Source organism: Macaca nemestrina, chromosome 15, assembly GCF_043159975.1.
Source record: "Macaca nemestrina isolate mMacNem1 chromosome 15, mMacNem.hap1, whole genome shotgun sequence".
Lineage (NCBI taxonomy): Eukaryota > Metazoa > Chordata > Mammalia > Primates > Cercopithecidae > Macaca > Macaca nemestrina.
Window position 1 is genome coordinate 59,354,024 of NC_092139.1, and position 122,432 is coordinate 59,476,455.

Here is a 122,432-nt window from a genome sequence, read left to right on the forward strand (position 1 = left end):
GCTGCAGTTGACCCAAGGAATACACTAGTCCATCTCCCATGGGTACAACACACCCTCCACTGCTCATCACCAGACAGGGAACCCTGGCTTGGGCTCACAGCACACACCCTCCATCCTGGGGTGATTACATTAAGTAACTGCTAACTTACATCTCTCTGGGGTGGAGCCTCCAGGAGACAAGGAAAGTTGTAGAGCAACAAGTCAGCTGACATGCAGCCCACAGGGCAGGGACAGCTATCTCTCTAGGCTCCACTTGCTCTTATGAGACACTTTATCCCAGCACTTAAGGAGTGCTGTGGTCAGACCAGCCCTGTCTCATGTGCAAGATTGCCCAGCACAGATCAGATCTAAGAGTTACTTTCTTTAAAAAGGGGAGTTGCTTAAAAAAGAAGTCTGGCCATGTTTGTGTAGAGCAGTTGTGCTGTGCTGGGGGTTCACTTTTGAGAGAGTTCTCCGAGACCTGATCTCTGCTGGGCAGTTTTGCACATCAGGTGGGGCTGGTCTGACCTCAGCACCCCTTAGTCAGCTTGCCACTCCCAGGACCCCAGCCAGGCCATACCTGCTTACAGGACACTCTTGGGTGCACACACTATAGCTTCTGTACCAGTGGACCGTGTCTGATTAGTGGAGAGCTGCAGCAAGGTGGCCCCTACAGCCATGCACCAGCCTGCACATCACCTCTCCATACTGCAGCTCTTTATATGGAAACTTCTCACATCCCTTTGCTGTGTGTGTTTACACAGGTGGGTTTTTCTGTACTTGCCCTGGCAGCACATGGGAGTGCAGCACACACCTCAACCCACACCAACTGCCACTGAAGACGAAGCCGTGGTGGGCACAGAACCAAAAACCCCACCCCGCCAACATCTCACCCTTGAGGTAATGCTGTGCAGAGAAAAAGGGACCTTCTTATACCCTGAGTGACCACTGTTGCTTTGGGGCGGGGGGCTCAGAGAAGGCGCCCAGGCGTGCACTGGCCAGCAGTCCACCCCAAACCAGCACTGCCTCCAGTGCAACAGCACACAGAGTCAGCAGGGGCCCCCTGGCCCACACCCCAGCTGTCGTGCCTCCACCACCTGCTGAACGCCCACAGTGAGCAGGGACTTCTGCATCTGCTAGCATTTTGCTGCAGCTGCTGCACTTGGATCCCCTCAGTGCAGTGGACTTCAAACCTCAAGGAGCCAGAGAACAAAGTTGGGGCCCAATACCAGTTCCCCAGAGTTAAAGCACACAGTCCAGGAATTGGGAGCTGCATGTTGGCCCCTAAAATCCTCTAAAAACAAAGTTAGTTGGCTGAGTCCGCCTTACACCACAGTCAAATCCTCAAGGTCATCAGATATAATAAAAGAAAAATACCCTGTCCAAAGGTCAGCAACCTCAATGATTGAAAAAGGATAAGCCCATAAAGATGAGAAAGGATCTGTGCAAGGACACTGAGAACTCAGAAAGTCAGCATGCCTCCTTTCCTCCAAATGACTGCATCAGCTCTCCAGCAAGTGTTCAGAACTGGGCTGAGGCTGAGATGTCTGAAATGATACAAGCAGGGTTCAGGATATGGGTAGGAACAAAGTTCACTGAGTGAAAGAAGTACGTTGTCCAATACAGGGAAGCTAAAAATCATTGTACAACACTGTAGGAGATGACAGACAAAATAGCCAGTATAAAGAAAAACATAATAGACCTGATAGAGCTGTAAACAATACTACAATAATTTTCATAATGCAGTCATATGGTGATTGTGCGTGATGGCATTATGAAAATTATTGTAGTGTGTGTGGGCACCCGAGACTGCTCTGTAAGCAGGTGTGGCCAAGCTGGGGTCCTGGGAGAGGCAAACAGACTCAGGAGGGCTGAGGTCAGACCAACTCCATTTCATGTGCAAGACCACCCAGCAGAATAGACAAAGCAGAGGAAAGAATCCCAGAGTTTGAAAACTGGCTTTCTGAAATAAAGCAGGCAGACAAGAATGGGGGAAAAAAAAGAATGAAAAGCAATGAACAAAACTTGTGAGAAATATGGGATGATGTAAATGACCAAATCTGTGAGGAATTAATGTACCTGAAAGAGCTGAGGAGAATGGAACCAACTTGGAAAACATACTTCAGAATATCATTCATGAGAATATCCCCAACCTAACCAGATGGCCAACATTCAAATTCAGGAAATCCAGGGAACCTCAGTAAGATATGCCATGAGAAGATCATCCCCAAGACACATAATCATCAGATTTTCCAAGGTCAAAATGAAAAAAAAAAAATACTTTAAAGGCAGCTGGGGAGAAAGGCAAGGTCACCTACAAAGGGAATTCCATCAGACTTAGCAGACCTCTCAGCTGAAACCCGACAAACCAGAAAAGATGAAATTCAACTTCTTAAAAGAAATTTCAACCCAGAATTTCATGTCCAGCAAAATGAAGCATCATAAGTGAAGGAGAAATAAGATCCTTTTCAGACAAACAAATGCTGAGGGAATTCATTATCACCAGATCTATCTTACAAGAGCTCCTGAAGGAAGCACTAAATATGGAAAGAAAAGACCATCACCAGTCACTACAAAAATGCACTGAAGTAAACAGTCCAGTGATGCCAAAAACCAACCACATACACAAGTCTGCAAAATAACCAGCTGACAGCGTGACGACAGGATCAAATCCACACATACCATGACTAACCTTAAATGGAAATGGGCTAAATGCTCCAATTGAAAGACACAGGGAGCAAACTGGATAAAGAACCAAGACCCATTTGAGTATGCCGTCTTCAAGAAACCCATCTCGCATGCACTGCCATACATAGGCTCAAAATAAAGGAATGGAGAAAAATATTTCAAGCAAATGGAAAACAGAAAAAAGCAAGTGTTGCACTACTGGTTCCTGACAAAACAGACTATACCAATAAAGATAAAAAAAGACAGAGGGCTGGGCGCGGTGGCTCACGCCTGTAATCCCAGCACTTTGGGAGGCTGAGGCGGGCAGATCTCGAGGTCAGGAGATCGAGACCATCCTGGCTAACACGGTGAAACCCGTCTCTACTAAAAATACAAAAAAGTAGCCGGGTACGGTGGCGGGTGCCTGTAGTCCCAGCTATTCGAGAGGCTGAGGCAGGAGAATGGCATAAACCTGGGAGGTGGAGCTTGCAGTGAGCTGGGATCGTGCCACTGCACTCCAGCCTGGGCGACTGAGCAAGACTCAGTCTCAAAGAAAAAAAAAAAAAAGAAAGAAGGAGATTACAAAGGTAGTCCTGACCTTTGATAAATCTCATTATTGATTGATACCAACCTGGCCTATCTTTATTGCCCAAACCAATAGGATAATTTGCTGAGGTTGGGGAGCTTCTCCCCTGCAGGGGGTTCCTGATCTCCCAAAATTTGGTTGAGATCTAAAGTTGATTTTGCTGTACAAGTCCTTTTCTGAAGTTCTACTCATTTCCGACAAGGAAGGCAAGTTTTCCTGCTTCCATGGCGATGGAGAGCAGGCACCTCCTTTCCTGAGTTTCAGCTTTCTTCTGACAGGAAAGGTGAGTGTCAGATTTTTCCAGCTTCTCAGATGGCAGAGAATGATCACCAGCCTGAGCCTTATTTCCAGGTAAGTAGCTGAATTAGAATTTTGTCTTAAAATTTTTTTTAATGACTAAAATTTAAGATTACCCACCAGCTGCTTTTAATTTCTCCTTACCATGAGAACACTCAGTAATCATATAAATGGTGCATTTGTTTGTTTGGCTCAATTCTTTGTGTTTGTTTGTGTTCGGGGTTTTACTGTTGTTGTTTCACTTTTCTCCCATCTCTTCCTGACTTGGTCAAATCCAAGGGAATGTTCCAAATTGTGGGGAGCAAGGCATCTGAATTGGCTAAAAGTCCTGTGACTGCAAAAGTGAAAAAAAAAAAATCCAGTTATCAGAAATGATTTTTTTTTTTTTTTTTTTTTACATAAGTGGGCTCATCTACATAACAAGGCCATCTTTTGCTGGCCAAGGCCAGGCTGAAGGAGTAGTCTTGGCGACCCAATGTTAAGACTGCCTTGTTGGCCGGGCACGGTGGCTCAAGCCTGTAATCCCAGCACTTTGGGAGGCCGAGACGGGCGGATCACGAGGTCAGGAGATCGAGACCAGCCTGGCTAACACGGTGAAACCCCGTCTCTACTAAAAATACAAAAAACTAGCCGGGCGAGGTGGCGGGCGCCTGTAGTCCCAGCTATTCGGGAGGCTGAGGCAGGAGAATGGCATAAACCTGGGAGGCAGAGCTTGTAGTGAGCTGAGATCCGGCCACTGCACTCCAGCCTGGGTGACAGAGTGAGACTCTGTCTCAAAAAAAAAAAAAAAAAAAAAAAGACTGCCTTATTCACTACAGAAACCTGAGTTTGGTTCCTAAGTCTAGTTCTTTCTGTTTGATATTTGTGTTTCTTTTAAAATATCCGCAGTTTGTCCCAGTTATGATGTGGTAGTAAAAGTATCAAAAGGATTTTTTTTTAAAGTTCTATGATTAAAAGTTTACTTAAAAGCAAATTTCCTTTTTGTAAATTATACTTTAAGTTCTGTGGTACGCGTGCAGAACATGCAGGATTGTTATATGGGTATACACATGCCATGCTGGCTTGCTGCATCCATCAACCAGTGATCTACATTATGAATTTCTGCTAACGCCATCCCTTTCCTAGCCCTTCATGCTGACAAAACAAGCAATGGGGAAAGGATTCCCTGTTCAATAAATGGTGTTGGGAAAACTGGCCAGCCGTATGCAGAAAACTGAAACTGGGCCATTTCCTTACTTAATACAAAAATTAACTTAAGATGGATTAAGGAGTTAATGCAAGATCTAAAACCATAAAAAACCTAGAAGAAAACCTAGGCCACCAACTGTGGAGAAAGGTACTTTCAGTGAAATGCATGGTACAAACACACACTCCCTGCTTCCCTGAGTGGGTCAGGTTGGCGAGTGGTCCACCTGCTCCAGGTGGATCCCTGCAGACATGGCTGGCTTCTCTTTGACCCAGCTTGGCCTTGACTGGCATGCACAAGCCTCAGTGAAACAACAGTGCTTCAAATGGAGCCGCACAGAGAAAAAGAGCAGCAGGCTCAGGAGCATGGTGTGAGCTGCCTTTGGGGCTCCAGTCCATCCCTCAGGGCTCATATGGCACTACAGGCTTCTTGGTTGTCAAGAGGCAGACCACAGGCCATCTTGAGGATGACTTTAGGTTGAAGTGCAGAAAGCAGCCAGGATTTCCACCCAGTGGACTCGGCCTTCTGTGGCCCTGGCCAGATTTAGAATTTGGCCCCAGGCAGGACAGCCCACTCAGAGCAGCATGGCAGTAGCTGGGGTCTGTGCATGCCACGCGAGGTAAATCTGGCTCAAGGAGCAAACAGCCACATCTGCAAGAGTGTGCCTGGAACCGGTGGAACAGCCACCAACCTCACCCATTCAAGGAAGGAGAGATGGCAAGGTTCCAACAGCCGGACTGGCTGCTAGTTGATGGCTGATGGAGCAGAGGCCTGAGGAAAAGCAGATGACACTGAGGTCTTGCCACTAGGGTAGGAGAAATTTTGTGCCTTGACCAGCAGCGAGTGAGGTTGGTGGCTGATCCACCGGCTCCTGGCACACCCTTGCAGAGTTGGCTGGTTGCTCTTTGAGCCAGCTTGGCCTTGCCTGGCATGCACAAGCCTCAGTGCAACAATTGTCTTACAAATGGAGCCACACAGAGAAAAGGAGCAGGAGGCTCAGGAGCAGGGTGTGCACTGCCTTTAGGGCTCCAGTCAATTCCTCAGGGCTCAGATGGCACCGCGGGCTTCTTTGTTGCCAAGAGGCAGACCACAGGCCGTCTTGAGGAGGACTTTATGGGCAAATGCAGAAAGCAGCCAGGATTTCCACACAGGTTCCTAGGGTTTCTGTGGCCCTGGCACGGTGTAGAATTTGGACCCAGGCAGGACAAGTTCACTCGGAGCAGAATGTCCATACCTGGAGTCTGTGTATGCCAGGCAAAGCCAAGCTGGCTCAAAGAGCAACCAGTCACCTCTGCAAGGGTGCACCCAGAGCAGGTGGAGCAGCCACCAACCTCACCCACTCAAGGAAACAGGGATGGCCAGATTTCAACAGACTGAGTGGCTGCCACCTGATGGCTGAAGGAGCAGAGGCCTGAGGAAAAGCAGATGGCACTGGGGCCCTACTTCTAGGGTAAAACTGATGTACCATGAGCGGCAGTAGGTGAGGTTGGTGGCTGCTCCACCGGCTCCTGACATATGCTGGAAGAGGTGGCTGGTTGCTCTTTGAGCCAGCTTGGGCTTGCCTGGCATACACAAGCCTCAGTGCAACAATTGTCTTACAAATGGAGCCATATTGAGGAAATGAACAGCAGGCTCAGGAGCCACGTGTGGGCTGCCTTTAGGCTCCAGTGAATTCCTCAGGGCTCATATGGCACTGCGGGCTTCTTCATTGCCAAGAGGCAGACCAGAGGCCGTCTTGAGGAGGACTTTATGTTCAAGTGCAGAAAGCAGAAAGGATTTCCACCCAGGGGCCTAGGCTTTCTGTGGCCCTGGCCAGACTTAGAATTTGGCCTCAGGCAGGACAAGCTCACTCAGAGCCGCACTTTGGTACCTGTGGTCTGTGCATGCCAGGCAAGGCCAAGCTGGCTCAAAGAGCAACCAGCCTTCTCTGTAAGGGTGCCCCTGGAACAGGTGGAGCAGCCACCAACCTCACCCACTCAAGGAAGCAGGGATGGCCAGATTCCAACAGACTGAGTGACTGCCACCTGATGGCTGAAGGAGCAGAGGCCTGAGGAAAAACAGATGGCACTGGGGCCCTACCTCTAGGGTAGAACTGATGTACCATGAGTGGCAGTGAGTGAGGTTGGTGGCTGCTCCACCGGCTCCTGGCATACCCTTGTAGAGGTGGCTGGTTGCTCTTTGAGCCAGCTTGGCCTTGCCTGGCAGGCACAAACCCCAGTGCAACAATTGTCTTGCAAATGGAGTCATATAGAGGAAAGGAGTAGCAGGCTCAGGAGCAGGGTGTGCACTGCCTTTAGGGCTCCAGTCAATTCCTCAGGGCTCAGATGGCACTGCGAGCTTCTTGTTGCAAATACGGAGACCACAGGCCATCTTGAGAAGGACTTTATGTTCAAGTGCAGAAAGCAGCCAGGATTTAAACCCAAGGGACTCGGCCTTCTGTGGACCTGGTCAGACTTAGAATTTGGTCCTAGGAAGGACAACATCACTTGGAGCAGCTGGGGCATGTGCATGCAAGGCAAGGCCATCCTGGCTCAAAGACCAACCAACCACCTCTGCAAGGGTGCACCTGGAGCAGTTGCACCAGCCACCAACCTCACCCACTCAAGGAAGTAGGGATGGCCAGGTTCCAACAGCCGGACTGGCTGCCACCTGATGGCTGATGGAGCAGAGGCTTGAGGAAAAGTAGACGGCACTGAGGCCTTACCTCTAGGGTAGAAGAAATGAGGTACACAAGCGACAGTGAGTGAGGTTGGTGGCTGGTCCACCGGCTCCTGGCACACCCTTGCAGAGTTGGCTAGTTGCAAGCCAGCTTGGCCTTGCCTGGCATGCACAAGCCTCAGTGCAACAACTGTCTTACAAATGGAGTCACATAGGGAAAATGAGCAGCAGGCTCAGGAGCAGGGTGTGGGCTGCCTTTAGGGCTCCAGTCAATTCCTCAGGGCTCAGATGGCACTGCGGGCTTCTTCATTGTGAAGAGGTAGACCACAGGCCATCTTGAGGAGAACTTTATATTCAAGTGCAGAAAGCAGCCAGGATTTCCACCCAGGTGCCTAGGCCTTTTGTGGCCCTGGCAAGACTTAGAATTTGGCCTCAGGCAGGACAAGCTCACTCAGAGCCGCACTTTGGTACCTGCGTTCTGTGCATGCCAGGCAAGGCCAAGCTGGCTCAGAGCAACCAGCCACCTCTGCAAGTGTGCCCCTGGAACAGGTGGAGCAGCCACCAACCTCACCCACTCAAGGAAGCAGGGATGGCCAGATTCCAACAGACTGAGTGGCTGCCACTTGATGGCTGATGGAGCAGAGGCCCGAGGAAAAGCAGATGACACTGAGGCCTTGCCACTAGGGTAGAAGAAATTACGTACCTTGACCGGCAGCGAGTGAGGTTGGTGGCTGGTCCACTGGCTCCTGGCACACCTTTGCAGAGTTGGCTGGTTGCTCTTTGAGCCAGCTTGGCCTTGCCTGGCATGCACAAGCCTCACTGCAACAATTGTTTTAAAATGGAGCCACACAGAGAAAAGGAGCAGGAGGCTCAGGAGCAGGGTGTGCACTGCCTTTAGCGCTCCAGTCAATTCCTCAGGGCTCAGATGGCACTGTGGGCTTCTTTGTTGCCAAGAGACAGACCACAGGCCATCTTGAGGAGGACTTCATGGTCAAGTGCAGAAAGCAGCCAGGATTTCCACCCAGTTTCCTAGGGTTTCTGTGGCCCTGGCCAGGGGTAGAATTTGAACCCAGGCAGGACAAGCTGACTCAGAGCAGCACGTTGGTACCTGCGGTCTGTGCATGCCAGGCAAGGCCAAGCTGGCTCAAAGAGCAACCAGCCACCTCTGCAAAAGTGAGCCTGGAGCAGGTGCTGATGGAGTAGAGGCCTGAGGACTCTGCCTTCTGTGGCCCTGGGCAGATTTAAAATTTGGCCCCAGGCAGCACAAGATCACTCGAGCAGCTGGGGCATGTGCATGAAAGGCAAGGCCATCCTGGCTCAAAGAGCAACCAGCCACCTCTGCAAGAGTGTGCCAGGAGCAGTTGCACCAGCTGCCAACCTCACCCACTCAAGGAAGTGGGGATGGCCAGGTCCCAAAAGCCGGACTGGCTGCCACTTGATGGCTGACGGAGCAGAGGCCTGAGGAAAAGCAAATGGCACTGACGCCTTACCTCTAGGGTAGAAGAAATGAGGTACACAAGCGGCAGTGAGTGAGGTTGGTGGCTGGTCCACCTGCTCCTGGCACACCCTTGCAGAGGTGGCTGGTTGCTCTTTGAGCCAGCTTGGCCTTGCCCAGCATGCACAAGCCTCAGTGCAACAATTGTCTTACAAATGGAGACATATAGAGGAAATGAGCCGCAATCTCTGGAGCAGGGTGTGTGCTGCCTTTAAAACACCAGTCAATGCCTCAGGGCTCATATGGCACTGCGGGCTTCTTCGTTGCCAAGAGGCAGACCACGGGCTGTCTTGAGGAGGACTTTATGTTCAAGTGCAGAAAGCAGCCAGGATTGCAATCCAGCGACTAGGCATTCTGTGGCCCTGGCCAGACTTTGAATGTGGCCACAGGCAGGACTAGCTCACTCAGAGTAGCAAATCAGCACCTGCGTTCTGTGCATGCCAGGCAAGGCCAAACTGGCTCAAAGAGCAACAAACCACCTCTGCAAGTGTATGCCTGGAGCAGGTGCTGATGGAGCAGAGGCCTGAGGACCCTGCCTTCTGTGGCCCTGGGCAGATTTAAAATTTGGCCCCAGGCAGAACAAGATCACTCGGAGCAGCTGGGGCATGTTCATGCCAGGCAAGGCCATGGTGGCTTAAAGAGCAACCAGCCACCTCTGCAACGGTGCGCCTGGAGCAGTTGCACCAGCGTTCAACCTCACCCACTCAGGGAAGTGGGGATGGCCAAGTCCCAAAAGCTGGACCGGCTGCCACCTGATGGCTGATGGAGCAGAGGCCTGTGGAAAAGCAGATGGCACTGAGGCCTTACTTCTAGGGTAGAGGAAATGAGGTACACGAGCGGCAGTGAGTGAGGTTGGTGGCTGGTCCAGCGGCTCCTGGCACACCCTTGCAGAGTTGGCTAGTTGCAAGCCAGCTTGGCCTTGCCTGGCATGCACAAACGTCAGTGCAACAACTGTCTTACAAATGGAGTCATATAGAGGAAAGGAGCAGCAGGCTCAGGAGCAGGCTGTGGGCTGCCTTTAGGGCTCCAGTCAATTCCTCAGGGCTCAGATGGCACTGCAGGCTTCTTCATTGTGAAGTTTAGGCCACAGGCCATCTTGAGGAGAACTTTATATTCAAGTGCAGAAAGCAGCCAGGATTTCCACCCAGGAGCCTAGGCCTTCTGTGGCCCTGGCAAGACTTAGAATTTGGCCTCAGGCAGGACAAGCTCACTCAGAGCCGCACTTTGGTACCTGCGTTCTGTGCATGCCAGGCAAGGCCAAGCTGGCTCAAAGAGCAACCAGCCACCTCTGCAAGGGTGCCCCTGGAACAGGTGGAGCAGCCACCAACCTCACCCACTCAAGGAAGCAGGGATGGCCAGATTCCAACAGACTGAGTGGCTGCCACGTGATGGCTGATGGAGCAGAGGCCTGTGGCTCCTGGCACACCCTTGCAAAGCTGGCTGGTTGCTCTTTGAGCCAGCTTGGCCTTGCCTGGCATGCACAAGCCTCAGTGCAACAATTGTCTTACAAATGGAGCCATATAGAGGAAATGAGCAGCAGGCTCAGGAGCAGGGTGTGCACTGCCTTTGGGGCTCCAGTCCATGCCTCAGGGCTCGTATGGCACTGCCGGCTTCTGGTTTTAAAGAGGCAGACTACAGGCCTTCTTGAGAAGAACTTCATGTTCCAAAACAGAAAGCAGCCAGGATTACCACCCAGGGGACTCGGCCTTCAGTGGCCTTGACCAGACTTAGAATTTGGCCCAAGGCAGGACAAGCTCACTCAGAGCAGCATTTCAGTAGCTGGGGCCTCTGCATGCCAGGCGAGGCCAAGCTGGCTCAAAGAACAACCAGCCACCACTGCAATGGTGCACCTGGAACCGGTGGACCAGCCAGCAGCCTCAGCTACTGAAGGAAGCAGGAATGGCCAGATTCCAACAGCCTGAGTGGCTGCCACTTGATGGCTGATGGAGCAGAGGCCCGAGGAAAAGCAGATGACACTGAGGCCTTGCCACTAGGGTAGAAGAAATTACGTACCTTGACTGGCAGTGAGTGAGGTTGGTGGCTGATCCACCTGCTCCTGGCACACCCTAGCAGAGTTGGCTGGTTGCTCTTTGAGCCAGCTTGGGCTTGCCTGGCATGCACAAGCCTCAGTGCAACAATTGTCTTTCAAAGGGAGCCACACAGAGAAAAGGAGCAGGAGGCTCAGGAGCAGGGTGTGCACTGCCTTTAGGGCTCCAGTCAATTCCTCAGGGCTCAGATGGCACCGCGGGCTTCTTTGTTGCGAAGAGGCAGACCACAGGCCGTCTTGAGGAGGACTTTATGATCAAGTGCAGAAAGCAGCCAGGATTTCCACCCAGGGGCCTAGGCCTTCTGTGCCCCTGGCCAGGGGTAGAATTTGAACTCAGGCAGGACAAGCTGACTCAGAGCAGCACATCGGTGTCTGTGGTCTGTGCATGCCAGGCAAGGCCAAGCTGGCTCAAAGAGCAACCAGCCACCTCTGCAAAGGTGAGCCTGGAACAGGTGCTGATGGAGTAGAGGCCTGAGGACTCTGCCTTCTGTGGCCCTGGGCAGATTTAAAATTTGGCCCTAGGCAGCACAAGATCACTCGGAGCAGCTGGGGCATGTGCATGAAAGGCAAGGCCATCCTGGCTCAAAGAGCAACCAGCTACCTCTGCAAGGGTGTGCCAGGAGCAGTTGCACCAGCTGCCAACCTCACCCACTCAAGGAAGTGGGGATGGCCAGGTCCCAAAAGCCGGACTGGCTGCCACTTGATGGCTGACGGAGCAGAGGCCTGAGGAAAAGCAAATGGCACTGACGCCTTACCTCTAGGGTAGAAGAAATGAGGTACACAAGAGGCAGTGAGTGAGGTTGGTGGCTGGTCCACCTGCTCCTGGCACACCCTTGCAGAGGTGGCTGGTTGCTCTTTGAGCCAGCTTGGCCTTGCCCAGCATGCACAAGCCTCAGTGCAACAATTGTCTTACAAATGGAGACATATAGAGGAAATGAGCCGCAATCTCTGGAGCAGGGTGTGTGCTGCCTTTAAAACACCAGTCAATGCCTCAGGGCTCATATGGCACTGCGGGCTTCTTCGTTGCCAAGAGGCAGACCAGAGGCTGTCTTGAGGAGGACTTCATGTTCAAGTGCAGAAAGCAGAAAGGATTTCCACCCAGGGGCCTAGGCTTTCTGTGGCCCTGGCCAGACTTAGAATTTGGCCTCAGGCAGGACAAGCTCACTCAGAGCAGCACTTTGGTACCTGTGGTCTGTGCATGCCAGGCAAGGCCAAGCTGGCTCAAAGAGCAACCAGCCTTCTCTGTAAGGGTGCCCCTGGAACAGGTGGAGCAGCCACCAACCTCACCCACTCAAGAAAGGAGGGATGGCCAGATTCCAACAGACTGAGTGTCTGCCACCTGATGGCTGAAGGAGCAGAGGCCTGAGGAAAAGCAGATGGCACTGGGGCCCTACCTCTAGGGTAGAACTGATGTACCATGAGTGGCAGTGAGTGAGGTTGGTGGCTGCTCCACCGACTCCTGGCATACCCTTGTAGAGGTGGCTGGTTGCTCTTTGAGCCAGCTTGGCCTTGCCTGGCATGCACAAACCCCAGTGCAACAATTGTCTTGCAAATGGAGTCATATAGAGGAAAGGAGTAGCAGGCTCAGGAGCAGGTTGTGCACTGCCTTTAGGGCTCCAGTCAATTCCTCAGGGCTCAGATGGCACTGCGAGCTTCTTGTTGCAAATACGGAGACCACAGGCCATCTTGAGAAGGACTTTATGTTCAAGTGCAGAAAGCAGCCAGGATTTCCACCCAGGGGCTTAGGCCTTCTGTGGCCCTGGTCAGACTTAGAATTTGGCCCCAGGCAGGACAAGCTCACATGGAGCAGTGTCAGTTTCTGGGGCCTGTGCCTGCCAGGCAAGTCCAGGCTGGCGCAAAGAGCAACCAGTCACCTCTGCAAGGGTGCGCCTTGAGCAGGTGGTTCAGCAACCAACTTCACTCTCTCAAGAAAACAGGGATGGCCAGATTCCAACAGCCTGAGTGACTGCTGCCTGATGGCTGATGTAGCAGAGTGCTGAGGAAAAGCAGTTGGCACTGTGGCCCTACCTTTAGGATACAAGAAAGGATTTACCATGTCTGGCAGCAAGTGAGGTTGGTGGCTGGTCCATCTGCTCCTGGCACACTTTTGCAGAGGTGTCTGGTTGCTATTTGAGCCAGCTTGGCCTTGCCTGTCATGAACAAGCCTCAGTGCAACAACTGTCTTACAAATGGAGCCATATTGAAGAAAAAAGCAGCAGGCTCAGGAGCAGCGTGTGGGCTGCCTTTAGCGCTCCAGTCAATTCCTCAATGCTGAATTGGCACTGCGGGCTCCTTCATTTCCAAGAGGCAGACCACAGGCCATCTTGAGGAGGACTTTATATTCAAGTGCAGAAAGCAGCCAGGATTTCCACCCAGGGGCCTAGGCCTTCTGTGGCCTTGGTCAGACTTAGAATTTGGCCTCAGGCAGGACAAGCTCACTTGGAGCAGATGGAGCAGCCACCAACCTCACCCACTCAAGGAAGCAGGGATGGCCAGTTTCAAACAGCCTGAGTGGCTGCCACCTGATGGCTGATGGAACAGAGGCCTGAGGAAAAGCAGATGGCACTGGGGCCCTACCTCTAGGGTAGAACTGATGTACCATGAGCGGCATCCAGTGAGATTGGTGGCTGGTCCACTGGCTCCTGGCACACCCTTGCAGAGGTGGCTGGTTGCTCTTTGATTCAGCTTGGCCTTGCCTGGCATGCAGAAGCCTCAGTGCAACAATTGTGTTACAAATGGAGCCGTATAGTGGAGAGGAGTAGCAGGCTCAGGAGCAGGGTGTGCGCTGCCTTTAGGGCTCCAGTCAATTCCTCAGGGCTCAGACGGCACTGTGGGCTTCTTGGTTGCAAATAGGGAGACCACATGACATCTTGAGGAGGACTTTATGTTCAAGTGCAGAAAGCAGCCAGGATTTCCACCCAGGGGACTCGGCCTTCAGTGGCCTTGACCAGACTTAGAATTTGGCCCAAGGCAGGACAAGCTCACTCACAGCAGCATGTTGGTGCCTGGGGTCTGTGCATTCCAGGGAAAACCAAGCTGGCTCAAAGAGCAACCTGTCACCTCTCCAAGGGTGCACCTGGATCAGTTGCAGTAGCCACCTACCTCACCCACTCAAGGAAGCAGGGATGGCCAGGTTCCAACAGCCGGACTGTCTGCCACCTGATGGCTGATGGAGCTGAGGCCTGAGGAAAATCGGAAGACATTGGGGCCCTACCTCCAGGGTAGAGGAACTGATGTACGCGACCGGCAGTCAGTGGGGTTGGTGGCTGGTTCACCAGCTCCTGGCACACCCTTGGAGAAGTGGCTGGTTGCTCTTAGAGTCAGGTTGGCCTTGCCCCTTATGCACAAGCCTCAGTGCAACAACTGTGTTACAAACGGAGCCACACAGAAGAATGGAGCAGCAGGCTCAGGAGTAGGGTGTGCACTGCCTTTGGGGCTCCAGTCCATGCCTCAGGGCTCTTATGGCACTGCAGGCTTCTGGTTTTAAAGAGGCAGACCATAGGCCTTCCTGAGAAGAGCTTCATGTTCCAAAACAGAAAGCAGCCAGGATTACCACCCAGGGGACTTGGCCTTCAGTGGCCTTGACCAGACTTAGAATTTGGCCCAAGGCAGGACAAGCTCACTCAGAGCAGCATTTCAGTAGCTGGGGCCTCTGCATGCCAGGCAAGGCCAAGCTGGCTCAAAGAACAACCAGCCACCACTGCAATGGTGCACCTGGAACCGGTGGACCAGCCAGCAACCTCACCTACTGAAGGAAGCAGGGATGGCCAGATTCCAACAGCCTGAGTGTCTGCCACCTGATGGCTGATGGAGCAGAGGCCCGAGCAAAAGCAGATGACACTGAGGCCTTGCCACTAGGGTAGAAGAAATTACGTACCTTGACCAGCAGCGAGTGAGGTTGGTGGCTGTTCCACCTGCTCCTGGCACACCCTTGCAGAGTTGGCTGGTTGCTTTTTGAGCCAGTTTGGCCTTGCCTGGCATGCACATACCTCAGCGCAACAATTGTGTTACAAATGGGGTCATATAAAGGAAAGGAGCAGGAGGCTCAGGAGCAGGGTGTGCGCTGCCTTTAGGGTTCCAGTCAATTCCTCAGGGCTCAGATGGCACTGCGGGCTTCTTCATTGCCAAGAGGCAGACCACAGGCCGTCTGAAGGAGAACTTTACATTCAAGTGAAAAAAGCAGCCAGGATTGCAATCCAGGGGTCTAGGCTTTCTGTGGCCCTTTCCAGACTTAGAATTTGGCCTCAGGCAGGACAACTCACTCAGAGCAGTACATGGGTAGCTGGGGCCTGTTCATGACAGGCAAAGCCAAGCTGGTTCAAAGAGCAACCTGCCACCTTGGCAAGGGTGTGCATGTAGCAGTTGGACCAGTCACCAACCTCACCCACTGAAGGAAGCAGGGATGGTCAGGTTCCCACAGCCTGAGTGCCTGCCACCTGATGGCTGCTGGAGCAGAGGCCTAAGGAAAAGCCGATGGCACTGAGGCCCTACCTCTAGGATAGAAGAAATGATGTACCCTGAATGGCAGCGAGTGAGGTTGGTGTGCTGGTCCACCATCTCCTGGCACACCCTTGCAGACTTGGCTCATTGCTCTTTGATCCAGCTTCGCCTTGCCAGGTATGCACAAGCCTCAGTGCAACAACTGTGCTGCAAATGGAGCCAGACAGAGGAAATGAGCAGCAGGCTCAGTGGCAGGGTGTGTGCTTGCTTTAGGGCTCCAGTCCCTGTCTCAGGGCTTGTATGGCACTGTGGGCTTCTTGGTTGCCTCCACAAGCCATCTTGAGGAGGACTTTATGTTTTAAAATGCAATTCAAATGAGCATAAAACATTTACAGCCTAGGGAAAGGCTTATGGCATTAGAATCCTTATTTATATGATTGTTTTGTGTTTTTTTGAGATATGGTCTTTGTCTCTCATCCAGGCAGAAGTGCAGTAATTTTGTCATAATTCACCACCGCCATGAACTCTGAGTCCAATCCATCCTTTTGCCTTGGTCTCCCAACTAGTTGGAGCTGCAAGCATAAGGCACCATGCCTGGCTAGTTTTTTAAATGCAGGGTTTTTTGTTGTTGTTGTTGTTGTTGAGAGTATGGTATCACTATGTTGCGCTGGCTGGTCTCAAATTCCCGGCCTCACGTCATCTTTCTGCCACAGCCTCCTAAAGTGCTGGGATTACAGGCATGAGCCACCATGCCTAGCATAGAGTAGTACATTATTTTCAAAGTCTTATTCTAAGATCCATTTGTTGACTTTGGCCTAAATAACTCAATATAATACCTCTGAGACTTTTTTTTTTTGACAAATTTTGGGGCATGATGATGAGAGAAGGGGGTTTGAAACTTTCTAATAAGAGTTAACTTGGAGCCATTTAGGGAGGAACAAACACAAATTATCAGAAAAATAAAAGAAAGATCAAGTGCAGAAGTTCTGTGGCAAAGACGATAGTAAAGAATATATGATTGTGACTCATGGTGGCTTTTACTTTGTTCTTGAATTTCTGAGTAACTTAAGGGTTAACATTTAAAGAATGTATGTTATAGATAACATTTTATTGCAAGTAAATGTATTTCAAAATTTGTTACTGGTTTTGTATGAGATTATTCTCAGCCTCCTTCATTATCAAGCTGTATTATTTTATTAATGTAGTTTGATGATCTTACAACACAGCTGGGAGCTGTATCTTCAAAATATGTCTATTTGACTAAATAAAATCAAGTTATTCAATGGGAGTTACTATCTATGAAAAAAGTACAATAGGAATATAAAAAATTTGAGGAGGATAAAATATGTTGGAAGAAGAAATATTAAATCTTAAGATCCTTATGGAAAGATCACACAGGTGAAGACAAATTGGTGATGTACAAAATTATAAATTGGATCTAGAAGAAAGGGCAATGCAGGCAATAGAAAAATGAGTAGAAATCCCTTTACAGGTTAGTTTATAAAATCAAGTAAGTTTATTTATAATGTGCTTCCATTTATTTCACTGCAAATTATATTTTGGATATATGTATATATTTCCTCTGCCTCTCTTATAGCAATTTGCCTTGTAGAATTCTAGCAAAAAGGTGGCATCTATTTTTACTTTCAAATATTTAAATTTCCATCATTATAACAAAATTGATTTTTCAGAGTAATGATTCTCACTGTGGAGTCATTTGATTGATAAGACCCATTGGCATAAGATTACATCCTCTGACTACAAAAATCCTGGAAGAAAATCTAGGAAATATGCTTCTGGACATTGCACTTCACAATGAATTTGTGGGTAAGTACTCAAAAGCAATTGCCAGAAAAATGAAAACTGACAAGTGTGATTTAATTAAACTAAATAGCTTCTTCTGCACAGCATGAGAAACTATCAAGGGATTGAACAGACAGCCTACAGAATGGAAGAAAATATGTACACACTATGCACCTGTAATCCCAGGTACTCGGGAGGCTGAGGCAGGTGAATCATTGGAACCTGGGAGGCGGAGGTTGTAGTGAGCTGAGATCATGCCATTGCACTCCAGGTCGAGACTGCATCTCAAAAATAAATAAATAAATAAAATAAAATAAATAAAAGCTGGAAGTTCTATGAAAACATTAATGCACATATAATCTTTTAAAAATGTTCATTGTTTCTCTAGAGATTTCAATACCTATTCTAGCTTATTACAGTAACCTATAGTTTGTATTATATCAACTATGGTATAAAAACCTTAAATTGTATATTTCTGTTTCCTCCCTCCTTTACACTATTTATGTCATGCATTATAGTCTCACATATTATGAATTCCATGATGTGAAGTTACTCTTTTTAAAAAAAAAATTTAGACAATCCGTGATCTTTAGAGCAATGTAAAATAATTGGGCTACATATCTTTATATCTTCCCCGGATCTCTTTATTTCTTTGTGTAGTTTCAACATTCATCTGCTTCCATATTCCTTTTGCCTCAAGAAATCGTTTTGACATTTATTTTAGTGCAGACCTGTTATCAAGGGACTCTTCCAGTGTTAATCTGAAAATGTCTTCATTTCATTGTTATTTTAGTTATATAATTAATGGATATAAGATTGGTGACTGACTTTTTTTCAGTTATTTAAAAATTTTGTATCATTGGTTTGTGACTTGTAGAGTTGCTGACAAGCGGTTCACTATAATGTTTGTTTCTGTTTATCTCTGTACACAATGTTCCTATTTTTCTGTGACTGAATTCAAGATTTCTGCTAATCGTTGGTTTTCATCAGTTAGACTAGTGTGATTATTCTAGCATTCTTTAAATTTTTTATTAATCTTTCTTGGAGCTTTTTGAGGTTACTTGGGGTCCTCAGTCACCTTTTTCAAATTTTTCTTCTCTCTCACTCTGTTTTTAATCTCCTTCTGGAATTCCAATTAATTGTATTTTAGTTAATTTCATATTACCAAAGAATTCTTGGACTCACTGGAGTATTTTATTTGCTTGGTTCATTGGTTTATTTTGTTTTTCTCTTTCCTCCCTTTGTCCTGCCATTCAAATAATTTGTGTTGACCTATTATAAAATTTACTGCTTCTTTCTAAACTCTGATGACCAGTCTGCTAATCAGCTTGCAGATGTAATTCTTCATCTCTGTTCTCAAGCTTTCACTTATTTCTAGCTTTTGCCTTTTACTGTTCCCATCTCTGCTGAAATTCCTCATTTTTCCATGCATGTCTTTTTTTTAACTAGATCCTTTAACATTTTGATCATTATTATTTTAAATTACTTGCATTTAGTTCCAACATCTGAATTATCTCTGAATTTGATTCTGTTGACTTTTTATCTTTTGAAAATATTATAACTCATAACTCAAATTTCTAACTTGCTTTTATGTGTCTCCCAATTTCTAAAAGATGCAAATCATCAGATGTACAAAAACAGTAGCTCATGAGATAATTACTTATGTCAAGATTGTTTTATGTTTCTGTTTCATTTTGGTTTGTGTCATGCTATTAGTGTGGGCAGGAACAAAGGCTGGTTTTTGCTGTGGTGTCTGAAACATTCAGTGAACCATGTAACTTCAATTTCTCCAGCAGTAGGCTGCCATACCATGTGCCTTGTGTGGGGCCTTAGGCTCTGGAGGGCATATGCCAATGCTCCTGTTCCACAGTTACCTTCCGGTAGTCTTTACCACCTATGTCACAGAGAGGGTCTCTCTCCACTTTCTTGTTCCTCTCTAACTGTAGAACATCATTTCTTGTGTGTGTGTGACTAGGCAGAAAATTCAGGTTGGGGGCAGAGGGATGATTCATGTTATTTTGGAGCCAGTTTCATCATTGGACTCTCAGAGAAGGGATATTTTTAGCACTTTGGGACTCTTGTTCCAGTGGGAGTCAAACTATCACTTATCTGTGTTGGTTTTTAAGGAAGAAATAATACCTTGCCTCCTCCCACCTCAGTGGAAGAAAACCTTTGATTTATATCATTGAAAGTTTTCAAACCCACAATAAGGGCAAACTCTTTTCTTTCTCCTTCCATAGGAACAATGCACCTTTGTCTGTGGTCGCTGGATGGAGATTTTCCAACCCTTTACCACAGTAGCACGACTCTGCATTAGTGCAAAATCCTGGACCCCGAAACAATCCTTGTTCCTCTCCTGATGGGGAAGTATTTTTCCTCCATCCATCCCCCAGAAGCAGTGATCTTTTGCCTGGTCTCAGGTGGGGTGGAGTAGGGTGTGAGAGGTTTCTTAACCTTCTCTGAAAGCTGATGTGTTTCATTTCTTCTTATCTCCCAGAAACAGTAGACTTTTGCATGGCTTGGTGGACCCAGATGCTTTTTTGCCACAGCAAATTAAGGGTTTTGATTCTTAGGAGAGAAGCAAATGTTCATGTAGTCAATTTTTTTCTTATTTACTTTTTGCTTTGTTTTCTTATTTCAGTCATGATGAGTTGAATATGATCATGATTTTCCAGTTAAGCTGCTTGCAACTCTAAAATTTTATGAGTCCCCCTTTGGCCTTTCTGCACTAAATCAAATGCAGATAATCATCACTTGTGTGAATAAAGTGTTTTCATTGAGAACAGAATTGTTCATATACACACGAATGTGGATATTATCTACTTAGCACAATATGTCATTGTTTCAAAATGTAAAATCTGCTTTAGGCTGAACAAAGAATGGTTCTTGAAACTATTTTCCCTTTGTGATCAATTAAAAAAACCCAGTGCTTTCTATCTCATGGGTAGATTATTAAAATAATTACATACCTGATCTTCATTTTATGTTCTCTCTCTTCAAGATATTTCCTTCAGAACTACTTTGACTGATTAGTCTCTTTACGTTAGACTCTATTTTCTTCACAAGCTCATCAGGGTAAATCCTGCCTTTACATTTGTTATAAAAATTCTCTTTTTTTTTTTTCAAATCATATTTGAGCTGAAAGCTCTCCACAAAATATCTCCTATGCCACAAAGCCTTATTTTACTGATCTCTCCTGTCCTCCTTGCTCAAGCTCATTTAGGAATTGTTTTAATGAAAATATTCAAGCAGTACTTTTTTAAAAAAAGTATGAACATATAGTATTTTCAATTTGAACACAAAATACTGCTCTACTTGAAAACAAGTTTTAGAAACAATTAAATATTTCTAGAAAGAGAATCAACAGTGTCATAAATATCATAATTTAATTTTCCTGTTTGTACTAAAACATTAGCAAATATTTACTGAGAAATTGCTATCTGCCTGAAAGTATAATGCTTTTGATACACGTTATATCATAAAAACTAGGTACTATTATTAGTAGTATTTTAAGAGTAAAAATATCGAGTCTTAGAGATGTTAAGCAATGTGCACAAATAGCATAGGGAAAGTTGTAGTTCTGAAATTCTGACTATGCTGTATGTATGATAGGAGAATCAATTCTTGTCAAATGTAACTGTCAAGTCATTGTGGGGATTCGGAGGTCTCTGATTGCTAGGGTCAGTACACTTAAATCATGTCACAACTTAGTTAAATCTATTTCATTAAAGCAAAATTCCATGTATAATTTCACAAAGATTATTGGCACCAAGAACATTATTTTTCGTTCCTTCTTTCTTTTCTTTCTCCTTCCTTCCTTCCTTCCTTCCTTCCTTCCTCCCTCCCTCCCTCCCTCCCTCCCTCCCTCCCTCCCTCCCTTCCTTCCTTCCCTCCTTCCTTCCCTCCCTCCTTCCTTCCTGCTTTCTTGCTTTCTTTCTGTTGTTCTTTTGTTCTCTTTCTCTTTCTTTCTTTGAGACAGGGTCTCAATCTGTTGCCCAAGCTGGAGTGCAGTGGCACAATCATGGTGCACTGCAGCCCCAGCTTCCCCAGGCTTACATGATCCTCCCACCTCATCCTCCTGAGTATCTGGGACTACAGGCAAGCCACCACACCTGGCTTTTTTTTTTTTTTTTTTTTTTTTCAAGATTGGGTTTCACCATACTGCTGAACCTGGTCTGCAACTCCTCAGCTCAAAAAATCCACCTGCCTTTGCCTCCCAAAGTATTGGGATTCCAGATGTAAGCCACATGCCTGGCAAATAATATTATTCAATAAGTTCAATTTAACTATTAGATTTTGGACAATGAGAGATAGAATTTTCTATATCATAATTCATCTTGTGTTCTTATTTGAAGTAATATATAAGGATTTCAATTCAACTCAAATATATTTATTAGCAAATTAAATTTCTTTTTCAGGATTCCAAACTTTTGTTCAAGACATAAATGCTAAATGATGTCACTAATTTTAATTAGATTAACAGAAAGGTATTCTGGTGTTTAATAACAGTGACAGAATGGGCTATTGATTTTATTTTCTTTCCCTTTGTCTCTTTCCCCTTTTTAAAATATTTTACTTTTTAGGCTCTTTGGAATCCTGTAGATACAGTTTTGAGAATTAAGCAAAAACAGTTCACAGAAACTGCCAACCCTAGGATGAAATATATTGTTACTGTACTTTGGGATTAAAATAAGGAACTACAGTTTACGGAACTTTTATACTGATACAGAGACACTAAAAAGGGAAAGGGCTTGGATGAGAAGTTCTGCTATGCAATCAAGAATCTCAGCCACTCATTTCTGTAGGAGCTGCAGGAGCTCCCTGTAAAGAGAGGTTAGGGAGAGTGTAGCTTCAGAGTTTCTCCATTTTTCCCAGAGGTTCCCCTAAAAGGTTATGACACTTTATAAGAATGCTTCACTTGTGAAAAACAAATATCAAAGTCTTCTTGTAAATTATATTTAAGGACAAATCTTCATTCCATGTTTAATTTATTTAGCTTACTCTGTAGCTAATATTTCATGCTGAAAACATTTTAAATGCTGTAAATGTAGATAATATAATTTATGGATCATTAATGCTTCTTTAGTAGTTCAGAGAAAACTTCAAAAGAAATGGCCCCAGAATAAGCTTCTTGATTTGTAAAATTCCATGTCATTGACTTGGTTTGTATAGCATCTCAAAATATAATATAGACATCTCAGATAATATATTTGACATATCAAATTCCTCTTAGAAAAGAATAGTACTTAACTAGATAGGAATAACAGGTCGCCATTATTTGAATTGTCTCCTATTAATTTTTGTTTTGTTTTGTTACTCATGTTTTATTTATGGGGGATAAATATAACTTCTGCTGTTTTCAGAATTATTGTATGCAGTTAGTATGAGAATGCAATTTAAGTTTCCTTGATGCATTTTCACACTTCTATTACTAGAAATAAGAATACGGTAATATTGGCAAAGAAAAGTGACCATTCAATAAAATTTTTCCAGTAAATCTGATTTAAAATAAACATTGCCTATGGCTTTCTTACATCAATATTGTTATGTCCTAGACTACTTTATCTGAAATTAAGGCTTTGAAATTCTAATTGTGTGCAAATGTGTAAAATATCATCACCTAAAGCTATATAACATGTTCTATTTCTATACTGTGATTGCAGGTTTATAATTCTGGAAAGATATACAGAACATAAGATTTACCTTTTTAATCACTTTAAGTGCACGATTTTGTGGCATTAAGTATATTTGCGCTGTTGTGCAACAGTCACCACCATAGACCTCTAAAACTTGTCTTCTTCTCCAACTAAAACTCAGTACTCATTGAACACCAACTTCCCATTCCTCTCCCTCCCCCTCCCCATAGCAATCACCATTCTACTTTCTGTCTCTACAAATTTCACTAAGTAACTCACAGACATGGCATGATATAGAATGTTTGAATTTCTCCAACTGGCTTATTTCACTTGGCATATCTTCAAGTTTCATCTATTTCATAGCATGTTCAGAATATATTTTAAGGCTGAATATTATGATGTTGCCGTATATACCACATTTTTTTAACTACTCATCCATCAATATTCACATGGGCTGCTCCCTCCCTTTGATTATTGTGGATAATATTGCTCATGGACACGCTGCACAAACATCTGTTTTGTCCCTGCGCTTATTTATTTTGGATATGGATTTGCATTTTAATACAAAGGAGAAATTACACAGCTTTTAAAAAGTGTCCAAATGAAAAGGAGCACAACATCAGTAAAATATTAGAAAGTAGATTAGGGAAAAAGTAGGGAGAGAATTGAACCAAAATTTAATAAGCAGTGTAACAGAGTTTCAAGAGGAGGGAAAAAATTGACAATATAAACATAGAATTAAATAGCGAAAGGTCGATATTTAGAAAATTGTCACATGTACCCATATGTCGCCTGTGAGCTGATATTTACATTATTGTTTTATTCCAGGTTTCCAAAAGTAAGTGCAATGTGAGAGTTTCATGTTGCTAAATAACTGAAACATGATACATATTTTCATGTATTGTCCTTGAGAGCAGGCTGGTGGTAATTAGTGCAATTTTAAATTATGATATGATAGTGCAGTCAATCTGCCAAACTGAAAAAAAATGTATATATACAATATGTATATGTTTCTCAAAACCCCGTTGTATCATACAATTAAATTATGATTTAAAGCTACCTGACAATTACCAGAGGAAAAAATAAAACATTTACATTAATATTACCATAATTTTGATATTATTGCAAATATCAAAGCGTGTAGTACTTAGGGATAAACCTTCAAAAAAGAGAAACATTTGAAAACTACGAAACTACAAAATATTGTTAAAATAAATAAGAGACCTCAGTCAATGGAATGTATGAGTCATAAATCTCAATACGGTTAAAATGTCTACTCCTCCCACATTGATCTATAACAATTCCAATCAAATTACAACCGTATTCCTTATTTTAGAAATTGGGAAACTAAAATTCTGAAATGTATGTCAATGGGTAGAGGACCTATAAAGGCAAATTACTTTGAAACAATTACTTTGAAACCAGGTGCTGCTGGAGAATTAACAGCACCTGGTTTCAAGACTTATCAAGTTACATACAGTACTTAAGACGATGTAGTGCAAATATAGATATACACATGCATATCAGCTTTCAGCTAATTTTTAATAAAGTTCTTAGAGCATTCATGGACATAACATTTTCAACAAATGCTTCTGAAACAATTAGATATCCCAGTGTGTATCTGCATGTGTGTGTGTGTGTATTTGTGTGTGTGCGTGTGTGTGTGTGTGTGTAGCTCAGTACTTCACACCTGAGAGGTATGAGCGTGCATTACCAAGAGGGAACTGGGAAGCTTTGAGAGTATTGGATATGCTTACTGAACTCTTCATGGTGATTGTTTAATGGGCACATGTATATATCAAATTCATCTCATTACACTTTAAATATTGGTAGTGTGTTTTATGTTCATTAGACATGAATAAAGCTGTAAATGTTATCAAAATATTCACTTAATATGCTTTTATTCATTTTACTCTCTCTCTCCACAGACCTTCAGATAGAAAATGCAGTTGAAAGATATTTCATAAAGGAAGAAAAGAAGTATGAATACAGGTGAGAGATAGTACTCAGATTTTTTTTTTTTCAGTGCAATCCTGGTCTTTTGTGACTAGCAATACTTTTATGTGCAGAAGTAGTAGAAAAGATAAATGTTTTGTACAGTAGAAAAACGCATAATTTCTGTGCCATGGAAGAGGTAACTCACAAAGATGACAGCTTCTGACTATGTTGGATACTAACCAGTATTGTAACTAACCAACGATCTGACATTAACATTGGCTGTAAAGCTACTTTAATGTTCCTTGCAATGATTTGAACCATTACTGGAACCCTCATTGCTTACTGAGTTGAATAACACTGTTGAAACATGTTTATCTTATATTTGCACTAGAGTCATAATTTTACTTCTTAGAAAATTAAAATTAAACAACACTTGAAATTATATATTTTTAATGTTTCAACTGTGATATCACTCCACATGCATCTTTAAATTCTTATTTGATAAAGGATAGCAAATACAGAAAGAATTCTTGTGATAATAGAGAACACAGAACTGTTGAAAGGTGTTGAAGTTGAGCTGGAGAGAGTCACCAAAGCTGGCGCGGAAGCTGGCAAGGTCGGAGAGTTTCCTGCCTGGGCATAGCTTGAGCTCGCCCTAGTGCCTCCACCAGTGGCAGAAACTGCAGACCCAGCTGGGCCCTGAGGCCTCCGCCCCAGCCTCCCGCCCGCCAGGAGCTGTGCTGAGGTCACAGATAGGCGACACTGGAGGGGCGCGCCTGAGGGAAGGCGGCCCATGTTCGGGACAGCAGCAGGACACCAGGGTCCAGGGACCCACCTCCCGCTGCGGGAACCCCAAGCCTTGCCTGGCGCCCCTCGCTTGGTCTGCCTGGCCTCCAGAGGCCGGCGTGTGTCCTGGTCATGAGGATGCACAGCAGGTGGCCGGGAGTCCCCCTCCACCATGGCCTAGGCTCTGCCAGCCATCACGCCTGGTTCGCGGACCGCAGCCTCGCTGCCTCTGATCCCGCCAGGCCGGGACCTGTCCTCCTCCTGGGTGACCAGCCGGGGGAATGCACACTGCCCGGTGGCCTGCACAGCCCCTGACCGCCCATCCCCTCTGGCGCCTCCGCCCCAGGCCAGGACCTTCCTGTAGCACAGAACCCACCTTCCTTCCCGCCGCAGAGCTGCTCCGCTTCCGCCACCCACAGGGAAAAACGCAGATCTCCAAACAAACAGAAATCTGCGTGTGACTCCTCTGGTTGGATACTGCCAGTCCCCACATTTACTTCCAGGAGTTTTCTTGGCAGAAGGTGTCCCATGTTTGATGTTTCACCAGCAGTGAGGCTGAAAAGTGACAGCAATAGAGAAACACATCAGGCTTTCCGCAACAAAGATGACCTTCCCTTCTTCAAATCTCAGCAATCTCCAAGTTCCACAAAGGACTCAGGACAAGATGACTGAGCTGGAGTACTCGGCCCAGGAAATGCAGGCCCAGAGCAGGTCACCTCCTTAGGGCAGGCCCAGGCTTGTCCTGGCTGCCCGGGTGCTTTTCTCCTCACTCCCACCCAATGCAGGGGACCCCACAAACTCAGTTGTAGGGGCTCCCTGCACCTCCCTCCACAGGAACCACCTCCTGCCCGCCAAGCTGGGGCCTTCTGGGGCGTCCTGGGCTGAGAGGGCAAGGTGCCAGCTCTGCACGCTGAGGAAGGAACACCGCTACACTGTTACCTTGGCACACTGCCACACGAAGATACAACCACATGGGCACACCGTCACATGGCCACATGGACAAACAGACACACAGACACATGGAGATATCACCATACGGACACACAGACACACCACCACACTGTCACATGTACAGACACACGGAGACATTACGACGCGGACACACTGCCACACTGTCACATGGACGGACAGACCATGTGCACGGAGAAGTCACCACACGGGCACAGCACCAGACTGTCACACGGACACAGACACACGGAGACATCACCATAAGGACACACGACCACATACCACAGGGACACACAGACACACAGAGACATTACCACACTGTCACAGGGACACACCATTACTCTCACACGAACAGACACACTGCCACATGGACACTGCCACACACACACAGACACACTGCCACACTGTGACATGGACACACCTCCACACTGTCAGACACCACCACACAGACACTGCCACATGGACACAAGGACACACAGACACATTGTCACACGGATACATAAACACACTGTCACACGGAGACATCACCACGCAGGTATATGAACACACCACGACATGGACACAGCACCACACAGACACTCTGCCACACGGACACACCACCACACAGAAATGCGGACACACTGCCACACAGACACACCACCACGCTGCCACATGGACACACCACCACATCGTTGCCACACTTTCATGTGTCACCTGGCTGTGTGGGCCCCATGACTCTGGGCTCTAATAGAGAAATTACTTAGGCAGATAGTGAAGGCAAAAGAATTTCCATCTCCTGTTGGAAACGCGCGTGGCCTCTAAAGTGTGGGTCCCAAGGTCATGAGGGCCTGTGAGGTGGAGGGCCAGGTCTCTCTTTCCAGTCTGGAATGGAGGCAGGAAGGAGGGAGCGGGGAGCCTCATGTCTGCACGTCCTCCCGGCAGCAGGCCCCTGAGGACTTTTATCCTCCTGAGCCACGGGGGTCCATCAGAGGTGTCTAAAGCACCGGGTGGGGCAGGGAGACCCTTATAGGCCTTAGGAGCTCTGGCCAATTAGTGGTCAGTGAAACGCAGAGGTGAACACCATAGAACCACAGGTCCAGGAGAATTTTCGCAAAAGCTCTGAGGATGCTCTTTTTTGTTCTCCCACTGCAAAATTCTTTTAAAAAGGAAAAAATCCAGCAACGTGCGGGGAAAGGCAATACTGAGCGTCAGCGCGGGATGCTGTGGCTGAGGTGATCCCAGTGTCCTGGCCGAAAGTGGCTTCGGGGACCGCATCTCCGTGCACCATGGCAGCAAACGCCATCGGTTTGTGGGCGGATGGCGTCCCTGCGGCCATACTCGCTCCTGAGCGGGGAAGGACAGACAAGACCGGGGACCTCTGGGTGTTCCTGGTGTCCGCCAGCTTGATGCCCTTACTCCTCCTTGAAGTCCCAGATTTGCAGAAGCACCTGGTTCCTGATGGAGGCCTTGGGCCTCTTGGTCCTGGCTTACCAGGCAGCAGCGCCAGCCGTTCTCGGCCCCGCCTCCTTCCATCAGACCAAAGACTTTCTGAAACTGCCCTTCTTGGGGCCTGGAGGCAGCATCCTGGGCCTCCCTGGGGCCTGCGCGCTGGCAGCAGCTCCAGGTTGAGGTCGCCTTCGGTCCACAGCGCGGGGCGCTGGAGGTCCCTGAGCCCAGCGTGGGGAGTCCAATCCACAGGTGCCGGTCCCCGGGTGCCTGCCGCAGTCTCAAAACACCTGGAGGTGACATCCAGGAGCGCCACCGCGCCACCAGCAGGGAGACACAGGGCGAGGCGAGCCCCTTAAGGCGGCCGAGGAAGAAGCAGAAGGCCAGGAAGGCTCCCCAGAGCTGATGTGATCTCAGGCCGCGCGCCCTGACCGAGTTCCTGGTCTCTGGCAGGTCTTGCCAAAGACGGTCTGGGCTCTCTGGGCGACGTCCAGCATGAGCTGGAGCTTCTGGAAGGCGGTCAAATGGCCGTTTGGAGATTCCACGGCTTCGGATCCCTACTGCAGGATGCTCCACTGTGTCCGCAAGCCTCTGTTGTTTTGCTGCGGAGTAACCTCGGAATGACTAGAAATAAGAACACTGGGGTGACCCAGTCGTGCCCCAGGAATTTCTGCACATGGTCACGGCAAAGGCAGGCGCGCAGACTGAGTGTCCAGTCGGCTTGGTGAGAGTTCTTTATGGTTTAGTGAGAGACTTGGTCCCACGCTTGTGTCCTCTCATGTTTTCAGTTAACCTGAGGTCCCTCAGGGGCTCCTCTATCTCCACCCTGTTCTCCTCGGGCTGAAGCACAAAGTCCCCCATTTTCTCCTCAAAGGGCTCACAGAGCCACTTCTGCAGGCAGGAGGACAGCGCCTGGGCTCAGTGGCTGACCTGGGAAGCCACATCTGAAGGAACTGCTGGGTGACTACAGCCATAAGTCAATCAAAGTAGACTTTCCCTGGCTTGCTGCGCTATATCGATTTTGTTTTGGTGGAAGAAGGGAGGTCCTAGGAAATGTGCCCAATGCAGATGCTGACAAGAGTGATGACATGAAAAAGATTACCCGGAAGGAAAACAAGAGCTATTTTCTAAACATCTGAAATCTGTGTAGGCTTTTGGAAAAGTGAAACTAGATTCAAAGCACAATGATATAATTCTGACAATTTCCACTGACACAGAACTCAATCTGAATTCCTCTAAGGATTATAAGGAAAATGGCGCTCCAAGAGGCACATATAAGATCACTCAGCTGCTGTGAAATAGGCTTACAGGCAACATGGAGTGTCAATTATCCACTATTTAAAGTCAGTGATACAGATTGGACTACTATCTCTATGGCTCATAAAGTCTTCTTTAAAGGACTGACAGATGATTTATCTCATATGCAGACTATGATTCTCAGCAGTTAACAGCGCAACTTGATAATATCAATTGCTTGAGAAAATCAGATAATTGCTTGAGAAAATTAGGACATTGCTTGAGGAAATTAGGTAATTAAAGAAATTACTTTTTTTTAAGAATAGTGTAATAGCTTGGCAAGTAGACTTTAAAATAGGTTGGTAATATTTTACAGGCTACTTTTTAAAAAGTAGCAATATAACATGATTAACTATGAAAAATAATAATGTTGGAAACAATTCAATTTTCTATCACAGGTAATTTCACAAATATAGAAATACCATCTCAATAATTAGAAGAAGTAGCAGCAATTTCTGTCATTTTCATGCAAGTTTCTCCTAGTCCATTTATTTGGTTTTAAATAGTGTTTTTAAAATTTGTTTTCAGACAGGGCTAATAATAAATAATAGAATATATTTTACAACGGTTGAAGGTAACAAAAGGTAGGTGCCATTTAAAAAATTGTAGTTGATTGTTTAAAAATATTGTGGGTACATAGTATGTGTATGTATCTGTGGGGTCCATGAGATGTTTGGATATGGCCTGCAATGTGAAATAAGCACATCATGGGGAATGGGGTATCCCTCCCCTCAAGCATTTATCCTTCAAGTTATAAAATATTCAATTACAGTCTTAGTTATTTCAAAATGTACAATTACATTTTTATTGAATAGAGTCAACCTATTGTGCTATCTTAATAGGTATTATTAACTCTCTATTTTTATACCCATTGGCCATCCCCCCCTTCCTACCAACAGCCCCAACTACCCTTCCAAGCCTCTGATAACCATCCTTATACTCTCTATGTTCATGAGTCTGTTCTGATTTTAGATTCCACAAATAAGTGAGAACATGTGACATTTGTCTTTCTGTGCCTGGCTTATTTCACTTAACATAATGATCTATAATGTTCCATCAATGGTACTGAGAATGACTGGAACTTATTCTTTGTTATGACTGAATAGTCCTCCATTGTATATATGTACTACATTTTCTTTATCCATTCCTCTGTTGATGGGTGCTAAGGTTTCTTCCAAATTTTAGCTTTGTAATCAGTGCTGCAACAAATATGGGAGTGCAGATATGTATTTGACATACTGATTACCTTTAGTTTTGGTATTCACCCAACAGTGGGATTGCTAGATCATATGGTAGCTCAACTTTTAGTTTATTGAGAAACCTCCAAAATGTTCACCTCAGTGGTTTTACAAATTTACATTCCCAGCAGCAGTGGACAAGGGCTCCCTTTTCTCTGCATCCTTGCTAGCATTTGTTATTTCCTGTCTTTTGCGTACAAGTCATTTAAACTGTGGTGAGATGATATCTCATTGTAGTTTTGATTTGCATTTCTCTGATGATCAGTGATACAGAGCTCCATTTCTTATACTTGTTTGCCATTTGTAGGTCTTCTTTTGAGAAATATCTGTTCAAATCTTTTGCACCTTTTTTAAAATCAGGTTATTAGATTGTTTCTTAAAGAGTTGGAGCTTTTCATATATTCTGATTGTTAATCCCTTGTCAGAAGAGTAGTTTGCAAATATTTTCTCCCATTCTGTGGATTGTCTCTTAATTTTGATTGTATCATTTTCTGTGCAGAAGCTTTTTAACTTAGTGTGATCCATTTGTCCATTTTTGTTTTGATTGCCTGTGCTTGTGGGGTATTGCTCAAGATATTTTTGCCCAGACCAATGTCCTGGAGATTTTCCTCAAACTTTTTTTGTACTAGTTTTATTGTTGGAGTTTTAATCAACTTTGATTTTACTTTCATATATTATGAGAGATACTAGTCTGTTTTCATTCCTCCTCATATGGATATCCAGTTTTTTCAACACCATTTACCACCAGTGTATGTTCTTGGCACCTTTGTCAAAAATGAGTTCACTGTAGCTATGTAGATTTGTTACTGGGTTCTCTATTCTGTTCCATTGACCTATGGGTCTGTTTTTATGCCAGTACCATATTCTTTTGGTTACTATAATTCTGTAGGATAATATGAAGTCAGATAATATAATTCCTCCAGCTTTATTTATTTATTTATTTTTGCTTAGGATAGTGTTATTTCTTATACTGAAAGCATTCTATGTTATTTATTATTAGTCTACTTTTATAGTTTTACAATGCTATCCTCTTTTACAAAGCTATGATCAACTCAAGGTGTCCAGATCAGGGTTAATTGTAGCTATTTGCAAAAGTAGCAATATTCTGGCTGGGCATGGTGGCTTATGCCTGTAATCCCAGCTCTTTGGGAGGCCCAGGTGGGCAGATCACATGAGGTCATGGGTTCAAGACTGGCCTAGCCAACGTGGTGAAACACTGTCTCTAATAAAAACACAAAAATTAGTTGAGGATGATGGCAGATGCCTGTAATCCCAGCTGCTCAGGAGGCTGAGGCAGGAAAATTGCTTGAACCCGGGAGGTGGAGATTGCAGTGAGCCCAGAATGTGCCATTGCATTCTAGCCTGGGTAACCAAGCGAGACTTCATCAAAAAACAAACAAACAAAGGAGCAATATTCTGTGTAATTGTTGACAGCTTAATTCACTATTATGTGGATCAGAGAGCAGAGGATTCTGAATGCATGAACATATCTTTAACATTTCAATACATTACTCATAGTTACTAATGAACTAAAGAGAAACCAAGAAATTATGGTAATAGGTATATTGACTTGGAGAAATGTAGACATAAAAGAACAGTAAGATGAGAAATGTGTGCACACAGTCTGTAAGGGCATGCAAGAATAAAAATAGGGGAGAAAACACGAGAGTTTTCAACAGATTTCTGGTCATGTAAGTCAATTTGTATCAGTTAATTTTTAAAAGGTTTATTTACATGCAATAAACTGCACATACTTCAATTGTACCTTTTGATTATTCTTGGTATTTGTAGCTCTATAAAACCAAGAACATATTCAAATAAAAAGCATATCCATTACCTTTATTTGTGTTTTTCTACTCACTTTCTTGTATTTTTCTACTCACTTTTGCCTGCCTATCCCCATCCCATCCACAGGCAACCACTGATCCACCTGCAGTCCCTGTGAGTTTTTATTTCCAAATACATGAAATCATAGGGTGGGTATACTTTTTCATCACTCAGCATCACTATTTTGGAGATTTATTCATGTTGCTACATCTATCAATTGTTCTGTTCTTACTAGGGAGTATTATTTCATTATATACATATACCATAGTAAGTTTATCAGTCACAAATTCACCTGTCTATGGACATTTGGACTGTTTTCAGGTTTTGGCTGTTGCAAGTAAAGCTGCTATGAAGATTCATGTAAAATCCATTGAGTGGGCATATGCGTTAGGTTTTCATCTCCACTGGAAGTGGAATAGATAGATATATGGCTATCATGTCTGTAACACGAAAACACAAAGCCTGACAAAACCCATTTCTAAAGTGGAAACTCCACCAGAGAACCTTGACTCCAGCCTGGCTTTTGAGACTATCTCCTATGTCTGGTGCAATGACTGGTCCTGGGGTAGCCACATGACTCAAGGAGGACCCTGTTTAAACTTTTGAGTTTTCACCGAGATTAATATGCATTTGTTGAAAGAGAAGCCCCTTTGCCTCCTCCCCCAGCTGCAAATGCTTTCAGGGATCACATCATGCTGGAGCATGTGGTTACAGTGTTTCCTAAACTTTGCAGGGAAAAATTGTTCAAACAGGTAAAAATGGAGCAAATACAAAGAGAAAAACAGTCCAGAAATATCAAATAAAAAAGAAAGGGCCTCCATAAAATCATTTGAACTTATGATTAATTCATTAGTCATAAAACCAGTTTAGTACAAAGAATCATCCCCTCCACCACCCTTTATTCCTTCACCAGGTTTAAGGTACATTTTTTAACTTGCAAACAAAAGATTTGTCATTAACTTAGACACCAAAATCCCTTGTCTCCAAGGGCAATCATTCAATTCTGTCCCTTTCATTGTTAGAATAATATGTTCACTTTATTCTGCATACACCTCTCCTTTACCCTTGTTTCCCTATTCTATTAAAGTTATATCCAGACATATATTTCATTTTATATCAAAGAAACTGTATACATGTTCTTAATCTTAGAAAAAATTATGAGTAATTTTTTGCCTCATATTTGATTTTAAGCTACCCAAGAAGCATTATTTTCTCATTTAGTATTTTAACTTTTCTAACCCAGGACTTTTATAGTAGATATTATGTCTTTTTCTAAATGCTCTGCTTCAATTTACTTTTTAAATCCAATTTTTAAAAAGTGTATGTTTTAAATATTTGCATCCTGCAGCTCAGGCCTAAATATCCCTTGATAACAAATATTGTCTTTTTTTCTGTATATTTTTCACATATTTCAATTGTGAGGTATATTGCCACAATAAAAGTTTTTGTCAACATAACAGAACACATAGGCAAAATATTGTTTCCAAGTGATTGGTGATGTGGTGCTTTCAGTCTAGTGACAATCCCTTGAAGTAATCATCATCCCTACATCTAATGAAATATGAAATAAATATTTCACTTTGTTTCTAACATTCAGCCTACAAATATATAGCCTGTCACATACAGCCTGTAACACCAACATATAAAAATTAAAGCATTTCCTTCTGCACTCCCACTGCTTCACTTGACTAGCCTTAAAATATAATAACAATAATAAAAAATAAAAGCAAAACTGTTCCTTAACTTATGTTTGAAATTTAGTGGATAGACTATCATAAAAGCCCTTGTATGTATGGAGGGCCTCTGTAAAATATAGACTCTTAAGAGAAAAGTAGACATATATGATAGTTAAATTAAAAACACAATTATATGTAGTACCATCACAAACGCACCAGGACTTGTTTAAGAATGCATGATGTAATTGACTAAACCATTTAGGGCTAGACCTCTGAAACAAAAGGCATTCACACTTTGCGATTCTGGGGGACAATATTATTCAAAATAGAAAATTTAGAATTTCCTACTTCAAGTCCAATACAATTTTATTAAACTTTGCCACTTTCTCTAATGTTTGTTCCACGGAAGGATGGGTTAAATTAAATGCTGTATATGGCAGCATTAATCATTTATGCAGTTCCAATTGACACATTTGAAAACCTGCCTCAGGAGATCTGGTTTGTTTTCTAGCCATGCCACATGAAGATGGCTTGCAAACATCCAAATAGAGTGAATATAATAAAACAAAAGCCTGACTACTGCATATGGAAATCCATAATTGTCTTTGTGTGAAAGTCAAGATAAGTTCAGTGGGCTTCCTAGGAGCCACAAGTCTTTTGCTCAAGAAGTCCCTAGTATCCTTGACAAACTTAGAGAGGTCTAATGCTTTCATCCAATCTTCTTTTTTCCTCTCCTTCACTGGGTTAGAATTGTATCATGCTCTGAAGACTCACCCAAACTTTTCTTCCAACCTCTTCATTTGCCCTCATAGGTATTTCTTCTAATACATTTTGGCAGATTTTTGAAATTCTTCCTTAGCAATTGCTTCTTGCAGGATCTGAAGTAATCCATTTTAGGACAATGTTTTTCCTATTTAAGGAGAGATGGACTTGATTAGCTTTTAACAGGTAAGATATTACCAGAAAGTTTGGCATTTTCAATTCTAATATTTAATTCAACAAACTTAAAGCATAGCAAGAAATCAAAAGCCTGAGATTTTTTATTCAATCTTTTTAACTTGCTTATACCATAGAAACTTGCAGTTGCTTGATATGTGTGGTGGTTATTAATGAGTGTCAACTTGATAGGATTGAAAAATGCAAATTATTGTTCCTGGATGTATCTGTGAGGGTGTCACTAAAGGAGGCTAACATTTGAGTCAGTGGACTAGGGGAGGCAGAACCACCCTCTATCTGGCATAAAGCGGGCAGAAGAAGCTGGAAGAACCAGGCTTGCTGAGTCTTCCAGCCTTCATCTTTCTCACCTCCTGGATGCTTCCTGCCCTTGAATATTGGACTCCAAATTCTTCAGCTTTTGGACTCTGGGACTTGCGCCAGTGGTTTCCCTGTGGCCACAGACTGAAGGCTGCACTATTGGCTTCCCTACTTCTGAGGTTTTGGGACTCAGACTGGCTTCCTTCCTCTTCAGCTTGCAGATGGCCTATTGTGGGACTTCACCTTGTGACTGTGTGAGTCATACTCCTTAATAAACTCTTTTTTGCATATACATCTTTCCTATTAGTCCTGTCCCTCTAAAGTACCCTAATACAGCATGTTTTTATATTCCTAATAGAAAATAGAAGATAACTATAGCTTATGAAATCCCAAGTTTGGGGGCATCATCTCTGGCAATCATTTTCTGTATAGAAAATAAAGCTCATAGTCAGGTTTGCTGGAAGAACAGTGACCTAGTATAATCCTGAAACTTGACTGTGAATAAACTTTATGTATTCATTTCTTATTGCTGCTGTAACAAATTACCACATACCTAGTGGCTTAAGAAAACAGGCTGGACATAATGGCTCACGCTTGTAATCCCAGCACTTTAGGGGGTTAAGGCAGGAGAATCACTGGAGTCTATAAGTTTTAGACCAGCCTTGGGAAACATAGTGAGACCCTGACTCTAGAAAATATTAAAAATAAGCCAGCTGCAGCAGGCAGCTGATGTCAGGGTATCACTTGAATGCAGGCGGTTGAAGCTGTAGCGAGCTGTGATTGTGCTGCTGTGCTCCAGCCTGGACAACCGAGTGAGACTCTGTCTCAGGGAAAAATCAATCCACATATTTATTACCTCCCTGTTGTTGAGGTCAGAAGTACAACATCAGTCTTGTTGGGCTACAATCAAGGTGCGTGCATCGTTGATTCTTTCTGTAATCTCTGCCCGGGGAATGTGTTCCCTTGCCTTTTCCACCTTCTGGAGGCTGCTTGCATTCTTGGGCTAGAGACCCCTTCCTCTCCTCACTCCACTCAGATTATCCAGGATACTCACCATCCCAAGATCCTCAATTTCATCACGTAGGCAAAGTCCTTTTGCTATGTAAAGTAATATATTAACCAGTTCTGGTTCAACCTTCCTGAAAACAGGAAGAGAAACATGGGATAATAGAAACAATTGCCCAGACATAAGAAGCAGTTTATAAGTAACTGTTATTCTGATTCAGAAATCTGGAACTCTCCTAAAAAATCCGTTAATGAGTCTGAGACCATACAAGAAAAAGGGAGCTGCCCTTGATCTTTGAAAAAGAATTGTTTATGAAGTGAAAGGGCAAGTGAAAGCTGAGGAAAAAAATTAGCAAGCTCAAAATTAATCTAGACATAATATATTTATATTCATACTATCCTCAATTTGTTCCAATGATTGTGCTATAAAATCTTTCTGTTTATTTTTTCTTTCAAATAAGAGGAAAAAATTTGGTAGCAAGCATGCCTTCTTTTATAGTCAAAAGTGAGAGTCCCTGAAGAATTTACTTTTTCCAGATTATATACGACAAGCATGAATTCATAATGTTTTTCTCATCTATTTACTTTAATAAAAATATCTCAGTGTGATGTTCAAGGAAAGGCTGCAAATCTTATATAAAGATATGTCTTTTTAACTAATATCATAAAACTAAAATAAATTTAGATAATTAATTGCCTTGAAAATTGTAATAACAAATAAAATAGAACCTATGCCTAAAGAAATGGAGACGGGAATTGTTCAGGTTGATTTTTCTGTTGTCGCTGTTATGTTTAGTCTGTTAATATTTCCCAAGTAAACTTTTTACAAAAGAGAAAAATTCTGAATAGAGCCTAAGTTTGTGTTATAATTGACAGTAAAATAATGATTAAAAATTGCCTTAAATATATCAAATAAATGCTTGTTATTCTGAGAAAAATATGTGATATCAGTTGAGGGTTAATTAAAAATGCTGTAGTTAAGGCCGGGAATGTATTCAGAATACTTTAACTTTTAATTCCAATTTTCTATAAAACATACATATTGTAAATGCATACATTTTTCTTCAACCATAAAATCAAAGCTGTAATTATGTATTAGGTAGTTTCAAACCAATCACTGATAATTATAGTGCATGATAAGAAATTTGCAAAAGAAAATATTTTAAATATATTGCCATTATCAGAAAAATTGGTATATTAGAGTTGTAACAGTTTTTAGATCTCAAATTATAAATCATACTTATTTAAATTATATTATATGAACATTACATTTACACACACACACACATATGTGTATATATTTAACTATATAATTCCAATACCTACTTTTAACACTTTCTCATTAAACCAAGTAAAGTGGCCTGGACTAAGGCATTAAAACCATTTTCATATATGTATTTATACTTTTTTCCCCTACTTGTTGTAAATATTTAAAATTGTAGTTTATAGAAGAGAAAAAAAGGTATTTATCAACTCAATTGTTAAGTATAAATTTATCCTGACTCTATTCTAGACACCAGCTTAGTCATACAGGGCAGATATAAAACCAAATAATCTTGATCTTAAATAAGATTGTAACTGTGATAAAATCAAAATTATTAATGGTAGTTTGTTATGTGGCATAGCATATAAAAGATAGAAGCATTTACTAACTATAGCGGTAGAGAAAAATGAACTCTCTATTGTGACATGAATTAAGTAGAAAACATTTTTCTAAGAAGTTAGCACCTTATCTGGGCTTCAAAGATGATAAGTTTTCAAAGAAAGCAGAGGTCAAGATTGAGGGGGGGTGTTAATGAGAATAAAATTATTATAGGCAAAGAAGAGAATATGAAACAGTAAGAAGTTTTGAAATCACGTGGTACATCCAAGAAAATCCAGTTCTGTGATGTTTGTGAAAAAGTGTAAGGCAATCTATGGATATAACTGAGAATAGAGAAGAATATGGGATGCAATAAAAAAACCTCACATATTGCATTCGAGTTTACAGACTTTAGTTTGTATGAAATGGGGATAAATTAAAAAGGCAGGAAAGAAAAAAAGAAACTTTTTAATCATGTTAACATTCAAATGGGAAGAAGTTTGAGAGGGCCTGGCCTAGAGTAATGGTAGACTAGTGAGAATGGTATTATTTTGAGTGATAGTAGAAATAAAAGGCAAAGAGCAAGGCAGACTAAATACTAAAATGTAGAAGTGGCAAGACTTGGCAACGATCTATGGAAGGACAGGAAAAATTTTCATATAATTCTGACTTAGACAATTCTGTAAGGTGGGCTCATACATAAGTTGACACTGACTAAAGTATTAACAAACAAAATGTCATGGGGGATGCAAGAATATCCCTATCAGACTTTCTAGATTTGAGGTGATTGTGTTAGCCTAAGTAGAATTATCAGGAAGGGGTTGGATGTAGCCGATTAGAATTTCATCTAGGCACATGTTGTAGAAAGGAGAGTTTCTTTTTTTTTTTTTTTCCTTTCCAAATATTCTTTTTTCTTTTTTTTAGAATTATTTTTTATTATTATACTTTAAGTTCTAGGGTACATGTACATAACGTGCAGGTTTGTTACATATGTATACTTGTGCCATGTTGCTGTGCTGCACCCATCAACTCGTCAGCACCCATCAAGCAGAAATATGATTAAAAATTTTACTATATAGTCTTGGGAGAAGATGAGGAACACTAGTCTTGAATAGTGAGGTGAAACACTTTAGAATAGAAAGTCTGCAGGGAATGTTCCTATGGTTTGCCAAAATAAACAGTTGACATTTATTGAATTGTGCTAGGGCAAAATTAAATTACAGACTGTTAAAAATTAATTGCAGGCCAGGCGTGGTGGCTCAGGCCTGTAATCCCAGCACTTTGGGAGGCCAAGGCGGGCGGATAACAAGGTCAGGAGATCGAGACCACCCCGGCAAGCACAGTGAAACTCTGTCTCTACTAAAAATACAAAAAATTAGCCAAGCATGGTGGCGGGCGCCTGTAGTCCCAGCTACTCAGGAAGCTGAGGCAGAAGAATGGCCTGAACCGGGGAGGCGGAGCTTGCAGTGAGCAGAGATCCCGCCACTGCACTCTAGCCTGGGCGACAGAATGAGACTCTGTCTCAAAAGCAAACAACAAACAAACAAACAATAAACCTAAAAATTGCAGATAAGAAAATGGAGACATGTGAAGTATAAAAAGTCTTCTAAAAATCAAAACCCAAGGGAGAAAGAAGTGTTTTAGTGAGTGTTGCACTAGAAACGGAGAATTTTTGTATGGGGTACAGATATGAGCATTTTAATAAACTCAATAGAAAAACAGTACAATAAAGGCTGTGAAGATATGAGAAATATGAAGGGATACTGAGGGAGCAATTGCCCAGATTAGATAAATGAGGACTTGCTTTCTATTGAGAGAAGAAATAGGGCAAAGTTGTATAGCAAGAAGTGAACTTAAGCATGTTGGAGAGCTGCTGATGACTGGAGGGCTTTGTAGTAAAGCGGAATTTCATCTATTGGTATTTGAGAATGGTAAGCTCTTTGAGGATTGTTAAGATAGTAGTATTGCATCTCTTTTGAGAGGAATGGAATAAGGAGCTGAATACACTTGTGAACCCCAGATATCTGAGACAGGTCTTATTCAGAAAGTTGTTTTTTATTATTATTATTATTATTATTATTATTATTATTATTATTATTGAGAGGAGTCTCACTCTGTCGTCCAGGCTGGAGTGCAGTGGCGCGATCTCGGTTCACTGCAAGCTCTGCCTCCCGGGTTCAGGCCATTCTTCTGCCTCGGCTTCCTGAGTAGCTGGGACTACAGGTGCCCGCCACCACGACCGGCTAATTTTTTGTATTTTTAGTAGAGACGGGGTTTCACCGTATTAGCCAGGATGCTCTCTATCTCCTGACCTTGTGACTCCCCCGACTCGGCCTCCCAAAGTGCTGGGATTACAGGCTTGAGCCACCGCGCCCGGCCTAGAAAGTTTCTTTTTCCAAGGCTGAGGATGCATGCCTGTGAAACAGCCTGGGAAGTTTCTGAAGACATGTGCGCAGGGTTGTCAGAGCACAGTTTGATTTTGTACATTTTAGAGACATGAGATATCCATCAACATATGTAAGATGAACACTGGTTGGGTCTGCGAAGGCGGGGCAACTCAAAGCAGAGGTGGGAAGACTTGAAGGGAGAGGGGTCTTCCAGGTCATAGGTAGGTAGGAGACAAATGGTTACATTCTTTTGAGTTTCTGGTTAGTTTCTCCAGAAGAGGTAATCAGATACGCATTTATCTCCGTGGGCAGAGGAGTGATTTTGAGTAGAATGGGACGCAGGTTGGCCCTAAACAGTTATCAGCTTGACTTTTCCCCTTAGTTTTGTGCTTCGGGGGCCACGAGATTTATTTTTCTTTCACATTTCTCCACTTTTCTTTTTAAAAAATCTTTTGGAGAAAGCATTTTAAAAGAAAATGAGTCTCTGGTCTCAGATTTTGTCTGATCTTTCATGGCTAGCATAGTTTATTCCCAGATGGGTAATTCCTGAGTTATTAAGAAAGCTCATTTTTAGCAGGTTGTGAATTCTCATGTCCTCTGAAGAGAAAATTGAGAGAGGAAGGGAGAAAAGCAACAACATACAAAAGAACAATCCTGGAAAATGCATATAGACCACATTACTCTGACGTTCATACATTAGTAGGCAGTGTGAAAGTGGCTTATATATATAAATAGGTTGCTGTTGTTTTCTTCTGAAATTTAAGTTGTTTAGCTTCAGTTCGCAGGGTTTTATGAAAGCACACCTTAGTTTTGGTGACTCCAAATTAGAAAAAAAGGGGAAAAAAAAGGAAAAAAAAATGGACAACATCATTTTGCAGACTTGTAACCAAGAAAAATTAGAATTTTGTCCAAACTGTAGAAAATAATGAAAATGGAAAAACACTGGGCGAGCCTATAATCTAACAACAGATATACTGTAGTTTTTGAGACTTTTTTTTCTCTTCAGTTTCCCGTTTTTGACTGATTTGCTTTATTATACTTGGCCTAATGATTTATATACAATGAATCAAGAATAATTATTTTTACATAAGCTTTCAAATTGCTTTGATGGAACTTTGCTCCATACTAGGAATCTCAGATAAGACTTTTTTAAAGCTGAGCCCAGCCGTGGATTTGTGCCATCAAATAGCTATGTGTTGGGTGAATTTCCTCTACTGTTGAGGTTCCAAAATAAACCTGGGGCTTCTGAGCCTGTCAGAACGTGGCATTCTTTACTTACCACTGGTCAGAAACCTTATATAGGGACTGTGGACACACAATATGAGGTCAGTTTTTCCAAGTGCTTTATTGGCACCATAGGGAAAGCACACCATTCCTGTCAAAACCTTGGTAAAATTACTAGTTTCTCCAATTGTGTCCTGTTACAGATGAAAACAGATTCTTATTGCACTCATGCAAATAACTATATTGCCATAAGTTAAGAATACTCACAAACAGCTTCCAAATTCTGGAGAAATTAGAGAGAAAAAAATATGCTCCAAATTTTGTTCATAGGAGTATACTAAATTACTAAAAGCTGTTAATATCTCAAAAGAAAAGTTTTCTTGCCTCTGAAAAAACAAAGGATCAGCAATGTTTTAAGCAAAAAGTCAAAAAGATTATGTCAGTCTTTTATTAGTTCAGTCATGCAGTCAATTACTGTTCTGCTCGATACTCATGAATATTTTAGCTCTCCATGAGAGCTAAAGTAAAATGGTAGTATGAGTGCTATTATTTTATTTTGTAAACTCTACACTTATGATATCTTGATTAATCAAATACTTACAAATGCCATTTCTACATATTTTTCAAAGTTTTAATATAATTTCTATACATAGCCTACATTTTTCATCTGTTCAAATACTCTTCCTCTGATCCTTATCTTTAATATTGCCTCTATATTTATTATGTCCCTAATAAGGTAGATACAAACATTTAGGTGCTGTTAGATTCTTGGGGAAGTTATTTTGTAATAGGTTTAATGTTCATCAATTCACTTGTATCAGATATGCCTATGCAATAGCTATAATCATATTTTGCTTCATATTTTCCCAAACAGGACATTCACTTCCCTCATTGTCATTTTGTAGACTAGAAAATTTAAAGAATAATGTAACTTCATTTATTAAGTACTTAGAGAGTAATTTATTATATAGAGTACTGGCAATAAGGACAATTTGTTTCCTGGGGCAGAGTCATGGAATTACACTGTAATTCCTTATGTGTGACAACCAAATATCTAATTTCTTCTATTTTTCACAGCTTCTATTTTTTATCCAGTATTTTGATAAACAACAATCTAATTCTCAAAATTACCTCATAACATGTTGATAAAGTTTACAAAAACACTGATAAATGATATATATTTAAATGTAGGTCTAGGTCTATTTGCTGAACAATTATGCCAATTAAATTGGTTATTATAATATTTTCCACTGAAAAAAATATTCCCAGTTACTTCTTCCCCCTTCCCTTCATGCACACACACTGACAAAATGCTACAACCAATTTGACATTCACTTTGAGAGGTTTTGTCTACAAGCCCACTCCCAATTCCAAGTACATTAGGCCTTCCATATCCTTGGGTTCTGCATCAGTTGGTTTTCCAACCAACCAACCTCATATAAAAATATTTTAAAAATAATAATTCCACAAAATTCCAAAAAACAAAACTTGAATTTGTCTTGTGCTGTGTACAAGGCAAGGTTGACTCCACATGAATAAGGTGATGTATAGGTATTGTATTAAGTATGATGAGTAATCTAGAGATGATTTTATGTAAAATCATTTTATATAAAAACTTTGAGCATCCATGGATTTTGGTACCTGCAGTGTTTCTGGAATTATTCCCTGAGGAAGATGAAAAACTATATTCTTATCATTAGGCACGTGTGTGTTGGGGAGTGAGAGAAAAAGAAAAGAAACTTGCCTAAGTCAATTTAATACATGTATACACTTCAATTATGTTATGATCTAGAATCGTAGGAGAAAATCTTAGTGTCTGTGGCAGGTTAGGGACTAACTTGTTCATATTTCTCTTATGGCATAGCTAGTCTTTCCTTCAAAATTACTAGAATTTTTTTTTTCTACAAAGAGACCAGTACTGCTTATTAGAATATCAGATGGAGATGGTTAATGGCACTCACATTTATTTACAAGGCCCATGCTGGGCAGGTTCTTCCATTATAAGTCATCCAATAAGCTACTGACTAGCCTATGTTGCCGACCTATCTGTGGTCTTTCCTAGTAGGATTATAAAAAAACATTTTTTTCCTCATCCTCACACCACCATGGAGAGCATTTTTATAAAGCACCTTGAGAATAACTAGTGCATTTAGGATATAGACAATAAATATAAGCATTTTAAAAAGGGTATTCCATTTTATTGACAAATTAAAGGTATTTATTTGGAATATAAAAATCAGAAGCTAAGTGAAAGCCAAAAATACAGTCACCGAGATGAAAGCAACAGATAAGAAGAAAAAATAGGAGGTGAGGATGTGCTTAAATAGCAGATGGACATAATGGACAAATTTTGCAAATAAACAAGGAAGACAGTGACAAGATTAATAGTCATTTTAATGTGAAAAAGTTTACACCAGTGTGAAATAACTTCAAGAGACCATAAAAAAGAAAAACAGAAGAAAAATAAACATATGATAAAAAGAAAACAGCAATGGTAGCTATATCCACCACATAGTATATGTTTCTTGCCATCTAGATCCCAGCAGGCCAAACAGAGTTACCTGGATGGCTGCATTGCAGAGGATGGGTCTTGGTACTCATAAGAAGAAGTCCTCACTGAGTGACCAAGACAGCTGATGGTCTGTCTGTGCAATAGAGACAGAAACAGTACTAATCACTAAGTTTCTTATGCCATCCTCCCTCCACTCCTATCACAGAGTGACTCTGAATAGAGCAAAGTGAATGAACAAGCAAATCTCAGGCACTCAGAACTGCTGGCTTTTCTCCCTAGGCTTCTGTCAAGAAAATAAATTGTAAATATGTGCTGGACTTTATGTCACCTCTTTCCAGACAGCCCTTTGTACTCTGGTGTCCTTGTACTTCAGTTCACTAGGAATACGCCTAAGGTCTTCATTAACTCAAGCAACTTCTCACTTTGTTAGGCAGGCACCAGCCTCCTGCCCTGGTAACTGCATGCAGCATGTCTTTAGCTACCAGCTACTAAATGGCACTGCAGAGCCACAGCTACAGTGACCAACCTTGAAGAGCAGGTAACTTCCCTGGCTTCTAATCAACATCTCTTAGAAGCAACAGTGCCAGCAATAGAGCAAAACTTGTCTGCATGAAAGTGAAGGTGTACCTCAGATATTGCTGATTTCAGTACAGACCACCACAATAAAGTGAATGTGCAAAAACTGAATACTACAATACAGCAAGTCATACATCTTTTGGTTTCACCGTGGATATAAAAATTATCTTTATACTATACTCTGGTCTATTAAATGTGCAATAAAATTAGATATAAAAAGGGGATGATTAGATGGCTGAATAGGAACAGCTCCAGTCTGCAGCTCCCAGTGTGAAGGACACAGAAGACGGGATTTCCGCATTTCCAACTGAGGTAAGGGGTTCATCTTACGTGGCCTTGCCAGACAAGTGGGTGCAGCCCACGGAGCATGGCGAGGCATTGCCTCACCCGGGAAGTGCAAGCGGTCAGGGAATTCCCTTTCCTAGCAAAGGGAAGCCGTGACAGATACCACCTGGAAAATCGGGACACTCCCACCCTAATACTGCGCTTTTCCAACGGCCTTAGCAAAGGGCACACCAGGAGAGTATATCCTGCGACTGGCTTGGAGGGTCCCACGCCCACGGAGCCTCGCTCACTGCAGCAGTCTGCGATTGAACTGCAAGGTGGCGGCGAGGTTGGGGGAGGGGTGCCCGCCATTGCTGAGGTTTGAGTAGGTAAACAAAGCCCCCTGGAAGCTCAAACTCGGTGGAGCCCACTTCAGCTCAAGGAGGCCTGCCTGCCTCTGTAGACTCCACCTCTACGGGCAGGGCATAGCTGAATAAAAGTCAGCAGAAACTTGTGCAGACTTAAATGTCCCTGTCTGACAGCTTTGAAGAGAGTAGTGGTTCTCCCAGCACTGAGTTTGAGATCTGAGAACGGACAGACTGCCTCCTTCACTGGGTCCCTGACACCTCCCCTTCATGTAAATATTTATTCCATTAATTCTGTCCCCCTAGAGAGCCCTGACTAATACATGGTGTTTGCAGTTTTGGAAAAATTATAAATAATGCTATTTTGGAAATTACTGCACATGCGTATCAGAGAAAAATCAAAGGACAGATAGGTAGACAAAAATGCATACACAAACACACACATATGTGAGATTGTTCATATATGAGTAGAATTTCTTGGTTATAGTATATGTGTACATTTAATTTAAGGAACACTTTCACAAGCTTTCACGAGTGATTGTACCAATTTACTCTATCACAGTTGATGAATAACATCTTAGATGGTCCACATCTTCAAATATTTAATACTGTTTGTCACTGTCATTCACTTATTTATTTATTTGCTTGTTTGTTTCATTTTAGCCATTTCATTGTGAATGTGGTAGACTATCATTGTGGCTTCTATTTGCATTTCTCTGACCATTTTGTAGGTTACCTTGTTGCTTTTTTAAATTGTGTTTTGCTGATAAACAATGATGCTGAACATCTATCTCTGTGATTATTTGCCATCATATATATTATTTGATGAAGTATCTTGTTTCGTCTTTTTGATGAATCATTGTTAAAAAAATTTTTTTAATTATTAATTTTTAAGGGTTCTTTATATATCTCCTAGATATAAGTCCTTTGTCAGATATGTGTGTTGCAATTATTCACCGAGGACTTGGCTCACATTTTGTTGTTTTAAACATCTTCCACAGACAAAATTTTTAATTTTGATAAAGTCTAATTTGTCATTCAAAAAATTATGAATCATGTAAATTTATTGCTAAACCCAAGATCATGCAAGTTTTCTTGTGTGTTTTTTTTTCTTTCTAGAAATCTTATAGTTAGTTTGTTGGTTTTTGGCCGGGCGCAGTGGCTCAAGCCTGTAATCCCAGCACTTTGGGAGGCCGAGACGGGCGGATCACGAGGTCAGGAGATTGAGACCATCCTGGCTAACACGGTGAAACCCCGTCTCTACTAAAAAGTACAAAAAACTAGCCGGGCGAGGTGGCGGGCGCCTGTAGTCCCAGCTACTCGGGAGGCTGAGCCAGGAGAATGGCGTAAACCCGGGAGGCGGAGCTTGCAGTGAGCAGAGATCCGGCCACCGCACTCCAGCCTGGGTGACAGAGCGAGACTCCGTCTCAGAAAAAAAAAAAAAAAAAAAAAAGATGTTGAAAGAACAAATATTAAATCTTAAGACACATATGGAAAACAATATGGTAGAACTTGGCAAAGTACAAGAATATAAATCAGAGCTAGATAAAAAGGCAATGCAGGCAATAGAAAAATTAGAAGAAATCCATTTACAGGTTAGTTTTTTAAATCAGGTAAGTTTATCTGTAATGTGCTTTCATTTATTTCACTGCAAACTGTATTTTGGATATGTATATATTGTGTTTCTTCTGCCTCTCTTGTAGCAATTTGCTTTGTAGAGTTCTAGAAAGAAAATGGCATCTGTTTTTTCTTTTAAACATTTAAATTTCCATTATTACTATAACAAGATCAATCTTTCAGAGTAATGATTCTCACTATGGTGTCATTTGATGATTAAGACCAGTTGGCATAAGAAAAAATTGTGATTTAGAAATTATGTGATACTTTTAAATTGGTCTTAAGCTACATTGTTCTTTGATCACTTTTTAAAATTATGAATGGATTCTATTACTTCTTGTATGACCAGATTACATTAACAGTAACATAATTATGATTTCGAATTTGTATAAATCAGACTTAATTCTGAAATCAGTTATTAGTTTTTGGGATATTGCTGATAAATATGTTAAGCTCCAGCCTCTTTTTTTTTTTTTTTTTTTTTGAGACAGAGTCTTGCTCTGTCACCCAGGCTGGGGTGCAGTGGCCAGATCTCAGCTCACTGCAACCTCCGCCTCCCGGGTTTACGCCATTCTCCTGCCTCAGCCTCCCGAGTAGCTGGGACTACAGGCGCCCGCCACCTCGCCCGGCTAGTTTTTTGTAGTTTTTTAGTAGAGATGGGGTTTCACCATATTAGCCAGGATGGTCTCGATCTCCTGACCTCGTGATCCACCCATCTTGGCCTCCCAAAGTGCTGGGATTACAGGCTTGAGCCACCGCGCCCGGCCCAGCCTCTTTTTTTTAACATATTCAAAATTGCTCTTTGAATCACTGACTCAAAATGAAAGGCAAAAAACATATGGTAATTAGGTTATAATTGTTTTAAAAGTGTATTCTTTTCATTCGTTTTAGACACAAGCACAACATGAAAAACAATTGGAGCAGTTAAGCAAGGATAACATGGCTTCACTAAATAAGAAGGAACTCACCCTTAAAGATGTGGAATGTAAATTCTCCGAAATGAAAACTGCTTATGAAGAGGTTACAACCGAATTGGAAGAATATAAGGAAGCCTTTGCAGCAGCATTGAAAGCTAACAATTCCATGTCAAAAAAAATAACAAAGTAAGTCAAAACATGCAATCGTAGGAAATGAATTAAGCTCATTAATTTGTTTTGAAAACATAATTTTTAGTGAGATGGCTTCAGGAGATTAGTACGAAGTGAATGCTAATTTGATAATGTAATTTTGGAAAATAATGTTAGTAAATAATCTTACCTTTAAAATATTAGTCAAGGATAATGTCTGTCCCATTTCTATTTTTTATTTTTATTTTTTTGCTTTTGTATGACTTTTTTCCTCTGAAAACTCTCATGTAGTTAATCTGATCTATTAGTTTTTGTCACTAAGTATTTTTGAAGCTTTATAATTCATAAAGCGATCTTGTTATAAAATTACTTGTCAGAGTTTCCCTAAATAGAAAGATTAATGAGTTTAATTTATTTTTCGGTAGATCACAACCTACACCCAAAGTGTCGAGTGGTACTGCTACTCTGGGCACAATCGTTTTTAATTGTGATTTTTAGTATTAGCAATAGAGGGTGTCTCAAGAAAGACTATTTGTGTAACATTTTCAAGGTGTTACAGAAAGGCATCCTTGTGAAATAGGGAATAATTATCAAGGAATTTAAAGAAGTGTAATTCACAAAGTGGTTAAAAAGTAACACCTTGTTCAGCCTGAAGATTTGTGTGGGAGGCAGAAAGAACAAGCCCGCTACTCCAGTGCCTTGGTCACGGTGCTGGGGGCTAATTGCCTTCAGCGCTGCTTTAGTTCTTTTTATTCCAAGCCACACCATCTGGTTCTCCCCAGGAGCTGTTGCTCTGAGTTCTTCCTCAGTGCCAAATGCTTAATTGTTCCCAGATAATGGGTGAAATGTGCAAGGGTGAAACCTAAAATTTCCTTACTAAACACAACTATTCCTAGATTTTTTTTTTGTTCATTTTAGTTTTCTTAACCTACCTCAAGGAGTACAACATGATGTTTTGATATAATTATTTCCAGTGAAGTGGTTCTTATACTCCAACAAATCAACATATTCATTTTCCCACATAGTTACCCTTTAAATACAAGTATTTCTAATGGAATCTTTAGAATCTCACAAGTGGAGCCATTTTAGAAAGCAGCAAGTTTCACCTGGTGAGCCGTGCATCACTGACAGCCGTTTCTCTCCCCTGTCTACTTTGTTTGAACTGCTTGTTCAGTATAAATTACCTTAGAAACACGGGTGCTTCTTTAGAATGATTTTACAATTATAATTGCTTACAACAGGTATGCTGTCACACATCTTCGGTGTGAAAACACCATTTAGTGGGTACTTTGGTTTACTCTCAGGGCAACGTTTTAAAAACTGCAAGTCATTAAGAATCATTTAAGGAAAAATGAAATACTAAGCATTTGTCTTTGCTACTTTACAGATCGAATAAGAAAATAGCAATGATCAGCGCCAAGCTTCTTGTGGAGAAAGAGCGGATGAAACATTTTCTCAGCACTCTTCCTACAAGGCGAGACCCAGAGTCACCTTGTGTTGGAAATCTTACTAGTAGAGGACTCAACAGAAAATATGTTCCCCAAACGCCCATCAGAATTCCTACTTCAAACCCACAGACTTCAAATAACTGCAAGAACTACTTCACTGAGGTTAGTTATATGATCGTTTCTCTTTTGGCTTTCGTTTCTCTAATATAATTCCTCTTTGTAATTTGGTGAAATACTGAGTTGTTCTGTTGACTTATGCATGTTAACTAAACATCATAATTAGCTATGTTAACACAGAAAGGAAATGGGAACTTTACATTTTTTAATTCCCTGGAGCTCTCATTTTCAAGAGATACCCATTTCCTAGCTTTATTCAATACATGTGACTAAACTGACACATTTAAAATGTCTTTAAAAGCTGCATTTAAGTTAGGTTTTAGAAATTGCATGTTATTGCCTAATAACTGACGATATACCTTGAGATGCTTTGGCTTACTCTCTAATTCTAGTTTAGTTGCAGTGCATACTACCGCCTTTTTTTTTTTCTTTTCTTTTCTTTTCTTTTCTTTTTTTTAATACAGTGTCTCACTCTGTTGTCCAGGCTGGAGGGTCATGGCACCATCTCGGCTCACTGCAACCTCCACCTCTCAGGTTCAAACGATTTTCCTGCCTCAGCCTCCTAAGTAGCTGAGACTACAGGCACCCACCATTACACCCAGCTAATGTTTGTATTTTTAGTAGAGAAAGGGTTTCACCCTATTGGCCAGGCTGTTCTCAAACTCCTGACCTTGTCATCTACCTGCCTCAGCCTCCCAAAATGCTGGGATTACAGGCATGAGCTACTGCGCCCAGCCCATGTCACTTTTAAAGTTTGTTTGCAGCAGACACCACGGTGACTCATGCCTGTAATCCCAGCACTTTTGGAGGCTGAGGCAGGTGTGTCACAAGGTCAGGAGTTCAAGACCAGCCTGGCCAAGATGGTGAAACCCCATCTCTATTAAAGTACAAAAAAATATTAGCCAGGTGGGGAGTGGGCACCTGTATTCCCAGCTACTAGGGAGTCTGAGGCAGAGACTTGCTTAAACCTGGGAGGCAGAGGTTGCAGTGAGTCGAGATCACACCACTGCACTCCAGCCTGGGTGACAGGGCAAGACTCCATCTTGAAAATAAAAACTTTTAAGAAAAGTTTATTTGCACCATCTCAACTCTTCCCACCCATAATCACAACTGAATGATTGGCATCCAAACACTTTACCACATATGGATGCTTATTATTTAGTAGAATCCAATTTAATTGCATTTTATGAATTAAACAAAACCCTAAAATGTTAATTTCCTTTTTTATGTTAAAAGCTTTGTGCTTGGCCAGGCGCGGTGGCTCAGACTTGTAGTCCCAAGGCCTAGAAGTTTGGGACGCTGAGACAGGTGGGACGCTGAGACAGGTGGAACACCTGAGGTCAGGTGATTGAGACCAGCCTGGCCAACATGATGAAACCCGTCTCTACTAAAAATACAAAAATTAGCAAGGCATGTTGGCAGGCATGTGTAATCTCAGATACTCGGGAGACTGAGGGAGGAGAATCACTTGAACCCAGGAGACAGAGGTTGCAGTAAGCCAAGATCATACCACTGCACTATAGCCTGGGTGATGGAGACTATCTCAAAAAAAAAAAAAAAAATCAGTTTGTGCCTTTCTTACATAAGTGTATGTCCTCTGACTATAAAAATCCTGGAAGAAATCCTAGGAAATGCTCTCCTGGATATCATGCTTGTCAATTAATTTATGGCTAACTCCTCAAAAGCAACTGCAAAAATAACAAAATTGACAAGTGTGATCTAATTAAGCTAAAGGGCTTCTGCACAGCGTGAGAAACTATCACTGGATTAAACAGATAGCCTAAATAATACAAGAAAATATTCACAAACTATGGATACAGCAAATGCTTGTTATCCAGAATCCATAAGAGACTTAAACAAATCAAAAAGCGAAAAATAAATAACACCGTTAAAGCTGGGCAAGGGCCATGAACAGACACTTCTCAAAATAACATATGTAAGTGGCCAACAAACACATTAACAAATGCTTACCATTGATAATCATCAGAGAAATGCCAAATAAAACATCAGTGAGATACCATTTCACACCAGTCAGAATGACTTTTGTTAAAAAGTAAAAACATATATATATACATACACACACACACACACACACATATATATATATATATATATATATGTTGGGGAGGCTATGAGGAAAGGAAACACACACTGTTGGTGGCAATATAAATTAGTTCAGCTGCTATGGAGAGCAGTTTGGAAATTAAGTACTAAGAATGACCGTTGGATGAAGCAACCTCATTACTCTACTAGGGGTATGCCTAAAGGACAATAAATCATTGTAACATAAAGATGCATGAACATGTGTGTTCATTGCAGCACTATTCAAAATAGCAAAGACGTGGAGTCAATCCAGGTGCATCCAAGGTAGATTGAAAATCCAAGCTAGATTGGAGAATTCCATATATACAATGGAATACTTTGCAGCCATGAAAAGAACAAAATCAGGCCCTTTGCAGCAACGTGGATATGGCTGGAATCTACTACCCTACTCAAACTAACACAGAAACAGAAACCAAATATCTCCTGCTTTCACTGATGTGGGAGCTACACATTGGGTGCACATTATCATAAACATGGGAATAACAGACACTGAGAAATAAGAACGGGAGGGACAGAGTGGGCCAAGGTTGAAAAACTACTTATTGGGTCATATGCTCACTACTTGTGTGATGGGTTCAATTGTACTCCAAATCTTGGCATGCCTCAATATACCTTTGGAAAAAACCTCCACAGGTACCACCTTAATTGAGAATACAAACTAGAAAAAAAAATTAATAAAAGAAAAATTTACCATAAAAAAGTTTAGTATAAGTAGAGAACAGAAATTTCTTTTTAAGATAAAAATTTAGTGGAGTAAAAAAACAGATTAAACTTTTATAAAGGGCAGAGTTCTGCTAAGAATTTCAAAGTAATGCATTCATTGTAAAAGATGACTTTAATTTTTTTTTTCTTTTTTGAGAAAAGGTCTCACTCTGCTGCCAGTCTGGAGTGCAGTGGTGCAATATTGGCTCACTGCAACCTCCAACCCCTGGCTTCAAGCAATTTTCCTGCCTTAGCCTCCCAAGTAGCTGGGACTACAGGTGTGGGCCACCATGTCTAGCTAATTTTTGTATGTTTAGTAGAGACCAGGTTTCCTCATGTTGGCCAGGATGGTCTCGATCACCTGACCTCGTGATCTTCCCGCCTTGGCCTCTCCAAGTGCTGGGATTCCAGGCATGAGCCACCACACCTGGCCATTGTTTAACCTTTGTACTAATAAACACCACCTTTCTAAAATTATGTCTATGCAGTAGACCAATATTAACTGTATTTTTGTCTGATTACTCTAAGCAGCATTACACAGATACATCCTCTATTATCTAAATTAAAATCAGTAGAAAATTTACTTTATGTATGTGATTATTTTTCTTTTGAAGCCAACTTCAAGTTATGTCTAGTCACTAAAAATACTAAAGGCCACAATTTGTAAGTGATATATTATTTTCATGATAATGTTTCTTGTTTAACTTAAACATTATTATTATTTTCACTTATTTTAGATGGAGCCGGACCGTGTAGAACAAATAATTAGAGAAACAAAGAGAAGTATGTTGCCAAAATTTATTCCTTAAATTTAGGTTTATTTTAGAAATAAAATTTAATAACAAATGGCATTCCTTCTCATTGTTGGGTTAGTAGATATCACGTTAAGTATTTTTCTCTTCTTACACACATCTAATGAAAGATATGAAAACAAAAACTTCCAGAGAGAAGACTGTCCTTGTGCACCATAAATTCATCACATCCCATAGCTTCAAAAATTCCCAAGAAGTCTATGCATCTCTTTTTCACTGGCTCTACACTTTCTTAAGTTTTGCCATCCTCATGGAACTGTCAGCCAGCACCCTGAAACGATTCTCAGAAAACAAAGGCATCATCAAGTTCTCAGGGTTTTGGTAGAGATTGAAGGCCAACAGATGTCAAATTCATTCAGAAATACTTAGCTGAGCAATAACCCTTCATAAGCAGTCACTTGACAAGTGACATTTTAAATCTCCTGTCATTTACTGTGTCATTGGCTTACGTCTGTTCTCAGGAAAAGTTCCAACTTTTTCACCATGAAATAAAAACACCCACGTCAATGTGATTCCTGTCAAGTTACTCAACCTTGTCTCTCACCACTTACTGCACTCTGCCCTTTGCTCTAGCACCAAACTGGACAGAGCGGAACTCTGCAGGGCTCTTCCCCACCTCAGGCTCTTTGCCTGCACCTCTTCCCTCTCTCTGATGAGCTTTTCCTTGTCCTTCAGGTATCAAGCTATATTATCTCCTCCACCAGAAAGCCCATGATATTGACATAAAAGTGGGATAGAGGACCCTTCTGTGTGTTCCAGTAGTGCCCTGCTGTATACCTCTCGTGTATCCATGACTCCATATGGACATTGTCTTGTCTGTTTTTTTAGGGTATAGCTTATGACTGTTGGGAGGTGGACCATACCATCTTCATCTTGAAATTCTAGTGCTGGTTCTAGAATCTTAGCACGTGTCTGTTGAGTAGATGAATGAAGAATGGAAAAGCTCTGATATTTAAACACAATTAGATTTAATGCCATGTGTAAATTATTTAATAGTAATCTTGTATTGTAAATGTACATACATATTTCTCATTCTTATTAACTCTGATAAAGTTCTCAACTCTTTAGTTTTTAAAATCACAATGAGCTAACCAAAATGTTTTAGGTAAAGAACATAATTCTTTGTTTTTCTTTCCAGCTGTTGCTGTGTTGGACACTTTCACCCGTCTACTTTCTTCTACAGAATCCACTGGTAAGCCACATCTAATCAAGAGAATATTTAACCATAAAATTATAAGGACAAATTTTGTGATATAAAAGATTATAAAACTTTATTACTGGGCTATTTTCACAACATTTTAATTGTTTCTCATAAAATATACAACATCACAATCTTTACTGAAGTAGGATATTTTTGTATCATATGTATGAAGATAACTTGTAGGGTATTTTAAGTGATGTTTTTCAGTCTCTTCAGTTTTAAGTGGATCTTGCAGATGAAAACCAGTATTATTGAGTTTGACATACTCAGATTGCCCAAATGCCAGCTGTTTAAACAGCCAAACAACCAAGTCATCATTGATTCTTTAGTAGAGGTCATCGAAGACTTATTTGCATGTCACAGTCTTTATTACTTAGGAGACCTAAGGAGTACCTGCCAGGCTTGTCCATGCTAATGTTATGATTTTCTTTTTGTAGTTGAACCGTATTTTGCGTGGTGATGATCTGAGGCTCTGTAAATATCTGGTTACTCCTCAAAACACACTAGATTTGGCATTTCATGGATGACTTGTGTTTGAGCAATTATTACTGCAATGGTTGCCAGGTGATTATTTTCTGATTCTCTTCTTTGTTCTACATGGAGAAATAAAACCAATAAATAAGGGAGAAGGGAAAGCTCATGATTCTGGTGCTCCAATTCCCCAAGATTAGGCCAGTGGTAGATATTCTAAGCTGACCCTTTATGTCTTTTTGATTTGTGCCTGTTACTCTGTCAGCACTTTTTTACTTTCTGGCACAAGATGTTCTAAGATAATCTTGTGTTTTCTCTGCCCCAGCCCTGAAATGAGTGATTTTTCTTAGAAGCAGAGGTGGAGCCACTGAGGAAGCACAGGCGAGCCCTCCCCAGCATGTGCTCACTGGTCCCCAACAGAAGAACAGCTGCTGCATCCACTGAGGTACCAAGAAACTAGCAAAGGGCCTTCTGGCTGTCTGGGGACAGTCCTCATGTGGTCCCTGGCTCAGCCTCAAGGGTTCTGGGTTAGTCTCCCTGCAGCCTCTGTGCTGTGTCTCTAGATCGGGCTCTGCGGGAAGGGCCCCGGGAGACCCAGCAGCACAGGGTGTCTCGTCTGCCAAATGTCCCTCCCTTCCTCCCACTCTGACACTCAGGGATAGGGTAGATGGGGTTTCCAGGCTGTGCCAGGCCACCTCACTTTCTCCTCTGAGATGAACCCTGAGGGCCTTGGGGGATGAGTGTGAAGCTGGCTACCTGGAGCCTGAGGCTGACTGTCTCTCCCTGTGTCTTGGAGGAGAGGCCTTGTCCCAAGAAAACCCCCAGGGCTTGACCCCTGGGCATGCATGCAGGGAGGGAGGGTCTGTGGGCTAAGGGGGGGCATGGTAATGAGACTTTAAGCAGCACTGTTCAGGGGCCGGGTGGGTAGACCGTGGTCAGAAATGACCTGGTCATTAGGACCTAGTCAGTTGGTACCTGATCACCAGGGGCCTGGTTAGTGGTGTTCTCCTCCATAAAGTTCTCATCAGTGGGGACCTGGCAACCTAGTCATTGGAAGCCTGGTCAGTGGGGACCTGGTCAGTGGGGGTCTTATTAGTGGGGCCTGATTGGTTGGAACATAAACAATGAAAAACTGGTTGGTGGGGCCTCTACAGTATACCAGGGGCCTGGTCCGTGTGGGGCCTTAGTGGCTTGGTGATTGGTCAGTGCGGGCCTGGTCAGAGGGGACTTGGTCAGCTGGGGAATGATCCATGGAGATTTGTTCAGTGAGGGATGGGGGGGCGGCAACCTGGGAAATTGTGGTCTTGTCAGTGGGAACCTGGGCAGTGGGGACCAGGTCAGTGGGAAATTGGTCAGTGGAGTCTGGCCCATGAGGCCGATTAAGTGTGAGCCTGGTTAGGAAGACATGGTCAGCTGGGACTTGGTCAGTGGGACCTGGTCAATGGAGGAGTGGTCATTAGGGGCCTCGTCAGTAGGGATCTGGTCAGAGGCGGCTGGTCAGTAGGAACCTGGCCATCTGGCCACTGTGTGACCTCAGGCAGAGGGTTTGTCTGTGGAGTCTCCTTGCTTCCATCTGCAGGGAAGGTGAGTCAGGGCACCCTGGCAGGTGGCTGGTAAAAGAAGATGAGAAGATGTGTTGTATCCAGCACTGTTTGGCAGACCTACAAATTTACACAGGACCTGTATTCCACCTAGAGAGGATGCCAGCCCTTTCTGCTCTACACGGTGCCCCTCCTTTGTCTGCATTCCCAGGACTCCCATGGATGGGGAAGGCAGAGATTGGAGAGCACCTGTAGAGGCTCTAATGCTGGCCACGGGCCCTGGTTGTGACAGTGGTGAGACCTGGGTGCTCCCCTGAGTGTAGAAGCTAAGCCTGGCCAGAGAAGCAAGACAAACACACACATACGCACACACACACAGGCACACACACATGCACAAACACACTGCATGCACACGTGTCAGTTCAGGGGGTAGAGGACACTGACCCTGGGCCCTCTTGACCCAAGCAGGCTCCAGTTGTGCTGGGTTGTGTCACCCCACGATGTCACTGTTGCTGAGCCCCCATCGCCTCTGTGTTGTGGAGCAGTTAGAGGCACAGAGCAGAGTCCGTGAGTGGCTCTGCGTGAAGGACTGTTTTCTACATGAGAAGCACATCTCAGCACAGCTGACTCATCAGACTCAGGTGAGTGGGACCTGCTCTCTTCTCTTCCTCCTGGCTTGGGGACAGTTGCTATCAGGTGGGTGGTTTTGGCCTCTGGGCAGCTGCTGAGGATAAACCCTAAACACTCACCGGGTGCCTGTTCTGCGCTGACAGTCATCTCATTCATCCTCACAGCAATTCCATTCTGAATCTCCTCTGGACACCCCCAGGACCACCAGGACAACCCCATCAGGGCCCTGTCACCAGGCCCAGTCTGGCTCCATGATAACCAAGATGCAGGTCCAGAGACAAGCGCCCTGCATGGTGCCTGCATGTGACTCCCCTTGGTGGGTAGTGACCAGCTCACCATGGAAGAAGCCAGGGCAGCATGCGGCCAGCTGCCCTGCAGCCCCAGATGACTCCTGGGCCTTAAGAAGTCATTCTTAAAGGGAAAGCTGGTCACTTTGAGGTCCCTGGAAGGAAGGGTGAATGTGTCATCCCAACAGCCCTGGCAGCCAGCAGCATGCCATACATCTTCTCACCCGATCTTTGTGACAGAGGCCACCTTCTGGGGCACAAGTCCCATACCTAAAGGGTCCTATCTCAGTCGGGCCTCATCCTGAGCCCTGGGATGGGAGAGGCACCATGCACCCCCCTGCAGCAGCCAGGATTACCACCCAGGGGACTCATCCTTCTGTGGCCCTGGCCAGACTTAGAATTTGGCCCAAGACAGGACAAGCTCAGTCAGAGCAGCTTGTCAGGACCCAGGGCCTATGTATGCCAGACATGGCCACGCTGGCTCAAAGAGCAACCAGCCACCTCTGCAAGGGTGTGCCAGGAGCAGGTGGACCAGCCACCAACCTCATCCACTCAAGAAAACAGAGATGGCCAGCTTCTCACACCCTGAGTGACCACCACCTGACAGCTGATGAAGTGGAGGCCTGAGGAAAAGCAGATGGCACTGGGGCCCTGCTTCCAGGGCAGAATAACTGATTGACCCTGACTGGCAGTGAGTTGGGGACTGGTCCACCTGCTCCTGGCACACCCTTGCCGAGGTGGCTGGTTGCTCTTTGAGCCAGCTTGGCCTTGCCTGGCATGCACAGGCCTCAGTGCAACAACTGCACTGCAAATGGAGCCACATAGAGGATATGAGCAGCAGGCTCAGGAGCAGGCTGTGCACTGCCTTTGGGGCTCCAGCCCATGCATCAGGGCTCCTACAGCACTGTGGGCTTCTTGGGTGCCATGAGGCAGACCACAGGCCATCCTGAGGAGGACTCTGGTAAGAGCTTCCTTGTGTATGTGGATGATGTCCAGGATGTTGGCCTGGTGTCCCTGAGGCAACACTAACAGGTCCATGACTGGGTCCAGGTCCTGCCTGGGCTGATTGGTGAAGATCTCCCTGGCAGCACTGAAGTGGCATCTATGTTCAAGTGCAGAAAGGGCCCAGTCTGGTGGATGAACCACACGGCCAGCTTCTGGGTGTGGGCAGGATGCCACATCCTTTGTCACTTCCCGATGTGCCCCACCAGCACTGAAGAGACAGCCTGGAGACAGGGCAAGAGGAAGGCTGAGAACGATGAGATGGTGAGTCCCAGATTCTTCCTGTCCCTGAGCCCACCCTGAGTGACCCTCAACCTTTAGGAATGGGAGAGCAAGATTGACAGCTTCAAGTACTTCACCAAGAAGATGGACAACCGGGCACTCAGCTCAACTTCACAGCCAATGAGTTGACATGCAAGCAGATGATGGTAACAGGCTTTAAGAAAGAGCATCAGATGGCAGCCAGTACTTCAGCCTCAGCCAGGCATTGGAGTCGGACCAGGCCATCCACTTCACCATAGAGGCCTTCCACACTATCAGTGAGCTCTTTGCCAGTCAGCCCAGGCAGGACCTGGACCCAGTCATGGACCTGTTAGTGCTGTCTCAGGGACACCAGACCAACATCCTGGACATCATCCACATGCACAAGGACGCTCTTACCAAAGTCACGGAGAGCCGGCAATATGTGGCAGAAGTGAAGACAGAGGTGCAGAGACTGATGACGTCAGAATCACAGGAACAGGATTTCTTTGGCTACTTTGGCTGAAATTCACCACTTTCATCCAATTCGAGTGAGAGACATGGACTCACAGATGCTGCATTTCTTGCAGCAAAAGATACTGTTTTTTCAAAGTCACCCAGGAATTGATAGTGTTGAATGACTAGATACTCGATCGTGGACTGTTTCGAGTTCAAGGATTCATTCTACAGAGAATAATAACACTAGAGCAAAGAGCTAGTGTCCGATATCGGTGGTAGCACAAAGATGGTTTTGTGATCAACTGAAATCCAGCTGAATACAGAATTGTGTAGGAAACAGTTAATATGATGATACAATAGAAACAGTAGCAAACATGAATTAAATCATGCTATGAATGCATAAACTACCATTGTAACTTTTGGAAGAATGATAATACCACTTTACTGCTTTTTGAAGTATGAATATTTTAGTGTATGTGCTATAGGCCTCAAATCCTATAAAGAATCTCCAAGAAGTTGGCTGGATAAAGCCTGCTGTGGATGTCTTTATACTCAAAGATTGATGATGTAATTTGCATGTTTGTCCCCACCAAATCTCCTGTTGAATTATATTTCCTATTGTGAAAGGTGGATCCTGGTATAAGGTGATTGAATTATGAAGGCAAATTTCTCATGAATGGTTCAGCACAATCCCCTTGTAGCATCCTCACAATCATGAGCGACTTCTCATGAGATCTAGTCACTGAAAACTCTACGTCACCTCCCTACTCTCCGTGTTTTCCTCTTGCCATGTGAGACAACTTACTCACTCTTTCTTTGTCTTCCACTTCCACGATGATTGATAGATGTCTGAGTCCTCCCAGAAGCAGAAGCCACTGTGCTTCCTGTCCACTCTGCAGAACCATGAGTCAATTCAACCTCTTTTTCAAAACAAATCATACAGAAAATGGCAAATGAGGATTGGAGCATTGCTATAAAGATACCCAAGAACGTGGAAGCAGCTTTGGGACCATGTCATGGGCAGAGGTTGGAAGAGTTTGGAGGGCTCAAAAGAAGACAGATAGATGAGAAAACTTTTGGAACATCATAAAGACTGGTTAAATGGTTGTGACAAAAATCCTGACGGAAACATGGACAGTGAAGGCCAGGCTGAGGAGGTCTCAGATATAAGAAGATTTCTGGAAAATGTCTTTCTTTTGGATATGGAAAGCTTATACAATGCCTGTACCATCATTGTGCCTTAGAAGCAGTGAATTCCCTTTCTATTTTCGAGGCTCATAGGCAAAAGTGACTGTTGCTTTGACTCAGATGAGACTTTGGACTTTGTAACTTTGAGTTAATGCTGAAATGAATTAATGCTGAAATGAATTAATGCTGAAATGAGTTAAGACTCATGCTGGAAAGGCATGATTGTATTTTGCAATGTGCGAAGGACATGAGATTCCTGGGATCAGGGACTATTCTGTCCCTGTGTCCCTACCAAAACTCATGCGGAATTCTATTTCCTAATGTTAGAGATGGAGCCTAGGTGGCAAAAGATTTAGTCATTAAAGTGTAGGGGTGGATCATTCACGAATGATGAAGCACCATCCCCTTGATGCTGTCCTGAGAGTGAGTGAGTGCTCATGTGATCTGGTTGTTTAACAGGCTGTGGAACCTCTGTCCTCATTCTGTGTTCCTCCTACTCCTGCCTTAGGAGACATCTCGTCGTCCCTTGGCTTCATGATATAGTTAGGAGGCTTCCTGATTCCTTCCAGAAACAGAAGACACTAAGCTTCCTTCACAGCCTGCAGAATCATAAGTCAATTAATCCTCTTTTTTTTACAATAATACAGAAAAGTAAAACTGCCGAGAGGAGCTGTGAGATGTCTTCAAGGCCTTTTTCCCTTTGTCTTGGCTATTAGCACAGGGCTTTTTTGTATGCAAATTTCTGAAGTCTTCTTCAATTTTTCCCCTTAAATTGGGTTTTGCATTATTACTACATAGTCAGCCTGCTATACAGATGCCTGAAAAAGTAGAAGCAGGCTCAGTAGTGGCTAGCAAACAAAGATTGGAAGGGTTTGGAGGGATTGGAGCATGACGGAAAGATGAGGGACTGGGAGGGAGTGATTTAATTATGGATGGGCGGGGGGTGTGGAAGGAAATAAGGGGGGAGGGTGGGAAGGAATAAGCTGGCTGTAGGGTGGTTTTGAGGGTGGTGGGTAGTAGGCAGGGGTAGTAGCCTGCTGCAGAGGCAGAGCCTCATGGAAAACCCCTACTAGGGCAGTGCACCTGTGGCTTTGCAGGTTTGAGCCCCCATTGGAACTGTCAAGGACTCAACTAGTGTTCAGTGCCTGTAGCTTGTCCACACTGAGGGTGCAAGCTGTTGGTGGGACTATGATTCTGGGGGTTGGAGGGTGGTAGCCACCTGCGTGGGGGCTCCAAGTCCATATTTTCCTTCAGCACTGCCCTAGTAGAAGTTTACCAAGAACCCTGCCTCTGCAGCAGGCTTCTGCCTGGAAACAGCAGGGGGTGGGGGTGGCAGGCATATCCTTCACCAATGGTTAAGCACCATCTTCTTGATGCTGTCCTTGTGATAGTGTGTTCCCATGAGATCTGGTTATATAACAGGGTGTGGCACCTCTTTCCTCTCTCAGTCTTGCTTCTACTCCTGCCATATGTAGCATGTCCTTGCCCCTAGGCCTTCTGGTATGATGGGGAGGTTTCCTGAGTCCTCCCAGAAGCAGAAGCCACTATGCTTCCTTTACGGCCTGCTGAACCATGAGCCAGTTAAACCTCTTTTCTTTATGATCATATGGAAAATTAGTGCTGTAAAGTGGAGCCATGAAATGCTTTCAAGGCCCTTTCCTCTTTGTCTTGGCAACCAGCACTCAGCTTCTTTTCATGCAAATATTTGAAACCTTTGTGAATTTTCCCCCGAAAATGGACTTTTCTTCTTTTATTACATTGCCAGGCTGTGACAAAGAGAGCTGACAATGTAGAAGCAGGTTCAGAAGTAGGTAAAAGACAGAGGTCGGGAGAGTTGGGAAAGCTAAGAAGACAGCAAGATGAGGAAAAGTTTGGACCACTGTAGAGAATTGTTAAATACTTGTGATCAGAAAGCTGACCAAAGGATAAACACTGAAGTCCAGACTTAAAAGGTTTCAGATGAAAATGAGGAATTTCCTGTTAACAGGAGTCAAGGTTTCATTTGATTGGCCTTAGCAAAGAACATGGCTGTGCAGTGACCCTGCCCTGGAGATCTGTGAACTATGAACTTGGGGGTGGTGATTCAGGATGTAGCTGGTGGAATGAACATCTAGGCAGCATAGCATAAGAGGTGCGCTGTCTGCATTGAACAGCCTGTGTTCTTATGTGTTACCTAAGAAATGACTTCAAGACAGAACTTCTATTTAAATGAGAAGTGGAGACCTAAAGTTTGGAAAATTTTCAGCCTGGCCAAGTGTTCAAAAAGAAAAGCTGATTTTGAGTGGGAAAATTCAAGAAGCCTCAGGGTATGTGCATAAAAACCAGCCCAGTGCAAATAGACAAGACAATGGGAAAAAGGCCTTGAAGGCATCTCAGAGACCTCTGCAGCAGCCCTTGCTGTCACAGGCCCTGGGGCCTAGGAGAGAAGAATGATTTCCTGGAAAAGCTCCATGACCTTGCTGCTGTGTGCACCCTCAGGACACTGCTGGCTGCATCCCTGCAGCCCCAGCTCCAGCCATGGCTGAAAGATGCACAGGTACAGCTTGGGTCACTGCTTCAGAGGTGGCTTCAAGCCTTGATGGTTTCCATATAATGTTAAGCCAGCAGGTGCTTACAGCAAGAACAGAGGCTTGGGAGCCCCCATCTAGACTCCAGAAGATGTACAGAAAATCCTGGATGTCCAGGAAGAAGCTTTTCCATGAGGCAGAGCCTCATGGGAAACCTCTACTAGGGGAGCCAAGAAGGGACATAGAAGGTTGAAGTCCCCACACAGGGAGGCATCATTCTCCCAACCCCGGATTCATAGAACCACAAACAGCTTGCACCCTCAGTGTGGAAAAGCTACAGGCACTCAACACCAGCCCTGTCCATGAGAGCAGCCACAGAGGCTGAACACTGCAAAGCCACAGGTGCAGATCTGCCCAAGGTCTTGGGAGCACAGCCCTCACACCCCTGTGCAATGGATGTGGGACAGGGATTCTAACTGGATGATTTGGGAGCTGTAGGATTGAGTGACTGGCCTGCTGGATTTTGGACATTTATTTATCCTATGAGTCCCATCTGTGTTTTGTGCTTCTTTCTAGCAATTTTGTTTTCTATCGGCTGGAAATGCTTACCCATTGCCTGTATAATCATTGTACCTTGGAAGTAGTTAACTTGCTTTATAATTCAGTGGCTCATGGGCAGAAGGGACTGCAGACTTGTCTCAGATAAGACTTTGGGCTTTGGACATTTGAGTAAATGCTGGAATGAGTTAAGATTTGCGGGACTATATGGAAGGCATCATTGTATTTTGCAATGTGAGAAAAACACGAGATTTGGGGGACCAGGGACAGAATAATATGATTTATCTCTATGTCTCTCCCAAAACTCATGTGGAATTGTAATGGCAAATGTTAAAGGTGGGGACTGGTGGAAGGTGATATAATCATGGTGGAGAGTGGAGTTTGGATGGGGAAGGGTGGGGAGAACTGGGGTGTATTGGGGTGGGGAGAATTGAGGGGAAGGTGGTGGGGTTACGGGTAAAAGGCAGGGGTGGGGTGGATCCTTCACAAATGGTTAAACACCATGTCCTTGATGCTGTCCTTCTGACAGTGAGTTCTCTTCACGATTTTGGAGCTGTGAGATTGAATGAACACTGGCCTGCTGGGTTTTGGGTGTCCATTGTGCGTGTGGTCCCATTTGTGTTATTTTTCTTGGAAATTTCTTCCCTTTGCATTGAGGAAACTTACCCAATACCCGTACCGTCATTGTACCTTGAAAGAAATGAATGCACTTTTAACTTCAGTGACTCATAGGCAGAAGAGATTGTAGCCTTGTCTCAGATGAGACTTTGAACTTTTTACATTTGAGTTAATGTGGGAAAGAGTTAAGCTTTTGGAAACTTTTGAAAAGGCATGACTGTGTTTTACTCTGTGAGGAGGACCTGAGATTTGGGGGGCTCAAGTTCAGCATGATATATTTTGGCTGTGTGCCCCTAGAAATACTCATGTGGAACTGTAATCCCAAATGTTGGAAGTGGGGCCTGGTGGGAGATTATATAATCATGGATGGGAGGGCTGGGGTGGAAGGAAAAAGGGGTGGGTAAGGTAGGGAAAAGTAGGCTGGCTGTAGGGTGGTGCGAGGGTGGTGGGTGGTAGGAAGGGGAAGTAGCCTGCTGCGGAGGAAGGTGGGTGGTAGGAAGGGGAAGTAGCCTGATGGGAAGGCTCTACCAGGGCAGTGCACCTGTGGTTTTTCAGCTTTAGCCCCCATGGCTGCTCTCCTGGGCTGGGCTGGTGTTGAGTGCCTGTAGCTTCTCCATACTGAGGGTGGGAATTGTTGGTAGGTCTATGGATCTGGGGTCTAGAGGATGGTGGCCTCCTGCATGGCAACTCAAAGCCCTTATTTTCCTTCTGCACTGCCAAATTACAGGATTTCCAGGAGGCTCTGCCTCTGCAGCCAGTTTCTGTCTGGAAGCAGTAGGGGATGGAGGTGTGTTGCGGGGCAGATCCTTCACCATCTTATGGTGCTAAACAGCACCATCTTCTTGATGCAAATGTCCTGATAGTGCGTTCTCATGAGATCTGGTTTTATAACAGGGTGTGGCACCTGTATCCTCTCTCAGGCATGTTCCTACTCCTGCCGTATGAAACATTTAATGGCTGCTTTCCTTCTGGTATGATTGGGAGGCTTCCTGAGTCCTCCCAGAAGCAGAAGCCACTATGCTTTCTTTACAGCCTGCAGAACCATGAGCCAACTGAACCCCTTTTCATTACGATCACACAGAAAATAAGTACTGCCAAGTGAATCTATGAAATATCTTCAATGACTTTTCCCCCATCGTCTTGGCGATTAGCACTGGAATTCTTTCTAACGCAAACATCTGCAGCCTTCTTGAAGTTTCCCCTGAAATGGAACTTCTTTTCTTCTACATTGCCATGCTGCAACAAAGAAAGCTGAACAGGTTAAGAAGTGGGTAACAGCCAGAGGTTGGAGAGTTTGGAGAGCTTGAAAGAAGACAGGAAGATGAGGGAAAACTGGGACCATTGTAGATACCTGTTTATCTACATAATAGCACACTTATTGGTGGGTCTATGACTCTGGTGTCTGGAGGATGGTGGTGTCCTGCGTGGGGGCTCCAAGCCCATGTTTTCCTTCTGTATTGCACTAGTAGAGGTTTTCCAAGAGGCTCTGCCTCTGCCTCAGGCTTCTGCTTGCAAACAGCGGGGGGTGGATATGGGGTGGTGGGTGGATCCTTCACCAGTAGTTAAGCACCATCTTCTTGATGCTGATCTCCTGATAGTGGGTTCTCATGAGATATAACACTTCTTTCCTCTCTCTATCTTGCTTCTACTCCTACCATATGAAATATTTCTTTGCTCCTTGGTCTTCTGATATGATTGGGAGGCTTCCTGAGTCCTTCTAGAAGCAGAAACAGTTATGCTTTCTTTAGAGCCTGAAGAACTGTGAGTCAATTAAACCTCTTTTCCTTATGTACATACAGAACATTAATGCTGCGAAGTGAAGCTATGAAATGGCTTCTAGACCTTTCCCCCAATCTCTTGGTTATTTGCACTGGGCCTTTTTTAATGCAAATATTGGAGACCTTCTAGATGTTTCTCCCTGATAATGGACTTTTCTTCTTTTACCACATTGCCAGCCTGCGACAAAGATGGCTGACAATGTAGAAGTGGTTCCAAATTGGGTATTAGCCAGAGCTTAGAGAGTCTGGAGAGCTTGGCAGAAGACAGGAAGATGAGAGAAAGTTTGGATCACTGCAGAGACTTGTTCAATAGTTGTGATTAAAAGACTGAGAGAAGGATGCATAGTGAAGGCCAGGCTTAGAAGATCTCAGATGAAAAAGAGGAACTTACCGGGAACAGGAGCCAAGGTTTTTTTGTTTTGCCTTAGCAAAGTAATTGTCCACAAAGTGACCCTGCCTGGGAGATCTGTGAAACTTTGAACTTGGGGGTGATGTATCTGGTGGAATGATCTTCTAAGCAGCAAAGCTCAAGAGTTGTCCTGCCTACATTGAACAGCCCATGCTCTTATGTGTGATCAAAGAAATGACCATAAGTTGGAAATTATATTTAAATGAGAAGCAGAGCTTAAACTTTTGGAAAATTTGCCAACTGGACAAGTGGTCCAAAAGAAAAGCTGATTTTCAGGGGGAAAATCAAGAGGGCTTCACATATTTGCATAAAAAGGGACCCAGTGCTAATAATTCAAGACAATGGGAAAAAGGCCTTGAAGGCATTTCAAAGCTCTTTGAAGCAGCCCTTGCTGTCATTGGCCCTGGGGCTTAGGTGAAAAGCATGTTTTCCTGGGCCAGCCCCATGGCCCCACTGCTGTGTGCAGCCTCAGGACACTGCTGCCTGCATCCCTGCAGCTCCAGCTCCAGCCATGGCTGAAAGATGCACAGGTACAGCTTGGGTCACTGCTTCAGGGGTGCAAGCTCCAAGCCTTGGCGGCTTCCACATAGTGTTAAGCCAGCAGGTGCACAGAGCACAAGACTAGAGGCTTCAGAGCCTTCATCTACACTACAGAGGATATATCAGAAAGCCTGGGTGTCCAGCGAGAAGCTTTTCCAAGAGGCAGAGCCTCATGGTAAACCTCTACTTGGGCAGAACAGAAAGAGAGTATAGATAGGGTTGGAGTCAACACAGAGGGAGGCACCATTTTCTAGACCCCAGTTGCATACACCCACCAACTGCTTGCACCCTTAGTGTTGAAAAGCTACAGGCATTCAACACCAGCCCAGCCCATGAGGGAAGCTATAGGGAAAAGATTCTGCGGTGGCACCGCTGCAGAGCTGCCCAAGACCTTGGGATCCCAGCCATCACACCACCATGTGCTCTGGATGTGGACATAGATTCTGAAAAGATGATTTGGAACTGTAGTATGGAATGACTGGCCTGCTGGGTTTTTGACTTGCATGGGGTCTGTAAGTTCCATCTGTGTTTTGTCCTTCTTTCTGGCAAATTTCTTCTTTCTCGCTTGGAATGCTTACCCAATCCCTGTACAATCATTGTACCTTGGAAGTAATTAACTTGCTTTGTATTTCAGAGGCTCAGGGGCAGAAGGGACTGCAGCCTTGTCTCAGAAGAGACTTTGGGCTTTGGACATTTGAGTAAATGCTGGAATGAGTTAAGACATTGGGGAACTGTAGAGAAGTCATCGTTGTATTTTGCAGTATGAGAAGAACATGAGACTGGGGGGCAAGGGGAGAATAATATGATTTGGCTCTGTGTCCCTACCAAAACTCATGTGGAATTGTAACGGGGAATGTTAAATGTGGGGCTCAGTAGAAGGTGATTTAATCATGATGGACACTGTGGGTGGCAGATCCTTCACAAATGGTTAAATTCTATCTCTTTAATGCAGTCTGTGTGATATTTATGATAAATGAATGCAGTCCTGCTGGGCTTTGGACTCGCATTGGGCCCGTGTCCCAGTTGTGTTATTTTTCTGGGAAAATCTTCCCTTTGGATTGAGAAAGCTTACTCAGTGCCTGCAATGTCATTGTAACCTGAAAGAAGAGACTTCTCTTTCACATTCAGGGACTTCTAGGCAGGAAGGATTGCAGCCTTGTCTTGGATAAGACTTGAACTTATTACATTTAAGTTACTGCTGGATTGATTTAAGACTTTGAGAAACTTTTGAAAATGCATGTTTGTATTTTTCTCTGTGAGAAGGTCATGAGATTTGGGGGTGCAGGGTCAGAATTACATGGTTTGGCTGTGTTTCCCTAAAAAATTCATGGGGAAGTGTATTCCTGAATGTTGGAGGTGCGGCCTGGTGGGAGGTGATTTAATCATAAACAGGTTAGTAGCGGTGGAAGGAAAAACCAGTGGGTAGGGTGGGGAGGAGTAGGCTGGCAGTAGGGTGGTGAGAGGGTGGTGGGTAGCAGAAAGAGGGAGGAGCCTGCTGCAGAGGCAGAGTCACATGGGAAACCTCTACTAGGGCAGTGCACCTGCGGTTTTGCAGGCTTTAGCCCCATGGCTGCTTTCATGGGCTTTGCTGCTGTTGAGTGTCTGTAGCTCTTCCATACTGAGAGTGCAAGCTTTTGGTGGGTCTATGAATCTGTGGTCTAGAGGACAGTAACCTGTGTGGACCATCCAAGCACAAATATATATATATTTGTATTATATACATATATATTTATATTATATACATATATATATTTGTGTGTGTGTGTGTGTGTGTATATATATATATATATATATATATTTTTTTTTTTTTTTTCTTTTTCCACTGCCCTAGTAGAGGCTTTCCAAGAGGCTCTGCCTCTGCCTCAGGCTTTTGTTTGGAATCAGTGAGGGGTGGGGGTGGTAGGGGCAGATCTTTCACCAATGGTTAAGCCACATCTTCTTGATGCTGACCTTATGATAAGGAGTTCTCGGGAAATCTGGTTGTATAGTAGGGTGTGGCACCTTTTTCGTCTCTCTGTCTTGTTCCCACTTCTGCCATATACAACATCCCATTGCAGCTTGGTCTTCTGGTATGACTGGGAGGCTTCCTGTGTCCTCTCAGAAGTGGGAGCCTCTATGATTTATTTGAAGCTTGCAGAATCATGAGCCAGTTCAACCTCTTTTCTTTCTGAGTATGGAGAAAATTATTCCTGGGAAGTGGAGCTATGAAATGCCTTCAAGTCCTTTTCCCTGTTGTCTTGGCAATCAGCACTCAACGTCTTTTCAGGCAAATATCTGAAGCCTGCATTAATTTTTCTCCTGAAATGGATTTTTCTTGTTTTACCACATTGCCAGGCTGCAACAAACATAGCTGAAAATGTAGAAGCAGGTTGAGAAGTATGTAACGGCCAGAGGTTGGAGAGTTTGGAGGTCTTCGAAGAAGACAGGAAGATGTGGAAAAGTTTGGACCAATGTAGAGACTTGTTAAATTGTTATACTTAAAATGGTGACAGAAGGATGGACAGTGATGGGCAGGCTTAGAAGGTCTCACATGAAAATGAGGAGCTTGCTGGGACCAGGAGCCAAGGTTACTTTTGTTTTGCCTTAGCAAAGGACATCAGTGCACGATGTCTCTAACCTGGAGACCTGTGAAACTTTGAACTTGAGGGTGATCATTTAGAGTGTATCTGGTGGAATGAACTTTTAGGCAGTAAAGCTCAAGAGGTGTCCTGTCTGTGTCGACCAGCCTGTGGTCTTATATGTGACCCAAGAAATGACGTAAAAGTGAAACTTATATTTAAATGAGAATAAGAGCTTAAAAGTTTGGAAAATTTGCAGGCTGGCCAAGTGGTCAAAAAGAAAAGCTGATTATCAGTGGGAAAGTTCAAGAAGGCTTCAGAAATTTGCATAAAATGGAATTCAGTGCTAAAAGCCAAAACAATGTTAAAAAGGCCTTGAAGGCATTTCAGAGACTTCTGCAGCAGCCATGAGGCCTGGGAGAAAAGAATGGTTTCTTTCTCCAGCTCCATGGCCCCGCAGCTGTGTCCATCCTCAGGACACTGCTGCCTGCATCCCTGCAGCTCCAGCTCCAGCTCCAGCCATGACTGAAAGATGCATAGGTACAGATTAGGTCACTGCTTCAGAGGGTACAAGCTGCAAGCCTTGGTGGCTTCCACATTGTGTTACGCCAGCAGGTGCACAGAGCACAAGACTGGAGGCTGGAGATCCTTCATCTAGACTCCAGAGTATGTATGGAAAAACCTGGGTGTCCGGGTTGAAACTTTTCCAAGAGGAAGAGCCTCATGGGAATCCTTTACTAGGGCAATACAGAAGGAATATACAGGGTTGTTACCCCCACACAGGGAGGCACCATTCTGCAAACACCAGATCCATAGACTCACTAACAGCTTGCACCCTCAGTGTGGAAAAGCTACAGGTACTCAACACCAGCCCAGCCCATGAGGGCAACTGTGGGGGTTAGACCCTGCAAAGCCACAGGTGCAGACCCGCCCAAGTACTTGGGAGCCCAGGCCTCACACCCTTGTGCTCTGGATGTGGGATCTGGATTCACAAAAGATGATTTGGAGCTGTTGGGTTCTATGACTGGTCTGCTGAGTTTTTGACTTGCATGCGGTCTGTAAGTCCTATCTGTGTTTTGTGCTTCTTTCTGGCAAATTTCTTCCTTTTGGCTGGGAATGCTTACCCAATACCTGTACAATCATTGTACCTTGGAAGTAGTTAGCTTGCTTTGTATTTCCGAGGCTCAGGGCCAGAAGAGACAGCAGCCTTGTCTCAGAATAGACTTTGGGCTTTGGACATTTTGGTAAATTCTGGAATGAGTTAAGATATTGGGCAACTGTAGAGAAGGCATCATTGTATTTTGCAGTGTGGGAAGTACATGAGATATGGGGCTTAGGGTCAGAATAATATGATTTGTCTCTGCATCCCTGCCAAACTCATATGCAATTGTAATGGTGAATGTTAAAGTTGGAGCCTAATGGGAGGTGATGGAATCATGGAGAAGAGTGTGGGTTGGAGGCAGGGGTGTGGGGGGAATGAGGTAATTTATTTTGTGGGTGGGGGTGAAAGATGAGGGTGGGGGTTGGATCCTTCACAAATGGTTAAACATTATCTCCTTAATGCTATGCACATGATACTGAGTTCTGTTGATGACTTTCGAGCTGTGAGATACAGTGAATACTGTCCTGCTGGGTTTTGGATGTACATTGGGCCTATGGGCCCATTTGTGTTATTTTTCTGGGAAATTCCTTCCCTTTGGAATGAGAAAGCTTACCCAGTTCCCGTACCATCATTGTACCATGAAAGAAAAGAACTCCATTTTAAATTCAGGGACTCATCCGCAGAAGGGCCTGTAGCCTCATCTCAGGTGAGACTTTGAGTTTTTTACATTTAGAATGACTTGAGACTTTTGGAAACTTTTGAAAAGTCATGATTGCATTTTGCTCTGTGATAAGGACTTGAGGTTCTGGGATATCAGTGTCAGAATGATATAGTTTGGCTGTGTGTCCCTATGAATCTCATGTGGAATTGTAATCCCTAATCTTGTAGCAGGTGTCTTCATTATGGGTAGGAGGTTGGTGGTGGTGGAAAGTAAAAGGGATGGGTAGAATTGGGAGGAGTCGGTTGGCAGTATGGTAGAGGGAAGATGGGGACTGGTAGGAAGGGGGAGTAGACTGCTGCAGAGGCAAAGCCTCATGGAAAACCTCTAGTAGGGCAGTGCACCTGTGGCTTTCCAGGGTTTAGCCCCGGCAGCTGCTATCATGGGCTGGGCTGATGTTGAGTGCCTATAGCTTTTCCACACTGAGGATGTGAGCTGTTGGTGCATCTGTGATTCTAGGGTCTGGAGGTTGGTGGCCATCTGCATGGGGGCTCCAAGCCCATATTTTCCTTCCGCACTTCCCTAGTAGAGGTTTTCCAAGAGGCTCTGTCTCTGCAGCAGGCTTCTGTCTGGGAACAGTGGGAGTTGGGGGTGGGAGTGAATCCTTCACCAATGGTTAAGCACCATCTTCTTGATGCTGTCCTTGTGATAGTGAGTTCTCATGAGATCTGCTTGCATAATGGGGCATGGCAGCTCTTTTTTCTCTCTATCTTGCTCCTACTCCTGCCACAAGAATCATCTCATTGCCCCATGACAATCTCGTACGATCGGGAGGCTTCCTGAGTCCTCTCAGATGCAGAAGCCACTATGCTTCCTTACAGCCTACAGAATCATGAGCCCAGTCAACCTCTTTTCTTTATGATTATAGAGAAAATCAGTAGTGCAAAGTTGAACCATTAAATGTCTTCAAGGCCTTCTCTATTGTCTTGGCAATCAGCACACAGCTTCTTTTCATTCAAGTATCTGAAGCCTTCTTGAATTGTCCCCCCTGAAAATGGACTTGTCTTCCTTTACCACGTTGCCAGGCTGCAGCAAAGATAGCTGATAATGTAGAAGCAGTTTCAGAAGAGGGTAGCAGACAGAGGTCGGGAGAGTTTGGAGGGCTTTGAAGACAGGAAGATGAGGGAAGTTTGGATCTTTGTAAAGAATTGTTAAATACTTGTGATCAGAAGGCTCACAGGAAACTAGACAGTAAAGATCAGACTTACAAGGTGTCAGATGAAAATGAAAAATTTGCTGGGAGCAGGAGCCAAGGTTCCTTTGTTTTGATGTAGCAAAGAACGTGGCTCCACAAAAAGAAAAGCTGATTTTCAGTGGAAAACTGAGGAAGGCTTCAGAAATTTGCATAAAAAGGAGCCCAGTGATAAGAGCCAAGACAATATGGAAAAGGCCTTGAAGGCATTTCAGAGATCTCTGCAGTAGCCCCTGCTGTCACAGGACCTGGAGCCTAGGAGAGGAGAATGATTTCCTGGGCTAGTTCCATGACCTCCCGACCCCCATCTATGAGTAGCCTGAGGACTCTGCTGCCTGCAATCCCTGCAGCTCCAGCTCCAGCTCTGGCCATGGCTGAAAGATGTACAAGTACAGCTTGGGTCACTGCTTCAGAGGGTGCAGGCTAGAAGCATTGGTATTTTCCTCATAGTGTTAAGCCACTGGGTGGATGGAGCATGAGAGTAGAGCCTCTGTGGAGATTTTGGAAGATGTATGGAAATGCCTGGGTGTCCAGGCAAAAGCATCTCAGAAAGGCAGAGCCTCATAAGAAAGCTCTACTAGGGCAATGCAGAAGGAAAATTTGGACTTGGAACCCCCACACTGGAGGCCACCATCATGCAGACCCCAGATTGGCAGACCACCCTGACAACTTGTATCCTCAGTGGGGAAAAGTTACAGGCACTCAACAGCAGCCCAGCCCATGATGGCAGCTGTGGGGCATAAACCCTGCAATGCCACAGGTGCAGAGCTGCACAAGGCCTTGGGAACCCAGCCCTCACACCGCTGTGCTCTGCATGTGGGACAAGGTTTTTAAAAGGGTGATTTTGGAGCTGTGGAATTGAATGACTGGCCTTCTCAGTTTGGAGTTTCATGGGGCCCGTAAGCCCTATCTGTGTTTTGTTTTTTTCTGGCAAAATTCTTCCTTCTGGCTGGAAATGGTTACCCAATGCCTATACAAGCCTTGTACCTGGGAAGTAGTTAACTTGCTTTATATTACAGAGGCTCACGGCCTAAGGGACTGTAGCCTCGTGTCAGATGAGATTTGAAGCTTTCAGCATTTTTATAAATGCTTTAATGATAGAAGATTTTAGGGGGCTGTAGGGAAGGCATCATATTTTGCAATGTGAGAAGGACACGAGATTTGAGGAGCCAGGGACAGAAGACTACCATTTAGCTCTGTGTCCCTACCAAAACTCATGTGGAATTGTAATCGGAATGTTAAAGGTGGGGCCTGGTGGAAGGTGATTTAATCGTGGTGGAGAGTGGGGGTTGGAAGGTTGGGGGGTAGGAAGAATGAGGGAATTGTGGTTGGGTTGAGGGGTGAAAATTGGGAGTGGGGGGGGCAGATCCTTCACAAATGGTTAAACACCATCTCCTTATTGCTGTGCTCGTGACAGTGAATTCTCTTCATGATTTTAGAGCTCTGAGATTGAATGAATAGTGGCCTCCTGGGTTTTGGACTTGTTTTGCACCTGTGGTCCGATTTGTGTTATTTTCCTGGGAAATTTCTTCCCTTTGGATTGAAAAAGCTTACCCAATGCCTGTACCATTATTGTACCTTGAAAGAAAGGAACATCCTTTTAAATTCAGGGACTCATAGGCAAAAGGGACTGTAGACTTATCTCAGATGAGATGTTGAATTTTTTTACGTTTGAGTTAATGTTGGAATGCGTTAAGACTTTTGGAAACTTTTGAAAAGGCATGAATATATTTTGCTTTGTGAGAAGGATGTGAAACTGCAGGGGATCGGGGTCTGAATAATATGATTTGGCTGTGTTTCTTTACCAGAACTCATGTGAATTGTAATCCTTAATTTTGGAGGTGTGGCCTGGCGGGAGGTGATTTAATCATGGATGGGAGAGGTGCAAGAGTTGGAGGAAAAGTGGGGGGGCGGGGAGGGTGGGGAGTAGGTTGTTTGTAGGGTGGTGAGAGGGTGGTGGGTAGTAGGAAGGGGGAGTAGTCTGCTGTAGAGACAGAGGCTCATGGAAAGCCTCTACTAGGGCAGTGCACCTGTGGCTTTGCAGGGTGTAGCCCCATGGCTGCTCTCATGGGCTGGGCTAGCGTTGAGTGCCTGTAGCTTTTCCAACTGAGAGTGCAAGCTGTTGGTGGGTCTCTGAATCTGCAGTCTGGAGGATGGTGGCCTCCTGTGCTGGGGTTCCAAGCCCATCGTTTCCTTCTGCCCTGCCCTAGTAGAGGTTCTCCAAGAGGCTCTGCCTCTGCAGGAGGCTTCTGCCTGGAAACAGTGGGCGGTGGTGTGGGTGGAAACTTCACCAATGGTTAGTCTTCTTGATGCTGATCTCCTGATAGTGAGTTCTTATGAGATCTGGGTGTATAACAGGGTATGGCACCTCTTTCCTCTCTGTCCTCCTCCTACTCCTGCCATATGGAACATCTCATTGTCGCTTGACTTTCTGGTATGATTGGGAGGCTTCCTGAGTCCTCCCAGAAGCAGCAGCCACTATGCTACCTTTATAGCCTGCAGAACCGTGAGCCAATTAAACCTCTTTTTAAAATAACTTTACAGAAAATTTGTACTGCAAAGTGGATCTGTGAAATGTCCTCTAGGTTGTTTTCCTCTTTCTTTTACTATTATAATTTGACTTCTTTTATATGTATATATCTGAAGCCTTCTTGAATTTTCCCCCTGAAAATGGACTTTTCTTCTTTTACCACATTGCCAGGCTGTGACCAAGATAGCTGAAAATGTAGAAGGAGGTTCAGAGGTGGGTAACTACCAGACACTGCACAGTTTGGAGGGCTGGGAAGAAGACAGAAAGATGAGGGAAAGTTCGGACTACTGTAGACACATGTTAAATAGTTATAATTAAAAGGGTGACCATAGAGACTTGTTAAATAGTTGCAATTCAAAGGGTGACTGAAGGATAGAAAAGGGAAGGCCAGGCTTAGAAGGTCTCAGATGAAAATGAGCAACTTACTGGGAACAGTACTTTTGTTTTGCCTTAGCAAAGAACTTGTCGGGATAGTGCCTCTGCCCTGGAGACCTGTGAAACTTTGAACTTGAGGGTGATGATTTAGGGTATGTCTGGTGAAATGAAATTTTAGGCAGCAAATCTCAAGACGTGTCCTGTCTGTATCGCACAGCCTGTGGTCTTCTGTGTGACTGAATAAATGCCCTGAAATCGAAACATTTTTTAAATGAGAAGCAGAGTTTGAAAGTTTGGAAAATTTGCAGCCTGGCCAAGGGGTTAAAAAGAAAAGCTGATTTTCAGTGGGAAAATTCAAGAAGGCTTCAGAAATCTGCATAAAATGGAGCCAAGTGCTGATAGCGAAGGCAATGTTAAAAAGGCCTTGAAGACATTTCAGAGACCTTTGCAGCAGAGCTTGCTCTCACAGACCCTGAGTTCTAGGACCGAAGAATGCTTTCCTGGGTCAGTCCCATGGTCACACGGTTGTATCCATCCTCAGGGCACTGCTGCCTGCATCCCTGCAGCTCCAGCTCCAACTCCAGCCATGACTGAAAGATGCACAGGTACAGCTTGGGTCACTGTTCAGGGGTGCAGGCTCCAAGTCTTGATGGCTTCAACATAGTGTTAAGCCAGCAGGTATACAGGGCACAAAACTAGAGGCTTGGGAGGCTTGTAATAGACTCCAGAGTATGTACGGAAAAACTTGGGTGTCCAGGCAGAAGCTTTTCCAAGAGGCAGAGCCTCATGGGAAACCTTTACTAGGGCAGTACAGAAGGAACATAGAGGGTTGGAGCCCCCACAACCCCACTTCCCCACACTAATTAACATCAATGAAAACATTCCTACCCTATTAAACCCAATCAAATGCCTCACAACCGGCAGCCTATATGCACCACTTTCCAGACCCCAGATTCATAGACCCACCAACTGCTTGCACCCTCAGTGTGGAAAAGCCACAGGCACTCGACACCAGCCCCACCCATGAGGGCAGCTGTAGGAGACAGACCCTGCACAGCCACAGATGCTGAGCTGCCCAAGGCCTTGGGAGCCCAGCCATCACACCCCTGTGCACCAGATGTGGCATGTAAATTCAGAAAAGATGATTTGGAGCTGTAGGATTCAATGACTGGCCTGCTGGGTTTTTGACTTGCATGGGGTCTGTAAGTCCCATCTGTGTTTTGTGCTGCTTTCTGGCAATCGTTTTTCCTTTTGCCTGGGAATGCTTCCCCAGTGCCAGTACAATCATTGTACCTTGGAAGTTGTTAACTTGCTTTGTATTTCAGAAACTCAGAGGCAGAAGGGACTGCAGCCTTGTCTCAGATGAGACTTTGGGCTTTGGACATGTCAGTAAATGCTGGAATGAGTTAAGACTTTAGGGGACTGTAGAGCAGGCATCACTGTATTTTTCAGTGTGACAAGGATATGAGATTTGAGGGGACCCGGGTCAGAATAATAGGATTTAGCCCTGTGTCTCTACCAATACTCTTGTGGAATTGTAATGGGGAATGTTAAAGAGGGGCCTGGTGGGAGGTGATATAATCATGGAGAAGAGTGGGGGGTGGAGGTAGGGGCATGGAGAGAATGGGGGAGGTTATTTTGTGGGCGTGAAAGACAAGGATGGGCGGCGGATTCTTCACAAATGGTTAAAGGCTATCTCCTTAATGCTGTCTGCATGATAGTGAGTTCTCTTGGTGATTATTGAACTTAAAGATTGAGTGCATAGTGTCCTGCCAGTTTTTGTTTTTGTTTGTGTTTTTTCTTGGAGTCTCGCTCTGTCGCCCAGGCTAGAGTGCAGTGGCCGGATCTCAGCTCACTGCAAGCTCCGCCTCCCGGGTTTATGCCAGTCTCCTTCCTCAGCCTCCCGAGTAGCTGGGGCTACAGGCGCCTGCCACCTCGCCTGGCTAGTGTTTTGTATTTTTTAGTAGAGACGGGGTTTCACCGTGTTAGCCAGGACCTGCTGGGTTTTGCACTCACATTTGTGTTATTTTTCTGGGGAATTTCTTCCCTTTGGATTGTGAAACCTTACCCAATGCCCGTCCCATCATCGTACCTTGAAAGAAAAGAAATCCCTTTTAAATTCAGGGACTCATAGCCAGAAGGGACTGTAGCCTCGTCTCAGATGAGACTTTGACATTTTTACATTCTGAATGAGTTAAGACTTTTGGAAACTTTAGAAAAGGTATGATTGTGTTTTGCTCTGTGATAATGACATGAGGTTCTGGGGTATCAGGGTCAGAATTATATGGGATGGCTGAGTGTCCCTATGACACTAATGTGGAATTGTAATCCTGAAAGTTGGAGGTGGGGCCAGGTGGGAGGTGATTTAATCTTGGACGAGAAGGGATTGGGGTGGAAGGAAAGGAGGGGTAGGGTGGGGAGGAGTAGGTCGTGAGTAGGGTGGTGGGAAGGTGGAGGGCAGTAGGAAGGGGGAGAAACCTGCTGCAGAGGCAGAGGCTCATGGAAAACCTCTACTAGGGCCGTGCACCTGTGGCTTTGCAGGCTTCAGCCCCCATGGCTGCTGTCATGGGTTGGGCTGGTGTGGAGTGCCTGTACCCTTTCCATTACTGAGGGTGTGAGCTGTTGGTGGCTTGTGAATCTGGGTTCTGGAGGATGGTGGCCTCCTGTGTGGGGGCTCCAAGCCTATATTTTCCTTCTGCACTGCCATAGTGGAAGTTTCCTAAGAGGCTCTGCCTCTGCAGGAGGCTTCTGACTGGAAACAGTCGGCAGTGGTGTGGGTGGTTCCTTCACCAATGGTTAACCTTCTTGATGCTGATCTCCTGATGTGAGTTCTCATGAGATCTGATTGTATAACAGGATGTGGCACTTCCTTCCTCTCTCCATCTTGCTCCTACCTTGACATATGAAACATCCCATTGCCGCTTGCCTTCTGGTGTGGTTAGAAGGATCCTGATCAGTGTGGGCCTGCTCAGTGGCGCTAGTCAGTTGAGACTTGGTCAGTGAGGCGTACTTAGTGGGGGCGTGGTCAGCAGGGGTCTGCTTAGAGAGGGTGTCAGGGGTTCTAGGAGTGGGGGTCTTGGTGAGTGGGGACCTACTGGCAGACAAATGTTTGGTGTCTGGTCAGTGCAAACCTGGGCTGCGGGGCTTGGTCAGTGGAGACCTGGTCAGCTGGGGCTTAGTGGTGGCTTTGTCAGTGTGATCTGGGTCACTGGTGACCAGGTCAAGGGGTGCTATTCAGTGGAGGCCTGGTCACATGGGACTTAGACAGCAGAGGCTCTTGTCAGTGGGTCCCTGGTCAGGGCAGCCTGGTCAGTGGAACCTTATCTGTCGGGGCCTGGTCAGAGAGGTCTTGATCAGTGGTGACTTTTGTAGCCTCGGTCTATGGGGTGACCTGGTCAGCGGGGATCTGAGCAGTGCGTGTCTGTTCAGCGGGGCCTACTCACTGGGTTCCTGGTCAGAGACATCTGGTCACCTCAGGCCTGGTTAGTAGGGGCCTGGTCACTGGCAGCCTATTCCCTGGAGGCCTGGTCAGTGGACCTTCATCTATGGGGCCAGGCAAAGGGGTCATGATCTGTGGAACCTGATCAGTGAGGCCTTGTGAGTAAGGACCCGGTCAGTGAGCCCTTGTCAGTGAGGCCTGGTCAGTAAGGTCCTGGTCAGTGAGCCCTTGTCAGTGAGGCCTGGTCAGTGAGCCCTTGTCATTGAGGCTTGGTCAGTAAGGTCTTGGTCAGTGAGGCTTGGTCAGTAAGGTCCGGGTCAGTGAGCCCTTGTCACTGAGGCTTGGTCAGTAAAGTCCTGGTGAGTGAGGCCTGGTGATTATGGGCCTGGCAGTGGGAGATTGGTTTATGGGAGCTGGTCATGGGGGTCTATTCAGGGAGGGTGTGGTCAGGGAGGAGCTGATGTGTGGGATCTGGTCAGCAGGGATCTGGTAAATGGGGGCTGCTGAGCACTGCTGGGAGATGTCAGAGGAAATGCACATTATCAAAGGACCTGTGGACAGCTGGGATGGTCCAGTGGTGTCCAACGGCCCAGTGAAAATGGAAAAAGCAGGTGTTTAGATGGACCTGGGAGATCTTGCTCAGAGATTCTGAAAGGACAAAGGTAGAGTGGCCGGAGAGATGGTCGCAGTCTATGGGCTGCACATGATGGATGGAGGAAGCCAGGGAACAGGCAGGGTGGACAGCTGGGGTGCAGAGAGAGGCAGGTGCATGCTGGGGGTCAGACCCTGTGAGGACTGTGGGGGGTCAGGTGGGGTGGGCTCCAGGTGCACCCTCAGTGCACTGGGCAGGTCTCAGGACAGGCTTCCTGGACCCCACCCGGGTGATGTGGTCACTCCCTGGGGGACTGTTGTCAGGCCCTGGTCACCCATCCTGGGAAGAACAATCCCATCTCCAGACTGGACTTTCTCAAATCCTGCAGAGGGTACAGCATCCAGCCCAAGAGCGGCAGCCCCATGGTGCAGCCTGAGCTCTCCTTGGGCCTGAAGCAGCCCCTGCCAGCCCTACACTCCCTGGTCTCCCAGGTCCCGCTTTTCCAGTGTCAGCCGGCAGGGAGGACATGCCCTCCCTTCCCTATGTGTCTCCTGGGCTGAAATTTGTGGCGCATTGGGAAAGGGATGGTACTTCCCTCAGGCCCATTTAGGGAGGGGCCTGGCTCCCAGCCTGACACAGGTCCTCAGCTCTGCCTTGGTTGCCTTAGAATGAGATGGGTCAGTCCGCACCCTGAAGGTAAAGGTAAGAGGCTGTCCCTGCTGTGTGCTAGGCTGGTCTAGGGATGGAGGACTTAACAGGTCTTCCCAGTGTGTCAGGCCTGGGCAGCACTCTCCTGTCTCAGGACTCAGAAAGTCCAGTCTGGAGATGGGATTGTTCTGCCCAGGATGGGTGACCAGGGCCTGTCAACAGTCCCCCAGGGAGTGACCACATCACCCAGGTGGGGTCCAGGAAGCCTGTCCTGAGACCTGCCCAGTGCACTGAGCGTGAACCTGGAGCCCACCCCACCTGATGCCCCCACACAGCCCTCGAAGGGTCTGACCTGCCAGCATGCACCTGCCTCTCCCTGCACCCCAGCTGTCCACCCTGCCTGTTCCCTGACTTCCTCCATCCTCTCCAGCAGGATGCGATGGGCAGAGGGACAGCCTATGTGCACATTTGGTGGCAAGTAGGAGTGACACGTCATACCTGGAAGGGGCCATGTTTCCTGCCAAAGTCAACCCCAGAACTCTGTCCCTGAGGTGTTTTTACCAAACCCAAAACCCACAACTGCGGTTGTGGCTCAAGGGTCAGCACCCGCTAGTGCCAGGACACTACTGGGAGGCTGAGGCAAGACCATACACCATGCTGTCTGTGGCCTGAGGACAGGGTGTCTTGGAGCCATAAGGACAAGCCACCAATGGCCATTGGGTAATAGGGCCTCAGTACCAGTGTTTGCCTTTCCCTGGCTCCTTCTGGTTCAGTCCCATCAGGGCCATGGAGCCCAAGACCCAAAGGTTCCCTCCAGGAATCCTGGTGGCTCGGCTTACTTTATCGTGTTTCATCTGAGAGCAAAAATGTCAGATCAGATGCACAGAAAAATGGCTCAAAGTGTTTAATGACTAGAGGAAATCTAGGAGCAGCAAGAAGGTAATGTGAAGACAGGAGGACCTCCATGACCGGTGTCTGCAGAGCCAGGGATACAGGCACCAACGGCTGTGGCCTGGTACCACCTGCCTTTCTAGGGTGGATGGCACACTGTCCTTTCCCGGAGGACAGAAGGCCTGGTCACCAGCTTTTCTACCTGGCCCTGTAGGCATCACATTGCTGGAAGAGAATCTCATGCCAGAGCTTGGACCATACCTTGCTCAGGGGTTAGGGGTTGTCTTTTGGTGACCTAAATGAAAAACTAGTTCCAGATCAGAGTTCCTGATGCTGAGCAATCATCCACTCTTTGAATCATGGGAGGGCAGGCCTGGTACTAGGTAGACCTAACCTCTTTGAGGAACCACAGACCCCAAGTCTAGAAACCTCCAGAATCCTCCAGCCCCTGATCCTCCCCTGGGACCCCTGTGGCCTGTCTCACTGAGCAGTCTTCCATCTGTAGATGTCTCGGCTGCCCTACAAGGGAGTCCCCTTTCAGGAGTGGGAACAGGTATGGTCACTGCTGCTGGATGTCTAGAAAGTAGAAACCAAGAACCTAGGGAAATACCAGGCACAGACTTTCCATTGTCATCCAGAGCAGGACAAAGAGGTCAGCTGCTGTCAGGAGCCCAAGTCTCCAGCTGGAGGGAACGTCAACCCTACAGTGGGAGCAGGGGCCCATCGCATATCCTAGGAACAGATGGTAACGTAGGCATTGCAGGTAAGCCGGGCTTGGTACCCCTCCCTGGCTTCCAAGAGAAGCCAAACAAGGAGCTTTCTGCAGAATGAAACCTCTTTTCCATCCAGAAGCACTGCTGACTGTTTGGTGGTTGCCGTTGTGGCAGTGAGCTTTTTGTCCATTCTGAATGTTGGACTGGTTTCTCCTCTTGACCCTGCCCTACAGACCATAAAGGAGAACAGCAAGAGGCCCCCAGCAAACATCCACAGATGGCCCTGGACATCAGCCACATTCTGAGAAACATGTCATGTTCTGGGAGGGCTAAGGCGTCAAGTAAGGTCTATGGGGCTGGAGGATCCCAGGGCAGGTATAGCAATCCAGGGCCGTGGGGGCTTCTGTGGGAATCAGGAGGTCCCATGGTAGAGGCAGGGGTTCTACAGGAGGAGTCACAGAGCCGCCAAGGGCTCTCCTGGTCCAGGGAGCAGTCAACACCATGGACTGAACACCCGCTGGGCTCCAAGCCCTGGGCCAGGCTGGGGCATGTGGGGCTAGGAGGCAGCTCAGAGTGGGAGGCAGGGAGAGAAGTGTGCCCAGAAGGCACCCATTTCTGGATGTAATGAGGTCCTGAGATTCTGGCTGGGAAGTCTTTCCAGAGTTTCATACGTGTTATGGAACTGCTTCCTCTCCCCAGACTCACCCTGCAGGCATCTCAGTAAGTACATTGCCACCATCTTGGAGCTGCATAGTGTAATGGCACCAGCAGATCTGCTTGTGCACACACTTCCTGTACTACCCAGTCCTGAGGAGAGATGCTTCTTCAGGGCCTGCGACCTGGAGCACAACTTTACATACCATCATCCTGGAGCAGCACTGCACCCTCACTAGCCAGGGTGTTGATGACTTCCTCAAGGCCAAGGCCACGTTCAAGATTTTTGACTTCAGTGATTCATTTGTGCTGAGCAAGTTGGGCTTCTCAGGGATCTTAATTCAGGAGGTAGAATGCAGCTTGAGATCAAGTGTCTGATCAAAGAATTTGAACTTGATCTGGAGGGCTCTGGGGAGCCATGGAAAGTGCTGGATACATGAGGGACAGTCAGATATGTTTTAGAGATGATTGTGGAAGGCTGCCTGGAAGGGATGAACAGGAGCCAGGAGACCAGGGAGGGAGCTTGTGGGAGGTCTGGAGATGGCAAGGGAGGGATCCTGCTTGGATCAAAGGTCTTCAGGGACTGTCTCAGGTGCTCTCAGAGCTAGTGTGTTCAGAAGTCTTGTCTCCAGGATGAAAATGGGAAGGAGTTGTCAAACAAGGAAATATAAATGGAGGCTGGCATGTTTATGAGTGCCAATCGTGGTCCCGGTGTGGGAACTACTGTGGGAACAGGAGTCTCTCCATCCAGGGACATGGTGGATGGACCCTACATCTCTCCATGCTGCCTTTCCTTTCCCTCCCATTCTCCTGAGGGCCTCAGTGCATGGGCACTGTCCAACCTCTGGTGCTGAAGCAGCCAAGAAGCCCAAGACTGGGTGGCTGCCACTTAGGATATGAGAGCACAGCCAGTGGCCTCCACTGCATCCTGTACAACCTCAGAAGACACCCAGACACTGAGAGTGCTGCCACCACATGGTGCAAGAGTTCTGAGGGATCGCAATCCTGAAGACAATGAATGGAGGGTGAAGGGCCTCATGGCCTGTTCCCCAGCCCCTCTCATTGGCTCTGCTCCAGGTGGTGAAGGGGCATAACGTTTCTGTCAGTTCTGCCATGATTGCCTAGCAGGAAAAGGAGCAGAGTCTAGAAGCAGAACCCGGTACCCAGCCTGCCTAACAAGGGAGAATTTGTAGGCTTTGTGGACAGAGAGAGCTGGGAGTCCATACCTTCACCCACTAACTTCCTGAGACATTGGTAAAGTCAGTTTTCTTTTCTGAACTACGTTTTTGTCATCTGTAAATTGAGGGGAATTTCCTCTACCTCATGAGGCTGCTTGGAGAATTAGTGACAGTGTGTGTAGAGCAGGTGCCACCCAGCAGGCATTTGGTGTCCAGACCACTCCTCTTCCCCCTTGATTTTCTGCCTAAATGTGCATTTTGTTCTTAAGACATTCACTCCCCTTAATTTTGCTCTTCCCTCTGATTCCTGCCTTATCGTCTATCCCATGGAGTCACCAGGATCTAAGTGGACAACAGTCATGTATGCATGTATGTGTACATACATATGCACTGTGTTGGTGTTAGAGTGTGTTGTGTGAAGGTATGTGTGTGTGTGTGTTGGAATCAGTGACTCACTGAAACTCCCCACACCAGGCTGTGTTCCTGCTCATTGTTGGAGGTGCTGTCAGGGGCCCTGCCCTCAACCCCAGGTCTGACCCTTGCAGTGCAGGCAGGACATTCTGGAGGAATCATGACCTTGGAAGGGTCCCTGAGGTTTGACTGGTGGGTATCAGTGGATAAATACCCCAGCTCCCTTGCTCTGGGTGAGATGACTCTGAGGCGCGTGTTCTATGCTGTCTCTCGGAGGTACCTGGCAGGGCTGAGTCCTGGCTGCCACAGTGGAAACTTTCTTGATGAAGGTCCCGTTAACTGCTGCATTCCTTTCCTGTCTCTGTTCCCCACGGCTCTACCGGTGTTTCCTGAGATTCGCACCCTAAGGAAGGACTGGCAGTCGTATTACTGTCGTAGAGTTTTTATGAAAAAGGAACATGAGAGGGAAAGTCACTTGCCCAGAGTCACCCAGCTGAACAGTGGTGGAGTTCAACTTTGACCATGGGTTGTCTGGCCCCAATGTGGTTGCTTGCTCCTCACCCATGAGACTCCTCCCTTATCAGCGTCAAAAGAATGTATGCAGGACCTCAAAAGTAGGATCTCTGATGCCTATGCCATAGAAAGCCCAGGCTCATGGGTGTTGCCCGTGCACTCACTCTTATCTCATTAAGAGTAGTGAAGAAAAATATGCTCAGTGCTGACCGTGTGACCTGGGGTGTTGTTTTAGACACTCTCTGCTTACTTTAATTCATTTAATTTTCACAATAACCTTGTTTTTACTTCTAGTTGTTCGATGGAAAAACTGGGGCAAAGAGCAATATGGAGAGTTGTGAAAATTCATTCCACTGGTCCAGGTTTGAACCAAGCAGTCTGCACCTGGAGTCCTGGTTTGTAACTATGGCACCCTGGCTTCTCACACATCTCCTCATGGAGTTTCACCTTGTTTCAGGCATGGCACTGAGCAGCTTCTTTTAAGAACATAATTTGTAATTATGTAGATTACTAGTTCTGCTTCAAAATGCCACACAGCCTTGGTGTGATGAAATGAAACAATTGGTAAGTCCGAGCATTGAGAACAAGCATTCTGTTTTCCACTCCTGACTCCATTCCAAGAGCTGGGACAGTGTTTCCTCTGTGCCTGTAGAAACCTCAGCTCCTGTGCCGAGGAGCCTGGTCCCTCTGGGGAATGTGGCAGTCAGGTGCTGGCAGGGACCTTGAAGCGACTGAAGGGTCATTAAGAAAAAGCTGTCTACAAAGGTTTGGGCAGGGCCAAGGGAAGCAGGTGGTATGGCACAGGGCCCTGGTGTTAGCATCTTGTGGGTGCTGTCACCACCCTCCATTTTGATGGGGCCACGGAGAAGCTGTTCCAGGAACTCGGAAAATCTGCAGCTGAGAGTGGAGGCCAGAGGAGGTATCACTCCGTGTGCCCTTCAACGGTCTCCGGATACCGCCACTGACCACGCTACAATCTCCTTATTAGACTGGAGAGGCTGCAGGTAGGGGTTCTAAGCCTCCTCTTGTGACTCACCTCCAACAGTGAGTCAGCACCGGCTCCCGTAACCACACAGCCCAGGATTCACTTAGCCCCTCTATCCTGCATGGTCCCCTTTCCTGCTGGGAAGCAGATACCCACATGAGCAGCAGAATCCTGTTTCTCCCTGCAGGCCCCTCTGCTCCATGGGAGTGGAGTTTTGTGGGTCTCCTCCCTTGGTTTTGGATGATGACACGCTTTCCCCTTCCACAGCAGTTGTTTCTGTGGACCTTACCCTAGGTTTTCCCCTGGTCGGGCATTTCTCAGGTTTCTGCTCAAAAGTCACCTTTTGGAAGGGTCTCCACCTGCCACTGTGTTTGGAACAGCTCCCTCCGTTTCTTTCTAGCTCATCTCACTCTGGTAATGTCTTTCATTACCACCAGCATCTGACCTGGTCTTATGACCTCTTAGCTTCCTGTGTCAGACATGAGCACCAGGATGGCAGGGACCTCATCTGTCCTGTTCCTCCTGTGACCTGGGTCCCAGCACCATGTCTGGTAGAGTGTAGATGCTCAAGGGAAGTTTACTTTGTAGAACTGTCTACCTGGGAGATGTTACTGTTAGTCTAACCTGTACCATGTTGTAAACCTCCAGCCATGTTGCAGACCCTGGTCAGAGTGAAACGTTCCATGGGAACTCAGGCCATGAGAAACATCCTTCCTGTCTGCCTTACTGCAGAAACATCCGTATCACATCGTCCCTGGCAAAGGCTCCACAGTCTGTCTGCAGGAACATCCCTGCCATACCCTGCTGGGCAACAAGCTCTACCGCCCGGACCCCGCCGTCCCAGTCCCAAGATTACCCCAGCCTGTGAGCGGCAGTTGTGCCAGCACTAAGCTGGTTTAATCCTCCCCAGGGTTTTGCTGGCAATAAAGAAGTTGCTGTTGAAGCTGCCAACTGTCTCTCTGTCTTTCTTTAACCCTCGCCTTGCCTTCAAAACCTAACAATAACTATACCTCTTCCTTTTACCAAGGAGGATATGGGACTCAAGAAGAGTAAGTGACTCACCCAGAATTCCACAGCCAGTGAGTCACAGAGCCTGAACTTGAACTCAGTTCAGCTGAATCCAGAACTCCTGTCTTCCTGAGAGTCCAGGGAAGGAAAAGGTGGAACTGCAGCCTGTGGGTGCCCACACACTTCTCCTAGGAGACCACAGGCGGCCTCCTGGGAATTGTGTCCTCATGGGCACAAAAGAACTGCTCACCTGTGCTGCATCAGCTAACTGTCCCCATTGTCCCAAATTGTTATTTATTTTCAAAGTTTTGTTTTAATAATTAAATTTCTCACAGCTCAGTGTTGGAAACAAAGCACAGAGGCCTGTAGAAAGTCGTGTGTGAGTTTTTCTCATTTTCTTCCCAGTGACCATATAAATGAGTGTACGAAGAACACAAATACGCTCTTACTTTTTATCTAGAGATGAGGTCCTCCCGCCCATATTCCTCTGGTACTGTCCTTCCATTTTTCGCATGGGAGGACCACTCTTTCAATACTAGTCCATGGGATTTGGGAGGTGCTGACCCACCCTGGGCACTCAGATCAGCAGGGTAATTCATTCAGGAGTGGGCGTGTGATCCAAGCTGGGCTCATGGAAGTCATCCCTGCACTTTTGATGAAACTGCTGGGAATGAGGTGCTTTCTTTTTACTGGCATAGCATTTTCCAAGGAAGTAAGTGATATGAAATTTATGGGGCCATTTTTTGCTGCTGTCTCAAAATAGCCTGCCTGAAAAGCAGAGCTGACACACGAAATGAAGGGACAGAATGAGCCTTGGTTGATGTTAGTTGACCCCTGATCCCACTGAGCCAGAAGCCCATCTACTCACGGACGTTTTTAGTAATTAGAGCGAATTAACTCAATGTTCTGCTGGATCGAGTTAGGTTTCCATCACATGCGGTCAAGAGAGTCCTGCGTAATATCACTTTCTCTTATGCTTAGGTCCCACCTGCCAGAGCTTTAGAGCCATAGAAGGGTAAAGTGAACCCAGGCAGTGCTGAGCTCACCAGTCTCCTGGCTAAGTGTGCAAAGGAAGCCTGGAATCACTACCACTTTGTTCTGACAAGCAACTTTGCCTGCTGCTTACTACACAGCCATAGGAGTATTGCTTCCCTAAGCCCTTAGGCATTATACCTCTTTTTAAAAATGATGTTTATCTAGGAAAATGTTTTGTGGAGATGGTGTCTTCCTATGTTGCCCAGGTTTGTCTTGAACTCCTGGTCTAAAGTGCTAAGATTATAGGCATGAGCCACCTTGCTTGGCCAGCACTATGCTTCTATTAGTTGTCAATGTTTTCTTTGTTCTGTAGTTTCTAGTTTGTGTTTGAGCATGTGCGTGTGTATGTCTGTGTGTGAGTGTGTGTTTGAGTTTTTACTTTTCTCTTGCAGGGTTATGGCAAGCACCAAGAGGGATCATGTAGACACAGCACTCAGCCCTGTGACTGGAACATGCATGGAGTTCTCTCTGTTCTCTTTTCTCCTCATGATTCAGAGAATGACTTAAGGATCTGTGATGTGGGCCAATTTTCAATGCCCTGGATAAGTAATGGGGAGATGAAGTTCTGTTGCCAGAAATTTGCACTAGTTTTAACTCAATGTATCGTTTTAGCATGAGATAGGTCAAAGTCACAGAAAAAATTTATCTCACGTGTATACACACACACACACATATATATACACACACACACACAAGTATGTTTCTTGAGAGCTGACAGGCTTAGGTTTTGCTCCCTGATGCTGCAGTAGAAGCCACTGTGTTCTGATTTCTTGAGTGATGGCTGCCAGCCCTCCAAGCGTCACAGTAGGTGAGGCATCCATGGGGGTGAGAGCCAAGGATTTGTGGCCAATCGGCATCTGTAAGCCCATTTTGTCTATTCTCTTTATTTTTGTATTTTGTTTTATTCATTTTTAGGTTTATCATTCAATTTGTTATAAATATCACTCCTAAAATGTTTCCTAGTTCTATTAAGGCTTACTTTCATGAAACAAGTCCAGAAAAAGTCCAGGGCAGCCATGGATATCCAACATGCCTTTAGGGAGTTAGAAATCTTGTATATTGAAGGTTTTGTTGTTGGGACCATCATTCCAAGGGTCTTCAAGTGGCTTATCCTGACTCTGGGCATTTCATCCTATTCCCAGAGAGCAGCGAGCAGAAAGGGCAAAGGGAACTTGGTTAAAAGAAAAGAGTAACAATAACTCTCCCATTTCCAAACAGATTTTCAGAAATCCAAACCAGTGAATTCTGCATTTCACATTGGTCAGGACTATAAGCTCTGCTCACTGCAGTTATGAGAAAAACTGGGAAACTCATTTAAAGACATTAATCAGGGGCGGGCATGGTGGCTCATGCCTGTAATTCCAGCAATTTGGGAGGCCAAGGTGGGAGAATCACTTGAGCCCAGGAATTTGAAACCATTCCAGGCAACATAAAGGGACTCAGTCTCTACAAAAACAAAAGTTTGGCGTGGTGGTGCACACCTGTTATGCCTGCACTCCTACCTACTCAGGAGTCTGAGCTGGGAGATCACAACGGCCCAGGAGTTCAAGGCTGTAGTGAGCTCTGATCATACCGCTGCACTCCAGCCTGGGAGACAGAGTGAGACCATTTTTCAAAAAAAAAAAAAATTTAATTAAATAATAAAATAAGGATAACGACATAAATAAAGGCATTTCAATAGTGCTCCTTGTAAAAAGTTCCATCTTCCCTTAGTGAAGAAGATGAGAATAATGGATATAGCAGGGAAATGGACAGAATTGACCCTATTACACCGAAATGAAAGTCGTAATAGGTACACCAAATCGGCACCATTAAAACCGCATAATGTGACCATAATGCAGTCAAATTGTGACCAACACAAACAAACTGACAAAAAAGGTATCATGGAGGAGATGAATTCTAAATCTAAAGTGAATGGAGCGCAGAGAGGGCTTCACATTGAGAATGAAACCATGTGTGAGTGAATTGTAACCAAGCTACTACATAGCAACATTAACGTGGCAGAGCGGAAAGGGTGCTAAGACATATCTGTCATCTTATACTATTTTGTTAAGAAAGGAAAAACTAGAAAAGTATGAATTTGGGTTCTACTTGAAGGATAAGACAATGATAATGGCAACACTGTTAACGTTTACAGTGCTTCAGTCCTACTATGTGCTCATTCATGCCCAATAAGTGAAGAGCTGGAACTGAAACTTTCTTATGTTCATTCCCACTGGAGTCTCCCTCCAGGGCGTGGAATCTTGTGCAACAGGAGGGATAAGTGTTTAAAGAGGTCTTTTCTACATTTTTTACTTCCACAAGCAGTCTCTGCAGTGTGAGTTCTTGTATGAATTATGAGTCTGAGGCAACACTGAGGCTTTTTTTCATATTCCTTACTTTCACAGCTTCTCTCCAGTGTGAGAACAAATAGGTACTCAAGATGAATGAAGATCAAAGCCTTTCCATAGACTTTACGTTCAGAGGGTTTCTTTTCACACTTCTATAAGATACGAGAGTTCAGGAAGATGTTCTTATGCATGTTAACTCATTGAGCTCCCTTCCAGTATGTCCTCCTCTCATATTGAGTATGGTGAAAAAATTAATGATGATTTCCCCGTTTTCACCCACAGGGCTTCTCATTATTGTAAATCTTAAGATGACTTTTAATTCTGATGACTTTGCAAAGTCTTTTCCACATTTGTCACATTTATAGGGGTTTTTCTTTTCCAGCGTGGCTCCTTATATGTGCATGTTTTGAAGCTTGCTGAAGACTTTCCCACATTCCTTACATCCATAGGGCTTCTCCAGAATGCTCTTTCTTAAATGTTTATTCAGGTGTAGGGAATATCTAAAGACTTTCTGACTTTTGTTACATTCATACGGTTTTTATCCAGTGTGAATTTTCATATGTCTCATAAGAAATGACTGATATGTAAAGGCTTTCCCTCACTTGGGACATGTATGGCTTTTCCCTCCAGTAGTATTACTCCTGTGTGAAGCAGAACTTGGAGCGGGGCAGAGGTTTTTCACTTTGATGACTCTTAGTCTCTACAGTACAGAAATGCATCTGGACAGCATGGAGTGAGCTATTTCCGAAGATGTTTTCACATTGAGTAAAATTAATCGTTTTCTCCCTAACATGAGTTATGTGTGCCCTATGGCGTACATCCTCACTGCAGGTGCAGGCTATTCCAAATGGACTCTCCTCCTGAACGTTTGGCCTCCTATTAATTTTACTATGTATGTGATGGACAATGTTCTGACTGCCTGTCCACGTGTTTGATTTTAGCTGTTTTTCTCCCATATGAAATCCAGTGAATGTTGCACCTCAAGACTATCATATTCATTGTTTTCCTATATATTACTACGTTGAAATCGTTTTGGGAAAACAAGTGGTTTTCCATTACATAGAAAAGTTATTTAGTGGTGATTTCTGAGACTTTGCTGTACCCATTACTCGAGTAGTGTACACTGTACTCAATGTGTACCTTAACCCCCGAACCTTCCATCCGAGTCTCCAAAGTCCATTATGTCATTCTTATGCCTTTACACCCTCTTAGCTTATCTCCCACTTGTAAGTGAGAACATATCATATTTGTTTTTTTATTCGTGAGATACTTCACTTAGAATAATCATCTCTAACTCCATCCTGGTTGCTGCAAATGCCATTATTTGGTTCATTTTCCGAACTGAGTAGTATTCCATGGTGTATCTATAACACATTTTCTTTGTCTATTCATCGGCTGATAGACATTTAACCTGGTTCCACATTATTGCAACTGCAAATAGTGCTGCTATAAATGTGTGTACATGTGTCTTTTTCATATGACTTTTTTTCCTGTAGGTAGATACCCGGCTGTGAGCTGATACAAATTTAAATAAAGATCATTATAAAATTAAGTAATGACCAAGTGAAATTTACTATTTCTAGTAGTAAAACAAAACACATTTATTGAGTAAAATTTGAACGTATTTCTGCTCACATAAAGAACATAAAACTTCTGTATTTTGTATAAATGACATGCTTTATCTCACTAGACTCATCCTGTGGTGAATTGGTGGGGGAGGGTTGGAGAAAGTAACATATCTTTAAATTTGACTTTTGACTCACATTTTCTTCAAGTTTCAATTGTTCTTTTAGTTAAATGCCTCCAAGAAGATGTTCACATGCTTTGGGCTTTCTGTGGCCTCAAGGCAAAGGGAAATTGAATCTGGAGTCGCTTATCGTCTTCATGCTATTCTCTAGACCTCTGCTTTCTCTGTGGCAGAGGGTCTCCCTGGTCTGATCACTGGTGCCATTGCATTGCTCTTCTCTGAGATGAAGCTTGTACTCTTGAATCAGAGTACAGTGGAATTCCCTGGCTTTATCAGCCTCCTGTTGGCTTGGATAAGATCTTCAGATCTCTCTGAGTTTCAGCATCCAATTTCTTCTTCCACAATATGTCTGGAATGGTCACATGTGATATTTTGGCAGGATCATTTTGCCCCTTGCTGCAGTGGCCCCATGTTATGTATGTTCATTTTCAACTCAGTTAAGTTGCTTGTTTACCTCTATGACACTTCCACATTGCATAGATTCGTAGGTCTAGCAGGAGGTATTTTATATAAACCAAGCTGCCAGAAACAGAAGAATGCTCACACAGTAAATCAGACAAACTACATTTATTACTAACAGAGGAGCAGGAAGAATCAGCAAAAGCCTAAGTTCTATGATGACAAGACTGACCTTGAGGTCAGAAAAGTTGCCCAGGGTTGACAGAGTCTCCTTTGCGCATGCCCCACTGTGTACTGCAGCTGAGGAACCCCTGAGTGCTCCACCCCAGGTTTCACACCCCATGTGCACCTTGGTTCTTGGAGTTTAAGAATTGCAGGAATATCCTGTTCTAGGAAAAACAAGGACAGAGTCCAGACTGTCCCAGACAGTTTCTCCCCATCTCAGGATATTGTCTTCTTGGAACATTCTAAAATCATTCTGAGGACTAGGAGGTCCAGAACACTGAGTTGGTCAAGGTCATTCAGGTCTTGCCCTCCTGACCACATAAACAAAGTAGACTACAAAACAATAAGCATTGGCAGAAATGATCATATTGCATTATGATAGCCATTCTTCATTATGATACAAATAATTTATCCATCAAAAAGTTATCTGAATTCTAAATCTGAATGAACCCAACAAAACATAGATTTAGGCTTGTTGTTCCAGTTTAATAAAAGATATACTAATCCAACAAATTTAATTAAATACAAAAACTTTAGAATAAGTATAACAATCATAAAGACTCATTTCAATTAAAGCTGGCATACAAAGTTATCAGACATATGACAATAATAGAAAATGTTGACACTGCTTAGGGGAAAGTGAATATGATTGATATTCAAATGAACAAAGACAATAGTAAACTCAATAGAAAAATGGGCCAAAAAATCCGATACATTATTAACAATCTGACAAATGCAATGTGCACAAATAAAATGTGATCTGTATTTTCACCGCTTGTTTAGAAAATTTAAGAATCCTAGATAACACTGAGTGATGAAGATATGAGGAAAACAACCTTTATGGGCAATGGATGGGAAATTAAATGGTTTTAAACATTTCAGAAAATAATATGACAGGACCCATTTGAAAGTGTGCATACTCTATAACCTGTTTCAATGATGGGCACATACCCCTGATAGAGATTGGATGTGTGTTCCCTCCAAATCTCATCCTGAAATATGATCCCCAGTGTTGGAGGTGGGACCCAGTGGAGGTATTGGAACGTGGGGTGGATCCCTTATGAATAGTTTAGCACAGGAATGTCCAAACTTTTGGCTTCCCTGGGCCACATTGGAAGAAGAATTTTCCTGGGTCACACAAAAAATACACTGAAAATAGCTGATGAGTTAAAAAGAAAAAGAAAAAAAGACACACACACACAGACATGCACACAAAATCGCTTATGTTTTAAGAAAGTTGACAAATCTGTTTTGGGCCACAATGAAAGCTGTTCTGACCTGCATTCAGCCCACAAGCTGCGGGTTGGACATGTTTAGTTTATCACAATCCACTTGAGTGAGTTCTTCAGAGTGAGTTCATGAGAGATGTGATTGTTAAAAACAGCCTGGAACTGCCCCCTTCTCTCTCTTACTCCCTCTATGACCATGTGACACAATGGCTCCCCTTCACCTTCTGCTAGGATTATAAGCTTCTTGAGTCCTCACCAAGAGCAGATGCCATTTCTTCGGGGCTCTGCAGAACCCCAAACCAAGATAAACCTCTTTTATTAAAAAAATAAAGAAATAAATTACCCAGCTTCAGATATGTCTTCATAGCAATAGCAACAGACTAACAAAGCCCCTGACAAATTGTGACACATGACCAAAAAGTGTTTTCCTAAGGATACCATAAGGAAGTGAATATTTCTGTAGCAGGATATCATTGTGAATTCTGCTGCACAACTGGATAAGGAAAATGGGGTTGATTCATTTTACTGAAAACTATGCAGCAGCTACAGGGGAATAAACAACCAAAAGTAACCTACAGCAATATCTGAATGTATGAAGGATGTTATGCTCTGTGAAAAAATTGGAAATAAAATTAGATTTACAGCACAATACTGTTTAAGCAAAATGTAAACACTCATGTATATACACATACACACACTCAGAAAACTTTCTTATCTTGTAAGAATTCTTTAAGAGTAAACAATCTATATCAAACACATTAGCATGCCTGTCTGTGACAAGGGGTAAGAAATAAAAAAATTAAAGAAGTAAAGCCAGAGAGAAACTTGTCGGAAACATTAATAATAATGTCTCATGAAGTAAAGAATGTGATTAATTTTTTGCAACTATGGTATAAAAAGAGATTGTCAAAATCAAATATAATGAGGTTTAGCATAGAGCTTATTGTAGGGCAAAAATCAAATTTTAAATACTTAGTTTGCATAGTTTGATGGAAGAATGGTCTCCTATGTGAAGCAGTAATATACACTAAACATTTGGGTGTACGGGAAGAAAATACTCAAAATGCTACTTATACTTATTTTTTACTCATTTTTCCAACAGTTCAGTATCTAAATGTTAGGGGAGGCCAGGTGTGGTGACTCATGCCTGTAATCCCAGTGCTTGGTTGGAGTGGGTGGGGGGCAAGGCAGGAAGAACACTTCAGGCCAAGAGTTCTAGACCAGCCTGGGCAACATATTGGGTTTTTGTGTCCACAAAACCCGAATAATAATTAGTAATGTTTATGGCTGTCAAAAAGCCACTGCAGGCTACTGTTAAAACCAGCTACACCACCATCTGAAGCCATTTGCCTCCCTCTGGTTAAAAACAGTCCCAAGTTTACTGATGATGTAGTTAAGGCTGTATCAAGATCTTCTATCTCTCAGCAGGGACGTGGTTTCCCAAATGCTAATGGTTGACCAACAGAAGTTTTGCAGCCAGAGCTTGTGCAAGTATTGGTAGATAGAAAATACAAAATCGAACCATTTCTCATGAAATGGTTAAAAAAAAAAATTAAAAATTAGCCAAGCATGATGTTGTGCACCGGTAGTTCCACGTATTGGAGAGGCTGAGGCAGGAGGATTGTCTGAGGGAGGAGTTTGGGGCTGCAGTGAGACATGATCACTCCACTGCACTATAGCCAGGGTGACAGAATGAGGCCCTGTCTCTTAAGTGAAAATAAGTAAATGCGACGAGACCATATAGTTTTCCATCCTTGTTCAGTTCCCTGTAGATTATTTTGCTTCTTCCCAATGTTCCAGCTGTTTCTGCACATTGTCAGCTTGTTCTTCTACCTACTCAATGTCCCAGATCCAGCAAATGTCTTTAGAGATGGTTTCCGCTATCTAATTTGTGATCACCAAGGAAAGGATTGTTTTTCTCTGAAATTTAGTTCATTGAAACTTTAGGCCCACAGTTTTATGATGGCTTTAAACAAAAAAAAAAAAAATTTTTAAGTTCATCCAATGTCTTCTCATTATGGCAAGGCGCAATTGCTTATCTTAATTGGAAGAAGAATTTCTGACATTGGCATTGTAATGAGGTTTTTGGTCTTTGACCTTACTGGAGCAATTAAATCCAAGTCTATTTTCTATCTTATGTGTGTATTGAAGGATGAAATGAGAAAATATATGTAGAGTGCATAGTGTCCAATGTGCACTAGCGATATACGGTTGTATTATGACTACACACTGAAAACACATGATCAACCAGATTGCTTCCTGAGACTAGAGTCAGGCTTTTCCAATGATACTTCCCTGTCAAATAATTCTATTCCATTTTTCATGGGACTTAGGGTTTGGTCCATAAAGTGCTGCCACAGTATGCAAATCAATTATGTCCATAAACATGCTAATTTATTCAGCAAACGTATTCTTGTAGCAATACTTACTCAATGAAAGAAGTAATATGTTTAATTTCTAATAGAATCTACTTCCCTCTTTGTGAACTGGTTACAAACCTTGAATGCTCTAACTATTTTGAGGACCATTAATAGGCGCTACCCAAAGAAGATGATGTATTCCCTAGACAGCAAGAACTCTTATTCTTCTTTGTCTTCTTTTTGATAAGCTATACAGTCCCTTGGAGGTGAATCCAGATTCTGTGGGATGTACAAAACAATCCTCCATAAATTTAAATTTATACCTACGATCATGTGTAATGAAATTAGCCCTCAAGAGCCAACTTGAGACTACGTTCAGAATGTAAGTATCAGAAACCTATGGCAAACACATGAATATAAGACCATTTTAGACACGGGCCCCAAATTACCTCTGAATTCAGTGGGAACAAAGTGACAAGGAACAATATTTAGGGCATCTAGGATAGTGCCACCTTCTCATGCCTAACATAAGCAAATTAAAACCTCATACTGAACGCTCTGAAGCCTAATAATAATTAGCAATGTTTATGGCTGTCAAAAAGCCACTGCAGGCTACTGTTAAAACCAGCTACACAACCATCTGAAAGCCATTTGCCTCCCTCTGGTTAAAAACAGTCCCACGTTTACTGATGATGTAGTTAAGGCTGTATCAAGATCTTCTATCTCTCAGCAGGGATGTGGTTTCCCAAATGCTAATGTTTAACCAACAAAAGTTTTGCAGCCAGAGCTTGTGCAAGTATTGGTAGATAGAAAATACAAAATCAAACCATTTCTCATGAATGATTAAACAATTAAGAAATGAATGTGAGAAGACTGTGTGCATGTGCATGGGTATATGCATATGTGTGTGTATTCAACTTTGTTAACTTTAACTTTATTAACTCTGTTTAAAATTTAATTTTAAAATTAGATTGAGGAGTAAAATATCATTCTTCCTCTCTCATCATAAAACTTTTGGCTCATGGGATTCTGACATTCTGTCATGTTTGGGAAAGTTGGATTCATGAAACCAGTAGCAGGACTGAGCCTGCTTGTTCAGCTCTTACACAAGGCCTCCCTATTTTGCCCAACAAGCAGTTTCAAGAGTCCAGAGAGAGTGACTGAGAGAGACAGGCTCTGAAGACTTTTTATTTCAACTTCTTGGAATCACCACCTTGCTAATGAACATCAAAATATTTTGTGTCATTTATCAGATGAATTACTTTTTCCATAAAAAGAGTGAGTTGAGAGGATAACAAGCAAGAAACTTCCTGTCCCTGCTTCCTCTTGAAAACAGGGAAATCAATATCTTAACCCTGTTTTAGAGACGAATGAGTAGGTCAACATTGCTTGGCTATTTGTCCTTCTACTTGGGACAGATTACCACTACATTTTGCCTCAATCTCTAGAATCATGGCTTATAGAAAACAATTATGTACTGAATTACAATTGCATTAAAAGTTTATTAGACTTGTTATCAAAAAGCATGCTGAGATTTATCTATTATAAATAGTAATGAAAATATAAAAACCTAAAAACAATATTATAACTAAAATAATCCCTGTTACAGACAAAAGCTATGCACTGTTATGAAAGCCTTTCATATTTAGGGATATCAGGTAAGACTCCCCTTGGTGGGGAAGGTGAAGAGCAAACTAAACTAAGAGTAAGAGCTAATTAAATAAATCTGGTATGGTAGTGGGAAAAGCTTATGAATAAGAAGACCACAGTCCAGGAGAGAAGAAGAAATATATCTGAATCACTTAGTTCAATCATGTTCATGCCACAAGAGGGGGGAGAGAGAAAAGAAACAAATTTTGTATTGCTTGAACCCATTTTTGAATCTTGATATTTATCCTAGCACCAATGTGCAGTCTTTGGAGTTTTTCAACAAAGCAATTTACAATGTAAATTGTATTTACTTTTCAAGTAATCATCTGGAAAGAGCAAAGAAACATTTTTGGAGAGAGAATCAGGGAGAGCACTTTAGAGGTGCTCACCATAGCCCAGTGATGGGCTGGAATCTAGGATGGCAATGAAGATAGAAAGAAAATTTCATTCAAGAAATAGAGAGAAGGTAAAATCTGACAACACTTGGTGATTGGAAGTGGAAATATGAAGAAGAAAATGTCAAGAATTACACTGAGATGTCAGGTGTAGGTAGAGGTTGACATCATTTGCTGGAAATAAAAAAGCACAGGAAGAATACCACTTTGAGTGAGAGACATCTAGGTTGCTTAAAGTATGAAATGGGACTTTTCCAGTTGCATGCAGGTAAGTTAGGAGGGCTCAACCTTGAGGCACAAAAGATGGTGATTATGGTAACAGTGGCCTTGAGAACAGGACCTGTACCAGACTCTAGAAAGATTAGTGTGATTTGGAGCAGCTACAGACTGGAATACTTCAGTGAAAAACAGAACAAAACAAAACATTCACACTTATTCTTGGAATCTTGTTTTATTGGAAGGAGTAAATAATTGGGCCTTATTCAGAGCTGCAAGTTTTGGTAAGCCCTAAAATGAACAGAAAATTATATCAAATGGAAGCAATTCACCAATTCTATTCACTAAACATTTACTGATTTTCTTCCAGGTTTAAGTATTATGATAGGCATTGTACAGTAATTAATTTATTGACCATCTTCTCTGGTGTTTGTATTAATACACAAAGAAATCCAACTTTAAAAGTGTAGTATTGCTTTCAGCTTACACCAGTCATGACCCATTATCCCAGTTCACTAAATCAGATTGTTTCAGTGATAACTTGCATTTTGAAGTTAGGGAAACACTTAGAAGGCTGTGATGTTGCAACTGCAGATGTAGTATGCAAAACACGTTTGATTCATGTTGTTCAACTCAATTTCATCATAAAGTCTTATCTATGACACAAATATTTTTACACACCTATTATTATTCTCTTGCTTTAGGTAAAGTTTGTATCATTTATCTCTCAAATTAAGTTACATTTCTGGTTTTTTATTCTCAACCATAAATGACAGCGTTAATTTTTACAATCATTAATGATGAATTATACTCACTCATAACTATTTATGTCTAAGGTGTCTTAGATTTATTGAACAATTTCTGAGTGACTAACGGCTAGCCTTTTATTATTCTATGATGATAAACGTTTTTACAGTTTCCAGGCTTCAGACATATTTTTGAAAACTTATTTTTATATGGGTCAAAATTTAAATCAGTTGTAATATGTGACCCATTCAAACATATTCTCCAGGATGCACTATTAAAATGAAATACCAAAGTGGTTCCCCAAGACACCCATTTATAGTGTACATGTGCATTGCAGGGTTACTGGACCAAGGCACAATGTAATCAGGGAAATTTTATTTTGTGTTTTCTTTTTCCTAAGATGTTTCTTATTCCCAGTTATATAAAAATGTATATTACAGGCAAAGAAAAATTAACACAAAAAGATGTAAATCTAAAGTATATTCACATTAATATCAGCTTCACTTTAACTATTAAAGGATATAACATATAACAAGCTTGAGGTTTTCAGGACCTTGTAATTCCTGGTTCATTGGAAAGCACAGATATTCTTCAGATCCTCAAGAGTTGTGTTTAATGCATTATTTAAATAGGGTCCAACCACTAGTTAGATAGCTTAGCACTCAAATAGCCTTTCAAATCCCTGTAGACTCACCTCAATTGAAGAGTCCTGATAATTTACAAAAGTGTGTAGTGCACTAAGAGATCCCTGATATATGATGTCTTTGCCTGTAAAGTGTTTCATGTGTTGATCCACCAGAGTGTGTGTGTGTGTGTCTCTGTGTCTGTGTGTAGGTGGGTGGGTATGGGTGTGCACGGGTATGTGTGTGTGTATGCGTTTACATTGTGGTATGTGTCTATTGGGTTGCCACCATTAGGGATTTGGAAGAGTGAAGACCATAAACTTGCCAACATTCCTACATGCCTGCTTTATAAGAAGTGTACTGAACATGGTCAAAACTAACTAAACCAAGTAAACAAATTAGATATTAATTAAATTTAATGCTGGGCAGGAAATAATTATTCCAGACCAGGTAAAATGAAGAAATATAGGCTGGGCGCGGTGGCTCACACCTGTAATCCCAGCACTTTGGGAGACCAAGGCAGGCAGATCACTAGGTCACGAGATCGAGACCATCCTGGCAAACATGGTGAAACCCCGTTTCTACTAAAAAATACAAAGAAATTAACCAGGCACGGTGGCAGGCACCTGTAGTCCCAGCTACTTGGGAGGCTGAGGCAGGAGAATGGCATGAACCCATGGGGTGGAGCTTGCAGTGAGTGGGCATCACGCCACTGCACTCCAGCCTGGGTGACAAAGCAAGACACTGTCTCAAAAAAAAAAAAAAGGAGAAATATAACCAAATGAATGAAATTTTTAAATTGATTAGCAGAAGGAGACAGGAATATTTTTTAAAGTTTGTAATTTCTAATGAATATCAGTATATAAAATAAGAATTATATGGCTGTCAATTGACTAAAAACTGTACTTAAGATTTGAGCTAGTGAAACAACCATATATGATCTTCTATTTCTACTTTTCTGTCTCAAGAATGACTTGTTAAAATGATTTTTTTTTTTTGAAATTTTGCATTCTCAACTTGAAAGAACTTCACAAAGCTTACATGAGAATCTGGATTCTCATAAGAGGTCTGATTTTTTAATGGTGTGTTTGTATTTCTGTTATGTACATCAATGTCAAGCATCCGTTTCCTGAGCTGTTCTGTAGAACACAATTTAACTTGTAACAGACACCCAATAAGTGGTCTGTTGGATATTCAAATCAACACCTTAGTTCCATCAATTTTCATTTCATATAAAAATGACTGACCTTCTATAGTCATCAGTGAAACAGACAGAGATGAAGGAGGGAGAGCAGTTGAGACTGAGAGGATGACAAGCAGACCTCATTCTGCAGTGGATTCCCTACACTCTCCACTTCTGAATGCTTGGAAACACTTGCCATGCTCAAAAAATATTGGTATTTCCTAGGCAGAAAATGGGCGTTACAGAACTTCCGTATTTCTATATTACAATAACTTACACTATAATACATAGACAACATATGTTTCTAAGCTATTCAATTCATAGAAAATGTAGATAAATTTAGTTGGGCAAGATGTAGGAGAAGGGTTAGTAATCAAGCTGAGTGTGATTGTGAGATTAAGTCTAATATCATCTTATACAATTATTGTATAATTGTATCAGTTGATGTATCTGTTGAAACAAAAGGTGGGAGAGTTTTGCATGAGCTTCTGAAATGTACTGGATGATGTTAGGAGAGAGGATGGTCAACGTGGCTAGGCCAGAAGTGTTTACTGATTAAGGCTTAGGCAAGTTAATTCCTAACCTCTCCCAGAGACTGGGAGATAGAGGTGCTAAATTCTATAACATTTATATTTAATATATATTTAATAATATATAATGAAGTCTTAAAATGCCAATTTTAAGTCTTTTCATTTTCTTCTTAAAAACACAGGTTTTACTGCGTTTCATCCACAGTCGGTATTTCACAATATCTCATGGGCAGGGCCCCTGGGGTGGGGGCCCCTGTGCAGTCGTTGGCAGCGCATGTGGCAGGGGGAGATAGACCAGTATACCTGGTCAGGCCCGGAAGGGGAGAACCAGGGCTGAGGCTCCTTAAAACCTACTGAGGGGCTGGGAGTGGTGGCTCATGCCTGTTACCCCAACACTTTGGGAGGACGAGGCAGGCAGATCACATGAGAGCAAGAGTTCCAGATCAGCCTGGCCAACATGATGAAATCCTGTCTCTAATAAAAATACAAAAAATTAGCCAGGCGTGGTGGCAGCGCCTGTAGTCCCAGGTACTCTGGAGGCCGAGGCAGGAGAATCGCTTGAGGTGCAGTGAGGCAAGATCACTCCACTGTGCTTCAGCCTGGGAAGTGGCCTGATCTTGGTTCACTGCAAGCTCCGCCTCCCGGGTTTAAGGAATTCTCTGCTTCAGCTTCCCGAATAGCTGGGATTACAGGCGCGTGCCACCACGCCCAGCTAAACTTTTTTTGTGTTTTTAGTAGAGACAAAGTTTCACCATCTTGGCCAGGCTGGTCTTAAACTCCTGACCTCGTGATCAGCCCGCCTCCGCCTTCCAAAGTGCTGGGATTACAGGCGTGAGCCACCGCGCCCGGCCGGAAGTTCTTTCTTCTTAAAAGGATCATAAATATAATTCACACTGGCATGACACTTTTACTAATATAGATTGACTTTTTGCTTCAAATAACCCATTCGTACATCTAAGTTAATTTTGGTCTGTATGTGTGTGTGCATGTGTGCGTGCGTGGATGTGTGTGTGTAAATGGCAGTAAAGGGTAAAAGGGAAGGTGGAAAAAAGGGAGATGGTCTAACATTTTTCACACTTTTTTTAAATACACCAAAGATATGTAGTAAAAACAATGGTGTGGTGAAAACAAAATATTGCAAACTAGATAAAAGACTTAGCCCCAGGTCCTGTCCGGTCCAGTCCCGAGGCGGCACCTGCCAGCCTTAAGCTCCAGGCAGTTCAACAAGGGCCGCTCCTACAGGTTCTTGCGGGAGGTCAAGAACAGACTCCTCTCCAGATATGACCCCCAGAAGGAGGCAGAGCTCCGCAGCTGGATCACGGGACTCACCAGCCTCTCCATCAGCCCGATTTCCAGAAGGGCCTGAAGGATGGGATTATCTTACGCACATTCATGAACAAACTGCAGCCGGCCTCAGGCTCTTAAGATCAACCGCTTCCGTGTAGAACTGGCACCAGCTGGAAAACCTCTCCAACTTCCTCAAGGCCATGGTCAGCTACAGCATGAACCCCCTGGACTTATTTGAGGCCAACCACCTGTTTGAGAGTGGGAACGTGACCCAGGTGCAGGTGTCTCTTCTTGCCCTGGCAGGGAAGGCCAAGACTAAGGGGCTGCAGACCAGGATGGACATCGGTGACAAGTACTAAGAGAAGCACGAGCAGAACTTCCAAGACGCCACCATGAAGGCCGCCCAGTGCCTCATCAGGCTGCCCATTACCAACAAATGTGCCAGCCAGTCAGGCATGACCGCGTAGGGCAGGGCACGGGGAGGCATCTCTATGACCCAAGAACCTGCCCCCGCCATGGACAACTCCAGATGGGCACAAACAAGTGTGCCAGCCAGGTGGGCTTTTGGACTCCTGGGACCCGGTGGCACATCCACCACGCCAAGCTGGGAATCAACAACTGTGACAACTCCTCCATGTCCCTGAAGATGGGCTACAGGCAAGGCGCCAACGAGAGCGGCCAGGCCTTTGGCCACGTCTTCAAATACACGGCCCCAAGTACTACCCGGAAGCCCAGGGGCCCATGGGGCTCTCTTGGGTGCCGGCGACTGCCCAGGGCCAGGGGAGGCCCCCCTGAATATCTCCCTTACGACCAGGAGGAGACTGGCTACTGAGGCTCCCAGCACACTCTCCCCACATGGTCTCCCCGTCAGAGTGTTTGGGTTTTTCTGTGTTTTCGTCTTTTTTTTTTTTTTTTTTTCCCAACCTGTTGAGTGCTGCCAGTCAACTGAGGGTCTGTGATTGGCGGCGTGGGATCAGGCAGCAGGGTTTTTTCCCCACACCCCTCCCCCTTGCTTTGGTTCCGTCTCAGGACTGAGCCACCGGGCTCTGGGGAAAGGGATCAAGGCCTTTTCCTGATGCGTAGGATAAGGGTCCCCGCTGGCATGTTCAGGCTGTGCACCGAGCTGTGCTGGGGAGAAGAGACCTGGGCGTGGAGGGAACCGGACCCAGAAGATTTCCAGTGGCCTCTCTTCTTCCCCTTTTTGTCAGCCAATCAGTTTGTGGTTTCTGTACCCACAAAAACTTCAGGAGGTTTTAATAAAAGAAATTTTTTTTTTCCCCAAGGAACGGTGCGGAGACAGTGGAGAGGGTGCTGGGAAATGAGTGTCCTGGGAGAGGGGGCCCAGACACGATGCTAAAATATCTCAGGCTCCTGAGTGGCTGGATTTCCCTAGGACCCTCAGACCAACAGACCTCAGACCCTCAGACCTACATTGGGGCCCAGTGAGGAGACTGAGGCCCGTACAAGGTAGTGGAATTCTGAGTTGTCAGGGTTAAGCCTGACCCCTCTCCATCCTAGCTCCCCCACGCCCCTGGCCCTCGCTAGGGTTTTTGTTTGTTTGTTTGTCTTTTTTTGAGATGGAGTCTCACTCTGTCGCCCAGGCTGAAGCACAGTGGAGTGATCTCGCCTCACTGCACCAGCCTCCCACGCTCAAGCGATTCTCCTGCCTCAGCCTCCAGAGTAGCTGGGACTACAGGCGCGTGCCACCACGCCTGGCTAATTTTTTGTATTTTTATTAGAGACAGAATTTCACCATGTTGGCCAGGCTTGCCTGGAACTCTTGCTCTCATGTGATCTGCCCGCCTTGTCCTCCCAAAGTGTTGGGGTAACAGGCATGAGCCACCACTCCCAGCCCCTCAGTAGGTTTTAAGGAGCCTCAGCCCTGGTTCTCCCCTTCCGGGCCTGACCAGGTATACTGGTCTATCAAGAAGCTTACAGTCCTGGCAGATGGTGAAGGGGAGCCAGTGTGTCACATGCTCAGAGAGGGAGTAAGAGAGAGAAGGGGGCAGTCCCATGCTGTTTTTAACAATCAGATCTCTCATGAACTCACTGTGAAGAACTCACTCAAGTGGATTGTGATAAACTAAGCTTGTCCAACCCGCAGCTTGTGGGCTGAATGCAGGTCAGAACAGCTTTCAATGTGGCCCAAAACAGATTTGTCAACTTTCTTAAAACATAAGCGATTTTGTGTGCATGTCTGTGTATGTGTGTCTTTTTCTTTTTTCTTTTTTTTCTTAACTCATCAGCTATTTTCAGTGTAATTTATGTGTGGTCCAAGAAAATTCTTCTTCCAATGTGGCCCAGGGAAGCCAAAAGGTTGGACATTCCTGTGCTAAACTATTCATAAGGGATCCACCCTATGATCCAATACCTCCCACTGGGTCCCACCTCCAACACTGGGGATCACATTTCAGCATGAGATTTGGAGAGGACACACATCCAATCTCTATCGGGGTGTGTGCCCATCATTGAGACAGGCTGTAGAGTATGCACACTTTCAAACGGGTCCTGTCATATTATTTTCTGAAATGTTTAAAACCATTTAATTTCCCATCCATTGCCCATAAAGGTTGTTTTCCTCATATCCTCATCACTCAGTGTTATCTAGGATTCTTAAATTTTCTGAACAAGCGGTGAAAATACAGATCACATTTTATTTGTGCACATTGCATTTGTCAGATTGTTAATAATGTATCGGATTTTTTGGCCCATTTTTCTATTGAGTTTACTATTGTCTTTGTTCATTTGAATATCAATCATATTCACTTTCCCCTAAGCAGTGTCAACATTTTCTATTGTTGTCATATGTCTGATAACTTTGTATGCCAGCTTTTATTGAAATGAGTCTTTATGATTGTTATACTTATTCTAAAGTTTTTGTATTTAATTAAATTTGTTGGATTAGTATATCTTTTATTAAACTGGAACAACAAGCCTAAATCTATGTTTTGTTGGGTTCATTCAGATTTAGAATTCAGATAACTTTTTGATGGATAAATTATTTGTATCATAATGAAGAATGGCTATCATAATGCAATATGATCATTTCTGCCAATGCTTATTGTTTTGTAGTCTACTTTGTTTATGTGGTCAGGAGGGCAAGACCTGAATGACCTTGACCAACTCAGCGTTCTGGACCTCCTAGTCCTCAGAATGATTTTAGAATGTTCCAAGAAGACAATATCCTGAGATGGGGAGAAACTGTCTGGGACAGTCTGGACTCTGTCCTTGTTTTTCCTAGAACAGGATATTCCTGCAATTCTTAAACTCCAAGAACCTAGGTGCACATGGGGTGTGAAACCTGGGGTGGAGCACTCAGGGGTTCCTCAGCTGCAGTACACAGTGGGGCATGCGCAAAGGAGACTCTGTCAACCCTGGGCAACTTTTCTGACCTCAAGGTCAGGCTTGTCATCATAGAACTTAGGCTTTTGCTGATTCTTCCTGCTCCTCTGTTAGTAATAAATGTAGTTTGTCTGATTTACTGTGTGAGCATTCTTCTGTTTCTGGCAGCTTGGTTTATATAAAATACCTCCTGCTAGACCTATGAATCTATGCAGTGTGGAAGTGTCATAGAGGTAAATAAGTAACTTAACTGAGTTGAAAACTAACATACATAACATGGGGCCACTGCAGCAAGGGGCAAAATGATCCTGCCAAAATATCACATGTGACCATTCCAGACATATTGTGGAAGAAGAAATTGGATGCTGAAACTCAGAGAGATCTGAAGATCTTATCCAAGCCAACAGGAGGCTGATAAAGCCAGGGAATTCCACTGTACTCTGATTCAAGAGTACAAGCTTCATCTCAGAGAAGAGCAATGCAATGGCACCAGTGATCAGACCAGGGAGACCGTCTGCCACAGAGAAAGCAGAGGTCTAGAGAATAGCACGAAGACAATAAAAGACTCCAGATTCAATTTCCCTTTGCCTTGAGGCCACAGAAAGCCCAAAGCATGTGAACATCTTCTTGGAGGCATTTAACTAAAAGAACAATTGAAACTTGAAGAAAATGTGAGTCAAAAGTCAAATTTAAAGATATGTTACTCTCTCCAACCCTCCCCCACCAATTCACCACAGGATGAGTCTAGTGAGATAAAGCATGTCATTTATACAAAATACAGAAGTTTTATGTTCTTTATGTGAGCAGAAATACGTTCAAATTTTACTCAATAAATGTGTTTTGTTTTACTACTAGAAATAGTAAATTTCACTTGGTCATTACTTAATTTTATAATGATCTTTATTTAAATTTGTATCAGCTCACAGCCGGGTATCTACCTACAGGAAAAGAAGTCATATGAAAAAGACACATGTACACACATTTATAGCAGCACTATTTGCAGTTGCAATAATGTGGAACCAGGTTAAATGTCTATCAGCCGATGAATAGACAAAGAAAATGTGTTATAGATACGCCATGGAATACTACTCAGTTCGGAAAATGAACCAAATAATGGCATTTGCAGCAACCAGGATGGAATTAGAGATGATTATTCTAAGTGAAGTATCTCACGAATAAAAAAACAAATATGATATGTTCTCACTTACAAGTGGGAGATAAGCTAAGAGGGTGTAAAGGCATAAGAATGACATAATGGACTTTGGAGACTTGGATGGAAGGTTCGGGGGGTTAAGGTACACATTGGGTACAGTGTACACTACTCGAGTAATGGGTACAGCAAAGTCTCAGAAATCACCACTAAATAACTTTTCTATGTAATGGAAAACCACTTGTTTTCCCAAAACGATTTCAATGTAGTAATATATAGGAAAACAATGAATATGATAGTCTTGAGGTGCAACATTCACTGGATTTCATATGGGAGAAAAACAGCTAAAATCAAACACGTGGACAGGCAGTCAGAACATTGTCCATCACATACATAGTAAAATTAATAGGAGGCCAAACGTTCACGAGGAGAGTCCATTTGGAATAGCCTGCACCTGCAGTGAGGATGTACGCCATAGGGCACACATAACTCATGTTAGGGAGAAAACGTATAATTTTACTCAATGTGAAAACATCTTCGGAAATAGCTCACTCCATGCTGTCCAGATGCATTTCTGTACTGTAGAGACTAAGAGTCATCAAAGTGAAAAACCTCTGCCCCGCTCCAAGTTCTGCTTCACACAGGAGTAATACTACTGGAGGGAAAAGCCATACATGTCCCAAGTGAGGGAAAGCCTTTACATATCAGTCATTTCTTATGAGACATATGAAAATTCACACTGGATAAAAACCGTATGAATGTAACAAAAGTCAGAAAGTCTTTAGATATTCCCTACACCTGAATAAACATTTAAGAAAGAGCATTCTGGAGAAGCCCTATGGATGTAAGGAATGTGGGAAAGTCTTCAGCAAGCTTCAAAACATGCACATATAAGGAGCCACGCTGGAAAAGAAAAACCCCTATAAATGTGACAAATGTGGAAAAGACTTTGCAAAGTCATCAGAATTAAAAGTCATCTTAAGATTTACAATAATGAGAAGCCCTGTGGGTGAAAATGGGGAAATCATCATTAATTTTTTCACCATACTCAATATGAGAGGAGGACATACTGGAAGGGAGCTCAATGAGTTAACATGCATAAGAACATCTTCCTGAACTCTCGTATCTTATAGAAGTGTGAAAAGAAACCCTCTGAAGGTAAAGTCTATGGAAAGCCTTTGATCTTCATTCATCTTGAGTACCTATTTGTTCTCACACTGGAGAGAAGCTGTGAAAGTAAGGAATATGAAAAAAAGCCTCAGTGTTGCCTCAGACTCATAATTCATACAAGAACTCACATTGCAGAGACTGCTTGTGGAAGTAAAAAATGTAGAAAAGACCTCTTTAAACACTTATCCCTCCTGTTGCACAAGATTCCACACCCTGAATGGAGACTACAGTGGGAATGAACATAAGAAAGTTTCAGTTCCAGCTCTTCACTTATTGGGCATGAATGAGCACATAGTAGGACTGAAGCACTGTAAACGTTAACAGTGTTGCCATTATCATTGTCTTATCCTTCAAGTAGAACCCAAATTCATACGTTTCTAGTTTTTCCTTTCTTAACAAAATGGTATAAGATGACAGATATGTCTTAGCACCCTTTCCGCTCTGCCACGTTAATGTTGCTATGTAGTAGCTTGGTTACAATTCACTCACACATGGTTTCATTCCCAATGTGAAGCCCTCTCTGCGCTCCATTCACTTTAGATTTAGAATTCATCTCTCCATGATACCTATTTTGTCAGTTTGTTTTTGTTGGTCACAATTTGACTGCATTATGGTCACATTATGCGGTTTTAATGGTGCCGATTTGGTGTACCTGTTACGACTTTCATTTTGGTGTAATGGGGTCAATTCTGTCCATTTCCCTGCTATACCCATGATTCTCATCTTCTTCACTAAGGGAAGATGGAACTTTTTACAAGGAGCACTATTGAAATGCCTTTATTTATGTCGTTATCCTTATTTTATTATTTAATTAAATTTTTTTTTTTTTTTTTTTGAAAAATGGTCTCACTCTGTCTCCGAGGCTGGAGTGCAGCGGTATGATCAGAGCTCACTACAGCCTTGAATTCCTGGGCTGTTGTGATCTCCCAGCTCAGACTCCTGAGTAGGTAGGAGTGCAGGCATAACAGGTGTGCACCACCACGCCAAACTTTTGTTTGTTTTTGTAGAGACTGAGTCCCTTTATGTTGCCTGGAATGGTTTCAAATTCCTGGGCTCAAGTGATTCTCCCACCTTGGCCTCCCAAATTGCTGGAATTACAGGCATGAGCCACCATGCCTGCCCCTGATTAATGTCTTTAAATGAGTTTCCCAGTTTTTCTCATAACTGCAGTGAGCAGAGCTTATAGTCCTGAGCAATGTGAAATGCAGAATTCACTGGTTTAGATTTCTGAAAATCTGGAAATGGGAGAGTTATTGTTACTCTTTTCTTTTAACCAAGTTCCCTTTGCTCTTTCTGCTCGCTGCTCTCTGGGAATAGGATGAAATGCCCAGGGTCAGGTTAAGCGACTTGAAGATCCTTGGAATGATGGTCCCAACAACAAAACCTTCAATATACAAGATTTCTAACTCCCTAAAGGCATGTTGGGTATCCATGGCTGCCCTGGACTTTTTCTGGACTTGTTTCATGAAAGTAAGCCTTAATAGAACTAGGAAACATTTTAGGAGTGATATTTATAAGAAATTGAATGATAAACCTAAAAATGAATAAAGCAAAATACAAAAATAAAGAGAATAGACAAAATGGGCTTACAGATGCCGATTGGCCACAAATCCTTGGCTCTCACCCCCATGGATGCCTCACCTACTGTGACGCTTGGAGGGCTGGCAGCCATCACTCAAGAAATCAGAACACAGTGGCTTCTACTGCAGCATCAGGGAGCAAAACCTAAGCTGTCAGCTCTCAAGAAACATACTTGTGTGTGTGTGTGCGTGTGTGTGTGTATATATATATGTGTGTGTGTGTGTGTATACACGTGAGATAAATTTTTTCTGTGACTTTGACCTATCTCATGCTAAAACGATACAATGAGTTAAAACTAGTGCAAATTTCTGGCAACAGAACTTCATCTCCCCATTACTTATCCAGGGCATTGAAAATTGGCCCGCATCGCAGATCCTTAAGTCATTCTCTGAATCATGAGGAGAAAAGAGGAGAACAGAGAGAACTCCATGTATGTTCCAGTCACAGGACTGAGTGCTGTGTCTACATGATCCCTCTTGGTGCTTGCCATAACCCTGCAAGAGAAAAGTAAAAACTCAAACACACACTCACACACAGACATACACACACACATGCTCAAACACAAACTAGAAACTACAGAACAAAGAAAGCATTGACAACTAATAGAAGCATAGTGCTGGCCAAGCAAGGTGGCTCATGCCTATAATCTTAGCACTTTAGACCAGGAGTTCAAGACAAACCGGGGCAACATAGGAAGACACCATCTCCACAAAACATTTTCCTAGATAAACATCATTTTTAAAAAGAGGTATAATGCCTAAGGGCTCAGGGAAGCAATACGCCTATGGCTGTGTAGTAAGCAGCAGGCAAAGTTGCTTGTCAGAACAAAGTGGTAGTGATTCCAGGCTTCCTTTGCACACTTAGCCAGGAGACTGGTGAGCTCAGCACTGCCTGGGTTCACTTTACCCTTCTACGGCTCTAAAACTCTGGCAGGTGGGACCTAAGCATAAGAGAAAGTGATATTACGCAGGACTCTCTTGACCCCATGTGATGGAAACCTAACTCGATCCAGCAGAACATTGAGTTAATTCGCTCTAATTACTAAAAACGTCCGTGAGTAGATGGGCTTCTGGCTCAGTGGGATCAGGGGTCAACTAACATCAACCAAGGCTCATTCTGTCCCTTCATTTCGTGTGTCAGCTCTGCTTTTCAGGCAGGCTATTTTGAGACAGCAGCAAAAAATGGCCCCATAAATTTCATATCACTTACTTCCTTGGAAAATGCTATGCCAGTAAAAAGAAAGCACCTCATTCCCAGCAGTTTCATCAAAAGTGCAGGGATGACTTCCATGAGCCCAGCTTGGATCACACGCCCACTCCTGAATGAATTACCCTGCTGATCTGACTGCCCAGGGTGGGTCAGCACCTCCCAAATCCCATGGACTAGTATTGAAAGAGTGGTCCTCCCATGCGAAAAATGGAAGGACAGTACCAGAGGAATATGGGCGGGAGGGCCTCATCTCTAGATAAAAAGTAAGAGCGTATTTGTGTTCTTCGTACACTCATTTATATGGTCACTGGGAAGAAAATGAGAAAAACTCACACACGACTTTCTACAGGCCTCTGTGCTTTGTTTCCAACACTGAGCTGTGAGAAATTTAATTATTAAAACAAAACTTTGAAAATAAATAACAATTTGGGACAATGGGGACAGTTAGCTGATGCAGCACAGGTGAGCAGTTCTTTTGTGTCCATGAGGACACAATTCCCAGGAGGCCGCCTGTGGTCTCCTAGGAGAAGTGTGTGGGCACCCACAGGCTGCAGTTCCACCTTTTCCTTCCCTGGACTCTCAGGAAGACAGGAGTTCTGGATTCAGCTGAACTGAGTTCAAGTTCAGGCTCTGTGACTCACTGGCTGTGGAATTCTGGGTGAGTCACTTACTCTTCTTGAGTCCCATATCCTCCTTGGTAAAAGGAAGAGGTATAGTTATTGTTAGGTTTTGAAGGCAAGGCGAGGGTTAAAGAAAGACAGAGAGACAGTTGGCAGCTTCAACAGCAACTTCTTTATTGCCAGCAAAACCCTGGGGAGGATTAAACCAGCTTAGTGCTGGCACAACTGCCGCTCACAGGCTGGGGTAATCTTGGGACTGGGACGGCGGGGTCCGGGCGGTAGAGCTTGTTGCCCAGCAGGGTATGGCAGGGATGTTCCTGCAGACAGACTGTGGAGCCTTTGCCAGGGACGATGTGATACGGATGTTTCTGCAGTAAGGCAGACAGGAAGGATGTTTCTCATGGCCCGAGTTCCCATGGAACGTTTCACTCTGACCAGGGTCTGCAACATGGCTGGAGGTTTACAACATGATACAGGTTAGACTAACAGTAACATCTCCCAGGTAGACAGTTCTACAAAGTAAACTTCCCTTGAGCATCTACACTCTACCAGACATGGTGCTGGGACCCAGGTCACAGGAGGAACAGGACAGATGAGGTCCCTGCCATCCTGGTGCTCATGTCTGACACAGGAAGCTAATAGGTCATAAGACCAGGTCAGATGCTGGTGGTAATGAAAGACATTACCAGACTGAGATGAGCTAGAAAGAAATGGAAGGAGCTGTTCCAAACACAGTGGCAGGTGGAGACCCCTCCAAAAGGTGACTTTTGAGCAGAAACCTGAGAAATGCCCGACCAGGGAAAACCTAGGGTAAGTTCCACAGAAACAAATGCTGTGGAAGGGGAAAGCGTGTCATCATCCAAAACCAAGGGCGGAGACCCACAAAACTCCACTCATATGGAGCAGAGGGGCCTGCAGGGAGAAACAGGGTTCTGCTGCTCATGTGGGTATCTGCTTCCCAGCAGGAAAGGGGACCATGCAGGATAGAGGGGCTAAGTGAATCCTGGGCTGTGGGGTTATGGGAGCCGGTGCTGACTCACTGTTGGAGGTGAGCCACAAGAGGAGGCTTAGAACCCCTACCTGCAGCCTCTCCAGTCTCATAAGGAGATTATAGTGTGGTCAGTGGCGGTATCCGGAGACCGTTGAAGGGCACACGGAGTGATACCTCCTCTGGCCTCCACTCTCAGCTGCAGATTTTCCGAGTTCCTGGAACAGCTTCTCCGTGGCCCCATCAAAATGGAGGGTGGTGACAGCACACACAAGATGCTAACACCAGGGCCCTGTGCCATACCACCTGCTTCCCTTGGCCCTGCCCAAACCTTTGTAAACAGCTTTTTCTTAATGACCCTTCAGTCGCTTCAAGGTCCCTGCCAGCACCTGACTGCCACATTCCCCAGAGGGACCAGGCTCCTCAGCACAGGAGCTGAGGTTTCTACAGGCACAGAGGAAACACTGTCCCAGCTCTTGGAATGGAGTCAGGAGTGGAAAACAGAATGCTTGTTCTCAATGCTCAGACTTACCAATTGTTTCATTTCATCGCACCAAGGCTGTGTGGCATTTTGAAGGAGAATTAGTAATCTACATAATTACAAATTATGTTCTTAAAAGAAGCTGCTCAGTGCCATGCCTGAAACAAGGTGAAACTCCATGAGGAGATGTGTGAGAAGCCAGGGTGCCATAGTTACAAACCAGGACTCCAGGTGCAGACTGCTTGGTTCAAACCTGGACCAGTGGAATGAATTTTCGCAACTCTCCATATTGCTCTTTGCCCCAGTTTTTCCATCTAACAACTAGAAGTAAAAACAAGGTTATTGTGAAAATTAAATGAATTGAAGTAAGCAGAGAGTGTCTAAAACAACACCCCCAGTCACACAGTCAGCACTGAGCATGTTTTTCTTCACTACTCTTAATGAGGTAAGAGTGAGTGCACGGGCAACACCCATGAGCCTGGGCTTTCTATGGCATAGGCATCAGAGATCCCACTTTTGAGGTCCTGCATACATTCTTTTGATGCTGATAAGGGAGGAGTCTCATGGGTGAGGAGGAAGCAACCACATTGGGGCCAGACAACCCATGGTCAAAGTTGAACTCCACCACTGTTCAGCTGGGTGACTCTGGGCAAGTGACTTTCCCTCTCATGTTCCTTTTTCATAAAAACTCTACGACAGTAATTCAACTGCCAGTCCTTCCTTAGGGTGTGAATCTCAGGAAACACCGGTAGAGCCGTGGGGAACAGAGACAGGAAAGGAATGCAGCAGTTAACGGGACCTTCATCAAGAAAGTTTCCACTGTGGCAGCCAGGACTCAGCCCTGCCAGGTACCTCCGAGAGACAGCATAGAACACGCGCCTCAGAGTCATCTCACCCAGAGCAAGGGAGCTGGGGTATTTATCCACTGATACCCACCAGTCAAACCTCAGGGACCCTTCCAAGGTCATGATTCCTCCAGAATGTCCTGCCTGCACTGCAAGGGTCAGACCTGGGGTTGAGGGCAGGGCCCCTGACAGCACCTCCAACAATGAGCAGGAACACAGCCTGGTGTGGGGAGTTTCAGTGAGTCACTGATTCCAACACACACACACACATACCTTCACACAACACACTCTGACACCAACACAGTGCATATGTATGTACACATACATGCACACATGAATGTTGTCCACTTAGATCCTGGTGACTCCATGGGATAGACGATAAGGCAGGAATCAGAGGGAAGAGCAAAATTAAGGGGAGTGAATGTCTTAAGAACAAAATGCACATTGAGGCAGAAAATCAAGGGGGAAGAGGAGTGGTCTGGACACCAAATGCCTGCTGGGTGGCACCTGCTCTTCACACACTGTCACTAATTCTCCAAGCAGCCTCATGAGGTAGAAGAAATTCCCCTCAATTTACAGATGACAGAAACGTAGTTAAGAAAAGAAAACTGATTTTACCAGTGTCTCAGCAAGTTAGTGGGTGAAGGTATGGACTCCCAGCTCTCTCTGTCCACAAAGTCTACAAATTCTCCCTTGTTAGGTAGGCTGGATACCGGGCTCTGCTTCTGGACTCTGCTCCTTTTCCAGCTAGGCAATCATGGCAGAACTGGCAGAAATGTTATGCCCCTTCACCACCTGGAGCAGAGCCAATGAGAGGGGCTGGGGAACAGGCCATGAGGCCCTGCACCCTCCATTCATTGTCTTCAGGATTGCGATCCCTCAAAACTCTTGCACCACGTGGTGGCAGCACTCTCAGTGTCTGGGTGTCTTCTGAGGTCGTACAGGATGCAGTGGAGGCCACTGGCTGTGCTGTCATATCCTAAGTGGCAGCCACCCAGTCTTGGGCTTCTTGGCTGCTTCAGCACCAGAGGTTGGACAGTGCCCATGCAATGAGGCTCTCAGGAGAATGGCAGGGAAAGGAAAGGCAGCATGGAGAGATGTAGGGTCCATCCACCATGTCCCTGGATGGAGAGACTCCTGTTCCCACAGTAGTTCCCACACCGGGACCACGATTGGCACTCATAAACATGCCAGCCTCCATTTATATTTCCTTGTTTGACAACTCCTTCCCATTTTCATCCTGGAGACAAGACTTCTGAACACACTAGCTCTGAGAGCACCTGAGACAGTCCCTGAAGACCTTTGATCCAAGCAGGATCCCTCCCTTGCCATCTCCAGACCTCCCCACAAGCTCCCTCCCTGGTCTCCTGGCTCTTGTTCATCCCTTCCAGGCAGCCTTCCACAATCATCTCTAAAACATATCCGACTGTCCCTCATGTATCCAGCACTTTCCATGGCTCCCCAGAGCCCTCCAGATCAAGTTCAAATTCTTTGATCAGACACTTGATCTCAAGCTGCATTCTACCGCCTGAATTAAGATCCCCGAGAAGCCCAACTTGCTCAGCACAAATGAATCACCGAAGTAAAAAATCTTGAACGTGGCCTTGGCCTTGAGGAAGTCATCAACACCCTGGCTAGTGAGGGTGCAGTGCTGCTCCAGGATGATGGTGTGTAAAGTTGTGCTCCAGGTCGCAGGCCCTGAAGAAGCATCTCTCCTCAGGACTGGGTAGTACAGGAAGTCTGTGCACAGGCCGATCTGCTGGTGCCGTTACACTATGCAGCTCCAAGATGGTGGCAATATACTTACTGAGATGCCTGCAGGGTGAGGCTGGGGAGAAGAAGCAGTTCCATAACACGTAAGAAACCCTGGAAAGACTTCCCAGCCAGAATCTCAGGACCACATTACATCCAGAAATGGGTGCCTTCTGGGCACACTTCTCTCCCTGCCTCCCACTCTGAGCTGCCTCCTAGCCCCACATGCCCCAGCCTGGCCCAGGGCTTGGAGCCCAGCGGGTGTTCAGTCCATGGTGTTGACTGCTCCCTGGACCAGGAGAGCCCTTGGCGGCTCTGTGACTCCTCCTGTAGAACCCCTGCCTCTACCATGGGACCTCTGATTCCCACAGAGGCCCCCACGGCCCTGGATTGCTCTACCTGCCCTGGGATCCTCCAGCCCCATAGACCTTACTTGACGCCTTAGCCCTCCCAGAACATGACATGTTTCTCAGAATGTGGCTGATGTCCAGGGCCATCTGCGGATGTTTGCTGGGGGCCTCTCGCTGTTCTCCTTTATGGTCTGTAGGGCAGGGTCAAGAGGAGAAACCAGTCCCACATTCAGAATGGACAAAAAGCTCACTGCCACAACGGCAACCACCGAACAGTCAGCAGTGCTTCTGGATGGAAAAGAGGTTTCATTCTGCAGAAAGCTCCTTGTTTGGCTTCTCTCGGAAGCCAGGGACGGGTACCAAGCCCGGCTTACCTGCAATGCCTACGTTACCATCTGTTCCTAGGATATGCGATGGGCCCCTGCTCCCACTGTAGGGTTGACGTTCCCTCCAGCTGGAGACCTGGGCTCCTGACACCAGCTGGCCTGTTTGTCCTGCTCTGGATGACAATGGAAAGGCTGTGCCTGGTATTTCCCTAGGTTCTTGGTTTCTACTTTCTAGACATCCAGCAGCAGTGACCATACCTGTTCCCACTCCTGAAAGGGGACTCCCTTGTAGGGCAGCCGAGACATCTACAGATGGAAGACTGCTCAGTGAGACAGGCCACAGGGGTCCCAGGGGAGGATCAGGGGCTGGAGGATTCTGGAGGTTTCCAGCCTTGGGGTCTGTGGTTCCTCAAAGAGGTTAGGTCTACCTAGTACCAGGCCTGCCCTCCCATGATTCAAAGAGTGGATGATTGCTCAGCATCAGGAACTCTGATCTGGAACTAGTTTTTCATTTAGGTCACCAAGAGACAACCCCTAACCCCTGAGCAGGGCGTGGTCCAAGCTCTGGCATGAGATTCTCTTCCAGCAATGTGATGCCTACAGGGCCAGGTAGAAAAGCTGGTGACCAGGCCTTATGTCCTCCAGTAAAGGAGTGTGCCATCCACCCTAGAAAGGCAGGTGGTACCAGGCCACAGCACTTGGTGCCTGTATCCCTGGCTCTGCAGACACCGGTCATGGAGGTCCTCCCGTCTTCACATTACCTTCTTGCTGCTCCTAGATTTCCTCTAGTCATTAAACACTTTGAGCCATTTTTCTGTGCATCTGATCTGACATTTTTGCTCTCAGATGTAACACGATAAAGTAAGCCGAGCCACCAGGATTCCTGGAGGGAACCTTTGGGTCTTGGGCTCCATGGCCCTGATGGGACTGAACCAGAAGGAGCCAGGGAAAGGCAAACACTGGGACTCAGGCCCTATGACCCAATGGCCATTGGTGGCTTGGCCTTATGGCCCCAAGACACCCTGTCCTCAGGCCACAGACAGCATGGGGTATGGTCTTGCCTCAGCCTCCCAGTAGTGTCCTGGCACTAGCGGGTGCTGACCCTTGAGCCACAACCGCAGTTGTGCGTTTTGGGTTTGGTAAAAACACCTCAGGGACAGAGTTCTGGGGTTGACTTTGGCAGGAAACATGGCCCCTTCCAGGGATGATGTGTCACTCCTACTTGCCACGAAATGTGCACATAGGCTGTCCCTCTGCCCATCGCATCCTGCTGGAGAGGATGGAGGAAGTCAGGGAACAGGCAGGGTGGACAGCTGGGGTGCAGGGAGAGGCAGGTGCATGCTGGCAGGTCAGACCCTTCGAGGGCTGTGTGGGGGCATCAGGTGGGGTGGGCTCCAGGTTCACGCTCAGTGCACTGGGCAGGTCTCAGGACAGGCTTCCTGGACCCCACCTGGGTGATGTGGTCACTCCCTGGGGGACTGTTGACAGGCCCTGGTCACCCATCCTGGGCAGAACAATCCCATCTCCAGACTGGACTTTCTGAGTCCTGAGACAGGAGAGTGCTGCCCAGGCCTGACACACTGGGAGGACCTGTTAAGTCCTCCATCCCTAGACCAGCCTAGCACACAGCAAGGACAGCCTCTTACCTTTACCCTCAGGATGCGGACTGACCCATCTCATTCTAAGGCAACCAAGGCAGAGCTGAGGACCTGTGCCAGGCTGGGAGCCAGGCCCCTCCCTAAATGGGCCTCAGGGAAGTACCATCCCTGTCCCAATGCGCCACAAATGTCAGCCCAGGAGACACATAGGGAAGGGAGGGCAGCTCCTCCCTGCCGGCTGACACTGGAAAAGCGGGAACTGGGAGATGAGGGAGCGCAGGGCTGGCAGGGGCTGCTTCAGGCCCAAGGAGAGCTCAGGCTGCACCATGGGGCTGCCGCTCTTGGGCTGGATGCTGTACCCTCTGCAGGATTTGAGAAAGTCCAGTCTGGAGATGGGATTGTTCTGCCCAGGATGGGTAACCAGGGCCTGACAACAGTCCCCCAGGGAGTGACCACATCACCCGGGTGGGGTCCAGGAAGCCTGTCCTGAGACCTGCCCAGTGCACTGAGGGTGCATCTGGAGCCCACCCCACCTAAGCCCCAGAGTCCTCACAGGGTCTGACCCCCAGCATGCACCTGCCTCTCCCTGCACCCCACCTGCCCACCCTGCCTGTTCCCTGGCTTCCTCCATCCATCCTGTGCAGCCCATAGACTGCGACCATCTCACCAGCCCCTCTACCTTTGTCCTGTCAGAATCTCTGAGCAAGATCTCCCAGGTCCATCTAAACACCTGCTTTTTCCATTTTCACTGGGCCATTGGACACCACTGGGCCATCTCAGCTGTCCACAGGTCCTTTGATAATGTGCATTTCCTCTGACCTCTCCCAGCCGTGCTCACCAGCCCCCATTTACCAGGTCCCTGCTGACCAGATCCCACACATCAGCTCCTCCCTGACCACACCCTCCCTGAATAGACCCCCATGACCAGCTCCCATAAACCAATCTCCCGCTGCCAGGCCCATAATCACCGGGCCTCACTCACCAGGACCTTACTGACCAAGCCTCAGTGACAAGGGCTCACTGACCAGGACCTTACTGACCAGGCCTCACTGACAAGGGCTCACTGACCAGGTCCTTACTCACAAGGCCTCACTGATCAGGTTCCACAGATCATGACCCCTTTGCCTGGCCCCATAGATGAAGGTCCCTTGACCAGGCCTTCAGGGATTTGGCTGCCAGTGACCAGGCCCCTACTCACCAGGCCTGAGGTGACCAGATGTCTCTGACCAGAAACCCAGTGAGTAGGCCCTGCTGAACAGGCACGCACTGCTCAGATCCCCACTGACCAGGTCACCCCGTAGACCGAGGCTACAAAAGTCACCACTGATCAAGACCTCTCTGACCAGGACCCGAATGATAAGGTTCCACTGACCAGGCTGCCCTGACCAGGGACCCACTGACAAGAGCCTCTGCTGTCTAAGTCCCATGTGACCAGGCCTCCACCGAATAGCACCCCTTGACCTGGTCACCAGTGACCCAGATCACACTGACAAAGCCACCACTAAGCCCCAGCTGACCAGGTCTCCACTGACCAAGCCCCGCAGCCCAGGTTTGCACTGACCAGACACCAAACATTTGTCTGCCAGTAGGTCCCCACTCACCAAGACCCCCACTCCTAGAACCCCTGAGACCCACTCTAAGCAGACCCCTGCTGACTACGCCCCCACTAAGTACGCCTCACTGACCAAGTCCCCACTGACTAGCGCCACTGAGCAGGCCCACACTGATCAGGCCCCTTCTAACCACACCAGAAGGCAAGCGGCAATGAGATGTTTCATATGTCAAGGTAGGAGCAAGATGGAGAGAGAAAGGAAGTGCCACATCCTGTTATACAACCAGATCTCATGAGAACTCACATCAGGAGATCAGCATCAAGAAGGTTAACCATTGGTGAAGGAACCACCCACACCACCGCCCACTGTTTCCAGTCAGAAGCCTCCTGCAGAGGCAGAGCCTCTTAAGAAACTTCCACTATGGCAGTGCAGAAGGAAAATAGAGGCTTGGAGCGCCCACACAGGAGGCTACCGTCCTCCAGAACCCAGATTCACAAGCCACCAACAGCTCACACCCTCAGTAATGGAAAAGGTACAGGCACTCCACACCAGCCCAACCCATGAGAGCAGCCATGGGGGCTGAAGCCTGCAAAGCCACAGGTGCACGGCCCTAGTAGAGGTTTTCCATGAGCCTCTGCCTCTGCAGCAGGTTTCTCCCCCTTCCTATTGCCCTCCACCTTCCCACCACCCTACTCACGACCTACTCCTCCCCACCCTACCCCTCCTTTCCTTCCACCCCAATCCCTTCTCGTCCAAGATTAAATCACCTCCCACCTGGCCCCACCTCCAACTTTCAGGATTACAATTCCACATTAGTGTCATAGGGACACACAGCCATCCCATATAATTCTGACCCTCATACCCCAGAACCTCATGTCATTATCACAGAGCAAAACACAATCATACCTTTTCTAAAGTTTCCAAAAGTCTTAACTCATTCCAAATGTAAACATGTCCAAGTCTCATCTGAGACAAGGCTGCTGTCCCTTCTGGCTATGAGTCCCTGAATTTAAAAGGGATTTCTTTTCTTTCAAGGTACGATGATGGGACAGGCATTGGGCAAGGTTTCACAATCCAAAGGGAAGAAATTCCCCAGAAAAATAACACAAATGTGAGTGCAAAACCCAGCAGGTCCTGGCTAACACGGTGAAACCCCGTCTCTACTAAAAAATACAAAACAGTAGCTGGGCGAGGTGGCGGGCGCCTGTAGCCCCAGCTACTCGGGAGGCTGAGGAAGGAGACTGGCATAAACCTGGGAGGCGGAGCTTGCAGTGAGCTGAGATCCGGCCACTGCACTCCAGCCTGGGCGACAGAGTGAGACTCTGTCTCCAAGAAAAAACAAAAACAAAAACAAAAACCGGCAGGACACTATGCACTCAATCTTTAAGTTCAATAATCACCAAGAGAACTCACTATCATGCAGACAGCATTAAGGAGATAGCGTTTAACCATTTGTGAAGAATCCGCCGCCCATCCTTGTCTTTCACGCCCACAAAATAACCTCCCCCATTCTCTCCATGCCCCTACCTCCACCCCCCACTCTTCTCCATGATTATATCACCTCCCACCAGGCCCCTCTTTAACATTCCCCATTACAGTTCCACAAGAGTATTGGTAGAGACACAGGGCCGAATCCTATTATTCTGACCCAGGTCCCCTCAAATCTCATATCCTTGTCTCACTGCAAAATACAGTGATGCCTGCTCTACAGTCCCCTAAAGTCTTAACTCATTCCAGCATTTACTGAAATGTCCAAAGCCCAAAGTCTCATCCGAGACAAGGCTGCAGTCCCTTCTGCCTCTGAGTTTCTGAAATACAAAGCAAATTAACAACTTCCAAGGTATAATGATTGTACAGGCACTGGGGAAGCATTCCCAGGCAAAAGGAAAAACGATTGCCAGAAAGCAGCACAAAACACAGATGGGACTTACAGACCCCACGCAAGTCAAAAACCCAGCAGGCCAGTCATTGAACCCTACAGCTCCAAATCATCTTTTCTGAATTTACATGCCACATCTAGTGCACAGGGGTGTGATGGCTGGGCTCCCAAGGCCTTGGGCAGCTCAGCATCTGTGGCTGTGCAGGGTCTGTCTCCTACAGCTGCCCTCATGGGTGGGGCTGGTGTCGAGTGCCTGTGGCTTTTCCACACTGAGGGTGCAAGCAGTTGGTGGGTCTATGAATCTGGGGTCTGGAAAGTGGTGCATATCGGCTGCCGGTTGTGAGGCGTTTGATTGGGTTTAATAGGGTAGGAATGTTTTCATTGATGTTAATTAGTGTGGGGAAGTGGGGTTGTGGGGGCTCCAACCCTCTATGTTCCTTCTGTACTGCCCTAGTAAAGGTTTCCCATGAGGCTCTGCCTCTTGGAAAAGCTTCTGCCTGGACACCCAAGTTTTTCCGTACATACTCTGGAGTCTATTAGAAGCCTCCCAAGCCTCTAGTTTTGTGCCCTGTGCACCTGCTGGCTTAACACTATGTGGAAGCCATCAAGGCTTGGAGCCTGCACCCCTGAGCAGTGACCCAAGCTCTACCTGTGCATCTTTCAGTCATGGCTGGAGTTGGAGCTGGAGCTGCAGGGATGCAGGCAGCAGTGCCCTGAGGATGGATACAACCGTGTGACCATGGGACTGACCCAGGAAAGCATTCTTCGGTCCTAGAACTCAGGGTCTGTGAGAGCAAGCTCTGCCTCAAAGCTCTCTGAAATGTCTTCAAGGCCTTTTTAACATTGCCTTCGCTATCAGCACTTGGCTCCATTTTATGCAGATTTCTGAAGCCTTCTTGAATTTTCCCACTGAAAATCAGCTTTTCTTTTTAACCCCTTGGCCAGGCTGCAAATTTTCCAAACTTTCAAACTCTGCTTCTCATTTAAAAAATGTTTCGATTTCAGGGCATTTATTCAGTCACACAGAAGACCACAGGCTGTGCGATACAGACAGGACACGTCTTGAGATTTGCTGCCTAAAATTTCATTTCACCAGACATACCCTAAATCATCACCCTCAAGTTCAAAGTTTCACAGGTCTCCAGGGCAGAGGCACTATCCCGCCAAGTTCTTTGCTAAGGCAAAACAAAAGTAACCTTGGCTCCTGTTCCCAGTAAGTTGCTCATTTTCATCTGAGACCTTCTAAGCCTGGCCTTCCCTTGTCCATCCTTCAGTCACCCTTTGAATTACAACTATTTAACAAGTCTCTATGGTCACCCTTTTAATTATAACTATTTAACATGTGTCTACAATAGTCCGAACTTTCCCTCATCTTTCTGTCTTCTTCCCAGCCCTCCAAACTGTGCAGTGTCTGGTAGTTACTCACCTCTGAACCTCCTTCTACATTTTCAGCTATCTTTGTCACAGCCTGGCAATGTGGTAAAAGAAGAAAAGTCCATTTTCAGGGGGAAAATTCAAGAAGGCTTCAGATATATACATATAAAAGAAGTCAAATTATAATAGTAAAAGAAAGAGGAAAACAACCTAGAGGACATTTCACAGATCCACTCTGCAGTACAAATTTTCTGTAAAATTATTTTTTAAAAGGTTTAATTGGCTCACGGTTCTGCAGGCTGTAAAGGTAGCATAGTGGCTTCTGCTTCTGGGAGGACTCAGGAAGCCTCCCAATCATA

General features: G+C 44.6%; 1 protein-coding gene, 1 long non-coding RNA gene and 1 pseudogene across 9 annotated transcripts; 2 read left to right on the top strand and 1 right to left on the bottom strand.

Moving 5' to 3' along the window:
* Nucleotides 1-15,097: 15,097 nt before the first annotated feature.
* LOC105467286 (uncharacterized) lies at nucleotides 15,098-53,839 on the bottom strand. Of its 2 annotated transcripts, XR_011613704.1 has the most exons (6): nucleotides 53,741-53,839; nucleotides 47,683-47,786; nucleotides 36,237-36,321; nucleotides 34,703-34,838; nucleotides 25,895-26,073; nucleotides 15,098-17,436 (listed from the first exon to the last, which is right to left on the bottom strand). It is a non-coding gene; the product is annotated as an uncharacterized lncRNA (long non-coding RNA). The 2 variants fall into 2 exon arrangements; XR_011613703.1 differs by lacking the exon at nucleotides 15,098-17,436 and having other exon boundaries at nucleotides 24,073-26,073.
* On the top strand, nucleotides 46,246-56,697 carry LOC139358552 (ankyrin repeat domain-containing protein 18A-like). 7 transcript variants are annotated; one of them, XR_011613697.1, is made up of 9 exons: nucleotides 46,246-46,692; nucleotides 47,606-47,817; nucleotides 49,169-49,391; nucleotides 52,889-52,934; nucleotides 53,537-53,638; nucleotides 54,102-54,155; nucleotides 54,602-54,728; nucleotides 54,961-55,080; nucleotides 56,645-56,697. XR_011613697.1 is itself a non-coding variant. In XM_071079789.1 (6 exons), exons 1-6 carry the CDS (start codon nucleotides 46,552-46,554, stop codon nucleotides 54,622-54,624), a joined length of 699 nt encoding a protein of 232 aa, XP_070935890.1. In that variant the 5' UTR covers nucleotides 46,248-46,551; the 3' UTR covers nucleotides 54,625-54,946. The 7 variants fall into 7 exon arrangements, 1 of the variants encoding a protein (XP_070935890.1); XR_011613698.1 differs by having other exon boundaries at nucleotides 56,642-56,665; XR_011613700.1 differs by lacking the exon at nucleotides 54,602-54,728.
* A 31,014-nt stretch (nucleotides 56,698-87,711) lies between these two features.
* LOC105467677 (calponin-2-like) lies at nucleotides 87,712-102,687 on the top strand (annotated as a pseudogene).
* Nucleotides 102,688-122,432: the final 19,745 nt, after the last annotated feature.

Excerpts from the sequence above, each read along its gene's own strand:
- LOC139358552 (XM_071079789.1), top strand. The coding sequence starts at position 46,552 with ATGTTGAAAGAACAAATATTAAATCTTAAGACACATATGGAAAACAAT. Across the intron at positions 52,935-54,101 it reads AATTAGAGAAACAAAGAGAA|CTGTTGCTGTGTTGGACACT; the intron begins GTATGTTGCCAA and ends TTTTCTTTCCAG. Across the intron at positions 54,156-54,601 it reads TTCTTCTACAGAATCCACTG|TTGAACCGTATTTTGCGTGG; the intron begins GTAAGCCACATC and ends TTCTTTTTGTAG.